Genomic DNA, 133,927 nt, shown 5'->3' on the forward strand with positions numbered 1-133,927 from the left:
TTTATGTCTCTGTTGGCTCTTTTGTTGTGCTTTTTAATCTTTTTGTGGACATTTTGCGAGTCTGAGGGGTCTTATTTCCTCTTTTAGAGTCATTTTGCATCTTTTGGTGATGGTTTTGCATCTCTTTGTGGTCATTTTGCGTCTCTTTTTGGTTGTTTTGTGGTTCTTTTTGGTGATTTCATTTGTCTCTGGACATTTTGAGTGCCTTTGAGGCCAGTTTTACCTTTTACAGTATTTCAGCATTTCTACGTTGCATCTCTTTTCTGACATTTTGGGTCACTTTGGAGTCTTTTTCTGTTTCTCAAAGTCATTTTTCACATCTTTGTGGACATTTTAATTGCCCTTGTGGTCTTTCTTGTGTCTTTTTCAGTAATTTTGCGTCTCTTTCTCATTCTGTATATTTTAGTAATCATGTAAAACCTCTTTTGAGTGATTTTGTGTCTCTTGTTTCTGTGGGTATTTTAAGTGTCTTTGGATTTATTTTGTGCCTTGGGTCTTCAGTCTCTTTCAGGTCTTTTGTTGTTTCTTGCAGCCATATTGCATCTTTTCAGGGTGTTGTTGTCATCATGAAGACATATCCAGCCTATTTGGGACAGTCTTCCAAATCTGCAATTGTAAAAGATCTGCATGCTAAACATCTAGAAGTGCTTATGAATTTCAAAACAGGGAGACTGGAAATAAATGGTTCGAGGGGAGCAGAGAAATGATCTGGTGGAGGTGGAGCTGACCAGAGTCATTAAGTTTCCTCACAGAGCAGCTGAAGCAGAAAGTGTGTGGAGGTACTTCATGTTTTCATCTCCATCTCCTCCTACCACACACACACGTCCTGATTAAACATCCTCAGAGAATATCTCCCCTTTTCCGTCATATCTGCATGATTCTATCGCTCCAGAGGGAAATACACTCACGTGGGCGCGCACTGCCACCCACAGGGCGCGTGCACAGATTAATCATATCTGGAGTGTGTGTGTGTGTCAGAGAAAGAAAGAGAGAGAGAGATGCTGTCGGGTGTTGAGTCCGGTGTGACTTATCTATCCTACACTGCTGCTGTCGGTAACGGAGCGGCTGCGCGCACACACACACCTACACACACTCCTCTCTCTATCACACACATACCGGGAGCGCAGGACCGGACTGGCGCACTGGGAAGGAAGGGAGGGAAGAGAAAGAAAAGGGGGGAGAGAGAAAGAGAGAGAGAGAGAGGCGACACATGTCAGACCGGTTCCAGCGAGGGAATGTACCGGATTCCGCTGCGCACACGCACGGGCTGTCCCGCACCGAGGGCTCCGCTGCGTTAACGGGACGCGACACCGGGCCGAGACAAGAGCAGCACCGGACCGGGAGAGAGTGACAGAGAAATATAAAAAAATAAATAAGGAGTCACCTGGCTGCGGAGGGAAGGAAGGAGGGAGGGGAGGAGGGCGGGAGGGTCCGGGGAAGGGGAGGGGAGGCTGAGGTGAGGTGTGCCCGCCTCGCACCGCTCTGTCCTGGGGGGTGACGACGCTGCCTGCGCGCAACGGAGAGTCGGCGCAAAGTTTCCTCGATGGCGCTGGTGATGGAGCCGGTGAGCAAATGGAGCACGAGCCAGGTGGTGGATTGGATGAAAGGTAAGACACGGGCACACACATGGACGCACGCACGCACGGACTCATTAGTTACACACCTGGAGGCTCATAAACACACAAACACTCCGATCATGTCTAATCAATAATGCAGGAGAGACAAGAGGCTGATAAGATCATCTTGCGTGGGAGGTGTGTGTGTGTGTGTGTGTGTGTGTGTGTGTGTGTGTGTGTGTGTGTGTGTGTGTGTGTGTGTGTGTGTGTGTGTGCGCATCATCCTTGCACCTGATGATCAGTGGATGATGATGTAATGTATGATTGACAGCAGTAGAACCAGCCAAACTTCACAGCTGACAGCAGGGGCGGGTTCAGAAACTTTTGAATGAGGGGGCCGGACTCACAGGGTGCAGGGTGGGCAGTTCTTCTGGTGCTTTTTTTCTGTGTTCATTTTGTGTCTTTGTACTAATTGTGTTGTGTCAACTCTTTGACAGCTACATCTTGTGAGGATTTGGTGTCTTGTTGCATCTGTTTGTGGTTGTTTTGCACATAGTCTGACTCCCCGAATGTAGACTGCAGGTATGGAAATGTTCCACTCAGACAATTCCAACATCACCACTTTGAGTGACCGCTGTTGATGCATCCTGTTCCAGACACTGCAGAAGATGACTGTGATTGCTTAAACAAAAAACAAAAAAAACATGCCAGAGTTTTTTTTCTCCTCCTGTGATAGCAGAATGATGGTAAGGTGCAGTCAGACCATTCTACACAGCACAGTGTCAGTGCTAGTGAGTGATCTGTTGATGCAAGACTGCCTTGTATTACTTGTTTTGCATCAACTCTTTGGTCAGCTAAATTCTGTGGTCATTTTGTGGCTTGCTGCATCTGTTTGTGGTTGTTTTGCATGAAGTGTGACTCCCCGAATATACGCTGCAGGTTGCAAATGTTCTACCAATACAATTCCTCCATCACCTTTAGGAGTAAACCCCATCGGTGAATCCTGCTCTTAACACCATCCAAGATAACAGTGATTGCTTTAAAGGGATACAAACATGGCATGACAGGATGATTTGAGATGCAGTCAGACCATTCTACACAGCACAGTGTCAGTGCCAGAGAGCGGTCTGACACTGCCAGACTACTTTGTACTTGTTTTGCGTCAGCTCTTTAGTAGCTATACTTTGTGGTCATTTTGTCCCTTTTTGTGGAAAATTTGCATCTGTTTGTGGTTGCTTTGCACATAGACTGACTCACCAGATGCAGATTGTGGGTACAAGATTGCCGCTGACCTCCTCAAATGTAGTCTTCTCCTCCCATTCCACCTTTAGTTCAGTCAGACCATTCTACGCAGCACAGTGTCAGTGCCCTTGAATGGTTAGTTATAGCAGCACTAACTTGTACTAGTTGTTTTGCATTAACTCTGTAGCAGCTACATTTTGTTAGCCTAGCCGCGCTAAACCCAGGTCTGAAGACACAAGGGTCTACGAACTCTCGATAGGGAGGGAGGCGGGCTAAAAGGTTGTCTTTCAAATCACTCTGCAGCAATTGGGTAGGTATACAACCAATCAGTGCAACGAATAGGCTGACATAGTTCCTAGAGCGCCGGAAATCAGAGGATGTGAGAGTTCGGTGAAGCCGTATTTATCTTACTTATCCTTTGTTTATCTTTCAAGTTGAATTTTAGCTTCAAATCTTTAAGGGCTGTGGCCAAAGCCGAGTCGAAAGAAAACTGTTTATTATGCGCAGCCATCTTCTTTTCTATCCTTGTTTCTATGGTTGTTTTCGGTTGTTTCTGTCAGAATCGTCGCGCCTCTGTCATCACTTAGTTACGCCTGCCTTCTGACTCTACACATCATGGTGATTCGTCGGCCAGTTTTAGGAGCATCCAACCTCTAGGCTTACCGAGGGTAACTAGACCGACCCTGGCAGAGAATTAAATTCGTTGCTGTGGGTTGTCTAGCGCGGCCAGGCTAACATTTTGTGTCTCTTTGGGGACAATTTGCATCTCTTTGTGGTTCTTTTACATCACATCGCAGTCAGTTAGCCTCAGTTTGTTTGTTTTGTGTTTCAGTGTTGAGGATTTGCATCTCTCTGTGGTGGTTTTGCACATAGTCTGACTCACCAGATGTAGACTGCAGACATTAACCTGCTTTTGACTGCACTGTTCAGGCGATTTTCTCCTCCTTTTCCACTACTTGCTTGTTACCATTTTCATCACATCCAAATGTTCCACCAAAGCAGTTCCCCATGAGTATTTGGAGGGAGCATTATTGGTACATCCCGTTCTTTGTGCTCCCCAACCGCTCTGATTGGTTGAGTAGAATGGTAATGAGGTGCAGTCAGACCATTCTACCCACCACTGTCAGTCTAGAGAATGGTCTGGCAATGCAAAACTAATTTGTACTTATTTCTTGACATTAACTCTTTGGCAGCTACATTATGGGGTCATTTTACACCTGTATGTGGACAGTTTGCATCATTTTGTGGTTGTTTTGCACTTAGCCTGACTTACCAGACTGTTGGTATAATCCACACATTTCTTCACTCATTCCACTATCTGAGTGTTACCATTTTCGAAATCCCCTTTACTATGGAAAACAACAACAACCTCCTCAACTTTCAAGCTTTGCCAAAGATTTGCATTGCGCAATAAAGCAGCTCTTGTATTTTTTTTATTGAGTAATCCAGTTTAATTTCAGTCCTGATGATCTTGTGAGTCTTATTTTGTTTGTTTTGCTAGTCTATGTTGGTGATTGGTTTAGTTTCCGTGGTTGTTTTTGCATATAGACTGTACAAATAAAGAGATAAACGACATGACAGCTCCCCAGAAGTGATGACAAAATATTTATACTGCCTTCTTGTGGCTTGATTCAGCATAGGCCAGAGGACCTCGCATTACTTTGAATGCTACTGATATCAGTATTTTTCTACTCGCGCAAGAGTCTGTTGGCATCAGTGTTTTTCTACATATACAAAAACCCTGTAAGAATTTGCACTGCATCAACAGGACTGAAGTATATTTCTTGTTTATTTTTCTACTTGTATCACTACATTTTTTGCCCTATCCCTTTTTCTGCTGTAACATTGCAGATATCCACTCTGGTTTAATAATAAATGCTTAACTTATTTGATACTATAGAAAGGGTGAATGTGATAGAAATGACAGCTGTTCTAACTGTAGTTGTTGCAGAGACACCTGTGGACATCTATTCAGGAACTGTACATGATAAAATGAAACGACTGTTCCTTTCCTTGAGGCTTTGTGGCAGCTGAAAGACCCAGAAGCTCCTCAGAAATCTCCCAACTGGGAGTGCTTTAGATGCTTATGGTTGCTATGGCGCGAAATATCTGCAGAAGTAATTTGCTGCAAGTACCAATCAGCTGGCTGACTCAGCTGACTGCTGCTTACCTGGTATGGTGAACAAAATGTTCCCTCAAGCACTCCGAGCATTGCTTTTCATTTTATTACAGTGGTAATCCTGGAGTGTTACATGGAGAGTCATATTAACATCTCCTCCATTGTTGCTTAGCCATCTTTCAGTACTTGTAAAAGCAAACTGTGACGGTTAGTTGGTGTAGTCTTTGTCCAGCTTTTCCTTCACTGTAATTGGACAGTTTGGTAAAAAGTGGCAGTGATTGGCATTTTAACCAAAGATGAACATTTTCCAACTCTTAGCAACCAGAAAAAAAACACCAAGTGTGATGCGTTTGGTGTAGAATAGACACTCTGCGTCTGTGAGTATGCAGCACTCTCATTTCAAACCCTTGAAAATAGGCTGGAAAAAACAAAAAGCACTTGTGGACACGCTAACTGTATGATTTATCATCTACTTTTAACACACTAAATGAGTCGTTCTGCAGTAATTTATGTGTTTTTATTGATTTATCCTTTATCCTTTAGGTATAAGTTAGTTGAGAACGGGCTCTCATTTACGATAACGAACTAGTCAAGAGGTAGCATACAACAAGATGAACAACAAAAACAGCTTAAACATACATCAAATGAGGCAGTATTACAAAAACAAAATACACAAAGACTAGAAAAGGTTTAAAAAAGACTAAAAACAGTTGCAGTGGTCCTGAAGTGTTTCTCGAGTGGATTTTTAAATGACAGGAGTGACATGTACTAAATATTCTGAAGGATCTGCGGATGTTTGCAGCTTTTTCAGTCAACTAAGAGAAATTTTAGATATAAATATTAGGCTAGCTGGACAGCTAGCCGCACCTAAAACATTTCATCTAGGAAATGAAAAAATGCACAGCGAGTGTCCATGAAAGTGAAATTGAGCTAAGTTCAATGCCAGCTGTATTTGGTTCGGCAAGGTGGCGGCATCATTATTATCATTCCTGAACAAACTGGTTGCAAAGTACATCAGCAATGCCAGTTTCCGAGAAATTTTGGCTTCAGTTTTGTGCAGTGGGTCGAAATGGTGGTGCATAGTCCACCGTTATGTAACCTGCAGCCTATGATCTTTTACTGCATGTTGTGTGTTGGTTGGCACAGTATTCACTACTCTCGCTTTGTTCAGGAAGCTGGTAGCAATAGATTACTATGTTTTAGAGACTCGTGCAGTGTTTTTGTAACACACTTGGTAACTTTATCTGCATGTGGGTGTTTTGCCAAGAGGCTGAATTTCCAAATTTAAGGGTAATTTGTTACTGTAAGCCTTTAAATGTGAGGTTAATTAGTTTTTTTTGTCTATTTAAGCATGACGCATCCACACTTTTCAGCACAGCTCTGGTTAAAGTTCAACAAATGTGAACTTTAGGCTCACCGTGGAAACCCACACAGAGTTGTAGCAATGCACCGCAACGCACAAACAAAATAATCAAGCCTAAACAAAGCAGCTCTGAGCTCTAAACACGTCTTTTCAGAGTCTTAGTGGCTCTAAATATGTAAATCTCTGCCATCTCCAGAGCTGTTAGAACAGGATTAGTAAATAAGGAGCATCACAACGAGAAGAAAACATCAATTAAACACATGTACAAAAAAACCTAAGTGTGAGTATTTATCCTAAAATGTAATTGAGTTTTGCTTACAAGAGTGCTGCTGATACATTCCAGTGATCGGTCTAGAGATTATTGTCATGCATAATTCAGCAGCCGGGCTGATTAGGTCTGTACCCAGGGGCCTTTGTGAACATTGTAAAACTCTTTTACACACACAAAAAAACTGGCTACACTGTGCTTTCCAGATTCCACGCTGTATGATGACGTAGTTTTGCGTGTTCTACATTTCATTCATATTCCGTGAAGACATAAAATCCTCCAGAAATATAATCATTGTTACATAGTCAGCCCCTCTGAAACAACCTGTGTTTTTGCACCAAATGTAACATTTCATTTAATGATTATAAAACATACTCGGAAGCATTCTGTATGCACCGACATCACCCAGACTTCCCCAACCCCACCTGCCAAAAGGAGACCTACCGCACTAAAACTCAACCCATTAATCACATTTATTATCTCAACTAATTTTGTTAAAATTAACTGCCAACTGTTAGCTTCGATGCCAATTCTTTAAGTTCCATTTAGAAAGTGATATATGTTCAGTTTGGCAAAAAACAAACAGTAAAAATGTGAAGGTCATTCAGGACTTTATAAATATGCCTGTCCAAGTACGCTGTATAAGTTCGGTACCATTTCGCTATCATATGGCGCCTATCAATGTTTTAAGACTTAATGCGGTTCACAGTTGAGTCTCGGGGAGATTTATGGAGCTGGTGGGTGTTATTGGGTTATAAAACCAAATTATGGATGTTATCATTAAACTCACACTCCACCCAAAACCTCTATTTTTAGTGTGAGACAGTAAAGGAGACTGTAAAAATGCTGCAGTTTGCTGCTCTGTTGATGGAGGCCGGCGGTCACAGCAGATGACGAGTTCACAAAGCTCATAATTAAATACAATATAAGTTTCTAATAAGTGACTGGGAGTTGATTAGAAGAATTTCCTTAACTCTTTCAGGTCTCTACCTTGGTCCGACTATCGCTAAAATGGAAGCAGCGTCGTTGGGATTAATTTGCGTCGCCTTAAATTTGACAGACTTACCGTTGAGAATTTTTAGAACGGGTTCAATAACATCACTGTCACTGACTCATTGTTTGCGAGGCTGTTACTCACTCTCTCATTTACAGTTTAGCTTCTGATTAAAGTCTGATTAAAGATGCTAATTTGGAGCTTTTTTTCCGCTCTCACTCTGGCCCCGGTGGTAGTGATAAGGAGACTCATTGTTATCCGCAGATGAGGATGTTCATTTTGGCCTCACAGCTGTGGAGCTTTTTCTGGCTGAATTTGGATGTTTTTTTTTAAGGTGTGAGGAGTTTAAAGATTTTTCTTTGAAGGAGTGGATTGAATTTCCTTAAAAAATAAACATTCATATCAGCAGGATGGGATACTGAAAGTGTCTTTTTATCAATTAGGTGCTTCTGTTTGAGATGACAATATAAATCTGATGTGGTGAAGTCAGGTCATGTTTCCATAAATATGTCACATCTGAATGATTTTTCAAACATATACCATTATTAAGAATGTTACCATACCAGAAATGTGGTCATTGGTGCCATTTCCACTAAATTCCCATGATTCTTGATACAACATTCGATACCAGAAGAACAAATTAATCAAATGATTGAGTTTGAAATAATTAAAACCTGCTGAACATACAATGTTCTAACTAGTGGTGGACCAATGTGCTTTTTTCATACATGCATATACCGATTATTAGTAATCAGTGAAGCTAATAATCAATATTTAGGGCTGATTTGTGGTAGAAATTAAAATCTTGATGTCAGTATTTGTAATAGCACAAACTCCAACACAAAACTTTGCTAAAATGCCTTTGTTTATTTATGATTTAATTATATTTAAGCATAAAAAGATCCTTCAGTGTTGATAGGCTAGCACTCGTGGCAGGTAACCAATCAGATTAGTGCTGTGGGCGGGACATTGCTCAAGACTTGAAACTGACAACAGAAGGAAAGAAAGTGGAGTGGAGTTCTGTGACAATCGGCGTACGTTTGTCCGTCTGTTAGCAACATTACTCAAAAACAGACTAACGGATTTGGATGAAATTTTCAGGGAAGGTCAGAAATGAAACAAGGACCAAGTGATTAGATTTTGGCAGTGATGAGACTTGTAGTCTGGATCCACGGATTTGTTAAAGATTTCTGTATCATTGTGAGATAGCGGCATGGCGTCACTGTAACCATGACAACAAGTTAACGCTACCTGCTGATGATCACATGATTGTGATCCTACTACAAATCAACAGCTGCTGACCCTTGTTTTAAATTACTTTTTAATTCTCTTTTTAACTCTTTTGATTGAGTTAAAAGGTCATTTAAACATTGCTTTATGCTTCTTTTACACTTTGTCTTGATGGGGTTTTTTTTATGTTTAATAGACATAAACTTGCCTTTCTGTACATTTTTGGCATTTATAAGATGTTTGTCTTGAGTCTTGAAGCAAACATCCAATTTTCCATCACAAAGTAGCGTAAAATTAACACGTTTTTGAGGCTTTAGTTGTGTATTTCCATCGAGTGTCTAATATCTCTACATGAAGACCTTCTTAAATTGACTCTTGGCAAACATGATGGTTAGTAACTACATTCTAACCTTTGATGGCTGTCTGTTTTATAAAGAGTGCTTTTCTTGTTATAGTGTTTTTGTTTATTTAATGCTGATAAAGTTGAAAAAAAAAGCTTTATATTAGATCTGATAATTCACTGATCCCCAGTGCTAAGACAAGTACTCCTAGTTTTATATTTCAAAAGGCTGAATTGTAATGATAGAAGCTTTTCACCACTATAAACAGCATCCAGTTCGCTGTATGAGCCATCTCTACATTAACAAGCTAACATTAGCCAGTAATTACATTTCGTTAAGAAAAGAAGCTCTCTCAGATAGAATTCTGTGCACAGATCCGGATGTCTGGATAGTTTGAGGTGTGATTAAATTGAATGATCACTTGACTTAAAATATCTCCATGTACTTTTCCTGGTGTCTGTTTTGTTGGGTAATTTTTTCACACGTCTCTGTGTACCTGTTGCTGCACTTGCCGCTGCCATTCCACATGTTGTTCTCGTCCAGTATTTTAATTTTGGCACCACAGGAAAACAACATTCTCAGCGTTTTGGCATCGACGTGGTGCCGAAGCATCAGTTTTTGTTCCATCTGTAGCTGGTGTAATCGCATCTTCACATTTCTGCTTTTTTGTCACTAATTTGTCGAATGTGTTAAGCCGGTTGCTGTCAGATATGGCAAGAAATTGTAATTCCACACGGATGAAACATTTCTTTTTGAATGTCAATAGAAAATCCGATGGAGTCAGTCGTTTTTGAAATTATGTGTCTCATGGTGGAAGATAACGAAGAAAAAACTTATTCTGCAAATTCCGGCCGGTTGTTTTTAGCTGTAAATGCCTTTTAAAGTTAAAATTTTGCTCTTCCAATTTGATCTTTTGATCTTTAACAGCCTCTTCAAGTCGATCTGTGACAAATTTTTCTCCCGCTTTAATGCCAAGATGCATCATTCGCGCCATGTTTCGTCAGCCCACCCTCCGCATAAGCTGCGAGAAATGAGTAATGATAACTAATATTAGCAGTAATTGCTGTTCGACGTGTCTGTTTAATGCATCAAAAAGCGGGTCAGGGAGTCTGTTGACTCGCTAAAAAGAAAAATGGCGATAAGGGTTTATTTACATGTTGCACTGTGTCGGTTTGTCGGGGCTCGTTGCTGCTGGGTGGGTTATCGGCTGGTCATGTGCATATGGCATGTGTTTATATGTGTGTGTGCGTGTGTGTGTGTGGGAGGGTGTACGGTGAGTTGTTCGTCTCAGACCGTCTGTGCACAACAGCTGACAGACGCACACACCCGCTCTGAACAGAAGGCTCCACCCGAGTCCTCGGACATTTGCACCAACACACACACAAGTGGCGCGCCTTGGTGTGGCATTCAGTTCACGCTGGGTCTCTCTGGTGCTTCTGTGGCCAACGAGGGAAACATGATATGCTGTATTTGTATGCGTGCAATAACATGGACAGATCACATGTGCTGAAGGCGTTCGTGGGGCCAAAAGGTCTGGGCATTGTTGAGGCACAGCAATGGCCCCAACGATGCTAAAAATGACGGGAGTGGTGCACTTCAATCGTAATTCGAGCACTTACTGCACATCGATAGGTTTTTTTTTCCACCCCACGTCGTGTTCTGTTATCATCTGTTCACACAGAGCGCGGGGCAGAGTTTCACCTCATTTCCCTTGCATGAATTTGATCGGCAGACTTGAAAATCAGCAGTGAAATTGGCATGACAGCATGCGAGCACATCTGATGACACCACTTGCCACGAGAGTAAAAATTAAAAAAAAAGGCAGCCAGAGTGAAAGTCAGAGCCTTTAGGATCACAGGATGTCTCTTCTGTGTGGCTTTATCTTTGTAGACTTAAGGTGAGGATTCAACCTGCATCAGGAAACTGTTTATTGGTTCATTTCTCCACACGGTGTTTGGGGAAATCATCATTTTCGAGGCCTGTGAAAGCCACTAAAGCACGACTCGGCTCTGGTTTGGGGCACTTAAAGACTTGAGGCAGTGATAAAGCTTTCAATTAATGTTTCATTAAATGATTTTCTTCTCATATGAACAAGCTGAATTGGAGCTAAATATGAGAGGCTGCAGCTCAGGTTTGATGGTTCGATCCCTGGTCCTCTGCCGCCGTTGGTGAGTGAATAGGAGAACGTTGTGAAGCACTCTGAGTACCACTATGGTAGAAAAGCACTATTTAAGTCCAGATCATTAAATATAACACTTAGAAAGGCCTTAATGGCTGCAAATCTGTGCAATTTTACTGTCGATTAATTTGGTACAACTCTAACATTTCAACCAGTGGTTCATTAAAGTGCTGCACTGCAAAATATAGATCTGGAACTGGCAAATTGATGATTGTCGGTCAAGAAAACCTTCATCAAGTGTTTGTGGCCAACTATTGTTAGGAATATTTAACTTTATGCCCTCTCTCTCTCAAAACATCAGTCTTTTTTAGTTATGGGAACTTCTGACGAAATTATGTCATTAGGGGAATTGGCTTTTCCACAACAATGAATTGTCCAGAAGTGCTAAGATAAGTAAAGTCTCGACTTGTAATTGGTGAACTACATTTTCTTTCTTTCTGAGGTTGAAATACGTGCTATAGCAATCTTGCTGCTGCTTTACAAGTTATCACTTCATGTCTTAAACCATGAACTAGCTTCATTTTAGTTAGTCTATTGGACTGCAAATTAATATGCTTTACCTTTAAAAAGTAATGGCAAAATTTATAAGTTTGTCCCATTCCGTTTTTTGTGTATGATGTCCGTCTAAACTTTTCCAGTTGTAAATACAAGATGGGAACATAAATTTAGACATCTGATTATACTGTAGAGCAGATTTACATAGACTGATGTTCTGTTTAGTGACTAATGCAAATTTCCAAAGCAATACGTTTAACTTGTTTGTTTGCTTTTGCATTGCCCGAAGCAAAGTCGTGTTCAGTTGCCTCCTTACACTTTTAATGCCTCAGATCTATGCTTTATGTGTTTCTATAATTTGCTTTGCTAATTATATTGACACAAGACTAATGTGATGAGGAGGTCTCGATGTTCTCAAGTGGTATTCAACCAGACAAGTCAAGAGAGCAACGTTTATAATAAACACCAACATTTACACTCAGGAGCTTGCAGGAAAATTCAAAGGCACAAAAAAACTGTTATTATTGGAGGGATAGTTTTCCTGGTTTATTTTACCAACGCAAAATTTTCCCAGAGGAATCATTGGGATTCAAACTGGCAACTTTCCGGTCATAAACTCACTTCTAACAGCCGCCGGCTTCCAACATCCCTGCATTTACAAATCCCAAGCGCTCGTCTAACTTTTATTGTTGCCGACGCTTCAGAGCGCTCGGAACAGATGACACATAACCCGACTGGGAGGGCCGGCTCTTTTATAGGACTCTCCAACATCCCAGAAGTCAGTGCAAAATCTAGTTTTATTAGATGTGTGTGTGTGACAGAGAGAAAGAGGGTGTTTGTGGGAGTTTGGCTCGCCTGCTCTTGTGAAAAGTGTGCCTCCGTGGGAGTTAAGTGTGTGAGTCAGCTATGAATCACACTTTTTGTACCAGTCAAACACAAGCACACGCATGATCCCGCTCTCTCTCACACATATATGCTGTTCATACAGAGACATGAGCGCATGACTGTACAGATGCTCACCATTATACAACAAACCCACACAGACATAAACACTGAGCTTCTGGCTGTCAATTTATAGCAAAAAAAAAAAAAAACTTGGGCGGGAACATTTTAACATCTTTACTACAGTGAAACGGTGCTCCCCAAAACAGCAGTTGCATTGTGGAGAGCTTCAGCTAATTTGAAAAACGGGGGGAAAAAAGCAATTAAAATAAAATAGAGGCAGCTGTCACACCTGTAAATCAGCAAACAAAAACAAATAAAACTTAGTGAAGTGAATGGCATTAGTAAACTACTAAATGAACTGTAGCTGAAAAGCTAAAAGAAAAAACTGAATAGTATAAAGATAATATTAATAATAATGAGCATTTACTACATGCTGCCAAAATGGAAAAAAAAAAAGGTTGAAACAGCCAAAAGCAATGGATAAAGTTAAACTAGTCTGTCCAAAAAATGGATTGGCTATTGATGTAGTCAGTTAAAGGTAATGTATAAATGATTAAAACGGTTGAAGATGCTTAGCTAAGAGCAGTGGTAATGGATGTATGCTGTTATAGCTAATACTAGCTAGCATGAGTGAGTTTAGCTAATACTTAGCGAATGCAGTGGTGAAGGCAAAATGTTGGCTAATGGATAGATGCTGTAAAATTTGAGCTAAAGTAATAACTCAGTGTTTAAAATTGACAGAAGTAATGAAAAAACTGAAAATAGTTAGCTAAAAGTAATGGATATAAGCTAAAATTAAAAGTACTGGCTAAACAGGTAAAAGTGTTTCATAAAAGTCGGTTTAATAGATTAAAAAAGGATTAGCTAAAAGTAGTGGTAATGTTTATCAACTGTTTTAGCTAATTATCATTAAAATAATGACAAAAAGGGCAAAACCTAAAAGTAAAATTCAACACTTAAACATTTAAAATTGTTTCAGAACAGTAGATAAATAAATGGTTAGCTAAAAGTACTGGTAGTGTTAATCAACCATTTTAGCGAATTAGCATTTAGATATTGACTGAACTACGAGTATTGGCTAAACAGTTAAAATTGTTTCAGAAAAGTAGGTTTAATAGATAAATACATGGTTAGCTAAAAGTGGTACTGTTTCAGCTAATTAGCAAAAAATAATTACAAAAGAGAAAAAGCTAAAAGTACTGGCTAAATGTTAGAATTGCTGGTTAGCTAAATGTAGCGTTACTGCTTTAGCTAATTAGCGACAAATAATGACTGAAAAGGCAAAACCTAAAAGTAGTAGCTAAACAGTTTAAATTGGTTCAGAAAAGTAGGTTTAATAGATAAATACATGGTTAGCTAAAAGTAGCATTGCTGTTTTAGCTAATTAGAAAAAATAATGACTGAAAGGGCAAAAGCTAAGACTACTAGCTAAACAGTTAAAATTGTGTCAGACCAGTGGGTTTAGTAGATAAATAAATGGGTAGCTTAAAGTAGTGGTAATGTTTATCAACTGTTTTCGCTAATTAGCATTAAAATAATGACTAAAAGGGCAAAAGGTAAGAGTACAGGCTAAACAATTAAAATTGTTTCAAAAAGTAGGTTTCGTAGGTAAATAAATGGCGAGCTAAAAGTAGTGGTAATGTTTTAGCTAATTATCATTAAAATAATGAATGAATGGGTAAAAGCTAAAGGTATTTTTTTTTAGGTAAAAGTAATGGACAAATAAGCTCAGAGGAGTAGATAAAACAGTTTAAATTATTGATCCACTGCAGGAGATGAGCTGGTTGTGGGTTTTTTTTCTGACTGCAGATGTTGAATGCTGTACTGGATCCATCATACTGTATGTATATTAACTGTGTGGCGCCGCTGCTTTCTGTTTCATACATGCGTGGGCGTGTGTGCGCTCGCTGATGCCACTTACAATTTGACTCATCAGTATTCAGGGCATTCACGCTCTCCCTCACTGCCAGTGATAAGCGGCGCTGATTATCAGTGAACTTTTGCCACACAGTGTAGCTCTCCCCTTCTGCTTCTGTGCATCTCACAGCGGTAGTAACACTTCGCCTGCGAGAGCCAACATTGTTTTAATCAGCTTCACGTCTATTAGGAAATCAGCCGCTATTAGCACTCATTAGAACGCCAGCGCCTGAAAAAGTGCTCAGATGACTTAAGTAAAAATAGCAATAAGCACAATGTGGAAATATGAGGCGTTTTTAATTAGCGTCAAAATTTCCCTTTAATTGGAAGTAAGAGACTTTACTCAAAGCCTAAAAAGGCAACCAATCATTCAGAATAGCCATGCCAGATAGAAATAGAAGCATTAATGGCATATAAATTGGCTATTAACATGTATTTTGCATTAAAATTTTTGCAGCTGTTTTCAGCAGAAGTCCTAATAACTACTGTTAATTTCTGTTTTGCATTTCCATAATGACATTTTATCAAAGCTAAGTCTATATAATCTACATTTATCCACTTTTTAACCCCTGTGTTGTCCTGTGGGTCAAAATTGACGCTTTTTAAAGTTTGAAAATGTGGAAAAAATACATATTTTCACAGGGGAACTTCAACATTTTTGGGAAATATTTGAACATTTTTTGGTGGAAAAAAGAAAAGTTAAAAATGTTTCAGAACATTCACAATTTTTTTGTGAATGTTCTTAAAAGAAATATTAGAAGTTTTAATGATATATATGTAATCATTTTAGATATTTTTAGGATTTTTTTTTTAAAGATTTCTACTCATTATTTGAAAATATTTACAAGAATTTTCTTGCCAAATTTGTTTGTTTTTTTAAAATAAAACTTGGGAAACTTTTAAAGAATTATTGGAATTTTCTTCCTAAAGGTTTTGCAAATTTTCAGAAATTTGGGGCTTTTTTTTTTTTGCTGAATTATTGGACTTTTTTCGGACAAGGAAACAATATTTTTTTGGGTGCCCATAAGTGAAGACAACAGGAGGGTTATACAAGTAGATCTGCATTTATTTATTTATTAGAGCTTCATAGAGGTCTTGTAAATACAAATAACCCTTATTATATCTACTGATTATAGCTGTGAAATTGATGAAATGCAGTCACAACGGTCAGTATTCAACCTTAAAAAGAAGCTAATTTATTTTCCACCACTAGATCCATTTAAAAATTGGCTTCCACCTTAGCTTGTCTCACCAAATTATTTGATTTAAAGTCCCACTTAGGGCCTTGCTTGTACCTCAAGTGACCTCCGCCTCACATTAAAGCACAAAGTCTAAGTAGTTTGATGTCTTCATTCTTATCGAGTCCTTTCATTCCTGTCAGTGGAGGCCGTGAGCTATCACTCATCAACTTGAAGTGTTTGGAGGTCCAGACAGGGAAATCAATTTGTCGAGTTTCCTTCCAAATTGAGATAAAGCTGAAAAGACGTCACCTTATCTTCGTGAACCGATTGCCGCCTTTTCTTTCGAAGGCCGCACGACCTGCATTTATTTACATTTTTGGTTTCAGAATCATCCATGTTCTTAAACGTTGATGGGTTTTGGGCTTCAAGTTTTTTGATGCATGGCACTCTGGGACTGAACGCTTCATTTAGACTTGAGATTTAGCGGCTGGGGAGGGAGGGAGGGAGGGAGGGTGCAGGAGCCGACAAATGCTCGTCGCTGATGAGAGAAGGAATTTGTGTGTGTGTGAAATAGTTTGCATGCAATTTAACAGCTGGCTTATGAGGGTTTTTTCCTTTTACTCTTTGCTTTTTTCCCCTCTCTCTTCCTCCGCTCTCTTCCCCCCCATCTTTGTTAGTGTGGTTATGATAGATGAGTGTATTATAAAGCGGGGTCTTGAAGCGGGGGAAATCAATGCTCATTCCTCAGAGGTGTGTGTATGTGTGCGTGTTTTCCAGCTGGCTGTTTGTTGAGAGGTTAGAAGCTGGATACATTCATTGTTTTGGGAGCCAGGGGCTGCAGCTGAGCAGCTCTGTCTTGATCTGCTTTCCTTTGACTCAGCAAACCAACTCTGGCCAGACAAACACACACACACACACACATATGCACACGCACTCGAGCAACGCACACACACCCGCCCACTGTCACACTCACGCAACAGCACATCTAGAGAGACCGTCCCACACATATATATACTCAAAACACAGACGTTACACAATACAGCAGAGAGTCAAGTCTTTCTGGACCGCTGCCTGATTGCCCATCTATTACTTCTTCTGTTGCAGCCTCTCCACCCCTGTTTCAGGTGCAGCGTTTGTTTTAGCTCCTCTAGAGACTCTTAGCTGGACGTTAAGCCATAAATAGAGCTGACTCGAGACCGCTTTGCAGCTCGAAATGTAGTAAAACTTGTTGGAAGGCCTCTTTATCTGCTGCAGCGGGTGCACAGGAAGGTGCAGAGGAGGGTTAAGATGTGAAAGCGGTTCTTTTTTCTACAATATATCTCATTTCTACACGGTAGAATTCATTGAGCCGCCACAAACGCCACATACTTGGTGTAAAGTGCGGTGAAAAAACTTGATTGTCAAAGTAGTTGTGGCTCTAATCCCAAGTATCCACTGGTTTCAAGTCCTTTCTGTACAGAATGAGAAGTGCTGCAGACTCTTAAAACTTGCTGAGTTTCGTCTTGATTAAAGTCCTCGGTGCACTTCAAACAAAGTGCTTGTTAGGTCGTCGAACAGCTTCAGAAGACGTCTGCTCCTGTTATGTTTTATCACCTTAAATGAGAGCAACACCATGTACGACTTAAAAGAAAGGATGGTTGAAAGAGAGCACCATTATCCCCACTGTACAGCTGAAGGCATCACGACTACAAAGACAATCAGGATGTTCTTAGATGCAGCTTGACAGCCAAGGATCCTTAGAAATAACGTCCATATTGGATGATTTCACACTTTCTAATTTACATGTAACAATGCTGTCCTGCAATTATAATCTCTCTATAACATTTCGACACCCAAACCCTGTTATATTTCCCATAACAATGTTCAGTTCAGTTCAGTTTTATTTCACCACATATGTCGTCTCATAGCACTTAACATAGTAAAGTGAAGACGACTTCTAAACAGAGAACCCAATGAACCCAAGTTCCCTTTGGATTCCCTTATGAGCAAGCAGTCAGCAATGGTGGGAAGGAACCAAAGCAAACAAATAGTTGTAACAGGGAGAAAATAAAACAAAAGACTTGGACAGAACCAGGCTCAGGGAAGGCAGCTGTCTGCCTCGACCGGTTGGGGTGAGAGTGGGGCTAAGTGGGTGGGGATAGCAGATGAAGAACAGACAAGAAATGCAAAGATGTTCTTACATCTTACCTCAATTCAGTGTTCTTTTCCGAAGTTAAAACCCAGTAATCTGACCAAAATTAACGTAAGACACAAAGAATAAGGCTTTTTGCTGCCATTTGTTAAAGGTGTATTTCAGATGGTCATATGTCTTAGGAAGTAATGGAAGTAGTGGTTCAGGATGCAGCACAAGTGTAACTTTGACAAAAACTACTGTGATCCAAACTTGGCACTTTGTACTATGGATTAATTTAACACTAATAGTTTTTTGTAAAGTAAAACTTCCACTTAAGGAACTAAAACCCTCACATGCACCAGATCTTGTAGATTCTGTTTGGTTTTATTCCCTTTTTTTTTCTGTACTCTCTTTTCTCAAAACAGCTCTCAAAGTCGCCCATTTACAAACAGAGTCCTGTAGCCCTCAGGTGTCTCTTAAAATAAGCTGTATGTCACACTTACTCTGTTCTGGTTTTGAAAGGGCCCAAATGTACAAAACTGCAAGCAAGCCGAGACGACTCGAAAAACACAACACAGCAGCTGCTGTATTATCGGAAACAACCTGGAACAAGCAGCGGTATAAAACTGTCTTGCGTTTTTCTGTGCAGACTGAAAGGAATCCGTCGTCCCTATAGGCAGACTTTGAAAGAGGGAAGCTGCCGGTGAAAGCGTGGCACAGAAAGCTGATGAGCAGCTCTGGAGTGCAGCCTGAAACCTATAATTTCAAGTAGGGATGTGTGCGGTTATTGATCAGGAGGAATGAACGTGTTAAAGAGCGTCTGAGCTGTGGACCGCTCATGAAGAGTGATGGCGGTGTTGGACGGAGAGCTTGCATCCAACTACTGGGGCCCATAATTTCTGACTACCTAATGTGCACTCTCATAATTACTATATATATATAACAGCATCGCGGTACAGCAGGAGGAAGAAGAAATAGTACGATGATTCAACCAAGCAAAAAAATGGTAAAAATAAATAATAAAACGTACAATTTGACAAGATTCAAACTCTACAGCAGGTCGGTGAGGCAGCATCTGTGAGCTAAATGATAACAGTAGAATTCATTCAACCTTAATTTAAACTCGGAATACACTGAGGTCTTGAGGCCTCATTTACAATGTAGCCGGGTAAGAAAAAAGAGCATATCGATAAGAAACTTGGATAATGATGACAATGGAAAGACAAAATTAAAAGCATATTATTGCATTTAAAACATGAAAACTAATTAATCCATTTTAAAAAAAGAACAGCTGTAATTTAAATAAAATGAAATTAGTAATCTAAAGTGCCCGAAGGTTAAAAACGTGTCATGCTGTAGATTGTTCCAGGTTGTGGGTACACAGTGACTAAAGACAGCAATGAAGTAATGTTAGAGGGTTAAAGAACAAGTAGGATTCCTATAAATAAACATATTGTACAGGTAGTTTGATAACCATCACCAGTTATAAATGTTAAACAGGTTCAGAGTCACAACTGATGCATGTATGTATAAAATGTCACCATAATCCAACACTGATCGAAAATGTGTTTTTCTACAAAGCAATGAGAAACCTGATTTATTCCTGTACAAGAAACCGATTTTGGTGTCACTTAAGTCAGCAGTCTGAGCACATGATATTTAAAGGTCACCTTCTCAGCCATCCAAATTCCAGGATATTTGTACTCTGGGAAGGTTTCAGCTATAGCAGAGATGATAAAATTGTCATAATATTTCTGGTTCTGTTGAAAATATTGACTTTAGTTTTATCTGCATTGAGAAAAACTAGTTTATGCATCAAGAGCAGAATTATCGGTTTCTGCACTACAGTACAAAGTAGTATTATAAGGATTTAGATGTACATTACAACCAGATACAGAGAAGACAATAGAATCAATAGTAAACAAGCAAATTCATTTATCATCTTGTCATACACAGAGGTTATTTAGACTGCTCTACAGGCAAAAGTCAAAAAGTAATAAATCAAAAATAGCACAGACAAGTTAAATAAAATACACACAAAATTCAAAAATATTTAAAAGGTGATCGCATTAAAAAATATGAAAAACAAATACATCTGAGAGATACAGCATACATCAATAGACTACAGAAGGGGTGAACAGCACAGGCTCTAGGAATGAGCCCTGCGGAACACCTTTTGCATGCTAATATGCTGATAAAAAGGTCTAATGTTGAACATCTGCTTTGAGCTAAATGCTAACATCATGGTAACATTGCTGATGTGTATGAAGATGTAAAGTTTTCCTTGTTTACGATCTACTCTGAGCTAAACCCTAACATTAATATGCTCACAATATGCTAACATACTAATTCTGAGGGGTCTCAAGTTTACCATTTTTACTATCTACTGACCTAAATGCTAACATTAACATGCTAACATGCTCACAGTGTGCAGATATGCTAATTCTAAAGGATCCTGAAGCTTACCATGTTTACTATCTACTCTGAGCTAAATTATAACATTAACATGCTAACATGCTGACAGTATGCTAACATGCTAATTCTAAAGGCGTCTAAAGTTTATCATGTTTACTATCTCCTCTGAGCTAAATTATAACATTAACATGCTAACATGCTCACAGTATGCTAACATGCTAATTCTAAAGGCGTCTAAAGTTAACCATGTTTACGATCTACTCTGACTGAAATGTTATTTTTTCCATGCTAAGATGCAAATAGTAGTCATGATGCTAACATGCTGATGATAAAAAGGCATAATGTTTACCATGTTCATCATCTTAGAGTAGCCTGTTAGCATGCTAATATTTGCTAAACAGCCTACAGCCATGCTAACAGCTCTGTGAGGCCCTGCAGTGATGTGAGCTAAATGCTAAGACTCAAATGTTTATCATGTTACCATGTTAGTTTAGCACAACTAAATATAGTAGATTCTAAAGGAAATGTCTCAGAAAACCACTTTATTTCCTTTATTTACAAATCCAATGTGTTGATGGTGTGTAACCTCATCATGTGTGTGTCTGTTGCAGGTCTGGACGACTGCTTGCAGCAATATGTGTGTGTGTTTGAGCGTGGAGGTGTGTGTGGCGAGCGGCTGCTGAGGATTAGCCACGCCGAGCTCGAGGAGCTGGGAGTTTCTCGCATTGGACACCAGGAGCTCATTCTGGAGGCCGTCGACTTGCTCTGTGCTCTGGTGAGTTTGTGTCTCGTGGTTTCGGTGGAGTGCAGGACTCTCATTAGGTGTCTTTACAGCTGCAGCTTTAATGTATGTCGCTCTGCTTGGATGCACAGTGAAACAAATTGGAGAAAGTCAAGTTTTAGTGGCCTGCATCAAATCCTTGCATCTCCCCAATTGTCACTGTCCCAAGGGGAAACAAACAGCCTCAATTTTAGACTGAGAATAGCTGAGGGTTGGAAATAATTTTTTAAAATTTTATTTAAAGTTTATCTAATCAGGTTGCTAATCAATATTTAGGTTGGCAGTCTCATTTTAAAGTAACACAACCAGAATTGCTGCATCAGCATCAGGCACCCAAATAAAACAATACTGAAAGCCAGGTAACAGCATTTGAAACTTTCAAGAAAAACACTTGAATCAATAACTGGGAAAAGTAGGAAATGTGCAAGACAATCAGTGAAAGAATAATTTAGCATATTTCTTAGGAGTTCTTGAATGTAATTTTCCTCCTATTCCAAATGTCTGCAGCAGAAATCTCTCTTTTCTGTCTTCAGATTGAATATTATGATTGGAAGATGAGCTGCTGCAGATGAATTTGCAAAGATATGAGAAAAGTTTGGGCAGAATGGTTTTACAAATACAACAAGAAAAGCACTGAGAGAGAGCACAGTCCTCCACCAAGGCTGCTCATTCCTCCATATGGCATTGTCAGAAATGCAGCATTTTTTATTGGTTATTGATGATCACAAATCCTGGCACTATACATTGTGGCCATTAAATATAGATGTACCCACAAACAATATGACCTTGGTATGCATGTGTACGTTATGTACAGATACCGGTACCGAATCACATGACCAAAATATGTAGCAACAACGGAAATTGATGGGACTCAGAAACACCCCCACAATTTAATTAATTATTCCTTGTATCATTTCTGATTAGATTTGTAGTAGGATCGCAATCATTTATCATCAACAGGCAGCTGACGTAGTGTTCAGTTGTTGTCATGGTTACAGTGACGCTGTGCTGCTATCTCGTAATGACACAGAAATCTTTAACAAATCCGTGGATCCAGACTATAAACAGCATCACTGCCAAAATCTAATCACTTGGTCCTTGTGTTATTTCTGACCTTTGCTGAAAATTTCATCCAAATCTGTTGGTCTGTTTTTGAAAGATGTTGCTAACAGACAGACAGAAAAACAGATGGATAAATGTACGCCGATGGTCACATAACTCCACCATTCCTTCTCGGAGTAAATATATGAGACTCAGGCAACACATAGAGACCCAAGAACTGGAGAAGCTGCACCTGAAAAGTGAAAATAACAACTTTTGTGGTTTGTGCTGAGCTGAAGACGAGAACATTCTTCTGAGAAAGATGCTCTCCATCCCCTCCAGAAACGACACATAGGCGACTTTTCTAACAAGCAAGCAACTTCTCCTGTAGAGCTGCTTCTCGTTAAACCCGCAGTTATTTTTAACAGCGGTTTGGTTTAGAAAAACATCACGCAGCAGGTGGAAATCGAGGAATTTTTCTTCAAAAGACAGATGCTTGGTTGCCTTCGACTGTCTGTCCCCACATAGCATCGTCTCCATCACCCTCTTCTATCCACTGACTTTAAATAGTAAAAAATGATAAATAACAGCAGTTTTTATGTCAAGAATTTGTCTAGAAAGTACCTCAGCACCAGTGAAGTCACATTTTCTTCTCTTGCCTTCTGTTTCCTATTTTTCCACAAAAATATTGCAGAATTAAACCATCTGTTTAGTCGATAGATCAGTTTATGCCCCTATGTCTTTTAAAAAATATTTATTTAGTGCATAAAAACTGAGGTTGCAGACATAAGGAAGTAAAACATGACAATCATTTGATCACATGAAAAAAACAAAGAAATATAAATACATCCTTAAATAGCAGAAAAATGGAAAGCAAATGAAGCCTCTTCATCCATGTGCCATTCATTTGTTACTAGTTGGTTGTTACTGGTGTTGGTTTGTCTGTCTGTCTGTTAGCAACATTACTCAAAAAACAGAATCTCGAATTTGGATGAAATTTTCAGGGAAGGTCAGAAATGACACAAGGACCAAGTGATTAGATTTTGGCAGTGATGCGGCTTATAGTCTGGATCCATGGATTTGCTAAAAATTTCTGTATCATCGAGAGATAGCGGCATGGCATCACTGTAACCATGACAACAACTGAACACTACGTCAGCTGCCTGTTGACAATCACATGATTGCAATCCTACTACAAATCCAAAGTTGAGGACTTATTGGGACTTATCCGTCTGAAATGATAAAAGGAACAATTGATTAAATTGTGGGGATGTTTCCGTGTCCCATCAATTCCCACTACATATTTAGGTCAAGCGATTCAGTGTCCGTAGATAACGTATATATGTAGAACACACGCCTGTGCTCAGCGCAAGAACATTAGTGGGTGCATCTATATTAAATGGCCACATTCTATGTTGCTGTGAGTTCTGACACAAATTCTTTCAAGATTTCATCCGTCGGAAATGATACAACAACTGAGCAGCCTTGGCGGAGTGCTGTGCTCTTTGCTTTTCTTGTTACTACTTTATTGTATGTGTGGTTTGCTCTTCATGTATGTGAATGCTAGTAAATAAATCTAACTGTGGATTTCTATGTACCTCAAATATTGCAAATTTAAATGTGCATAAATCAGCAGAAAAAAGAAGCAGCAAACTGGTTACGCTTTGTTCCAAAAATCCTGCTAAATAGTCCAAAAAACGAAAGAAACTCTGGGAAAATTGATAAATGTCATCGTATTCATCATCCTCACCCACACACTGCTGCATCTTTCAAACAAGAGGCTAATTTTAGCACCATTTTAGTCACTGTGAATCATTCAGATCGATCATGTTAGTAGCATCCATTATATCATTCACCAAAAGTACAAGTAAAAGAGACGGTTAAAACAAAAATGGTGCTTTGTTAAGACAATATAAGCCATCAGATTGTTTAAACTGATGTATTTGTGTTTGTGTTTGCTGCTAATCTGTGTTTTTAATGCGTGTTTTCATGCAGAACTCAGGACTGGAGACGGAGAGCGTCAGGACTCTGGCTCACAAACTCGGCGCTTCGGCCAAAAACCTGCAGAACTTCATTTCCGGCCGCCGTCGCAGCAGCCAATCGGAGAGCAGGAGCTCACGGCGGCTCCCCAATGATCTGCTGACCTCCGTGGTCGACCTCATCACCGCCGCCAAGAGCCTGCTGGCCTGGCTGGACAGGTGATACCTTCTCTTTACCGGCTAAATTTAACTCGAGCACAGACCCGGTGTGTTTATCTGGATGTGAGGACTTGCAGCTTTTAGTTTGAGAGACAGATTTTATTATTTACCTTCAGACTGAGTGTTTGTGTCGCCGGACGACTGCAGGATTGGTCACGTGGGAGCTAAAAATATGAATTACCTTGAGACTTTGGCGAAGTCAGAAAAAGTGAGGATGCTTTCAAAAACAAAATCGAATCAATATTTGCCTTTGAAGCAGCAACAGTTCTCCTCGGTGCACTTGGCAGGATGTTTATTTTGTGTGTCTTCTGTCTCTTCATGTAAACTCACACCGACTCCATAGTGCTGCTTTTTACCATTTTGTGGCTGATACTTCTTCATGATGTGACAGATAAGCCCTAAAGTGGCTAAAACTTGTGCACAGTCATGCATTTCTCACTTTCCTCGACATAATTAGGACTTTTACATCAGTTACAGTTCTCTTAAATCAGATGCTGGACAACATTTGTGGTTTTAATTGTTATTACTTTATGCTTTAGTGCAATGAATCTATTTTATTCATTCATTTGGCTAATTGCGATAAATATTAAATGTGTTTTTTGGCTTTGATCCTGATAAAATTAGTGACACAGTCCGGCGAGATGTTATTTCCTGTTGCCAGTCGTTTTATTAAGCAAAGTTGAACTAAACGGCTGCTTATGAACTCTCAGATTCAGTTTCCATGCTTCATTTTTTTAAGTCAATTAATCAATAAATGCATCTTTCTTCAGCATCTAAAGTGAGTGCAGCCAAGTCTACCTTTATGAAACACCAAGACACATTTAAGCCTCATTTAAAATCAGGCCAAGCAAAGACACTATTCAACAACGTATACATAATAATTAAAAAAACAGAGGTACAATTTGCAGAGAACAAAAATACTAAGAAGGCAAATTGGAAAAAAAAAGTAAAACAATAGCACGTAACGCCAAGTAGTTGTTTTTTCAATTAACATAGATTTTTCTTGTTTAATCAGTTCACAAAATATGAAAAAATTTGAATTAACATACACAATATTTTTCTCACAAGTGTTACCAAAACTGCAGAAAATAACTCTGCCTGCTTAAATTTGTAATTTGTTTCCATATTTGTCACTATACAGTGCTATGAAAATTCTCGATTTTTTTGCATATTTTCCCCACTTTTATGTTTAAATGTTCCGTGAAATTGAATTTGCTCTCCAAAAAATGTGACGAGCCACAGTTAATTCATCATTTAATTACTTTTTCACACAGGGCCAGGCAGTTTTTTTTTCCCTTACGGCATTAAATTATCATTTAAAAACTGCATTTTGTGTTTACTTGGGTTACCTTCATCTAATATTTAAATTAGTTTGATGACCTTGAACATTTAAGTGGGGGAAATATTCAAAAAAACGACGCTGTATATCTGTGTAAACACCGCCTGCAGTACCTGATTTCTTTTTTTCTGTAGCTGTTGTTTGTTGCTGAGTCACTAATGGCTTCACAGATGCACCCAAAAATACAGAAGTTTTTATTTTTTTATAAAATCTGGGTACTGCTGATGGCTCATTTTTGGTAGCTTTTTTAAAACGAAACCTGTAGAACAAAGCGATTTTCTTTACATATGCTTAGATCTGATTAAATATCCCGACTTAAGCACACATCACATATGATTAAAGCGATTTACTTTCTGTTTTACCACTTTTTCAAAAAGATAACTTGCTTTTCGAAGCTATTAGCAGGTTTTGGGGTTCACAGAGTCAAGACAAAACTAAACCAAGAGCAGCTAGGAGTCAAATAAGAAGAAATTAAACCTTTAAATTACTGTTCTCCATTTTATTCCAAGTCCATAGCAAGTAAAAGTGGATGTCAGAAGTTTCATGACAACGAGTGAAACCTGCAGCTTAATCCAACCTTCTGAGCACTTTTGTTAAAAAGCCATTAAAGTGAAGTAATGTAAAGAGATGAAAGGCCAGTCAGGTCCTCATAAATAAATAAAACCCAGTGTCTTCCAACAGGGCAGCATCATCTGACCTCAGCTTACAGCTCGCAGAGGAGAGTATTATAACATCACCTGTAATAAATCTTAAAGCAGAGCGGTAAACGGCATCCAGGGGCTGAGGAGTCGCAGCTGAGGCCTGCATGTAGAAAAGGTGATATTAGTTTGTTGCATATTGGCGATTAAAGAAAAAACAGCTTAAAGGTTAAGTCCGCGGTTTGACCCTTGGCCGTCCGGACCTGTGTTTGCATGTTATTTTGATACTTTCTCTCTTTCTCCTGCTCATTTCCTGCCTGTGTCTCCGCTAATACCATCAAAAGGTAATAACAGCCAGGAGATGCGATACAATAAAACACAGATTAGCCGAGCCTCCAGACACCAGAGCTCTGCAGACACACATTAAAGTCCTGTTTGTGGCTGACCAGCGAGCATCCCAAAGCAAAAAAAGGGAAAAAAACATGATCCAAAGCATGAAAAATTCTCATGTTTGTGGAGCAAAACTTTACAAACGGCAGCGAGACGCATGAATCCTGCTGAATTTTGCGGCAAAATAGAACATAACTTCATAAATGACACAAATATACATAAAACATTAATATTACAGCTGAAAGAATTAGTCTAGTAACTGATCTTTATCAATCAAGAACAGCTTATGACTCTTGATTGCATGTTTAAATCATGTTTACTGGGGGAAAAAAGACAAAAATACATGTTAATATCTAAGATTTCTGTTATGCAAACTGGATATCTTTGGATTTTTAGTGGAAATGCATTGAAAAATTCAATTTTTTCCATTTTTTTGTGACTAAACAAGTCATCAAATAATCAAAAAAGAATGTATGTGATGCCTGATATGCAGTATAATGAGCACATGACATCATAAATGACACTTATATCCTTAAAACAATATTACAGCTGAAATAATTCGTCTAGGACCTCATTTCTATCAATCAGCAACAGTTTATGACTCTTGATTACATGTTTGAATCATGCTTAGTGGAAAAAATGACAAAAATCCATGTTAATATTTAAGATTTCTGTGGCAAAAACTCAAAATCTTTGTCCTTTGAATTGAAAATGTGCAAAATTTTTCCATTTTTAAGTCATCAACTGATCAAAAATGCATCCAAGCGATGCCTGATATGGAATATTTTGAGCACATAACGTCACAAATGGCCATAAATTATTAATATTAAAGCTGAAATAACCAGTCTAGGATCTGATTTCTGTGAATCAGCAACAGTTTATGCTTGTCTAAATCATGTTTACTGGAAAAAATGATGAAAATCCATGTTTATATTTAAAGTTTCTGTGGTGCAAATTCAAAATCTTTTGGGTTTGACGACTGAAAACACCGCATGATATCAATTTTTCCGTGTTTTAGTGACTAAACAAGTCATCAACTAATCAACAATGAATGTATGCGATGCCTGATATGTAAACGAGGGTTCTAAATCGTCCCTCTGTTCTCTGTTTGTACGACTAAAACTCCAATCTGCACGAGCACAAGCTCCTGCAGGTGTTGACATCTTTTGTGAAATATGTTTTTTTTTTCCCCAAAGGAATAATGTCGTAGCTCTCTCTCTCGCCGTGTTTCTCTGCTCGCTCACTTCTCCTCTCTGTCGCTTCATTTATTCATGACTCGACACGATCTCCTTCACACACGTCAGATGCAGAACTAAAGGTCTTTGACATCGGTTCTTGAAATGCCAGGCACCCACACCTGTCCGCGGGCCATCCAGACGAACGCAAACACGCACACAAACACACAAGCGCAGGGAAAAAACACACACCCACAACGCTACGCACTGACACACACTTATGCAAGCGCACACGCGGCCGCCCACGCACCGTGATCCAACTGTAAATGGCAAAGCGACATTGAGAAAAGGGATAGACTCAGCAGAGCACTCTGTTCCTCCATCCTCAGACAGTCTTGTCAAAAATCCAGCATATTATACCAAAAAAATAGTGCGGAAAAGAGCATATTCCAGCTCTGTGAGGGTCCAGTGCTAAATTTAACATGCATGTGATCCCACTAGAGCTTTTATTTTGATGAAATTCTCATTCCTGTAGCCAGGGATTAGAAATAAGCGAATAAAACAAGATGTTTTTTTCATCCAAATCCAGCAAATGATCCAAACAAGCGTAGGAAAAAGAGCACATTCTAGCTATGAGACGGTCCACTGCTGAAATTAACATGTGATTGAATCAGAGCTTTTATTTTGATGACATCCAGATTCCAGAAGCCAAGGAATAAGAAAAAAGAGATTAAATCAGGATGTTTTTTCACCCAAATCCAGCATATTATCCAAAAAAAGTATTAAAAAGAGCATATTCCAGCTATGAGGGGGTCCACTGCTAAATTTAATACGCGTGTGATCCCATGGGAGCTTTTATTTTGATGACATTCTCATTGCAGTAGCCAGGGATTAAAAATAAGCGAATAAAACAAGATTTTTTTTTTTACCCAAATCCAACAAATTATCCCAAAAAAGTATTAAAAAGAGCATATTCTATGAGAGGGTCCACTGCTAAATTTAACATGCATGTGATTCAATCAGAGCTTTTATTTTGGTGAAATCTTGATTCCTGCATCCAAAGAATAAGAAAAAGCAAGTAAAACAAAAATGTTTTTCATCCAAATCCAGCATATTATGACAAAAAAAATGTAGAATAAAGAGCATATTCTGGCTATGTGAAGGTCTACTGCTAAATTTAACATGCATGTGATTCAACTCGAGCTTTTATTTTGGTGAAATATGGATTCCTGCATCCAAAGAATAAGAAATGAGAACAAAACAAGATTTTTTTTCACCCAAATCCAGCATATGATAGGAAAAAAGTAGACTAAAGAAGATATTTTAGCTCTGTGAGGGTTCACTTTTAAATTTAACATGCATGTGATCCAACCAGAGCTTTTATTTTGGTGAAATCTGGATTCCTGCAGCCATAGACTAGCAAGTCAATGATAAAAAGATGATATTTTTCCACCAAAATCATTAAGGGACCCTAACAACATGGGAACTGTCAGCATATGCGGCTAGAAGTCGTCTTGAATTAGCACCCACAGGATCTCTCCCTCTTTAAAGGTGTTCAGCGGAGCCAAATTAGCATAAAGCGTGTTAAAACTGAACTTTCATCTCGCTCTGATTGCAGATCATTAGAGCTCTCAGGGACAGAGGGAAAGTGCAGCCCAGCGTCTTCTAGTTTTCTCTCCAAATGACTTGAAAGGACATTTTGCAACCTTTTCATGTATAAAATAACATCTTTCCCCAGCCTCAGATGTACCGATGTCTCCATATGCGTGTTTACATTTCTCTCCCGGGACGTCGTCCTTTTTTTTCTCTTTTTTTTTATTTGGCCGAATTTCTGCGCTGGAATTTGCGTTTCTGTTTCTTTGAACTCCTCATTTCCTCTTTATATGCACATTTGAAAGCACCTAGCTATGAATTAATAACACGGCCACAGAGACCGCGGTTTATGTGTGATATATTTCGCTGATGGCTTCAAAATGCAGTAGGAGTGAGAGTGTTTTAGTATTTCTGTTTTTAAACCAGTGCAGTGAATGAGCAGGCTTTAAAATATGGGGGTTACTGCTGGGTTGGTAGTGAAAGAATGCCATGTTGCAGCCTTTTCAGCCCATTCTTGTTCAGATTTAAGCAAAGTTGGTGCCAGTACAGGCATGTAGAGTTAGTTATGAGGTGGTTCTGTTTATGTTATACCTATAGATGTATGGACATCTATCACTGGATTGTTGTGAGATTGAAGAAAACTTGAAGATGAAGCAGATTTAAGGATTTTTTGTGGAAAAAAACGTGGTCGTGGTGGAATTCTGGGGATAAACTTGGGCTTTTGTGCATTTAATCCAGGCAGCAAAGTTTTACCAGCAGTCATTAGTATGTGGACGGACAAACAGGGGCATTTAAGTGCAAACCACATTAGTCACGAACCTCTGCAGCACACAGTAAACGCATCACGCAGAGAATAATAAGTAAGCTGGTGGCTTCATTCGAGCTTTACTACATGTTAAATTGCCACAAATTGCATTTTATTTGTGGATTTGTCAAATAAAGCAGCTTATTAGTGTCGCCTGGAAGGGATTTGGTGTAACTGACTGAAACCATTAAGTAGGTAAATAAAATGGTTGAGAATTTATGACTTAGATCAACAGATTTATTCAGTTTGAGCTATAAAAAAAAGTCAGTGTCCAATGGTAGTTAGTTTGACACGCTGGTTCATGCATTTTTATGACATAATCTAACTACTAAAATCAAACCAATCTTCTTGGGGTCAAGGACCAAATCCCCAAATGTGATTTATGTTTCAGTTTCTAAGCATCACAGTAAGTAACACAGGAAGCTTTTTTTTTTTGTAGCCTTTTCGGCCTTTTACCCTGTAGAGCCCAGGGTAGCGTTACGATTCCATATTAATGTTTGATTGGTTATAGATGTGAAACCAGATAAGATGGATCAGTCATTCCATACGCTTACATTTCATACATTCACCATGTCTCAGAGCACTTCTTCGTTTCAGTGATGTTTGGAAAAATACACAGTTTGAAGGACACAGCTATGCTGCTTCTGTATTTTAGAATATATGTGGAAAAAAACCAAAAACACTTTTCATCTTTTTTAGGTTTATTTAAACAATTTATTGTAATAGTTAAGACATAAGACCATGCATATTATTAAAACATTGGATATAAGGGTTCTGTTGATGCAAAGCAAATAAAAATAATCCGAAAAAATAACCAGCAGATTAGCACCAATAAATGTTGGCACAAGTAGCTATTAGCTGTTAGCATTGTGCCATAATTTTACTGATTATCATCACATAATTACTTTGATTAAAAATCCTCAAGGAAGTTGCAAAGAACTGCTTTTTTCTGCGGGTTCTAAGCAGAAATCTAGATTTTTATACGCAGCTGATTACACTGAAGAATAATTTAGCGTATCTGTCCACCTTTTAAGTTGCAAACATTATTTTAGTTTGGTTCAAATAATCATGCTGGTAGTTGGATCAACTTAATATTTTGTGTAATTTCAACTCAAATTTCTGTGTTAGTTGATTTAAAATTGAATTCAAGTTGCTACAACTGAACATAATTGGCTTGATAACGTAATTTTTCTTCAATGAGTTCAAGATTTCATCTCCTTTTTCTCCCCACATAAAATCCCTGGACTTCATTAGACGGTTAAGATGGTGCGTTCAGGGACCTGTGGGTTGATACAGTACAAATGCACAACTGCAGTTCAAAATAAAATAAAAAAAATCTCTTTATGTGTAATTTAATTTCTTGAAAAGCTACAATGTTGGCAAAAGAAAGAAAAAGCTCAAAAAAACTATGCTGAAGAAAATATAATTGAGGTAACTTAATATTTCAAATGTTTGTCCACTAAAAACTTGTGTGCAAAAAAAATATGGGGTTTAAGTTGAAGCAACTTAATTTTTATGAGCAATCAACCTAAAAACTGTGGTTTATCTGACAGATTAATAAAAAATACCTTTGATTTAGAGGAAAATCTAATTCTACTGACTCAGTTTAGTTTGTTGGTTTAACATAATTTCATTAGAAGTTGTCATAACTCAAAAATATTGCACAAACTCTTTTATTTAAACACATTTTTTACAGTGTGCTGTAACCCAATGATCTGAATGTAAAATTCTGACTGTGCATCTGGATCTGACTGAGTTATGACAGAATTTTTGGCTTTTAAAGTTCGCCAACATCATAGTGTCGTCTGGGGGGGAAAAAAGTGTTGTTTGAGGGCTGGAGCCTGGTGGTTAGCTAGCAGTCTGCCTAGCCTTAGGTCCTGCATGTATATATAGCACTCAGCCTCAATACTGATGACCCAAATCACACACACCACAGATAAATCACCCACTAGAGGCTGTGGCCGAATTCTAATCTGGGTCTTTAGAACATGTCATCCTTCCCTCGCTCCTTCCACCACTCCATTGTATTTGCAATCATAACGTCTGCCGTGAATGAATGCATTAACTTTCCCCCGTTGTGTGTCCGCACCAGTGTGTTGCTTTTGTCCCTTTTGTGCGACTGTGGAGTCATTAGCGGCCCATTAGCTTCAGCGTGTTCCTTATCGTTAGCACCTTGTTCACACCTGAATAGTCTATTATGCTCCGCTAGGCCCAGGGCTTCATTTATAAACATTGTGTTTGCACAAAAGAAAAAGGCTTTAAAGACCCTCTTCTGGCAGGAAAATAGGTTTTTATGAAAACAAACTTGCGCGCACTTCAGTGGAAACTCTGACCGGGAACACAGACGTGTGGGAGACGTTGGGAACCGACGATGCCAGGGGCAGGATGGCATAATAAATCCAAAGTGCTTTAATAACCTCGTTCACACAATTTATTTCAGTGAGAGTAGAAGCGCAGTTTTTTAAGAGGAACATTCAGTTCTAAAACTGTGCTTGTTTTGCTTTGTTTGTTTGCTTTTTAAAACCTGCATGGAAATGACAAGTAGTCGGTGTGAGGCGTGTAAATCGGTGCATTCAGAGCTGCACTGGCCTATTTACCTGGTTCACTAATGCAGCTTCTTCCACGGAGCTGTGGCCTTTTTCCTCCAAAGAACAACGTTACGGTTCAGTCCTCTGAACTTACCTGGAATAGTTTGGATTTCTGACCTCGCAGCATCATAAATTCAATAATTACCACTCAAATCTGCGTTCAGTCTTGAGTTAAACATCTGATTACATGTTTGACCAGCTCATGTTTATCTGCTTTTGCAGGAGAAGTGTTGCTCAATTATTTTCATTAACTCTAGTGGTTAATTAGTCGGCATAAATTAGGATTTCAGCAACAAGCACAGATCTGAATTATTCTTTTATGGAGAGCGTTTCCTCTGGCAGCATCCGTAGGAATCTAAAACCCAGAAATGGGTGCCTGAAGCCCATCTCCACTTCATTCACGCTTTTTGAATTCTCTTCATCTGGTTTTTCCCTTTCCCCCCCTTCGGTCCCTTGGATCCTTCCTCAACTCCTCCCCAACATATGATAGCTCACATGCAACGCCACAGTCCATGTCGACACAGAAAACCCTCGACGTCCTGCCTTCATGTCTCATGGTTCCATAATGTACATTTATATGAGGATAAAGTCGACGGAAAGAGTGGAATCCCTAAAATGATGTGGTTTTTGAAGAGTTAGTGTCCTTATTAATGGAAACCCCATTTTAAATATGTAGTGAACATTTAACTGGCATGTTGGATCCGCTTTTTTTAAAATCTTCATTGTTTGTCACGAAACATAATCAATACCAGCCACCAAAAAAGTAGTTACAACAAAATGGAGACTGTGGTGCCAGAACTTGCTGTAATAATATTTCACAGTGAAGGCTAATGGACCCAGTATGAGAAAATGTTGAAGTAGATGTGGTCAGTTTTTATCTCTGTAGCTAACATTAGCATCAGAGGCTAGCATTCCATGATAATAGTACTCATCCTGGTTTTAACTCAGCATGCTCCCTCTTGTGTACATATTGTGTTACTCTGCTAGATACAAAAAGCTGCTAAACATGGAAAAAACTGAGCTGTGAAGATTTGTAGGAACAAATCGGACGAACATACAGTATTACGATTATAACCAAAGCAAACCACAATCATTGGCAGAAACGTGACACGATTGGCTGTGACGCATTTATCATTTAATATTTAATTTGACTTCTTCTCATCACTCTCACCAGTAATGGCAGATTTTAAGCATCTCTAAATAGTCTGTCTTGAACAACAGGCCTATTTTTCACAAAAAACTTTTCTCCATGTCTGTAGATTAATGTTGATCCTAACATCTGGAACGCTATCCCCAGCAGCTGGACTGGTGTGGATCAGCAATCTGTGGGGAAATAGCTGAGAATATGGCTTTAAAATAGAGTGTAAATGTACTGTGTGTTGCCATTTTTACAACCAGGCTCCACATGAAGTGTTCAAGTCCATAAATGTGGGTAATGGGACAGATCTGCAGTCTGAGGCAGCATCCAGCTGGATGATGGGTTTCCAGAAGCAGCAGCTCCAAAGTGAAATGCCGCCGGTGCGCCGCTATTCGTCGACTCGCAGAAAACTCAAAGCCGATCAGTTAATCGAGCGGACATTATTCGCAAATGTGAGCTGCTTTTTCTGCTGCCAGTGCTGGTGAAAAGGATTTATTTTTCAGTCTGGAGGATTTAATTACCGCTAAGCCTTCCAGCTGCACCAGTTACTAACAAGCCACAACTCGTACTGAACACCTCGGCTGCCAGCGACAAGATGGAGCTGGCGTCGATTTCGGCTCATTCAGTAGCAAATAGACGCAGACAGAAGCTTAACCAAAAGGGTTTCGGGGGATATAAGAGCCGCCTTATTGACGTTTGGCAGCCGCTCAGTGACAGATGGCGACCTGTAACCGTGACGACGACGATTTTTCACCATTTCTGATGTGTAATTGAATAAAACATAAATTAATCTTTAAGAAAATGAAAGAAATGGGAAAAAATCATTAGTTTGAGCCCTGTGCACCAGCTCTCAAACTTCACATTGGAGCTGTTAATTTAATTTTCTTTTATTTGTGTTTATTCCAGTGGATAAAAGCACTGAAAATAGCTTCCTTCTCAAGTTATTTACAATCTTGCAGCAAAAAAAACACATCATTAACTTAATTTTCTCCCACAAAAACACAAAAAATGTTATTTTTTTATATCACTGAAAAAAATATTATAGCTCTCTTCGCAAATTATTTGAAATATTCTAGCAAAAAAAACATCATTAACATACTTTTCTCCCACAAAAACTCTAAAAACTTAATTTTTTCTATAATCATAAGAAATATTAAAGCTCTCTTCCCAAATATTCAAAATATTATCGCAAAAAATACATCATTAACATAATTTTCTCCCCTCAAAAAACACTAAAAATGTTTTTGTTTTTTTTTGTCATTTTGAATATACCTGTCTTCTCAGGTTCTTTGCAATCTTGTAGCAAAAACAAACATAAACACTATTTTCTCCCACAAAACACAAAATTATATTATTGTTTCTGTCATCATAAGAAATACTATGCTGTGTTCCCAAATTATTCGAAATATTTTAGCAAAAACACAAAAGAAACACCATTTTCTTTCACTTGGAACTGAAAATTTTAATTTTTTTAGTCAATTAAAAGAAAAAAGGGCAAAATATTATCAAATTTGTCTTTTTTTTAAGCAGAAATGTCAATAATTAGACTCGAGAGTGAGGATTTACCAATTGTGCATTGGAGTAAACAGAATATTTTTGGGAATTGGATGGTTTTTGAACACAAAAAGTTGCCTGAATGCATCATAATGTGCTCTGGGGAGTTATTATATTCCAATTTTACGATTTTTTTTATGTTTCAAGGAACCAAACAAGTGTTATTTTTGCACTGCTAGTCCTACTTGGCTCTATTTCTGGCCATGCTATGTGCAGTTTGAGTGGCTTTCCAGCGCACATCCAAGCTGACAGTTTCATTTACAAGTGAGTTCTCAAACTCCTCTGCCTAAATTCACCTCTTCCACCGATTAAAGGGCTTGTGTGTGTGTCTGTAAACCCAGTGTTTTGTGGCGTGTCACCCTCCCCTCCTTTGTAACAATGCTCCTGTCCATCTCCTGTGCACATCATCTAATGCGGCAGAAACATTATAAGACATACCGCTGTGTTATCTGTTCCTCCCAGGTCTCCCTTTGCTGCAGTGGCAGACTACTCAGTAACCCGAAATAATGTCATTCAGCTCTGCCTGGAGCTCACCACCATTGTACAGCAGGTGTGTGGAATTGTTTGTGTGAGTGTGTGTGTGTGTGTGTGTGTGTTTGAAGGCTGATAGCTCTTATTCTCCTCCACTTGAAGTGCGAGGCAGAGGGGAGCTGCCGTAGGTTGTCATATCCCCCTAAGAGCCAGCGAGTGTGTGTGGGTGTGATGCAGCAGACTCTGCATCCTCGATCCCTTTTGCTATTTACGTCCTTTACAGTCTGTCTTTATGTGTGACTGATGTGTGTATAAATAAATATAAGATAAGTGTCTGTGTGTTTGTGTGGGCGTGTTTTTTATTAGTATTTTATTTCATATCAGCGAGGGGGTGCAGGTGGTTCTGATCGGGTAATGTGAGGCCAAGACAGTATACAGAGGTACTGTAGCAGCGTGAGATGGTGAGTGTTTGCAAGACAGGATGTTCTGCTCGCGCTACATTAAATTTCTCTCGTTCCCCCAGGACTGTACGGTGTTTGAGACGGAGAACAAAATCCTTCATGTGGTGAGTTGTGCTTTCTCAGCCAGCTGTCCCTGCTTTGCTCTGTGATGATGTGAAGCATTCTGTTGTTTTGGGTTTTTTTTCCCCCTCCACATTTCCCACTGATAAAATACTACGCTAACACGCAGCGTTTCAGTGCTGCCTCCAGGAATGTTTTAAAGGAAAAGCTCAGAGGTTCTTTTCTCTTATTTTTTGTCAAGAGGGTCAACAGCACAGCTGCAGGCCGGAGGTGATTAGCTTAGCTTAGCATAAAGACTGGAAGCGGAGGTAAAATGCTAGTCCGCCTCGATCAAAAGCTAAAAAAGTAGCCTCCTAATAACTTTCTGGGTATAGAAATGAGAAGAGACTAAGATTTACTGAAGAAGTATGGTTTGTGAGTACAAATTTAAAGTATTGAGTGTTTAATTTTTGCTGTACACTTCTGCAGTGGCAAATCTTCTACTTTTCATCCACTACTTTTAGCTGACTCTTTCACTCGGTAGTTACTGTGCAGATGCAAATTATGAATATGAGTTAATAAGGTTATTATATACACTCCCATGTTTATGCAAAGGAGTAGTTTGTTTAAGAAATTTGCGAAAAGTTAGAGGAGAGAATTGATGCCTCTCGTATTTGTATGTTACTTGTCTCGGAGACTGTTAGCTTAGCTTAGCATGTAGCTTAGCATGAAGACAGGAAGCAGCTCCACCTCTGAACACAACAAGCTTTATATATTGTATTTTTTGGCATGACTCAACATTGGACATATAACATGTTTTGTTACCACTGGGAACTGCATGCTGGCTGATTAATTGCAATATTATTACTAAAAACTCCAAGTGTATAATAAAATTATGCATTTCCCATCACTATACCTATGATCTATGATCCTCTGAACATAAATTCTAGTGATTCGGCTCAATAGCCTTGACTTTAGCGGCTGGTGTAACCATGTTAGCATGTCTCCAATACTGTCATTTGCTGCTCTGACAATCATAAAATTAGTTTGTAGTCAGACATTTCAAAAACATCTAATCCAACAAAAAGTAGTAGCTTAACTTTATTTAATTTTAGGCACATATATACTGCCGTTCAAAAGTTTGGAGGCACTAAGAAATGTCCTTGTTTTTGAAAGCAAAGCAGTTTTTTTTTTCAGTGAAAACAACATTAAATTAACAAGAAATCCAGTCTAGACATAGTTAATGTGGTTAATAACTATTCTAGCTGGAAACGGCTGATTTTTAATGGAATATCTCCATAGGGGTACAGAGGAAGATTTCCAGCAACCATCACTCCTGTGTTCTAATGCTACATTGTGTTAGCTAATGGTGTTGAAAGGCTAACTGATGATTAGAAAACCCTTGTGCAGTTATGTTAGCACATGAATAAAGAGTGAGTTTTCGTAAAAAACATGAAATTGTCTGGGTGACCCCAAACTTTTGAATGGTACAAACGATCAGTTCAAGGCAATGTTTGTAAGTTCCACCACATTCTTGTTTAATGTTTTACAGTGTACAGTAAAATTAATTCAATTTTCTCCTTGGCACTGTCAGCATAAATAAAATGTACTTCCAGAAAAACACTCGAGTTTCTGTTTGTCAGTGGCTTCTAAACTCGGATGGCAGTTAAACTTTAAGTGACCTTTTTCACAGCAGACGTTTTGATTTGTCAAATGCAGGTGTAACGAATCGCGTCGCTAATTGCTGGAACAGAGCCATCGTTGGTGCCATTAGTTTCACCCGGGCTTCCCTTGTTCTGACAAATTGACGTGTCTGCTGTGAAGAAGCCTCTTTAGTCTGATTCATTCGAGGGTAATCAAGAAACAAGAGCGCTCTGACGCCAGAGAGGCTTCCAGTAAACAGCAAAAATGACATATGAAGTAAGAGATGGATGCACTTTTTACAGGTCAGATGCTTCCGGAGCAAAAGTTCACTGTCAATGCAGCGGGAAGCTTTTTGTGTCTTTTAAATGTTCTTGAAGAAGTTGTGGATCCTCGGCTGCGGATTATCCAATAACACAGTCAGCACTTTTTATTCCAACTGCTTTCTACCAGGCAAATGATCCCTGAAACTGTTGACAGCGTGTTGAATGGAGTCTTATTGTGTCTGCCAAAAAAAAATGTCACTCCTAAATTTGTAATTTTTCACTGCTGTGGGCACCAAAATGAAATTCACCTCCATTATGTTTGGCTGGAAATAGTTTACTTACTGAAAAAGAAAAGCAAAACTATCTTACATAAACTGACCCAAAAATTAAGCTTCGATCTGAGTGGAAATCAAACGTCCATGAATGCACCATGGGGATTTAATGTACTCGGGCAAATGAAGTCTTTTTTTTTTTTTTTTAGAGTTTATTCATCCGTTGAAGCAAGAAAATAAATGAACAAAGAGATTTTGTCTACTGCAGTAAACCCGGCTGGTAGCCATTGTGTTAACCAGAATTCACCCAAATAAAACCAGCAACAGAAAACATTTTTGAAATCTGAATAATGCAAACATCACAAGGAATCAAACACCTAAACTTGTGGTAATACTGTTCAGACTTTGGAGGGAAATCTGCAGCTTGAAACACTCAAATGTTTGTTTTGCTCAGTGAAGCCAAAGAGAAAAAGCAGTTGCAGCCTTAACAGCAGGAGACGAAGAGGTTTCTTAGAAATACAGTCTAATTTAGTGCTTTGTTCTCAATAAAAGCCCTGTTTGCCGTCCACGTTGTTTTTCTCTCCTTCTCTGCAGTGTAAGACTCTGTCGGAGGTGTGTGAGCACATTGTGTGTGTGTCATCGGACCCGCTGGTTTCTCAGTCGGCCCACCTCGAGCTGGTTCACCTCACCAACATCAAACCCTCCGAAGGCCTGGTAAGTTCCGTCACAAAAACCGTCTAACGCTGTGATGACAGTGGCTCTCATGAAGAGCGCCCCAGGAAACGAAGACCGAGAGTTCTGAGAGTTTAAGAAGCAGGCACATTTTACCATCAACTGTTGGAAGAAGACGGTGTGAATTAGAGATTCATCGTGGAACTGCTGCAAAGAAACGACTTCAGAGAGACAAAAGGACATTAGACCAGTGGAAATGTGGATTTTGATGGGACTGTTTTTTTGTTTTTAAATAGGACAAAGACCTAAAACTCACCAGTATGCTCTATAAGGGCTGCTTGTTTTTGTACAAAGAAGTAAAAACCCTCGAATAAGTATGTATGTCCACGTTTTTATTGGTTCTGGCTGCCTTTTAAGCAATGACACTGTATTTTCTGTCCTATTTATCAGGGAATGTACATAAAGTCAACCTACGATGGCCTCCATGTGATCACAGGAACTACTGAAGGGGTGAGAGGCTCAAAATCCCATTTTTCACACATTCACCTACAGAGCTGCAGCAAGCACTTTGCTTTATCGGCGGATTTCCCACCACACCCGGGGGTGCAGAAATCCAATTCATGCTCAGAATATCAGCAAATCTGACTTTTGTATCCATAACGGCACATCAGATTCCGTACGGATGAGTCTGCAAGGCTTTCCCTCCCTGCTACGTCAAAGCCTATTTAAGCACACTTTGTTGTGAAACTTGCTCGCTGTGGTATGCAGAGATCAATAGGTTCAGATCAATTCATAGTCGTCTGTTTTCCTTCTCCCTCTGTCTCTGTCTTCGGTTTCTCTGTAGTCTCCGGCTGACCGCTGTAAGAAGATCCATGCAGGAGATGAAGTCATTCAAGTCAATCATCAGACAGTGGTGGGTTTCTGAATGTCTCAGTGTGCGCTCTTATGTTCTAAATATATATTTCTGTATTCATTCTAGTGTTTTTCCATCAAATGTTATTCTGTTAAGGATTTAGGGCCATTCCATCTCTTTTGATCGTTTGTATTCACAAAGAGAAGACAACTGCTTGTATCTTTCCCACTTGATCATAACAGAAAAAAGCCTGTTTTTGTGGTTTTACAGACATAAACAAACCTTTAAAGCTATAATCAATTTATTTCTAATGCCGGTGGATCAAATGAAAATGCGTAGCATAAAAGACTTAATCTGTAATGATAAAGCCACAAATAATTATCTCATAATCACCTCTACGGAGCATTTTCGCACCTTTTAGCCAATTGTGTTGCTTTTCCCACAACTTTCTCGTTTTGGTTTAGACTCTTTCTGGTTACGACATGCACTTATTTTCTGCTCTGATAAACTAATAACACACTACTTGTTGGGTGCCAAACAGAAGCTACACGAGGTTAGCTGATGACTTGTAAACACAGGTTAGCATTTAGCATTTGTGGCGACGGATACTTGTCTCAGGAGATGGTGGGGACCAAAAACAGAGCTAAAACAAGAGTTAAAATTTGACTTTTGGGGCAAGAAACAAGGTTTACTATCAGAAAAGATTCATAGATTCATTGTTATCTAGTGTTATTAAACTTTATTATGCATCTTTGTGAACCCCACTTGTTGTTATTTAGTCCTTTAAGCAAGTTCCAGTTTTGAGTTTTATGTTTTTGTGGCTGGGTGGCCCCCAGTTATATCTGTATTGCAGACTGTGCCCTTCATTTACGAGGTGCATATGGATGCAGCAAGCATTGCAATTAGTGTAATCAGATCCTCCAACCTCCTCTGCACCTCCTCTTGCATTGCGATCAGATATCGGGTCAACCCCATAAATGCAAATAAGACAGGTTGATAAATATCACATCCCTGCGGCTTTTTTTTATTTTTGTTTACAATATGTTTTCCTTCACAGACAAAGAGTGTTGGCTGACTTTTTCTGCAAATAGTAGGTAAAAATGTAAAAGCGACACATAATATGCATTTGTTTTCAAATTGAGGGCAGGTTATATCACACAAAAGCTCTATAGATAGACTTACCACCTCCACACCCACTTGCCTCGCACAGAAGGCTCAACAAGCGAGATCCAATCACGACGTGGACAGAATTCAAACTTCAGGCTGCATGTTAATGCTACTTAGTCGAGTGTAAATCAGGCTGTTTTTGTCATGTTTTCCTGCAGGCTGCTTTATTCTCAGACTAGCCGTCCTCTCTCGTCCCACAGGTGGGCTGGCAGTTACGTAACCTGGTCGGCTCGCTGAGGGCCGATAAAGGCGTCGTGTCCCTGACCCTGAAGAAGCGTCCACAGAGCACGCTCAGCTCCGCCCCTGCACTGCTGAAGAACATGCGCTGGAAACCCCTGGCTCTGCAGGTGGGACCGCCTCTACCTTTTATAGACTTTATTAAGGCACTGTGTTGGCCCACATAATTCCCTACAGCATTCCCTCTCTCTCCCGTACGGACGAAGTGTATAATTAGGTCAGGGAGCTGTGGCTTAGCGTGGTTTTGTTTTTGCCAGCTGAAACGCACTGGAAAGAATGGGAAGAGAAAACCAATGCCACCCTCCGCCCACATTCCCAGAGCGCCGGCGATTATGAAATTTATCTCCCTAATTATCACTGATTATCTACACAGTCGAAGGGGGAAACACAAAGGAAAAGTGGCAGTTTATCACAACTTGGCTCTTATTTCTGGATTATCTTTTCCATTGTTGCTGCTCTGTGAGCGACTGCTGAGCTCTGAGGACCCTTTATTTGGAGGTTTAAAACAAAGTAACCAACCCTGATAGTTGGACTGAGCCGCCATCATTTTCACATTAGTGGACTGAGTGTTGGGAGTTTGTTTTATTTTGTCCAAACCAGCGAGCGTTCAATGCCTTTTTCAGTCGGCATGGAAGCTCATCTCCAACAACTAAAGAAATGCTGACTTCTAGCACAACAACTTCAGAGCTGCGTCTATCTTGGTGCCAATTTCTGTTGATGATTTCATGGATGTAGCTACGTAGCTCTGGTGGAAAATGTTGATTCTTAGCTCTACAGTGAAGCTCTGATTGGTCAATGTGACGAAACACAAGTCCTCCTAAAGAAATCACCAAAATTATACCTTTTTATCTGTAAATACAGACAGAATTGACAGATTTGACCCTCCTTGAACTAACAGTGTGTGGCATTAAGTGGCTAAATTAAATCTGAGAACAATTTCAACCTCATAGATTTCAATTCAGAGGATAAAAGTAGCACAAATAATGGTAATTTGTGCGATAAGTCAAAGTTTAGCCACTAATTCCGTCTGGAAACTGTGATATAATGTTCTATTCAATTACATTACACACTTTGGTACATAATTTTATGTTTTGCCTTAGTTTTTTCTCTAAATAAGTTAGTTTAACTTGTTTGATAATGTGACCTCTCCTATTTTTCTGCTAGTTTGGTGAAACAGTGTTAGTTATACAAATAACAGTAATAAATGGACACTTCTAGGCTTGTTTATTAATCAATATACATTAAATGTAAAGTTTTAACAGCAGAGAACCTGTAATTTCTTCTTTAATGAGTGACTGTAACTGAATATGTTACATAGAATTATAAGTGACTAAATTAGGACATTCTCCTCTGTTTATGTGGGATCAACTGAAATTGATCAGTTTGTCTCCTGCAGTTGTGTCTCATGTTCTTCTCTATTTTCTTAATCTTTCACTGTGTTAGCACTTTTATAGCCCACTAAGGTCCAGATCTCTGTTTCAGGTTCATCTATGGCTGCCTTCTAACTTAGCCGCTAGCCGTTAGCATAGCCTTAGCCACTGTGAGAGAAGCTAACTTTGTGGTTTGTGGCATCAACTTGTGTTTTTTGTTGACTTCAGAGACCACAGAGAACTGAGGCTGCATCAGACCTGAAATAACATGTTTAGTTTATGAATAATTGGGCAATAAAAATGACAATATGACATACCGATAATTGGAAAAATGCCAAATATCAGCCACAATAAAGTGGCAGTAATCGGTCTATTTCTAGTAGGAAGCCATGCAATGATTTTTTTAACTAGTGGAACATAGAAGTTATTTCACTTAGAGTTCCTTCTTGAGTTCCTAATTTGCTGTCATTGTGAGTAACTCCACATGGATCACAGTTTGCATCTCCAGATGTTGAACTTTTACCTAAAGCTGCAAAAATAAGCTTCACGAAAAATATTCAAAATACAAGAAACCTGAAAATAACAATAAATAAATGGAACAAAAATGGATAATCCCAACTGCAATCACTTTCTGCAGCCAACCAGAAGCCCAGGCAGCAGCTCTGCCACCCCTTCAGGAACTCCCACCAAGAACTCGGCCCTCCAGGACCTCTACATCCCCCCTCCACCGGCTGAGCCCTACACACCCAGGTAGCTCCTTCAGGTTGAAAATGCAGCTTGGTGACGGCTGAGATAAGCCCTGACTTTGATGTACATTTGTTTGTCGGTAAGAAAAGGGGAAAAAAACCTGCCTCTGTTGTTGCCATAGAGATGAGACAGGAGCCTTGTCTGGGGATGAGGCATCTCGTAACCATGGTGGCGTCAGCGTTGCTAAGCGCTCTGAGTCACCGAACTCCTTCCTGGATCAAGAGTCTCGCCGGCGAGAAGAGGAGGAGCCAGTGTACTGCACCACGCCTACATACGGTTCGCTGTTATGATGGTTGAGTGTTGGTGTGTGAGTCCTGTTCTGTGAGGTTGAGTCCCTTAAAAACACCAGTTAAAGATGACGGAGCAGAAATGCATCCAAGAATCCCGCTTTAAGATGTTAAGTCATTATAACTCTTCATTAACCCTCGTGTCGCCCTGCAGGTCAAAACTGACCCATTTTAAAGTTTGAAAATGTGGAGAAAAAAATATATTTTGCCAGTGAACCTTCTGGTGTCCACATTTTCACCATTTTTGTGAAATAACTGAACATTTTTTGGGCCAAGAAAATGAAATGTTAAAAATATTTCTTAAGAAGATTTACAAAAAAAAAATCAACCAAATTCCAGTGAAATTCTCTGGATTTTGGTTAATTTTTTTGTGAATGTTCTTAAAGAAAATATTAAAAATTTTACTGATATATATGTAATCGCTTCATATATTTTTAGAATTTTTTGGAAGATTTTTACTCATTTTTTGAAAATATTTACAAGCTTTTTCTTGCCAAGTTAGGGGGATTTTTTTAAATAAAACTTAAGGAATTATTGGAATTTTATTCCTGAAGGTTTTGCAAATTTTCAGAAATTTGGAATTTCTTTCGCTGAAATTTTGGCTTTTTTTCCGACAAGGAAACAAAATTTTTTTTTTGTCCGTAAATGAGGACAACAGGAGGGTTAAATGTGCATGATGGGAAATGCTCAAAGGACAAACATGAAGCTGAACGGATTTCTTTGAAAACTTTGGGATCTGCACCAGAGCTCGAAACTTTGTGGATGCACGGCAGAAGTTTGACATCTGCGAGGCTAATATGAAGTTTTGTAATTGTGTGCACTTGTAGGCAGGCTGAGGCCCATCTCCATGCCGGTGGAGTGTAACTGGGTGGGCGACTACGAGGATCCAGCCAAGCTCAACCGAGAAAGCCGCAGAGGTGAGCGCCGGCGTGTGGAGTGCATATGTGTCTCCTGAAGAGCCCGTTAGATATTTGCTAAACGTTCCCCCCCGTCTCTTTGAATTAAAAAGAGACGAGCGTTTGCAGATCAATGCGCCTCCGTCCCACTCGCTAATTCTCCCTGTGATTAGCATCACAGAGGTACCGAATAAGAGGGGATGAGATAGGAAGGAGGGGAAGGAAAAGAAAAAAAAAGGTAGACAGTCGACAACAAAGGCAAAGAGAAAATGAAAGGCAGCTGTGAAGGGAGAGAGAATGGAAGACAGGAGGAGGTGGAGGGAGGAAAGGAGGGATGAGAGGAGGCAGAAACAGAAAAAAAACGACTATTCTCCCTGACCTCCACCTGAATCACTCACACAGTTGCCATGGTGACGCTGACAGCAGCTCTTCTCGGTGTCTCGCTTTCCTCTGGCCGCTGCCTAGCAACCAGGGGAGGACATGAGGGTGGGAACCGATGGGGAGAAAGAAAACGAGGTAAAGAGGACTTGAGTTTCCTCCCCGGTGAAGAGGTGGGATGAAGTTTAAAGAAGAAGAACAAAAAGAAAGAAAAATGGTGGAGAAGACTATTAGACGAACGCAGCGCTGCAGTCTGAGGGAATACATCAGTCTTGAAAGAATATTGGAAAAACTAGAGGTCTAGTGTTGATAGAAACTAAAAAACTAGACTCTGTTCAACTTTAAACTACAGTATTGATTATCCCATCACCTGAAACAGCCCATGTTCTTTCTGAAAAGCAATACTGTGTGACAAAAGACATGTTCCTCTAAAGAAAATCGACAAAATTACACCATGTGTCAGAGCCAGAAACCGTAAGAAAAGAAAGAATTGTTGGATTTAATGTGTGATCTTCAGTTATGTAGGTAAAAAAAATAACCAAATCTGAGCTTAAATTGTGCTATTTTATCAAAATCCTGTTAAAAACTTCGTAAAAAATGAGCTATCTGCATCAAATTCTGAAGCCAGGACTGCCTCAGCTTCAACGAATAGTGATTTGACAAAAGTTTAACGGGTTTTTCGGCAGAACTGCAGGCGGTTTATGTACAAAAACACAGAGCAGACATGCATAGAAGCAAACTAAAAGGACAGAAAGCCAGTAAAAGCGCATTTGATCAAATAAAATACATGCAGCATGGCTCAAATGGTAAACAGAGGAGCAAATTGTTAGAATATGAACTCAGCATGGTGAAAAATCTTTCAAAAATGAGTGAATATGTAGTTGTGGGGAAAATGCCTAGTTTTTAATCGTGACAAAAATGTGAGTAGTAAAATATCCATAGCAAATGGAACGACCTTTTCTTTCCATAAGTGGCCACAAAAGAAGACATTTCTCGAATTTCTAGAGTTTTCTTGACTTCTAACCATGCTTTTATTGTTTCTGTAGGACTTCGTATTGCAGTGAAAGAATAGCCAGTATTGAGTAAAAATGTGACAGAAGCAAAGAAACACCTAGAAAATACTTGTAATTCATGATTTAATCAAGATATTTGTGGTTTTGCTTCATGTACGGTAGCGGTCCCCAACCTTTTTTGCGCCACGGACCGCTTTAATGTCAGACATTATTTTCACAAACCAGGATTTAAGACATTAAAATGATATAACTGGCTTAAAAACTGTGGTATTTCCCAAATATAACAAAAATGAATCCAGCTGTTGCTATAAATCCTTATTTTAAGTAGGACTTGTGATTTTGTCTGTTTCTTTTTAATGGGAGCTCTTCTTCTGTCTCTTCATTGGGCCTTTTCCCCTTCAAAAAAGAAACTTTCCAAAAAAGTTTGTTTTTTTTAAAACTCATTTTGCTAGCTTGTGGGTTTAATTTTAGCGGTAATCTGTCAGGAGACAAGCGTCTTAACATGCGTCAAGAGTTTGTCATAGACGGATGTAACGGAGAGAATCCGATCATTTTTCAAAATAAAACATCGTTCAGACTCATAATAAATAAAACAAAAATAATGCAAGTTATTTATTCTGTCAGCTGCTGATGTATGGCACAAAAATAGTTACTTATAATCTGTTTTCATACTTCGATGCACATTGTGTTGTGTAGCTTAAATAACTGGAGCCCGTTAACCTGTCATCTAGAGCACATATACTACATAAGTTAAAGCTACATTTTTGATGCTGGATTTGGAATGTACCATAGTTTACCTTAAAACACAATCATTCTGCAGCGTTTATGTGATTAATTGATTAATCACAGCATCTCTCTGTCGTCTTCTTCACTGCCTTTATTGGTACATTTCTTTCTAGAAGAACACAAAACACAAAAACTCCTCGTGGTAACTGCAGAGATGTGAAGTCGTGCAGCTTCAGGATAAATGGGATAAATGTCTTTGAGTCACTGGATGCTTCCTGCAGGGAATTAGTCTCTATTTGCCCTTACTGTACATGTTGTGCTGACTTTGTAAACAACGACTGTGCCCTTTTCCCTAAACTTTATTTTTAGTTGCTTGACTTCAACCAAAAGAGCAACGACGCGGCGAACAGAAAATCTTCACACGACAAGCGTAATATGTTGCTGTTTTGGTGATCGCATGCGACGCACGTTTTTCCCACTGAAGTCCTGATTAGCCTGTTGGTGGTGCTGAAACAAAAGGGCAAAAAAATCAGCATGTGAAATCATCTCACTGTGTTCAGATGTTTTTACAATGACTGATTAAAGCAGCAATGATCGTCTGATTAAAGGTCAAAATCTGCTGCCGCCCGAATATTGTGTTCAGTCTGAGTGATGTGACCTTTTAGTGTGGAGCTTTTTTAAATTTAGTCTCTAATTAACCCAGAAAACCTCGCCACCTGCAGCGCTGATGACGACAGAAAACGGTACAAAGAAGAGATCGGTGGTGATCGTTTAATCAGTGGACAAAAGGTTTTCTGTGGTTTTTGTTTTGCAGAGGCGTCGCTGATGCGCTACGTTGGACTGTCAGGTGGAGATGAACGCACCGGTTCTGATGATTACTCCTCCCATACGGCTCGTCCGGGCAAACGGTCCAATGACACGGCCAAACGGGCCAAGAGGCGGAGCCACCACAGCCAAAGCCCCTCCCACTACGTGATGCAGACAAATCAGAGGGATTCACCTCCCAGAGACCCCGCCTCCATTTACCATGTAAGGAAGTTAGTCTTTCTGTTTGTTTTCTTCACTCTTTTCAATTTATATGTATATAATATCAAAATAGCACTGTTTGAAACTGTAGTAAATATCTAATCATGTCATGTCTGAAAATTTATATATATATATAATATATTTTATATTTTCTTTAATGATAGAGAGCTTGAATCAACTGTTAAATCCCTCAAAGTTCTCCAGCAGCTTGGTCTTTCAGTCCCCGTTTCGGCTATAAATTTCTCTTCAATTGCAAAGGAATAGGTTGTTTTAAGAAATTTGCAGAAAGTTAGAGGAGAGACTTGATGCCTTTCTCATGTTTTATGTTACTTGACGAGGACTGCTAGCCTAGCTTAACATGATGGTCAGAAACATCTCCACCTATTGCATTTTTTGCAGGACTTTTGTCAGTGCTACCCGACTAATTGCAGTCTCATTAGTAATATTACTGTACTGTTGCCTAACTTGACCTCCTCGAAAACGAGGTGACACACCTCAAGGGGTTATTCCAAGTAAAGAATTTGAGATTAGAAAATAATGCATTTCCCATCACTGTGCCTCTGATCTATGATCCTCTGAACATAAATTCTAGTGATTCTGCTTGATTGCCTTGACTTTAGCAGCTAGTGTTAACATGTCTCTATAACTAACACTTGCTGCTTTGACAATTGTAAAATGACTTTTTAATTGTGTTCATCAAAAGTCCTGTTGATGTTATGCTAAATATGAACTGCACTGGTACCTAAAAGATCATTTACCATCCATTAATCATTGCCTTTCCAGTAATACCAAATAATTAAGTAATATTTATATAAATTTTCCCAATTTTAACACCACCAAATGTGGCCAATCTTGATCTGCTTGCTGCTGCTGGAGCCTAAAAAACAACACCGATGATGTAATCCAGATTTATTACATCCAAACTCGTCTTGGAGCTCCCTAAATCTCTCTCCTCGCACAAACCTCCTCCTCCTTTGTGCTTTTTCCCCACACTTTGACTGCACGTCAATCATATGCATTACCCGCTATTGTAGCTTCATCTTGTTTAATAGAACATAAACATGCCTCAGATGGTTTTGTGATGCTTTAAATTAGAAGCAGCAAACATGAACTCAGCTGGAATTGGGGTCAGTAGATTGATATGTTTTCAAAGCAGTAACTAAAATGGAAATTAATGATGTGAAGTCATTGGGAATGGATTGACTGACATGAAAAACTGGAATAAAAGAATAGAGCTGATGTGAGAAAAAGGTCCAGATTTGGGGTCTGAGGGTTAATATATACAGTATATACACTGACTGCAGCACTTGTTGGGTCATGTGCATCAAACCTGCAGGGTGGAGGTGTTGTGGTGGAATACAAGCGACAAATCATCCATGTAGGAGCTGCCAAATGTCATCGAACCAAGGGTGACCGCTCCAGTTACATACAGTGGTGGAAAAAAGTTGTCGGACACCCCATGCGTTAGTGATATATGGCATTAAGAATCACTAAAGGCAGCACATTTGAAAGTTCTTCAGAAACAAAAATGGCCAAAACAAGAACTTAGCGCAGGAAACACATCAGAAGATACGGATTCTCAGATAGGAAGTCCAGATACTGTCCTTAAGCAGCTGGATACGCTCTGCAGAAATACAGACAAACCAACAGCTTGGAAGACAAACCGAGATTTGGGTGTCCAAGGGTTTTTTCAGCTAGAAATGGCCGCATCCTGATCCGCATGTGCAGAGAAAACCATCAGAGGAGCTTTGATAGCAGTGGTCAAACCAAACTGGTGTTCAGTGTTCCGACTTTTCGATCATGGCTGAAGATCCTACAAGGCTGTCAAGAAGCCCCTGATCAATGAGAGACAGAGATTAACCCGGCATCGTTGGGCCCAAACACACAAGAAATGGACAACCAGGAACTGGAAGAAGATTTTGTGGTCAGATGAGTCCAGTTTCCAGCTTCCTCCTCCTAATGCGAGAGTACGCATTTGTTTGTGTGTGTCTAAAGGTCAAAGTTCTTCTTCACGATGTCCAACAGCTCCTTTTCACTCTTCTGGGAGGTCCCATAGTGGAAGATGGAGATGGGATGGGCAACTTTGAGTGCATAGAAGACCTGGACCAAGACGCACCTTTTGAAACACAAAAGAAGATTTTCCTCAAATATTTCATGACAGTATTTGAGATTGTGTAAAATTTTAAGTGTCCAAAAACTTTTTTCCACTGCTGTATTGAACCCACAAATGTGCCATCGATCTTCTCTTCTTGGCAAAAGAGCCAAACTGTCCGAGTAATCCTTTCATACAAACCCTTGGGGTAAGAACAATTATGATTGACAGGAGCTCCGAGAGCAGAAAAACCACAACAATGAGCCGTTCCCATCAAACATCTCACCAGAATTGACAGAAAAGGAGCGTTTGAAGTGTTGCAATCAAAAAAAAACAAAAAAAAAAACACAATGGAGCCCAACTCAGGTTGCAGTTCCCGACCTGGAGATTGCATTATACGGCTGCATGCTGCGGATGAAAAACCCAGCAGGAGAATCAGGTTATAAAACTCCCCCTACTTCCCCTGGGGTGCCGCCTCTTTCTAATTCGTTTAGATACTGATCTAACAGTCAGAGATTAGGGATTTGGGAGAAAGGAAAACGTTTAGGCTTCCACAGTGCTGCAGTGGAGTGTGAGCCGAGCAAATGCTGACTCGTTATTACCCCCTGTCACTTCCATGACATCCGTCCGCCCTGGCCGTCCGTCTGAGCTCGCCGCTCTCCGGTCCAGACGAGTCAGTTTGGCCGGCGGTGACCTTATACGTCTTGACAGCATCTCTGTGGAAATTAAAAGTGTTTGCATGTGTGCGCCCCGCATGCCCGGGCCTCGGTGTGTGTTTACAGAGCGCACGGGTGCTGCGATGGCAGATGGCGTGTCAGTGGGAGTGGGCGGGCCCATGTCATCCGTCTTGCAGGGCGCAGGGCCGCGAGTGGCCGAGCTCCAGGATCTGACATGTGTAATATCGTGACATCAGAGCTGGTTGTGTCGCCCCATCTGACCCGTCCAGAGAGGTCACATCTTAAAAGTGCTGATCAGAGGTGGCATGAAGCGTAGAAGGCTGCACACTCGCTGATTTCAGACTAATTTTTCAGCAAAAATGTGACCTTTTTAGAGTCACTGTGACTTAGAATTTCCAAGCATTAGCATTAACTCAGATGTCCCTCGCAGATAAATGTTGAATCATCCAATCAATCCAAACAGTATCCTTAGTTATGGAACTAATGCCATCTGCAAAATATAGGATTATGTAAGGGAACCGTTCACTTAGCACATAAAAGCTCAACTACTGTTCTTTGATTCTGGTGTCATTGTTTCCAGTTATATCAAGTAAACTTTTTATGTGTCATATTTATACACTACTGTTCAAAAGTTTGAGGTCACTTAGAAATGTCCTTTTTTTTTTTTTGAAAGAAAAGCAGTTTATTTTTTCAATGAAGATAACATTACATGAATCATAAATCCAGTCTAGACATTGTTAATGTGTGTGAAAGGCTAACTGATGATTAGAAAAGCCTTGTGCAGTTGTGTCACCACATGAATAAAAATGGGAATTTTCATGGAAAATATGAAGTTGTCTGGGCAACCCCAAACTTTTGAATGGGAGTGTATATTTTCTCAAAATTTTAGCAATGCCAAATCTCTCCAATCTTGATCGTCTTCTTGTTGTAGTCCTAAAAAGACAACACCACTGATGATGTAATGCAGATTTATTCCAGCCAAACTAGCCTCGGGGATCAGAGAAAACACAGCAAAGGTCCTCAGATCTTTCTCTTTGCACAAACCTCCTTCTATTTTGTGCTTTTTTTCACATGTCAATCACAGACATGAGACACTATTCTAGTTTTAGCCTGTACAATAGAACATAAACACTGATTATCCCTCTGATAGCGTGTGATGCTTCAAATTAGTCCATAAATCTGCTTAGAAATTATGAGGGGAATTAATAAGCAGTGGGAATCAAGTTGATATTTGTCAGATATGTCATGACATAAGCCTCTGTTAAGCCTTATGTGAAGCAGACAGCATGTTTTAGAGCCTGTGGGATTGAGATTTTTTTTTTTTTTGGTATTTTTAAATACTGGATGATCATCAGAAATGGCATGAAATGGTTTTAGGTGGGCAAGATGTCAGCACAACTTCTTAGGTTTTCTAAATTATGGAAAATTAGAACAATGCTGGCTTTATTTGATCCTTCACGATGCTTTAAATTACTACTGTAAAAATCTAATAATGAGCTCAATTTATGTCAGAACAATGAAATAAATCAGCATGCGAATCTTAGATCTACAGTAAACAGCAGCAGGCTCATGAACAGACTCTAGGGTGAAATCCATCTCCCCCATCTCTCTGGGGTCTCATTTCAGATTTATGGCCCCTTTTTAGGGTTATCTTACTTTTTTACACCATTATCTCTGAGTCATAGCGTGCTTACCGTCGGTCAGATGTAGCTGTGCATATTCTTGGCCCACACATCGATTAAAGAAGCAGGTCATGCTGGGATACATTACATTTGCTGTAAGGTGACAACCCTCTGCTTTAGAGCGAGTCATATGGAAAGTACTGCAACAACAATGGGTTACACTTAATAAAGCAGACAGCCATCAAAGGTTAGAATGTAGTTCTTAACCATAGTTTTTGCCAAGAGTCAATTTAAGCGGGTCTTCTTGTGGAGAGATTAGACACTCGATGGAAATACACAACAGAAGCCTCAAAAATATGCTATTTTTAAGCTATTTTATGATTGAAAATTGGGTGTTTGTTTAAAGATTCAAGACAAACAGGTGACAAATGCCAAAAAAATACACAGCAAGGCAAGTTTGTCTATTAAACATAAAAAATATCAAGACAAAGTGTAAACAAGAAGTTTTACCAAACTTGGACCGCCCGGCGACAAAGATGACCCCTGTGACCTTGAAAATGAGGTCAAGATCACCAAATTCGAACATGACCTGTGTCTTATTATGGTACACCTGTGTACCAAATATGGTGAGGCTACATCAATATTTGATCGAGTTATCGCGCGGAAACCAAATTGTTACAGACAAACAAGCAAGCAAGCAAGCAAGCAAGCAAGACCTTGCAGCTGAAAACAATACCTTCCGGAAAACGCAGTTTTGCCGGGCGGTTAAAAAAAAGCTTAAAGCGATGATGATAAATGATGAAAGACACAAGGACAGTCTTTTTTTTTGCTTTCTACTCTTAAATAAGAGATCAAAGCTAGCTGGAGACTAATTTGCCTGAGAATCATCACATTTTTAAGATATCAAAGTGATAGTTGTCTCTTTGCCACTAAAAACGAGCTGCTAATTCGGCAAAACTTGTAACGATGCTAGTAATTGGGTGAGTCGAGGCCCCGCTGTGACTTTGGCAGCCTTGTTTTAGACCAGGGGTGTCAAACTCAGTTTAGTTCAGGGGTCATATTCAGTCCAATTTTAACTCCAGACATGAATGATACACAAAGCAATGAATAAAGCAAAATGCAAAATGACAAAAATAATGACAAAAAACTCCAGCGAGACACAAAGGAAAAACGGAATGATAAAAATGAGTAACAAAATGACAAAAAAAACAAAAACAAGACAAAAAATTACAAAAATTAGACACAAAATGTCAAAAATGAGACACAGAATGTCAAAAGCAAGAAACAAAATGACAAAAACTTAGACAACATGAAACAAAGCAAAAAAAGACAAGCAGTTAGACAAAAAAGTAGACAAACAACACAAGAAAGTGGACAAATGACAAGACAAAAAATGACAAAAGCATGAAACAAAACGACAAAAATGATACACAAAACAATGTATAAAGCAAAAAAAAACACAAAATGACAAAAACTCAAGCGAGACACAAAGGAAAAACAGAACGACAAAACGAGTAACAAAACAGAAAAACAAGACAAAATATTACAAAAATGAGACACAAAATGACAGAACAATGAGCAAGATCATTTACTTTATGAGCAAAACAACTTGTCATGGTCTAAAAAGTATTTTAAAATTATAGTTTTACTAATTTCCAATCTGCAGTTACTGTCTTCTCTGTAATTTTTACACTTTACAAAGTCGTCCAGTGGGCCGGATTGGACCTTCTGGTGGGCCGGTTTTGGTCCACGGGCCGCATGTTTTTCACCTGTTTTAGATGTTTTGCCCTTCATGTTCTGCTTAGTGTGGTTTCTCTTTAATCCCCGAGGCCCCCTGACTTCTATTTTCACACTTCTTTTCATTACCTGAGCGTCCTGTCGCCACCTAACCCCTTCCTTTCTAAGTTTAGAGGTGTGAAAGCTGCCAGCGTCCTCCGCCAGCTTCCCGTCCACACATGTGAGGAAGAGATAATGAGGAAGGAGAGACTTTCCCCCTGTCCTTTTGTGGCTGCCTGTCTTCGGCCTGCTCTCCCCAAGATCTGTCATCTTTTATATCCCAGGATTCATTGCGGCAAACAAAAGGCCACTGATTCATCCTGACAGCCTCTTCCCCTCTCTCTCTCTCTCTCTCGCTCTCTCTCTCTCTCTCTCTCTCTCTCTCTCTCTCTCTCTTTTAGACATACCAGCAGTCGTCCTCGTCTCTGCAGTCCAAGAGCAGGAAGAAGAATAAAGGTAAGCGATGAAGCCACCTGTTTGGGCCAGATGTTTCCAGTTGTGGTCACTCACTCATTTGCTGGAGCTAATGGATGCTGGGGAGAAGTGGGAGCAGCTTCAGATGAACCGGTTGTCTTAGTAGCACTTTATTTTACGCCTCTGCAGTTTGCTAATGATCTACTTGGGGAAATCATTTGGTTTAATTATGAAGGAAATAAGGACCTGTTTGCCACAGTAGAGTCACTTCTGAACCAGACTGGATTTCTGGGTGTTTCTTTGCTCCTGTCACATTTTACCTCAAAGTGGGCTCATTTTTCACAACAATATTAAGTCGTAAGGAAACAGAAATAACGCGGTTAGAAGTGGAGAGAACTCAGAAATGTCTGGTGTTTAGTATGACTAAGTTCTAATGCTATAAATCATGAGCCAGCTATATTACATATTTTTTGTTTTATTATGTCGTCCTGGAAACATTTACCTTTTTAAAAACATTTGTGGCTTACTTTTGTCCCACTAAAGAATGTGTAAAGATGCTTTGTGTTAAATGTTAGTGATCCCCACCTCAGGCCCACTGGATTGCAGATGTTTTCCATCTGACACATTTGTTAACACAAGATTATAAAAAGAAAACTCCTCCGTTAAAACTATAGACTGTATACAAAGATGAACGTAGCATCTGGCTCCAAAATTGAAGCCCACCTGGAAGTGTCAAAAACTTGCAATATCACGCCGTCCGCTAGGGTTGGCTCCAAAAAGCTTTTGCTCCATAGACCCCAATTCATTTTTGGAAAAAATAAAACTTGATAGACTGATGTTCTACAGCTCAGGATTTTTTTCCCGTTAGTTTTCATGGTCAAAATGAGAGATCAGGTGGCCGATCTTAAAATAAATCAATACTGAATTTTAAATAAATCGTTAAAGTTGGCGGAGCCAGGGGGCGTGGCTATACTTGATAGACAGTCTTGTCTATCAAATAAGAGAGTCTTCAGCTCTCAGTCTGGCCCGCCCATAGACTGGTCCTGCCCCGAGTTGCTCTCCGGTCCAGTCTGTTTGGTGACGCTTTTTACGTCACTGGCTCCAAAAAATCCAAAACGGTGACCAGGAAGTAGCAAAATCCGGGCTTCATTTTCTCGGCCTAGAAACCAACGGTTGACGTCACGGTTAGTTCACGCCTGGTTAAAACTGATGTTTTTGAAGGAGAATGTTCCTAAACTTGTATCATATTTTGTCCTTTGGCTTGAAGTAATAAATGACTTTAGGTGGCTGAATTTGTTCCGCATCTTGTTTTGTATATAATTTTAAAAAACGTTGATCGGATGTTTTCAAGCTCAAAGTGTGTGATGCATTTTGTAGTAACTGCACAAGCCTTGGAAAAATACATTTTCTACAAAGAGAAAATAGAATTTATTTGATTATTTATTATGCAAGAAAATGCATACAACTTTTTTCCAGGTAGCCATAGATGTTAGGCTTATGGGTTCTGTAAAGCGTCTTGAGACAATTTGACTGTAATTGACGCTATATAAATAAAACTGAATTGAATAGATGTTACTAATATTGGAAAACTAGCAATCTAGATATTTTACCAGTCACATTTTTAATGGGTTTCCATACTTGTCTGTGTACACACTGTCTGCAGTTCAGCCTAGTGCAGCTGAAAAGTCTCAGAATTTTTGTCATGTGACTGTTGGTCACAGCCTAATCTTGAGTAGCTTCTTGGTTGTGTAAAGGAGTGGAAAATTATTTGTATTTTATAGAATTAATTTGTTAAACAGTTAATTTTTGGCAAATTTTAAATGGAACATGTATAGTTTAATAGATGATATCTTCAAATCTGTTGGTGGGATTGTGGTTAAAAAAAAAACTGCAAATATTCAGGGTTTCCAGAGGATGAATGTTAATTAAATGCCCTGACTTTTCTTCTCACACCACCAGGAGATTATCCTTTGTGTCTTTTAGTGATGCTACTGTATCTCGCCACTTATTGATGGAATTACAGTGAAACTTACCATTAACAGTCATGGTTCCCAGAGGATGAATCTTTTTTAATTTGTGGATCCTCTGACTTTCCCTCAGCGCCACCATGGCATTATCTTTTGTGTTTTTTAGTCTTAACATAATTATTTGTGTAATTATTTCAGGTTGACTCGGTATCAGTGCATCCTCGTCATGTTGTTGATCATTTCTTCCGCTAACACTCTTTTTTTGAACAGTTATTCTACGATTACACGGACTAAAAGGCTGATATATTCGCTTATGAGGTTCTTTTTCCACCGTGTAGTCATTTCATGCTCTTGCAGTCTGGCCAGAGCATTTGTGAATTTGCATTTTAACATATTGTGCTTATTTTACATATTTCCATGAGTGTGCTTCACCACAAGACTCCTTATATCGCTGGAAAGACGACGTTTTGTTTTAGCTCAGTTCTTCTAATAAATGAGCACAGTTCCAATGATTCCTCTTCTTTTTTTTGGATGATTTTACTCCCTGCTATCAGTTTCTTCGCCTCTTTGACCAAACATGCTGGAAGTGATATTTAGTGTTTTTTCCACAGGCCTTTGACTCGTCTCACCATCTGCCAGTGTGAGAAGCTCTGAAAGCTTTAGCTCCATCTGCACCGTCTCTGTCCGCCGCTTTGTTTGTTTACTGCAATTAAAGCAAAGTTTCTAAATGGAGTTGATATCGCTGCTTAACTGGCGCTTCGTGTGGCCGCCCCTATCGAAGCACGTAATGAAATATCAGTTACTTTTTCGGCCCGGGCGCAGGAAACATCTTCATTTTCTAAAATGAAAAAGCCAAATTGGTGATGGTATCGGTTTATAGCCTGGAGGTGCTGCACGGAAAAATGAGAATAATCACAATTCTGGAGCACTTTTGTGCATTCTGAGGATCTATAGTGTGCTCTTTATCAGAGTATATACCTTATTAATTATCTCAGCCTTTTCATATTGCACATTTGAGCTTTTTTACATTTTTTTTTTAATCATCTAGCTGTTTCCTTCAGAGATGCAGCGCCACGGAGGGAAATGGAATATTGAATCTCTGTCCTCGTTAAAAGACTTTTCATATCGAGCAATAAAAGTTTCTTGGCGGCCCTCGACTGGGAGCCAAGTTTCCCCCGGTGGTCTTTAACGAGACGCCCGCTGTGCTAAACGTTAGCGGGCTCTTTATGCCAGGAGGAAAATGCACTTTTTATTAAACACCTCTTACCTTACTGCAGTGCTGCAGCATTCTGTCAAACGCTCAGATCCCCAGAGCGAACTCTTGCCAAGAATTACTGCTACATTAGGACGTGGCATTTTATTCACACCGCTATGAAAGAGTGAGCACTTTAGAGGCAGTGTTAGCACTATGTATGCTCTACCCTCTGAAAGACATGTTTTCCTCCAAGTTTTGGCGATTTCCGTTGTTTCTTCCCGCCCTCACGTTTCCTCCGTGTTCTTCCAGGACGAGCTTTGGCCTCCCTGAGTCGGAGGCGTGTTTCCTGCAAGGCTCTGGGCCGAGGAGACTGCGAGGGCTGGCTGTGGAGAAAGAGGGACGCCAAGGGTTACTTCTCTCAGAAATGGAAGAAGTACTGGTTCGTTCTGAAGGACAACTGCCTGTACTGGTACATCAACGAGGAGGTACGTCTGCAGCAGGAATCTGTGGCAGCGTAAAACGAAAGTGACAGATCCAGTTTCTCAGGGTTTGTAATATATTGCAGCATGTTTTAAAGAGGTCTGAAGACTTGGAGGCAGTGATGAAATTTGTTCAAAACGATGCTTGCTGTGGCTGAACGCAAGGTTTCGAAACAACTCTGCTGCTGCTTTGTGACAAAAACAAAAGTTTCCCTTTTATAGTACGTGAGGTAGAAGGATTTCAGTCTGATTTCAGCTCATATTTTTAAATTTGACTTTGTGAACTTTGTGAACCTTCAAGAGCCCGTCGTTGACTTGGTTCAGACTGAAATTTCGCAGCGACATCCATGCTTTCCAAAGGATAAATCATAGTTAAATTGGTGATAATGTGACTTCCTCTCAACTACCAACGTGAGATGAAAGTTTGTGATGTTTAGGAATCTATTGGTGGAGTCATTGTTCAAAATAATGCTAATATCTGTGGTTTCCAGAGGACAAATCTTAAACACCCTGACTTTTCTTCTTACACCACAATGAGGTTAACGTTTGTGCATTTTAGTGATTATACTGTGTCTCAACAACTACTGGTGGAATTGCCATGAAATTTAGCAGCCACGTTCATGGTTCCCAGAGGATAAATCATAGTCAATTTGGGGATTCTAGGACTTTCCCCTCCAGCACCAACATAGGATTATCCTTTGTGTTTTTTGTTTAGTGATACTACTGTATCTCAACAACTATTGGTGGCACAGTCGTGAATTTTATCACAAACGTTCATGGTTCTCAGAGGATAAATCTTACTTTACTCAGTGATTCTCTGACATTTCTTCATTTGTGATTCTTAGTGACATATTTTAACAACTGTTGATCATTTTGTCGCAAAACTTATTTTAATACTATTTCTCCACATTTAGTGTCAACATTCATGGTTCCCAGAGGATAAATAACAGTTACTTTGGCGATTCTCTGGCTTTCCCATGAGTGCTAGCATGAGTCTTGCACTGTTGGCTTTTAGAAACTGTATCTTGACAACTACTGATGGAACTGTTGTGACATTTAGCATGAACATTCGCAGTTCCCAGAGGATAAATCGTACTTAAACTTGTGATTCCATGACTTTTCCTCTGAGATCACCATGAGATGAACATTTGTGATTTTCAGAGAAATACTTCGACAACTATTGTTCAAATTGTCAAAAAAATTGCTGTTCATGGTCCCTACAGGAAGTAGAATTAAAAGCCATCATCACTTCAGAATTTGTCTAATTCTTCAGTTTATGACGAACTTGCAAAACTTAACAGAATTTCTTCTGCGTCATCTTTAATGTTTTGATGCCAACACGCCAGCATGCTTTGGTAGATTTATTTGCTACACATCTGACTGAGCTTAAAGCACCATAGTGGCTAAAATCAGAGGAACAAGCATTATTGTCTTCAAGTCAACACAGAAACACACTAAATCTATGTACGTCTTCACATATAAACAAACCGAAGTGCTTGTTGACCCAGATATATGACCGCAGCAGAAAGGGTTAGCAATGAATAATAAAAGTCGTGACAGCTAAGAGGAGACGAACCACAATAGCCACACTGAGTGAAACTGTTATTCCTTTAATGCTTTCTTTTGGCCCTTTCCTGGTTATTCTTGAAGCCTTTTTTCTCTCCATCTGTTCAGGATGAGAAGGCAGAGGGTTTTGTCAGTCTTCCAGAGTTCAAGATCGACCGGGCCAGCGAGTGTCGCAAGAAGTAGTAAGTGCTCGATGGAAGCGGGTCTGTTGCATATTTATGTGTGCTTACTTCGTGTGCAGTTCACATGCTCACCAATGTGTGAATGTGTTGCTGCAAAAAATGTCTCCCTCTGTCTCTCTAGTGCTTTCAAAGCCTGCCACCCCAAGGTCAAGAGTTTCTACTTTGCAGCAGATGGAGTGGATGACATGAACAGGTAAAGCAGCATGAGGCGAACATGGATGAAGGTTATGCAGCCGGGAAACATCTCAGCTGGCTGCTAAAAGTCGAACTTCCTGTTTATCCTCCACAAAACACAAGCCAAATCTGTTTTTTGATTTTATGATTAAAAAGGGCCTGTTTTTATTTAGAAAAGTAATATCCAATCAAACAATTTGTAAGATGTTTCCTTGAGGTTCCAGTTTTGACCTGAGAAATTTTGTTAGAATGTTGACTAGAGATCATTTCAAGTTCCGTTTAAGGACAGATAAGCAATACCTGGCTTAATATTTACTTTTTATTTTTGTAAAGTGAGCTTTTGTTACCTTAAATGCCTTTGTAAAAGAGTGATTGTTATGTAATTATGTAATTTACTTCAACAATAACATCACCAGTCCTCTTTCTCACCATGTAATTTTTCTTTTTCATTTTCACCTTGATATTGTTTGGGAACATCTAGTTTGTCTTTGAAAACCTTAAAAATATGCATTTGTCAGCTAGATATATCAGAAGTTAACTTCATTTTTTGAAAATTGATTATAAAAAGAGTTTGAACCGATGACAAATTACATTTTTTTATGGAATACTTGGAATTCCAGCCATAAAATCTGCAGACAGCCCTTATTATGTAGCACTACCCATCCAAATCACAACAAAAAAACTTTATCTAGCTGAGGTTTGTTGCATAAATTGACCCCAATCAGAAGCATTGCTATTAAGCAGAACAACACACTGTCCTTTTTTTGTTTTTGAATGACTTTTGGCAAACAAAGTAAGACAAAGATTCAAGGTTTCCAGAGGACAAATCTTAATTAAATTGGTGATCCCTCGACTTTATTTTCAAGCCCTAATTAGCAAAAATTACCTTGCCATGGTGACCGTGGAAGACTAAGCATTACCTATAGAACATCAGCTTTAGTTTAAAACACAATAGTGACTATTCATGGTTCCCAGAGGATAAATTGCCTGTACTCTGATGATTTTGATTTGTGATTTTTAAGTAATATACTGTATCTCAACAACTATTTGTGGAGCTATTGGGAAGTTTAATGCAAACATTCAGGTTTCCCAGAGGATAGATCTTGGTGATCTCTAACGTTTTCGTCTTATACTACCATGAGATTAACATTTATGATTTTTAGTGAATTATTTTAATACCTATTGGTTGTTTTGCATTAAAATGTATTGTAAAATAGTTTCCCTTACCTTTAATACCAACATTCATGGGTCTTAGAAGATAAATCATCTTCAAATCAGTGATGTGATTCTCTGCTTTTTCTTCCAGCACCATTATGTGGTTACTTTTTGGCTCTCTTTGTGATATATTGTATCTTGTGTAGCTCCAATGACACATGATTTTTTCTTATTTTGTGCACTAACTCAGTTGTATCAATACAAAGGGCTCAGCTTATATACATTTTTCCATATTGGGTGTCAAATTGATCCAAAAAACCCCCCAAAAACCTGTTAATTTGAAGTTTTTTTCATGGTGTAATGTGGTGTGTCAGGCCCCAAACCAGCTGCTACACTTTACGGCTCTTTCTCTTTCACATTTAATTACCAGCTTGTGTGTATATTACAGTAAACGCCGGTGTTCCTTCCTTCTGTTAGGTGGCTGAGTCGTCTCAACATGGCCGCCGTGGGCTACGCAGAGCGGGAGAGGATACGCCAGGAGCAGGGTGAGGGTTCATTCACTCACTTGCTAAAGGGCAGTTTGGCAGATGGCTGCTGCCTGATGGTGCCTTTAGTCACCAAATATACCGATAGTCCAGTTCCTGTTGAACTTACTTTGGTTTTCCAGCATGAAAATATTGCTGAATGTGCCTCTAAAGACCCCCTTACTCCATGTCTGTTTCATAATATCCCCAACAACCCATAGTAGACGCACATTTGGGTTTTAGCTAACAATAATTTGTTTTTAGCATCAATTGTTGTTGGTTGCAGCCTTACAGTGCTTCTGAGATGGATTAATGCTGCCTTGCCCAAAGTTTTCTTCATGTTAAGTGCTTTAAACAGATAAAAGTTGAGCTTGTTTACAAGATGGAAGGTAGAGGACGTGTTATAGATTAGATTGTGCTTGAATCTCCCCTAAACTGGCAATAAATCAAACTTTGTAAGCCTGAGTGATATGAAGTAAACCTGAGGCTTAGGGCTCCCTGGGTGTTTGAGATTCCTGAGCAGGTGTCTGTGTTGCTGAATTTGTGATCCAAGCTTGTTTCTACCTTCTGTGGCATTAATATGGTTTGTGTAGTTTATGCGGTGTTGCTGAAGGGATTGATAGATGGATGAATACATGGTTGGATGGATGGTGATTCAGATAGATAAGTGACTAAATAAATGTGAGGGTTTTTTGGCTTTTTTGACAAGAATTTACAAAAACAGACTCTTTTATGTCAATTACAAATATGAAAGGTAAAATAGGTGATTGCACAAGTCTTCACCCCTTTCAAGTCAGTATTCAGTAGATGCACCTTTGACCACAATCATACATAATTACAGACAGAGCGTTTTTGGCCCGTTGTTTTTTGTTAAACTGCTCAAGCTCAGGTTATACACTAGTGAGTGAAGAGTCCTTTCAAGTCTGGGCACAAAGTCTAAATTGGATTGACGTTTGGGTTCTGACTCGGCCCCTCCAAGACACAAACCTTGTTATCTTGAAATCATTTCTGTGGAACTTTTTCTGTGTGCTTCGGGTCGCTGTCATGGCGGAAAACAAATCTTCTCCCAAGTCGTACTTCTCCTGCAGGCTACATCAAGTTGCCCTGCAGTATTCCCCAATACCAAGAAGCATCTCCTTGTTATGATGCTGCCACCACCGTGCTTTGTCCACCAAGCATGGCATCTAGACTGGTGGCTAGAAAGCTACATTTTGGTATCATCAGACCAAAGAATCTTAGAAAAATGAAATGGCTGTCTTCTGATTGATTGTTTACTCTCTAATGTGAATGCAGAAACTTCCACAGTTGCAATAAATCATATTTTTAAACTTAATTCATTGCATATGTAGAACTATTATGACTTTTTTCATATATTTCAAAAGATAATTTAATTATTTAGCCATTAGGATGCAATTCAAGCCAATTTTTATCTGTTAAAGGCCTGTTGTGGAGTCTAGCAGTAGGTGTAGTTGATGGTAGAGTAACAGATTAATGCATATTTAAATGGATGTATGTACGGATGGTGGAAGGATGGGTATGTTGGGTTTCTGACAGTACGTGTGTGGGCTTCCAGCAGATTACTGGAGTGAGAGCGAACACGAGGATGACGCCACCTCCAGCCCCAAACAGGACAGTCCCCCACCTCCATATGATACCTACCCACGGCCTCCATCAGTGAGTCACGTACACAACCACACTGCATTCACGCTCATATAAAATACATGCTGCGCTTGGAGGCAAAAATCACGCTCGATGCTCCTCCGCAGTCCATTTTAGCAGTTAAATTTATTGCCAATTAAGCCTACAGGGAGTGGCGGGGATACATTTGGTATAATTGTTGCTATAATTGAACCTGGAACTGGTTGCTCTACATTCTCTTTGTCTTGGGGCGTATTTTTTAATTCTAGGATGAAATGAAAAACTGAAACAACAACAGCACCTTGTTAGGCGCGATAATAAGGGTCAGCAGGCACATAAGCTGCTAGAATGATAATTACAAGGAGTGTTTGGTGTTTCTGCAAACACTCAGATGCTCTTCTTTATCTTCCTGTCTCTTACTTACCCTCTCCCACACTTATTCAATCACCAAACTGCCTCTTTGGCAGTCATCTGGCTCCCTCTTCTTTCAAGTGTGTCATTACCGCTGAAGGAGACCAGCCGATTAAATTGACGTCTGCCACATTTCCACCCTTCTCCCCATCAGATGAGTGCCTACTTGGAAGGCCGGACCACTCGGCTGTCTTCCACGGAGACGTCTCGGTCCCGTTCGTCCCAGGAGGACTTCCTGTGTGGTGAGCCTCCGGGGGTGGCTGCCGAGCCGCAGTACCACCCTGGTCCTCTAGGGGGAGGAACCACACATAGCGGGAGGAAACCAGGGGGCAGCAACAGCAGCGACGTGCCGTACAGATGTGATCCTGTGGAGGTGTGTGAGAGAATGTCATCATGAAATCATCTTGAAAAGTCTGAAAATAAAAAATTATTTTCATGGATTTTGTTCCAAAGTTCTGGAATAGGAAAAAGTCTCAGTATTTACACTTTTATGTTGTTCGGCGTTATGAGTATTTCATTCTCACGGGGCTTTTAATGTTATTTATTCATGCTTCTTTAAGTTAATTTTCCCAAATAGAGTTTGTTTATGCAAAGTCTGCTGTCTTGGGAAATAAGAAGATGGAAAATATTACCATTGCCGCAACAAATATAACTTTTTGTCAAATAATTTAAATACTAATGTGCTGTTGTGAGTAAGATGAGAAAAAAAACACTTCACTGTTTCTTGTTTCTTGTAGTACCGCTCGAGTCCTGCAGGCGGCAGCAGTGAGACGGGGTCCCCTGGTCGCTCGTCGTCCTCTCAGAGACGTTCTTGGCAGGACCTGATCGAGACGCCGCTGACTGAAGCTGGACTGCACTACCTGCAGACTGGACCACTTGGTAATGCCCGGATTAACCATAAAACGTCACGAAAGCATCCTTTTATTTGCAGCTGATCTTATTTTTCAGCAAAAGCTTGAATTTATACTCGGATAGAATATTAGCTACAACTTATTGAAAGGGATTGTTGACTCTTTTTGTAACGTCTGGTTACTTCTTAATAGGACTCCCACTAAACACGATTGATTGATTGTTATTTTGACTGTTTTTAACAATTAATTGATAAATCAAAACAATTAAACACACACACCCTGACACTGTTAGCCGAAGTCAAAAATGCCCAAATTTTAGCCAAAATATTTTCTCAAATACTTAGCTGGCCTTATTATGGCCATATTTATGTTATTATATTAAATTTCTGTACTTTATAATGAACCAAAAACACTTAAGGTGGTTTTGCCTTTTCTTGTAGAACATCATTCCAGAATACCACCTGTTTATACTTTCAGTGTTTCTTGAACCATGAAGTGAAACGAGAAAATAATAGTCCTGTCAGTGCAATTAAAACCTTTGTAAAACACAACAAATTTGGGTGAATAAGTATATGTTTGGGGTATTTTATTGGTGTCCTCGATGACTTTGTTCCATCCTAAAATTCGTCTACGGATTTGTTTCAGTGAAATTACAGTATAATAAATAATTACAAAAAATGTATATAATCAAAATAATGTTTTGATTTCACAAATCTGAGCTTTACATGTCACTGAAACCATAGAAAATCAACATTTTTCTCAAACAGTAAACTTTCATTCTGGACAACCCACTTCCACAGATCACAGTTGTAACAGTTTCGACTGGAACTACTTTCTGCTGAAGAAATAGTCCCTACTGTAGGAAAACTGTCCATAATATCATGTATGACTGCTGGTTTCACTAGATAAGGACTTTTCTGCTTTATAAATCCCATTTAACTCCTGGTCGTAATGATAGCAGAACGTGTGATGCTGTTACTGGTGTTCATGGTAGGCTGTATGTGTGTGTGTGTTTTATGCATTTTATTATGTTTTGTTTTCATATCAATGTGTGTTTAGTGTTTTCTAAAGCTGCAAGTTATATTTTCTCTCCTTGACAGTAAAGTGAAAGCTACAGAGGAGATTTCTTCAATCAAAATACTGCTATATATTCTAATAGTAATAGTGTAGTAGAGCTGTTCTTATGCCATATCAGTAAAATACACTAAAATCTAATGTGTTGTAGAGGTGTTTTTGTTGCTTATTGTCTCTATATTCTCTCTTCCAGAGGACGCGGTCTTCGCTGAGCCTGGCCCGGGCGGCGGGTCGATGATGGCCGGAGCCGTTTACACGCTTCCCGCTCAGAGGAATGTCCCGTTGCCCATGGCGATGCAGAGGCTGATTCCTATGGCAACCCAGGGAGGGAAACCCCGCAGCTTCACACTGCCACGAGACAGCAACCTACACACACTCCTCGCGCCGCCTGCGAAAGAAGAACAGCAAACGCACAACGGTGAGTTTAGTCATGTTGTGCGAAACACGTACGAGAACACGGAGAGCTCACAGCTAATCCGGCCACGCTTCATCCAGTCAGCAGGCTGGAGAGCAAAAGGAGGGCAAGAGGGAAAAAACATCCACATATACAGGGATGTGTAGAAGTTACGGGCACTTAAAGCGACTATATTAATGATAATGTCATTAATGTTGGCAATTTATCAGTTTGCTTGTGGAATAAGGAGAAAAAGTCTAAATATTTGTCTTTAAAACAGTTTTTCAAGGTTGTGATTCAAAACCAGGTGTACTTTTGCCATCACTATTAGGAAATTAGAAAGACTATAGAGTATAAAGTTATGATTTGGTTTAAAAATGTGTGTCCTCATACTAAATCAGCCATAACTGATGATTCCCTGCAGCTTTGAGAAGAAGAGTCAAGAGAAAAGAAATAGAAAATTCCAATAATTAGATCAAATTAATCAATAAACTGTGGAATTGATTGTCTCAACATTGAAGCTGTTGAATAGCAAAAAATCTTGGATAAATGAGACATCTCAAATTCGTAAATAAATGGTTGAAACTGCTAAATATACTAATATAATCTGGTTTTAATGTTGTGGCTGGTCGGTGTATAAACCTGAATCTCTCCAGCTGTGCTCACAAGGAGAGAGGTGTATTTAATCAATCATTTGGACTTCCTCTGGCTGGCTTTGTTGGCTCTTCTAGGACTGTTCTCCAGCACTGGAAGTCAACGAAGCCTGTTTTGGCTCCTTTGGATCTTTATTTACGAGGATCGATGATTTACTTGCTTCTAGTCGTGCCCAGATTTGTTTTGCTGCCGTTTGCTCTGTAATTTACCGCAGTGTTTTGTCCTCTATTGTGTTATGGGTGCTATTAATCAGAAAATGTAATCAGAAAATGGCAAGAAAACATGTTCAGGTGGATAAGATGTTGAGGTTTATTATTATTATTGCGAGTTGTACATTAAATGGAATTAAAATCTGTTTAAAAATCCAAAGCCGGCACAAAAAATACTCGAGCGGGCAGTATGTCATGTATTTTGTAAATTCCTGTTACCGTCTTCTGCTTCTGTTGGATTTTAATTGGCCCTGATTAAATATACAGAGTGTCCCTAAAGTCTGGACACATTGGAAATCTCATTAAAGGATGGCAAAGGATGGGCATATTGAAAGATAGCAGATGAATTTAATGCACGTCATAGGAGGAGGATTCCACTTGATTTTTCCACGGTGGTGAAGACAGTTAAAAGATGTAAAGAAACAGGAAGTGTCGTGAACAAACCCTGTTCTGGACGACCAAATGTATCAGCAGAAGCTAAATAATTGGTTAAAATTCATGCTAGTCCCAAAAAAATCACTTCCCTAACCCTATCTTTCCATATGTCCATCCTCCACTGAGACGCACCAGTTCAGCTCTTTCTTCTTTTGGCAAAGCCGTATTTAATCTGTAGAGACAAAAAAATGATAGTTAATGAGATTTCCTAGACTTTAAGGACACTCTGTATTGTTTGAAAGCTCAATCCAAAGTCTCACAATCCAAATAGTGTAAGATGCCAACACCACAGCAACAATAGTTTACTTTTTCATGAATCTTTGTGCAAAGCAAACAGTCATTTCCTTCCTTTGTATGTGTTGAGCCGCACTGCTTTCGCTCAAACAAAATTCTTCCAAGCTTTTAGTCTTTTTTTTTTTTTTAGTGATAAACAAGGAGATGGATGTTACGGGTTTAAAAGCCTGACATCTGAATCCTGCAATAATCAAGTCTGGCAAAAATAAAAGCCCTGCCTGACCTTCTCAGTGGCGCAGGAGGACATAAAAGATTTTTATTTTGCAGATTAATTGTATGAAAGAAGCTGGAACAAGTCGGTGTGCTGCAGCTGTAGAGGAAAGAATGCGTCTCAGGCTGAACTACAGCCACCAGAGACTGCAAAAAAAAAAAGAAACTGTTTTAAGGTGAGGACGCCGGTTGACGTCAGTCCATGTGCCAGATTTAAAAGCGCTCTCAGGCAGACATGTATCCATTTAAATCAGTATCCAGCAACACAGTCTGCAGTCACAAACTGATCTAATGAGGCTAATGAGAGCACGGCGCTCCGGTTGCCAAGGTGAGGCCACCGGTGTACGAGAAAAGACTAAAATAGTGAATAAGACTGATTTTCCTCATCAGGTGGTATTTTTAAGATTTGCAAGAGAATAGCTTGAAGTGTGAATAATGAAGTGGAGCTGTCAGAGTGGAGAGAAAGCCCCCGAGGCTGACAGAGAGAGGTTTTATCATCATTAATAATCTCACTAATGCCGGTCATTAGGCTGTCGAGGCGTGCTGCTGTCCTCCAGTGGCTGAGCGGAGATATAACTCATCCCTGATTGGAAGAGTTTCAATTAAACGCCGGGCTCTGTGCTTTGTGCTGCAGGTGGAAGTGAAGGTGCGTCCCTGGGCGACCTGTTTCGTGCATGCGAGCAGGGCGGGGTCTGTCCTCTGGGCCGGGGCTCGGAGGCCAAAGATCAGTCCGAGTTCAGGCAGTCGTTCCTCCGACGGGCCGCAGACCCTCAGCTCAATGAACGGCTGCACCGTCTCCGCATCCTGACGTCCACGCTCAAGGTTGGTTCACACAAAGACTCACGTGTTGCTGGACGTTTACCCGTGCAAGCTTAACACGAAAGCAGGTAAAAGTATTACTAGGGTCATTCCAAAATTGGAGGACATTTGGGCTACAAAACTTTCTCCTTTACAATTTTCTGCTCCATAGTCATTAATTATAGGTGATGTGTATAGGTGAGTTTGAAAAGGATAAAAAATTACACAAAAAACAACAAAAACAATTGAAAATGGCAAAAAAATCAACGAAACATAGCAAAAAAATTTGAAAATTATAAAAAAATTTGACAAAACACAACAGATTAAAATTGACGTAAAAATTAGATTAAAAAATAGATGGAAAATTACTAAAAATGAGACAAAACACAACAAAAAGAGTTTAAAAAATGAGACAAAAAACAAAAATGTTTGAAAATGACAAATGAGACAAAAAACAAGAAGAGATAAAAAAATTACTGAAAATGAGACAACACACACAAAGAGTTTGAAAATGACAAATGTGTCAAAGAATAACAAAAAAAGATTGAAAATGACATAAAAAAGAAATTGAAATATTTGCAAACATTCTTTTCTCCTAGTTTTTTTTTTTTTAGATTAGGTCTCAGGACAAGTACATTTCCACAACAGCTGCATGTTTTAGCATTCTGTTCCTGGTGAAATTTGATGGGTGGGACTTAAAATGTCCTTCAGTTCTGGAATGATCCTGAACACTTTGCTAAATTCCTCCCTCAAACTGTGGCTGTAGAATCGGAGTTTAGGAACCGCAACCAGGCACAGCCGTAGACGATGGGCACAACAATCTGTCAACATGTTTTCCCACACATGGAAGTGACAGAGCCACAAAAACAGTAAAAACTGTGGAAGTTACAGCGAATATCTGAAAAATAATATTTCAGCTGATTAAAATACAATATATCAGTCTAATTTTAAGGTCACATGTAAAAGTGCGAGTTACTTTTTGTAAAAATGCACATTTTAGATTTTTATGTACAGTTTTGCCCTGTTTTTTTAATTTATTTTTAAATGTAAAGACACAACTTCTCTGTACAGTGGCCATGCTAACACATTGCTGCAGTGGTCACAAAGCATTTTTTTGTTATCCTTGATATGGCAAAAGTGAAAATATGCTATTTGACAACCTTCACATACATTATGCTAGCTGCATATTGCTAACACTGTTACCTAGTGAAGACTTCCTTGGGCATGCAGCTCTTAGCATGATATCATGCATGTGAACCGCAATGAGTCAACATTTTCTACCAGCTCTCACAGCTAATGCTAACCTAATAAGCTAACTAGCTGCAGATGCTAAATTCTAGCAGCCACAGTTGTCTTTAAAGCCAGAATAATTAGCAGTAAACGCTTAAAATGGTCCCTGGAAGAGGAGTTGCAGCCAATGGGGATCCAAGCAAATAGTAATAAACTGTTTTTATAGCAACAGCCACTACTGAGAGAGGGGCTCAGCGGAATTCCAGCTTATTTTCTTTCTTCCAGATTCCTTTTAAATTCAACTGTAATAAATGCAGCCCCATATCTCATCTTATCCCACTGGTCAGAGTCTTCAGCAGACTTGGCTTGTTTTTCCCACCCTTTGCTCACAAACACCCTCAGCTGTGAGGTTTCTTTTAATGATGAGAGATTTGCTTTTGCAGTTCAGATGGGGTCATTTTGCTGCTTCTCAAAGCTGATAATATTCCTTTTTTATTTTTTATTTTGTTGTTATCTCGGCTGCACTAAAAGAATTAGCCTTATCATTAGGTTATTACTGCTGCTCCACAGGCCTCCCATAATCACATTCTCACATGGATGCACTTCACAGCGGATAAGGCGGCGCTCCTAATTATTTTATTAAAAGATATGTACGGTCATTATGGTGATTTCTGACCCCACACATGCTGGAAAATGTCTGTGTTGTTGGTCTCAGTGCCGTCATCTGTCCCAGTCTGTCTCTTCGGTTTGGTTTTTTCAGATGTCAAGCGGCCGTCTGTGGTTTTGTTCTCAGGCTGGGATGCTGTTTTCGTTGTTGTTGTTGTGTCTCTGGAGTTGTGTATCTTTGTTGCTTCCTCCGTGGGGCGAGGGCGAAGGGGTTTCGTTGCTTGTGGCTCCAGTAGCTTCGTTTTCCTGTCTTTGGCTGGTTGGGTGGAGGAGCTTCCATGTCTGTTCCCTGTCTGGCGTCTCTTAAAGGAACATACCAAGCTTTGGGGGGACTTGAAGACACCACCAGTGACTCTGGTTAGATGAAACTTGATATTTCACACGCGATCGGGTTGGATTTGTGCGTTCAGGTGGTTGCTGTGGAAACAACAAAGACATGCATTTTTTGTTCTCTGTATTTATTTATTTATTTATTTTAAAATCAGACCAAAACAACACGATTACAGTCTCTGGACAGCGATGCAGAATTTGTCCATTGCAGCAGATGAAAATTATCACAGAGGAGGTTCATACATGTTGATATAATATCACCATCTGGCGTCAACACAGCTATAATTTGCGAAGGGCTGAAATCTGTTTTCTGGATGTGCAGTGTCCTAATATTTTGATGTAGTTCAGTCTGAGCTTATAAAGTTAGAAAATGTACCTGCAATAATGTTACGTCACACATTTTGTAATTAGATTGTCGCTTAGTTTTATTTTTTTGACCTGTTTTCTATATTATTCTCCTAATATCCACCCATTTCTTTGCAAAAAGTTTTCCTTCTTGTCATGCATGATGAGTCATACTTGAATACCAATAACTAGACAAAGCTTTATGCCAGAATCATACAAATTTCAGCGTAGATTCTGAATCTTATCAGCCACAACTGTATGAAATTTCAGATCTTTACGCTTTCCAGTAAATCACCTGAATGGTTGAATTGTGGAGAATCTAATCAGTCCCAACAACTCAGAACTGATTCTTCCTTCAGCGCATTCTTATGTTGTTTTTGAACACTCTAAGCACTTCTATTGCATTTCTCGTTGAATTTTCGGGCAACCTTAGCCACTTTTCGGATTCAAATTACAAATACGAAATAGAATTAACTCGCACTTTAAGATGTATGATTTAAAATGATTGACAACAATATTCTACTGTTCTATTCTTCACAATGAGTACTCTTCCATTTGGTACTTAAAGGCTATTTTAATGCTTTTGATACTTCTGTACTTTTACGCGGAACATTTTTACTTGTAATCCCAGAAAAAAGTAGAATATTTTGACATGATACAAGAGTACATGTGTAGCATTTTCTTGTTCTGGTGTGTAAATAAGATTGGCAAAAAAATACGTTACAAGCTGCTGATTAAAGGTACATTATTAGTACTACATTAGCATATTTACAGTAAGTGCAATAACACCAAAACTGCAGTTTAGTTGGCACAGTAAGTCATCCCTTGCTGCTTTAAAAATGAGAAATAACAGTTTAGGTGAATTAATTGGTTTAAAATCGACTTGTGGGTTAAAAAGCTATAGAAAACACTCAGCTAAATGTACTAGACTTGATTAAATTAATTAAATGAGCTTAAGACATGAAGATGAATCGGCTGTTTTGTCGCACTGACAGCTGTTACCGACAGACTACTTTTCAGTTTGAAGAGTTTGTTCTTGAATTAACATGGAGGCGCTCCAGTCGCAGCTGTTTTGTACCAGAGTCAGAGCAAAGACGCGCTGCTGCCAGTGATGGTGACATGAATTATTATTAGTCTATAAGGGCAGGGACTGAATATAACACTCAGATGTTTTTAAAAAAGGTGGAATTATGATGAAGGATGAAATTATACTGTATTAAAAACAAACTACAAACTGTTTCCTCAAGCTTCAAATGAAAAAATGCTTGTTTGTTTTGCTTCTTATAAACTTAATTTAATGAGATGAACTGTTAGATTTTTGTTCATTCAACTCATTATTTTAAGTTAAAATGTATCAAGTTAGACTTTTTAAGCTGAATTAACTAGAAATTAGTCAATTGAAGTTGAATAAACAACATAAGAACTAAATTCATATGCGTTTTGCTTTTTTTAAAAACTTTTTTTTGTATTTTACAGTGTATTTATTTAATAGTATACTCCGCAGTAGTATAAATATTTTAATAGGTATGAACAGTAATCCTAGAAGTGAGTTAAAATATTTATTAAGGTAACAGATCTGTACATTGTCAATAAAAAATGATGGTAGTAATTTAATGGTGTCGCCAAACAGCACACATTAAGTGATTATTATTATTTGCATACATTACATTGCTTTGTGATAAATAACATACTTCATGTACAGTAATCATGTGTGCACATGGAAGAAAAGTCCGTATACTTAACTTGAATGCGTAGAATATTCGAAAAATTAAAATAAAACATACAAACAACTGAAATGATCATCTGTCAAATCTCCCCAAACCTTCGTGTTTCCTCCTCAGTGTGTGTCTTGCTTTCCGTCTGTCTGCGTTTTAAGGAGTCGTGATCAGAAAGTGACCCGCCCCTCCTGTGTTTCTGCATCCCCATAGGACAGGGAGGGGGAGCTCGCGCTGATTGACAGGCTGCTGGCCAATCCCCAGCTGTCGTCGGCAGAGTTCCAGGAGTGGAAGAGAGCCTATCAGGAGCTGTTCAATCAGGAGCCCAGCTCTCCCGCTGAATCCGACCCCGGGCCGCCGCCGCTCACGCCTTCGCTCTCCCACACGCACTCCTACATCGAGACGCACGTCTGACGTGAAAACTTTTAAAAAGCGCTCTTAAAATCTGGATCGAGTTGAACAAAACTGCAGCCGACGTTTCCATGCGTCGGCGTCGCAGTCGGGGATAAAAAAGATTAGCATCGGCGCAGACGGTGACGGACTGCGTCGAGGCCGGAGTAGGGTTTCAGCGGTGTAACAAAGTTGGAGGACGACCCTGACGTCACATCAATCTACGAGCTGATTGGTCGAGCCACGCTAGCTGGCTCGGAGGCGGACGATACGCCGATTCCTTAGTATTACGTGTTAGCTTTTGTGCTCTGTATCTCAAATACTCGCCATGGAAACGCCATATAAAGAAGCTGTGGACGACTTTTCATCATCAGAGTGGTATTACAGAGTAGTTTCTTCATCCAGCTTGTTGTGCCATGTTCCTACTGACTGCACAGTGTCTCATAGACAGCCTCTAATAGCCACTGAGTGACGCCCGTTGTATTCTATCAAGCCTTATACTTGACGTCTATGATGATATTTCCTGTACAGTGAGTGTTGCAGCAGACAATAAGCAAAAGGTTCTTTTTTAAATCCAGTAGTCTCACTTTCTATCTAGTTTTAGAGACTTTCCTTCCTTCGTGCTGGTTTGGTAGAATTACGTACTGTGCTGGGCTGGACCTGAAGCATGCACACTGCTCCTGGAATAGGACCTGTTTAAAGGAAAAATCCACCCTAAAATGCTCTAACACGGTTTTACAGTGTATTTAAGAAGTCACATGCGATTCCTGCAGGGACGTCCAAGCTCTAAAACACCTCAGACATGTTGCTTTTTGATTACACAAACCTTAGTTGAAGACTTCCCATATGAACATCACGCAGTTATGGTAAAAGTTAATCCCCGGTTGTTGATTGAACCCCTTAAAAGCCATCTTTGTGCACCAAAGTTACACATTAAGAAGTTTTTTATGTTAAAGTAATCCCTTTCTGCCTTAAAATGATGACTTTGCTCAATCACTGTTAAACTACTTTATGCTACACAATGGGAAGTTATAATGTCAAAGTAATTTAGCAATACACATTCAGACCAGAAGCAGAAAGAAAGCACCACCCTGCTAATTAGCCTCAATGGTTTCTTAGGTTTGGTTTCATGAACCTGTTGAAGTCTCTCGTCAGTTTACTGGCTATTTGACCTACGACGTGTCTTCTAGTATTTAGAAACGCTCCATATGGACATGTTAGTGAAAAACTCGATTTTGACCAAAAGGAGGGCTTAAATAGGCAACATTCGAGGAGATGCTTCAATAAGGACAGATCATTTGGATAATTAATAACAATACAATTGCTAAATCATGGTGTTTTAGCAGTTAGACTCATAGACATTATAGAGCAGAGTACTGTACTGTGTGAAGGCAGGGGATAAGGACAGGATCCTGAGGGGTGGAAACGCTAATGGTGTTAGCGGACTGTTGATGGAAACTGGCTGAGGAGACAATCAAGATGAGGTGGAGATGGGAAGAAGGATGGAAGTACGCTCAACAGTGTGGAAGGGAGAGTGACAGAATTGCAATGAATTTAAAGAACAGAGGCTTAGAGAATAGAAACATCATTAAATGAGAGTAGAGAAATTGGGAATGAAGTGACTCTGACAGCATGACGGAGAGAGTAGAGCAGCAGGAATGGATCATATTCATCGAGAGGACTGGTGGCAGGACGTGAGTGAACAGATCTTCTTTACTGAATACCCCTAAGCTGCTTCTGTATAATATAATGTAGTAGAATATACTAAAGACTGCATATGACGAAGAAAAGTACAGTATGAGGAGAGGCCCTGATTAGTTCATCCCCTACAGCTTGTATCCAGCTTCTTTGTTGGACAGTCAATGCCATGAGAGCACCTTCTCAGAATCAATCCAAACTTAGACTTTAGCCACAGCGCTGCTAAAGCAGGATTACTATTGCAACAAGACATCATCTGTAGGGTTAAACAACCACCAAGGCTTGGTGAATTCTGCTTCACAATGATAGCAAGGGCCGACATCGAAGGATCAAAAAACATCACTTTGAACGCTTAGCCGCCACAAACCAGTTATCCTGTGGTAACTTTTCTGACAGCTCCTGCTTAAAACTCAAAAAGTCTAAAGGATCATGAGGTCCCGGTCTGTATTCAATCTGAAAAAAGATCAAGCGAGCTTTTGCCCTTCTGCTCTTCGTAACGTACCGTTCAAAAGTTTGGGGTCACTTAGAAATGTCCTTATTTTTGAAAGAAAAGCACTTGTTTCAGTGAAGGTAACCTTAAATAAATCGGAAATACATTAGACATTGTTAATGTGATAAATGACTATTCTAGCTGGAAATGGCTGATTTTTAAAGGAATATCTCCATAGGGGTACAGAGGAACATTTCCATCAACCATCACTCCTGTGTTCTAATGCTACATTGTGTTAGCTAATGGTGTTGAAAGGCTAATTGATGATTAGAAAACCCTTGTGCAATTATGTTAGCTCATGAATAAAAGTGTGAGTTTTCATGGAAAACATGAAATTGCCTGGATGATGCCAAACTTTTGAACAGTAGTGTACTTAGACTGTTTGTAGATCAAACGTGTTGCAGAGTTTATTGGTTTACTGTTACACCTGCAGTGCACAGATAGCATAGGGTTGTGGGAAAACTCAGTTTATCTCATTAACATCCTTAGACTACAGTAAAGTCTGCAAGGAATACAATTACAAAGTAACTGCAGGATTATACAGTCAAAATAAACACCAAGTGGATGATGAAGACCAAAAAGTGGAAGTCATAGTTGATGCAAAAAGGTTGTTCTGTGCCTTTGGTAGTTTTATGTAAAAGATATTAACACTTTATGGGACCATTTCTTTGCCTAAGTGCATCGAAAATATGAAAAGAAGACTGGTCGATTTTTCTGTTTGCAGCTCAGATCTCCACAGTGGCCAAAGTAATTGATGATGGTGGAAGTAGCTGCTCTCCAAACAGTCTGCATGAGTTTAGTGCAGTTACAGCATTAAATTATATTGAACCAGGTGTAATCTCCTTCCTTAGCCTCCTTTAGCTTCCAGTGCCTTCAATGCACAACCTCATCCTCACTATTACAGCTGAATGACGGTCAAGTGTATAAAAGTGGAACTGTTATTGAAGCTTTCCAAGAAGCACAAAAAAAATCTAATTAAAGCTAAAAAGCACATAAAATAGAATCTTATATCATAAAACCACTCCCAGATTCATTATATTTTATATCACGGTGAAAAAGTTTCCAAGGGTGGATTTTTCCTCGGAGGCCGTTTGGCTCTCTGCATTCTGCATGTCACGTAGAGAATATGAAGAAATATTTGCATAGAAACTGAACTATGGAGCTATGAAAATATACTAGTTTGTTATTTGTATTTCGCTGCTGCCAAAAGACTCAGAGACACCGCATTAAAAACTATGAAAGCAATCGTACTCACAAACACGCACGGTGACGCACCGATAAGCACACAATACACTCGGTTTGAATGCTCTTTATGCTGCTGCCCGTGGTTGGTTGTAGTAGCATGTCTTTGTTGTAGATAAAACCAGTATTCCTTTTCTGTTTTTGTGTTTGAAATCTTTAGATACAGTAGATCTCTATTTATAGAGTGCGAACTAAGTGTCTTGGATGATGTTCTCTAATTCTATCTTTTTATTTTCTTTTTTTTCTTTTTTTGGACAGACTGTCATATCGAGTAAAGATTGTTTAATGTTCAACCTATAAATTATGGTTAAAAATACAGTATTTATTTACGTGTTCTGTTGGAAGATGAGGGTGGATCAATAAAGTTTTGGTCATTTGGATGAAATCATTTTTTGTGGTGTTTTTTTTTTTATTTGGTAACCTCTAACAACTGCTAAACTTTGTCAACAAGAGAGACAAAAAATACTTCAGAGTACCAGTATCACACCTTCAAAATATTGTTTTACGTCTAAATGTTCTGCATTCAAAGGTAAAAGTACAGAAGTGTCAACAAAATAAAAGCACTCATTCTGCAGTAAATGTCCCGATGACAATATTTGAAGTGTAAGCAGCAGTTTACTGTACAAAGATGGAACTGGTTTTAAATTATTTATTTTATTTTTCTACCAGAGGAGTCGCCCCCTGCTGGCTTTTAGAAAGACTGCAGATTTAAAACGCTTCCACATAGTTTCCATATCAGGAGGTTACATCCGTCTTTTATATGCAGTGTATGGATTTATTTTGTTATGACTTTTTAACAAGTAAAATCTTGTAATCTAAATGTTAATCTGCCTTAACAGAGAAAGTAGTTCCATAGTTAACGCTGTCAGATGAATGCAGTAAAAGAATATGTAGTGAAAAGCATAAAATAGAAATACTTAAGTAAAATAAACAAAAATTGTACTTGATTAAATGTACTTTGTTACTTTCCATCACTGTCAACAGATGCGTTGTCATGGAAACTCCACTCTGCTCCTCCAGTCGGTTCACTGCTTTAATTACAAATCACCGATCTGCACCACAGCTGCTGAGTTCAATCAAAAGTGTCTCAGAATTTAAAAGTGAATCAATATAAACATTAGATAGTTTTAAAACGCCTTTTTCTTGCACTGTTTGAAGCTCAGTGATTAGATGCTTGAAGCAAAAATGCACCATAGGACTCATAGTTACATTAACCCCCCCAAATTTAATGAACTAAAGCTCGTGTCTTTTATATTTCATTTTTAAAAAGTGTTATTTTGTAAAAAAATAACTACACATTGGGTGATTTAAGCAGTTTCTACAAACCTGATCATTTTTTGCTTTGTTGGTCTGCATTTATTTATGAATAATTAAAATGCAACGTTTTACTTTACTTTTTGAATGTATATTTTAAGAATAGGAGTTAGAATATTTATCTGCACAATAATATGGCTGTGTAATTAAAAAACAGGGTGTAAGGGGGATAAAAGCTTAATAAAAAGTCCCTTTTGTCATTATATTGCTTAAATCACATAATATGCAAATATATGGATGTATTGTTTGCTAAGAATTAACACAAAATTCTGCCTTATTTAAAGGTTATTCAAACAGACACAGCAGAGAGAGTCATATTTGGAGTTCTGTTTTATTAGTTCTTAATAATGAATGATGTTTTATTTTAAATCAGAATTCATAGTTTTACCAATCGGAATGTTAAATTGTTCAACTTTGAAAAAAAAACAGATTAAATTCAAATAATGTTTAAACAGTAATATTCATCTAAACATTTCTGTATTCATATATATATATATATATATATATATATATATGAATTTGGGAGCGGTGTCTCTCTCTCTCTCTCTCTATATATATATATGTATATGTATATATGTCATGGTAGAGACTGCGATTTGGTAGAATTGGAGTTTCTACCAGTAGAGATTGTGATCTCAATCTCTACTGGTAGAAACTCCAATCCTACCAGTAGAGATTTGTCAGGGCTAAGGTTAGACTTTTAAGGTTAGGGGCAGGGGTTAGATTAAAAGTTCCATCTCTACTGGTAGGATTGGAGTTTCTACTGGTAGAGATTACAATCGCAAACTCTACTGGTAGAGACTCCAATCGCAATCTCTACTGGTAGAAACTCCAATCCTACCAGTAGAGATTTGTCAGGGCTAAGGTTAGACTTTTAAGGTTAGGGGCAGGGGTTAGATTTAAAGTTCCATCTCTACTGCTAGGGTTGGAGTTTCTACTGGTAGAGATTACAATCGCAATCTCTACTGGTAGAAACTCCAATTCCACCAAATCGCAGTCTCTACCCTGACATATATATATACATATATATATATATATATATTCAAAGACAATAATTACCAGAGGATATACTGAGGCATCTGATTAATTTATAATGTACTATGAAATATGCTGAATAATTAACGTTTGTGTGGACAGCTCGGTGTGTATTCAGGATGAAGTGGATAAAAGCGCATGAATAATGAACTCCTGCAGGTTGCTGAGCTATTACCCACCAATCATGCGCGAGATTTCCCCCTGAAGCTTTTTCTACTCTGCAGCTTTAACCTGCTTCCTCCATTTGACTGTCAGTGCAGAGGAAGTGGGTGAAACTAGACAACAAATCAGGAAAAAAGGGTCACCCAGTGTCCTTGGTTTACTTCTATTTCTCTGTCTAGAATGCTTAATTTATGCACCACTACTGAATAAACAGGAATGTCACACACACTGCAACTTTTATCTGCAACTTTTTAAACACATTCAGCTTAGATTTGCTGTTTCAATGGCGTCTTCCTCCATCTTCATCGCCTTATCTCCTGTTTTGACTCCTTCCTCCTCCTGAATTGCCTTCTTCCCACTAAATCTCTTCACCTCCTCCTCTATTTATTCTTTAAAATCTCTTTTATTGCTCCCCTTAGCTCTCATTTTATGGCTTTTCTTTGCACACTGTTACATTCGGCCATTGGGTAATTCAGCCTCACACCAGTGGTTGTTTGACATTTTCGGTGATCTTTAAGCTTCTTTTTCTCTTCTACACAGTGGAATTCACTTTCAGATCTGGTAAAAATATATCAAAGCAGGCCATAAAACTTTCCTCCTTTCTATGTTTGAGACACCTAAGCTTAAATGTTGAGCAATGTGGAAAACTGAGGGTTCATTTCGTGACTATGTAGCACCTACGAACATCAAACGGTCTTATTTAAGGCACCGGCTCATCGCTTGTTAATATTTTTCCCACATTTTGGTGCCCTTCAGTCTGGCAGAGGCAGCAGAGTGCACTCAGTCCCAGTGAGAGGTCTGGGAAGCTGGCAGATCTCCCTCCAGCGATCTCTTTTAGTATCATACTCCAGCACGCTCTTCACGATCACTTCCTGTCCGTCGCTCCACCTCCTCCCTCCGAACACGAGAAGATTCCCGGACGCCGTGGACACCATCCCGTAGTCGAAGGATCCGGTCAGAAGCGGTTTAAGTCGCGTCCAATGGTCCGACTTTGAATCGTAGCGTTCAATGTCACAGAACGGCTCGTACATCCCCAGCAGGGCGTAGATGTAGCCGTGGGCGGTTGCCAAGCGATGGCTAAACCTGGCGATGGACATGGACGCCCTCTTTTCCCACACTTTGCCTCTGAGGTCCCAGAACAGGACTTCTCTGCTGCTCTCTCTGTTCTCGCCATGGTAACCGCCACGGATGCTGCTTCCCTGGTTGCCCGGGAGACCACCTGACACGTAGATGCCGTTGTCGAGCGTGGTGGAGGCGTGGCCGTAGAGGGGTTGAGGCAGCGGTGCTCCTCTCCTCCACGCTCCCGTGGACATGTCATAAAACTCGACAGAAGCCACAGAGGAGTGTGTGTCGGCGTCCGGACGTGTGTGTCGACCCCCGACGGCATAAATTACATCCTCCACCACGCAGCAGGTGAACTGCGCCCGCCGCTCCAGCATCGACTCCACCTGCTCCCAGCAGTTGAAGCGAGGGTCGTACCTCCACACCTGATTGGACGTTGCCATGGTGACGGACTTCTTCCCATCATCGTCTCCCTCTTTGACTTCCTCTCCTCCGATCACAAACAGAAATCCTCCCACTGAGCACACACAGGGGTTTCTCAGTCGTAGCGGGAGAGCAAAACCCAGAGATGAAAACTTCCTGCTTCTGGGATCAAATGCCAACACATGCTGCTCTGGCCAATTGGCGCTGGACCCGCCCCCAATGAGCAGCACGCGATTGGGCGACACTCTCAGACTGGATTGTCTGCTCTGTCTGATTGGCTGAGCTGAACCCAGCCTGTGGTACTCCAGTGCTCGGGTCATCTGGCTCCTGATTAGAGGCGTCGTCATGGCTTTGTGTGCGTGGCTGAGATTTATGAGGTCGGCGGGGGCGACCAATCCGAAGCGGAGACGACTCAGCAGCAGGTTTGACTTTAATAGTGGGAGGGGCCCATTCTCATCCAGCCAATCCAGAGCCAGCCTTATAAGCTCCACCTCCTTGACTCTAGGTATCTCATCTGCGTCCAGCACCACCAGCAGTGATTGGATGTTCAACCCGAGGAGATCATCCCTGTTCTCCCGTAGCAACCTCCCCATCTCCATGGCGATGGTTTGGTTGGCAGCCTCCAGTGCATTGGAGAGTGCATGGCGCTCAGCCAGATTAGCATAGCCGCAGCAGTTCTCAGCGTTTAAACCATCAGTCATGAACTGCTCGCATATTGACACTGCCGTCTCCACCTGCAGGTACCTGGCCGCTTCCAGGACAGCAGGAAGCGTGGCAGGTGAAACGCTGAGCCAGCCAGAATACAGGAAGTCCAGCATGGCGTCTAGGCCCTCAGGCGTTAGCGCCGGGAGGCTAACAGAGCCCGCTAATCTCTCTGCGGTAGTATCTCCGAAAAGGGCCCAAAAATAGTCGCTGGATCCCGCCAAGAGGGCACGATGGCACGGGAAGGCTATGCCACCGGCCTCCAGGACAACATCGCACATCTTCCTCTCGGAGCGCAGGCGCTGGAAACCGGAGAGAAGTCCGGTTCTGTGAGAGGAACTGTAGAGGAGGGAGTAGTTATCCATCCAGAAGAGAAGAAAGTAAGCAAGGAAGGGAAGAGAGGAAGCAAAAAGAGTACAAGTTAAGGGAAAAAAATCTGTCAGGAAGCAGCGATGAGGAAACAATAAAAGCACTGGAAAAGCAGCAGAGTGAAGTTAGAGGAGATGTTGCTGACAAGCTGCATAGAACATGAAGGGAATGAGATGTTAGTGCAAGAAGGAGGAAGAGAAAGAGTGTAAACGAGTCCTTAGTCCAGCTCTCTGCATGTGTTTTCGTCCTGCTCTGTCTGCAGCATGTGACACCATGATAGCGAGGTTAATAACTGCCCCCAACACACAAACACAATCCTGCATCCCACCCCCTCCCCCTCGACCTGAAAACGTGGTCCGTCCCAAAGCCCTCCTGTCTCCTCTCCTGTGATACCCCGGCTCTCTTGGCTTTGCATATGCCCTTTCCTCCTGGTCCGGGAGGGACTATCATCCAAATGAATGCATCGGACGTACTGATACGACCGCCAGCGAGCAGATGCATGGATAAACACACTGATCACACACATGGGCAGGCCGAGGGGGAGCCTGGCAGGGTTTTAGTGTCTATCCCGGCGGATGAACTCATTGGTAAATACAGCTGCTGGAGTCTGCACCCAAGATTCCAGGGCAACGGCTGCCTATCTGCGCCCTCATCGCCATGGTGACAGGAATAGAAACACAGACACAGCTCGGCGGGTTCGGCGCGAGGTGCATATCAAAACCCGAGGAAGTTTTGCCAAGCTGTCAAAGATTTTAAAAGTGTCAAGAGTAGCGCGTTGCTTTTGGTATTAGACTAAGCCGTGGCCTTTTCAGGGAGGCATTTAACCTTTTTACGACCGGCGAGCTCACACACGTGGATGTCATGCTATTATTTTTATGCAGCGATAGGAGGGGACGATGGGAGGAACAAGGAAGGAACAGTATCAGGCTACAAGTGTTTACAGTTGTCTGATTAATGCGGAGCTACTGTGTCGTGCCGCCGTCTGCGCGCTTCACAAACACATCGATATGCAAACAGCATCACTTTGTTGCACTCTTCTTGCAGAGTACATTTTGCTCCGAGTTCTGATCATCGTCTCTGAATAGATTGCTGGCTCGCACTCAGAGACGAGTGTGTGTTTGGCGTGTGTGGGTGTGTTTGTTTCACGGGAGGGTTACGCCGGTTCAAAACTCAAGCTACTCGCGAAAGAGAAAACAGGCCTCGCGTCTTTTTGAAGCCGCAAAAGTGTTTTTTAATCTTTCCCACTCGGTGTCAGATCCTCCCGTATGGTCGTTAAAACGCCGGCAGTGTTTCTCTCTCGGCTGAATATTCCACCGTGACCTGATGGAGGCTAAACTTAGCTACAGCTGCCGTGTGAGCGTGTGTTTTTATCGGTGTGTAAGAGGGCATGTGATGTGATGATGGATCCGAGCTGTAATGGGAGGCATGTGGGTCTGTTAATGCGGCATTCCTCTCTGAAACAGATGCATTTGGAGGTTTAGGTCATGATCAGAGCGACTTCGTGCACAAAGATCCCACTTACTTCTGCCTAAAAACCTCCAGAATACCCACTAAATATGCACACAATACAAGAGTAATTACAGCTGGAGGCATCAGGGCTCATGTTTTCCTCTTCTGGGGCTGTGAGTAATGTGAAAAGAACCCTCCGAGCTACAGTTTCCATCACAGTAAACAGGAATTTTTAATTTGGTTTTGTCAGAGTCTCAGTTTATTTAATTTTGCCTGAATGTAGTGCTTTTTTTACTATTTTTTTACATCAATGTCACGCTCTGTTTACTGTCAGTCTCCTGACACCCACATGAAAAGACTGGATGTCTCAGCTAGGAAATAATCCATTTTAAACGTGTCCCCTTAAAATCTTTACTGTCACATAATGTCGTCTTATTCGGGACGTCTTTGTTGGAGGATACAGCTGTCAGCTGCACCGGCAAGATGATGTTCCCCTTTAAAAGGACAAGAAAACAAGATTAATGCTAAATGCTACCATCAGCATGCAGCGCTCGAGTTCTCACAGTGACATGCTGATTTCTTACCATGTTTGCGATCTTAGTTTAGCAAGTTAGCACACTAACATTTGCTCATTAGCACCAATTTTGCAAGCAGAGAATTATATGTGTAGCTTATCAGTCATCCAGGTCAAGGTTATCCTCAGAGCTTCAGTAAAATACAACTGAACTTCCCTTGTATGTGCTTTTATTTTCTTAAGCTCCTTCAGTTATGAGCAGAAGAATCATTTTAGATGAAACATTTTTCAGAATGAACTGAAGGTTCAAGGACAAGTATATAATTCTAAATAAAATGTTATACATATGCACAGTTCAACCAGAAAGAGACATGCTTGTGTTTATCAAAAAAATAAAAATTTCAACCTTATTTGAGGCTGTGGGAAAAAAAGTAATTCGGATTCATCCTCTGCGAACCATGAGAGTCTACATACACACGTGGACAAAATTGTTGGTACCCCTCAGTTAAAGAAGGAAAAACCCACAATTCTCACTGAAATCACTTGAAACTCACAAAAGTAACAATAAATAAAAATTTATTGAAAATTAAATAATCAAAATCAGCCATCACTTTTGAATTGTTGATTAACATAATTATTTAAAAAAACAAACTAATGAAATAGGGCTGGACAAAAATGATGGTACCCATAACTTAATATTTTGTTGCACAACCTTTTGAGGTAATCACTGCAATTAAACGATTTCTGTATTTGTCAATGAGCGTTCTGCAGCTGTCAACAGGTATTTTGGCCCACTCCTCATGAGCAAACAGCTCCAGTTGTCTCAGGTTTGATGGGTGTCTTCTCCAAATGGCATGTTTCAGCTCCTTCCACATATGTTCAATGGGATTCAGATCTGGGCTCATAGAAGGCCACTTTAGAATAGTCCAACGCTTTTCTCTCAGCCATTCTTGGGTGTTTTTGGCTGTGTGTTTTGGATCGTTGTCCTGTTGGAAGACCCATGACCTGCGACTGAGACCAACCTTTCTGACACTAGGCAGCACATTTCTCTCCAGAATGCCTTGATAGTCTTCAGATTTCATCGTACCTTGCACACTTTCAAGACACCCTGTGCCAGATGCAGCAAAGCAGCCCCAAAACATTACTGAGCCTCCTCCATGTTTCACCGTAGGGACAGTGTTCTTTTCTTCGTATGCTTGGTTTTTGAGTCTATGAACATAGAGTTGATGTGCCTTACCAAAAAGCTCCACTTTGGTCTCATCTGTCCAAAGGACATTCTCCCAGAAGCTTTGTGGCTTGTCAACATGCATTTTTGCAAATTCCAGTCTGGCTTTTTTATGAGTTTTTTTCAGCAGTGGTGTCCTCCTTGGTCGTCTCCCATGAAGTCCACTTTGGCTCAAACAACGACGAATGGTGCGATCTGACACTGATGTACCTTGGCCTTGGAGTTCACCTTTAATTTCTTTGGAGGCTGCTCTGGGCTCTTTGGATAGAATTCCAACGATCCGTCTCTTCAATTTGTCATCAATTTTCCTCTTGCGGCCACGTCCAGGGAGGTTGGCTACTGTCCCGTGGGTCTTGAACTTCTGAATAATATGAGCCACTGTTGTCACAGGAACTTCAAGCTGTTTAGAGATGGTCTTATAGCCTTTACCTTTAAGATGTTTGTCTATCATTTTTTTTCGGATGTCCTGGGACAATTCTCTCCTTCGCTTTCTGTTGTCCATGTTCAGTGTGGTACACACCTTTTCACCAAACAGCAGGGTGACTACTTGTCTCCCTTTAAATAGGCAGACTGACTGATTATGAGTTTGGAAACACCTGTGATGTCAATTAAATGACACACCTGAGTTAATCATGTCACTCTGGTCAAATAGTTTTCAATCTTTTATGGAGGTACCATCATTTTTGTCCAGGCCTGTTTCATTAGTTTGTTTTTTGAAATAATTATGTTAATCAACAATTCAAAAGTAATGGCTGTTTTTGATTATTTAATTTTCAATAAATTTTTATTTATTGTTACTTTTGTGAGTTTCAAGTGATTTCAGTGAGAATTGTGGGTTTTTCCTTCTTTAACTGAGGGGTACCAACAATTTTGTCCACGTGTGTATTTCAGATTTTTCAAAGGATAAGTGAAAACTGATCTGATGGTGACGTGACAGGGAAACTTATGTCAACCTTACGTCAACCTCATGTTGGCATTAGAGGAAAAATCGCTGGGTCAGTTGGATTCAGCCTCTGGTGACACAACATGAATCTTCAGAAATGTTTTGGTAATCCATCCCATCGAGGCTGAGACGTATTTATACAAAAAAAACTTATGTTCATGGTAGAAGGAAAGTTGTTAGGATCAGATCATGAAAGTTGCAAGGTTTTGGTTCAGATATCTTACTAGAGAAGCAAAAATGTTTATCTGCTGGTGGCACCACAGGGAAGGCTGGAGGATCTCAAGAATTATGATGGTTCATCCTCTGGGGATCGTTAAAGTCGGCACCAAATTTCATGACGATCCATTCAATAGTTGTTGAGACATTTTCAACAACTGTTGAATGGAAATCGTGACTAGTTGATTGAAAACTCTGGTCTGCTGGTGGCGCTACAGGAAAACCAGTAGGATGGCAAAGTCATGAATCATCCTCTGGGAACTATAAATATCTTCACCAAACGTTAGACCAATGATGCATCCAATCCATAAATATCAAACTCTGGCAGTAGAGGAAAAGTCAGCGGGTCATCGAAGTCAGCAGGAACGTCCGAAATGTTGGAACCAAAGTGGCGGACCGATCAACCAGCCAATATCATGTTCCCTGAAGCTAGCAGCATGGCTAAACGTTGAGTACATTCGAGGAAAATAAACACATAGGGCGATAATATTTATCTCTGTTCGACATCGGTTTCCTCCTTTTCTGTAGCAGTGCAGCTACCGATAAAAACGACTTCAGATTCTGTGGTTTTTACAACCATCCTGATTTATTGCAGAGTTTTTCTGATGATATCATTTTCTGGGAATCATAACAGTAAACAACAAACACATTGCCATCCCCCCAAAAATAAAAGCAGTACAATTGATCTCAAACCCCAGCAGTTATTATGAACAACATTCAGAAAGGAACCATTTATTAGAAAGCATCAGTATAAATCAGTGCTGAATGGCTGAAGTGTCTTTCGAGTTGGTCACCACAGAGTTAGACGAGGATTCTTTGAATTTACATTGATTGTCAGCGGTTGTCCTCCTAAAGCATTGACTTAAAAATCTAATAAAATTATGCTTTGACTGTAACACGTATCACTCAAGTAGAGCAGAAAAGAGTCAGAATATTCTCTCTGTACAAATTTAAGTTTGGATTTAGTGACAAAACAGCATCAGCTCGCATGGCAAGAAGAACCGATTTTATTGTTAGATTACTGATCGGAGGAGAGCTAACACGAGCTTAGCTTCAGAGGGCAGTTAGTGCTTCCAAACGTGTCAGTTGGGTCTTTTTTGCTCCAGTCTTCAGCAGCAGTGAGCAAGTCTGTGTCTATGAAGATTATCCGTCTTCCTCTCCGCCTGGCTAGAGCGTCCTGGATGGGGCGAAAAAAAAGAAGAAGAAGCCAGATAAAGACACTGTGAGGGATTTTCTCATAGCCCCTGACAGACAGCAGGACTGTGACGGTCTGAACGACACGGAGGAGGTTTATTCACACCGTACAGAAATATGAGATCTGTCTGTACTTATCTCTTGACTTCTTTCCCATTTCTGTTTCTCACTGAGGCTCGATCTCGCTCACCGTTTGCCACATTTTCTGTTTATTTCCACCTCAAAGGGTCGAGTTTGTGTCATGCAGACACTTCTTAAGCTTCAAGTTAAACATCAGTGATGCAGGAAAGAGGCTGATATTACAACGTGTGTTACTGGTAGCAGAAGAAACATAGGATTGTCCTAAATTTTGCACTATACTTCCTGTTTGAAATTGCTAGATTACCCTGCAACCGGCATGTCGACCTTATAAAAATCATTGTGCTCTTGAATTAATAAGGAAGGAATCCACGAAACATTCAGTTTAACTTCAGATTTTTGAGCTTATTTAGATTTAAAAAGCTGCTTTTTAGCTCAGATTCTAGCTTTGTTTTCCTGCACTAGTAAATAAAATACAGGGGGTCCTTGACTTGTGTCGGAGTTTCGTTTCAACGGCCAGACAAAAAAAAAGACAAAAAACAAGACAAAATATGACAAAAATGAGACGCAAAACGACAAAAAATGAGACAAACGGCACGAAAGAAAACAAAGAAAGAGACAAAAGTTAGACAAAAATGTTAGTGACAAAAACGACAAAAAAAGATGAAAGCGAGAAAATAAACACAAGCGAGACAAAAAACAGAACAACAAAAAACGATGCTCAAAACAACAAATAGAGCAAAACACAAAATAACAAAATAACACATAAAACACAAGCGAGACAACAAAGAAACACAAAATGACAAAAATGAGAAAAAAACGACATACGCATGAGACAAACAAAAGTGAGACCACACCCCTGGCTGTACTGGCTTTCACAGCATACTGTTGTCGTACTTTATACACCCATGTACTTTTTAAAATAATGGCCAAAACTATGTAGAAGGCCTTGCTCTTATACTTTTACAGTTTTGCTCCTTTGTTCCATTACAGTTAAACATTAAAGTTCACAACCCCATCCAGAACATTGAGAGATGAACAACAACAAACTGCAAGCCGGACTTTATCTTATCGGCCAACATCTGCGGCCAACCTCGCTATTCAGGAAGCAACAAGCTTCCAAAAATCTGGTGTAAAATTGTCTGTCAGAAACCCGAGGGTGTTATCACAGCAGATTAACACCTGCAGTTATAAAATAAGATGTCTGGCAATCACAGATGGGTGTCATTTCAGGTGAATGCCAGAAGAAAAACCGGTACACGTATTAAAGACGATTTATTTTTGCAAGTGCTGGATCAAGACAGACAAATGCTGGCAGGGTTTACACACTGTTGTGCAACGTTTTTAATCAATTATGTCTTCTTCAGGGAGTTTTTCAGCACAAACGGTATTTTTAAATGTCACATTATGCATTTATGAACTAAAACAACATCAGGTGGCCGAGTGAAAAAATAAGTGGTTGACGACTGAAACAGACAAATGTGTCTAAAAAGTAAAAGGAAAGAAAAACTAGGAAGTAAACAACTGGTAAATGACAAAAAGGAAGAAATAATTAGTTATAAAAGAAAATGATGAATAACACTTAAAAAGTTAGTCCAAAACAATGCAAAAATAAAATGACAAAAAAGCTAATGCTTTTTAAAAAGGAATGAAACAATAAATAAGAGTGTTAACAATTTAAGTTTGACAAAAAGGTACTCATTGGAGATGAGAGATGTGAGAACAATTGGAATGTCACAAAAAAAGAGGAAAAAGGAATAAAATAAAATAATAAATAACAATCCAAAAATAGCAACAAAAAATACAAAAATAAAATAAATAGCAAATAAACAATAAAATGAATTAAGCAATAAGTAACAGTCATTTAAAAAATAAAAGAATTCTCAGCTAAAACGATGAAAAGAATTTAATAAAATAAAAATAAAACAAAATTTTAAAAAATGATGGATATAGTGAATACATAAAAAGGAAAGTAAACAATAAATAAAAATGTTAACACTGTATTTTGAAAAAAATGTGTGAACAACTAGCAAGTGACAGAAAGAAAACAGTGAAATGAAATAAATATAATAAAATATGAAATAAAATGATAAATAAAATTTTTTAAAAATAGTTAAAAATACAAAAGATATCATGATAAAAATAAAATAAATATAAAATCTAAAAAGGGCAGCACAGTAGAGTAGTGGTTAGCACTTTCGCCTTGCAGCAAGAAGATCCCTGGTTCGTGTTCCGGCCTGAGCGCGGGATCTTTCTGCATGGAGTTTGCATGTTCTCCCTGTGCATGCGTGGGTTTTCTCCGGGTACTCCGGCTTCCTCCCACAGTCTAAAAACATGCTGAGGTTAACTGATTACTCTAAATTGCCCGTAGGTATGAGTGTGATTGTGTGTCTGTATATGTAGCCCTGTGACAGACTGGTGACCTGTCCAGGGTGTCCCCTGCCTTCACCAGAGTCAGCTGGGATAGACTCCAGCACCCCCCATGACCCTAGTGAGGATAAAGCGGTGTATAGAGGATGGATGGATGGATAAAATCTAAAAATATTTTATATTATATATAAATATAATATATTTTAATATATAAAATAAAATTAAAAAGTAATTATAAAAATGGAATTAAACAATAAAAACATGTTAAAAGTGTAAGTTCAAAAAATTTGATCCTCAGAGAGATGTGACAAATTTTTTAAATGATAAATAATAATTCAGAAATTATTCCAAAAAAAATTACAAGAATAAACTCATCAAAATAGATCAAAATAGCAGATACATTTTTAAAAAATGAATGAAATCATAAATGACAGTGTTTTGTTTTGTTGTTTTAAAAAAAAAAAAAAAAAAACAAGAATAAAAAACGTAATTTTCTGCCGTCCACATATTTTTGGCCACGTACTGCACAAAATGTAGCATCTGTCTGGGCTTAACTTTATAAAATCTCCATCCCAAAGTAAAACCAAAAGGTTGTTTTGTTTAAAAAAAAATGTACCCTTTGTTTGTTGTGCTTTCTGATCTATTTTTTGAGCTGCTTCTGTCTGTTTATCTTGCAGCTCTTCTTTCTTGGCTCGTGCTATGAGATAAAAACTGTCCATCCAGCTCACATGCACAAATCAGTTGGTGGTTGCTGCTTCTGCTGCTGCTGCTGTTTCAAGTAATTTTCCCAGTGCAAAGTGTTTATAGCTTAAAACGTGAGCCGGCTTTTATTTTTCCATCTCTTTTCTCTCCCTCATTTGTCTCCCACGCAGCTCGCCCACATGCTTTGGGCAGGGCCGAGCAGCCGCACTGTTTGGATGCTGTGGGGGTTTTTTTGGTGTCCTGCTGAGAAAGTCACAGAACAGACTGGCCCTCAGTGCTCGCACTCATTTTATAAAACATACACACACACTCCTGTAAAGTATAAATATAGCGCCTGACTCAGCCCGTGCAGCCCACACACACACACACACACACAGGCATCAACACACACGCTGCTGGACCAAAACAAAGGCTTGAACGGCCCACACTGACCCCCTGTGGCGATCCGCAGCCACTGCAAGTCATTACAGTGGAGACGAGCTGCACTGAAAGCATACGAGACCTGTTCTTCGGTGTTTATCACAGCGTCACGGACACATAATGACACCACTGTTCATGTTTTGTTTGGTTAAAGTGTGAAACATTAACTGCAAAAGTTTCAGTTTCGTGAATTTCATGAATAAGGATGCGCGCCAATGTTAGCATACAAATGTAATATCGGTCAATATTGAAAACCGATAAAATAATGATTGGATTTCGCTGGTATTTACCGAAATCATAGATGGAGGGAGAGAGAGAGAGTGTGAACTATTGTTTGAGGCAGCTGAAAAATAAAAGGCATTAACATGGCATTTTTTTCTTTAGCTTAAGTTGAAATGGTTTTCTTCTTTTGCACAGACAATAATGTTTACATTTAGAGAATGGACTGAACGGGGCATCACCATAAAATTATCCATGATGTGTTGATTCCACGACAGGAGATATGTGATGTTACCTAAAATAAGTTAAATAGCCCATATATATGAGTATCGGTTGATATCGGAGTATTCGCTGATGTCTAGGTGAAAACAGTGGGTGCCTGCTGAAGGACTTTAACCTCGTTATTCATCTCATTTATCAAAGTCAGTCAGCCGCTCTCTTTCTGTGTATCTGCAGAGTTAGAAAATTATTTGCTTTCTTCTTGCACTCTGATTGGATTTGCATCCTTCACACGGGACAGTTTGTAAATTCCTTTCTGTGTTTCGGTTCCGATTTGCATCCTTTTCTTTGGGATCTCTGAGCTCGACTTGTCTGGGAAACCATCAAAAGAAATGTCAAATATTTCCACGGAAAATTTGCTTCACCCAAATGAAGATCATGACAAGTTGCAGGTTCAGGTTTTGACGCTGTAGCACACTTTAAAATGATACCTTTTCCCCTAAATATATCCTATTTTAGGCCAAAACTCTTCATATTTCAGCTCATAAACACTTGATTGACTGTCCATGACTTCTCTCTTATGCTATAATTTAATGATAATTGATGGTAAATGTTATTTTAAACCAACCCCTGCAAAAACATTTGCAATCAGGATCTAGAACGCCATGCTTTCCTATTACCTCAAACAAGAGAAATATATCATGATTTATGAGGTGAATACATTATTAATCAGCGACTTATTGATGAGCAGAAAATATTTTCTATCAGATTTTGCTGCTTTCTGTTCATTTCTTAATCACATGCAATTTAAACACAAGAAAATGAATAATAATAATAATGTTCCCAGAAAGTCGAAATGGCACTTTGGGGATTATTTTGGACACCAGTAATCCATATATGATTTAAAAAACGAACTATTTTCTGACTTGAAGTAATAAAAATGCTTTATTGTGTCATTTGGGTAGCTGCTTAAATACTTTATATTGGGTTTTAGTTGTTGCCATTATTGTTACATTTAAACACAGATCAGCGGGGAGCCGTGGGGAAACCTACATGTTAATCCTTGGTGACCCATCGTAGTTCGCTCTTGACGTTCTGCAGCTCTGACAGGTTAACGGCAGGACCAGGTAGCTTCACTGCACCCGGCAACGCTTTCTTCTCCTCCGGCGTCTGGGCGGCAGCGCTGGGCTGCTCTGGTGAATGAGCCTGAGGAGAAAATAAAACCAACAGTAGCAGAAACTATGAGTGGGAATCACCATAATATTTATGTTTATGCTTGAGTCCAGATTAAAGTTCAGACAGTTGCTCTGGCCCTTACATTTCATATATTATGGATATTGTATTATATGTTGAATGTATGTGCACTGCTTCTGCTTTTAATGCAGGAAAAGTGTATTTTTTCAGCACTATAATTGTAATAATTAGCTTTAATGAGTTTTAAAAGGGTCAGTCTCACAGTTTATCTATTACATGGCCAAACGAATGGCTAAAGTAGTAGAAGTGAAAATAAACGTGATTAAAGTGTGTTTTGTGGTTCAGTACTTACTGAAAATATTACTCATTTTATTCTAACGTTACATTGCCTATAGTGTATCATGTATTTGTGATATGAATAGAACACAAAATATATAAAGTCATAGATCTGAACATTAATGTATAAATTAGTCTGGTAAATTTACATAATTATTAGAATTGTTGACTCACCTTAAAATTTAAATTAAGAAAATATACATAATTAATGCGTATGTTCTTAACTTCAGTATTTAAATTAGTTAGGTCAGTTTGTAATGTTCATCCTATTTGTCTCCAAGGCTGTTGTTTTAAATATGCTATAAAAATAATATTGACATGACTGTATTACTTTTATTATTTTGCTGGTAATTATTGTTGACATAATGCTTTTTGCAGCTGTCGCGTTGCTCTTTAATCTTTTATTTTAATTGTTTCTGTGGGGCCTCCTGGGTATCCTGTTCTTGCACTATCTGTCAAAGCGAGTCTTTATTAGAGTTTTGCTTTCACAGTGCAGTGTGTTTGTCCAGTGCACAGCATTTACATCTGGCTTAGCATGCAACATGTATTCAGATTAGACTCATTTGGATAAGGGAAACACGTCAGATCAGTCAGACCAGGTTTGGAAGTGGCCAGACTTACATAATAATCTGTGTAACCAGGCGAGGAAGAAAAAACAACAATCCAGTAAGTTTAGATGTTATAACTGAGATGTCTGTCTCAATCTGAGATCAAACTATGAGCAGAATCAGGATAAGATGGATGCATTTTAACACCAGCTGTGAAAGCAAGCGTCCCTGTGATCGGATATCTTCATCTCGAGTTAACAGCGGGTGTAAATGTCTCACCTCTTCTGTGTCTACTGTCTCCTCTCTCCTCTTCACAGGATGTCCCGCCCCTGGACGCAGAGCTCCCATCGGGATGTTCAAATTAGCCTGACGGACAGTAAGAACAGCCAATGAGAGCCTTTCATCCCTTAAACAAATAAAGTTACCTGTCTGGGCCTGTTTGTGTGTGAGTGTGTGTGTGTGATCGTCCTTGTTCCTCAAAACCCCCTGTTTTGGTTGTGACCACTATTTCCTGGTTCGTATCATGTCCCTAAAAGGGACTTATGTCTTTATGAAAATTGGGACACACACACACACACACACCGGCAGAGCTCAGCGATCTGCCTGCTAACTCGATGTTCTCCTGCTGCCTGCCCTGGCGTCCTGTCACTTGGATTTGATGTGTGTTGTTTTGTACTGTACTGTAATGTATATAAGCTCATATTGTACAGCTGTACAGAGTGGGAGTGTGCTGTGTGTCACCGATGTCAGTGGATGTTGTTCTGCAAAGAAAGAGTCACATATTTTATAGACATTAAGGTTTTAGGGTCGGAAAAGGGAAGTTTCTGGGAGGAAAAAATGGGCTCCTTCACAGCATGTTTGCTGAGGTTCGTATTGCTGTAACGCTGCTTTGGCTGGAATCGTTTGCTGTTTTTATGCTTAGCGTCAGCAATCATCTTCTGACATTCCCCGCCCGGCGCAACCAAAGATTACAGAAACAATTCAACCCAGATTGAAAATTCAGCCATTATGCTTCAAAATCCATTTAGAAGGAAACAAAAACCCACACGCTGTAATTCCACGTCAGCCTCCGCATTATGAAAGGAAAGCTGTGACAGTGAAGGGTTTTTGTTGCTACTTGTTAGCACAAACAGTCAGATGATGTTGAAATGGAAACTAAAACCAGCAACTGTCTGATTTATTTGGAAAAGAAGATGCCTCTGTTGACCCCCATTATGCAGGATGTTTTACCACCAATCACTGCTGTCGAAATGCCTTGTTTATTAATTAAGGAGTGTCCGCCAAAAATCACTGGTAGCAGCTAGTTATCCAGTTTTCTATCATAGTAAACTCATATTTTTGAAAAATATTGAAAAATATCAGAATAATAGCCATTTTCTGCCGGTTTATATCCTGAGCAGCGGATTTTTAAATGGAACTAACTGTCAGAATTATGGATAACCAAAGTAGTTAGCTGTAGCGTTGCAGCTAAAAGCTTTTAAAGCTACATTTTGACACAAGGTCCCTCTACAAAGCTAAGTTAGGGATTAATCAAATGATATCAACCCAAATAATATAGACTAAAAATGGCTTTTTCCAGCTTTGCCTAGCTGGTAATCCATTATTGGCAACAGTTTGGGCACACTCACTTTGGGACAATTTCACTTTCAAAGAGACAAAGAACAGGCAAATGCTCGTTGCGATAATGGTTTAAAGAATAATCCTTCATGCATGTAATACCTGAAAGACTGCTCCACAATTCTCATTCCAGAAAGACGAAGACATAGACATAAGCGGACTTATGTTAGCAGCTTTGTGGCTCATAAGCCCAATATCATACTAAGCGAGACTTCATGAACCAGACAGGGTAAATACATATAGAGTCCCATCCCAACCCAACTGGTTGAGGCAGATGGCTGCCCTCCTTGAATCTGGTTCTGCCGGAGGTTTCTTTCCTTTAAAATAGAATCTTTTCTTCCCACTGATACCAACTTATTGGATTTGTTGGGTTCCCCTACAATGTCAAGTGTCCTTAGATGACTTCTGTTGTGAGTTGACGCTGTATCAATTAACACCCTTACTTCTGAAGTGTAAGACCTTCAGCTACAAACCATTTTAGCTTTAAAACCCACTCTTGAATGCAGCAGTGTTTGTTTATACAGATACAGTTCAATAAATCGCCACTTTTAAGCCATAAAAACTGGACTTTTTAAAGTAGCTGGAGTTGATCGGTCCATCACACCATTGTTACGGTGACTTAAAAAGTCCCAACAATAATGAACATACTTCAGTGAAAATGTTTCAGACTTGATGCTTAATGAGAGAAATTTCTAGAACACAGCTGTTCTGTAAAATATCTCTAATTTATAGTCCCTTAAACCTTCATTACGCAGCATAAGCAGCACACTCCAGGTGTTTTATAACCAAACAAGTGCACTGAAGCTCTAAATATCTACTTATTCATCATCTCTAATCTTCTCACTAATAACACCCACAGCTGATTAGACTGCTTTGGGGTATTTGTGCAGCCAAGCGTTGGCAGTGAAGAATAGGTGCGACGGAAGTAAATATTGGACCCAAACTTCACCACATAAAGCATTAGGGGGGATTTAATGGCTCGGTTTTGGACTCATATAAAGGTAGTATCTGTGAGGAGGCTGATATTGAACTACAGAGTGTAACCTGCTGCATTTCGATCAATCCTTTGAACATTTTTTTTGAAGGTGAGCTAATCTTTTAAGCTCCCCTGCTGACTAAACTTGCTGAAGGTGTTTCGTGAACATGAAGGGAACGCTGTGATAAAAAGGGAGACCCCAGACTTTTAGGGGCAACAGGGTATATGTCAGATAAAGAAACACTCCCAGACTTTCTTTGAACAAGGCGTAATCCTTATATCTGTATAGCTGGGTGAGAAACATCAAACTGACTGGATTTTACTCTTGGGCGTGAATGTTAACACTGTTAAGTTTCTGGTGGTGGACATTTGCCAAAATATCCCTAATGTCTTAACAGTCAGGAGTAAGTTTGCTCATTAAAGGACCTCACTGTTTGTGCAAGTTTTAACCCTTAACTACAGGTTTAAAAATGGATTTTCTTGGTTCCAGACAGCCGCTGGTTTCCATTTATGTCAGTAGAGTAATGAAAATTGAGTTGTCGATGGACTGTTTTTGGTTTTGCTGCTTTCATGGTCACACTGTTGTTGAGATCATTGTAAAAACCTGCTTTTGTTTGGTGTAAAAGAGCGACTTATTTATTATTGTCAAACACACAGTGGACAGTTTTGATGCTGTAAAACCCAAGATATCGCCCTTCTCCTTCCTGTCTTGTTGCCTACTTTACCCACAATGCACCAGCTCTGTTTGGAGATTCTTTCTTTTCAACTATACTTGATGTGTATCTTTTTTCATCTACATCCTGCTGCTCTAAAAATGCAAATGTCCCCATGTGGGATTATTAAAGCTCATCTTATCCTCATTCGTTATACGAGTAGCAACCACAGACTGCACATAAAAAATGGACGTAGCCTCCAGGTCTGGAAAGCGAAACCAACATGGAAGTGCCTTAAACCTGCATTCTTTGTAACAGCCAGCAGGGGGCGACTCCACTGGTTGGGCAAGGAAATCTGATTGATTGAAATCTATGAGAAAATAGCCTTTATTTGTTACCTCAGCAAACATTTTCCTCATGAGTTTTTGGTTTCGGTTGCTTGTTTCAGGGCATCTTGAATACAAGATGTTTGGTTTGGTAAATTATGGTCCCATGCAGAGTAAAATGGATGACAAAGCTGAAAATGTTTTAGGGCTGGGCTACTTTCAGATTGACAGGTCGCTATTGTGTTGCGCCCCTGAGTAAGATCCACTCCTTGCTCACCATTTCAGGCTTCAACAGATCAATGTGGCGATGACAAAATGTCAAATTTAAGGGTTCAGAAGGGCAGTCAACAAACCACTGGGTGGCGTCATGGTGGCTACGTCCATCTTCACAGTCTATGGTAGCCTTGAGCTGCTAGCCACAGCAGAAATTATATTAGATTTTAAAGCAAAGCCAACTGAAGTGACCTTGTGCAACCCCAAGAGGCTTTATATGACTTTTATCCACACATGCGTTGGCATTCCCAACACTTTGATGAGAAATTAGTCGAGTTTCCTGCTTAAAAATTGTAAAAAGTTGTGATAATCTGTAAAAAACTGTAATGTGCTGTGTCATCAGAAAATAAAACCCCCAATACAGATAAGAAGAACACGCTGACATTGTAAGAGGCATCATGTGAATTTAGACTTTTCAGTCTGTTGAGTTATATTAAGCTGATAAAGACGGTGGTTTGTGGATTTTCAGACTGTGGTGGTTAAATGGAAAGCAATAGCTGTCTGAAATATATCTGTCACATGTACGATATGCTTTTGAAGATATTTAAAGCTGAAATAAGTAAAAGATTTGTTATTTATGACATGAAATGTGCAAAGCACTCTATATGTAAGAGAGTTTTTATGATTCAGATGTTTATAATGTGAAGCTGTTGTCGTTTGTGATCAACCAGCGATGGACTCTCTGCTGGAGACTGAACTACGAACCTCATGTTTGTACTGCACTGTCCTGATGCCTATCCCATGGTTAGACATGAAAACGAGCACAATGAGAAGAGGGATGACGGAGGAAGCCTTCTCTGACATGCACACACAAAGCCATCGCCACAAACAGACCGCTCTGCATATGTTCGCCTCGCTGAAACTCTGCACTAATAAAGCCTTGATACCGCATATGCACAGTCTGAACTCTGTACTCCTGAATAAATACTTTAATGTGGAAGCCAGCGTCATCTGCGTTCTTGTCGGAAGTTTTTCATGCGCACACAAAGTTGCAGATCGCGTCAGATGAAAAATGTTTTACCTGAAGGGCCTTAACGTTGGACGAAGGTTTGGACATAATCCCCCCGGTGAGTCCGCTGACCTGCAGGAAGCACAGATCACAGACATTCAGCGGTGTGTCTTTGTGTGTGTTTGTGTGTGTGTGTGCACGTTGGGGGCACTGGGACTCGGTTCCTGTGGTTTTCGAGGCCTGGGATACCATTTCAGTTGCTTAGCGACTCTTTACAGAGAGAAGCAGGTAGAGGAACTGTTCTCTGAATCATTCATGAGAGGGAGACAGAGAGACTGTCAAAATAAAACTGCCTCAATTTCACCTTTGGGGACACTTTTGTATTGCGGTACAGGTGTTCTGCAGAGTGGACATCCTCAATTATTGTACCTCAGAAACAGCAGGAACCAACTGTAGATTGTTGATCACGCTGGTCTCAGTTTAAATCAGTATAATCAATAACTATTATTATTACTGCAATGATGTTATGCTCATTTTTATACTGATGGTTATTTGTTATTTCATGGAGCCATGTACTCAAATCCTATACTGTAAAAACAAACATTTTTATAGCTTTTAACAATTATTATTAGAATTATTACAAAAACAGATCATTTTTTCTAATAATTGATCTATTTTTATCAAATTACATATTTTAACAATTAAAAGTACAGGAAAATAGATATTGATTTACATGCTACCTTAGACTGGAAATAACATCCACATCAAAAAGTTCCATTTTTACCAATAGTAATTCATTCTTTTGCAACATCTAAATGCAGAATTTCATTAATTTTTTTTTTTTACTTCATTGAAATTTTCAACAAATATCCTCATTTTGCAGATATTTTCTGTTTTGTTTTAAAAAATAATGTCTATATTAAGGATTGAAAAAAGGTAGATAAAAAAACGTTTTCCCTGTTGTGTCAAAATACAGATAAGTACTAAAATCATAGGAAAAAAGTATTGATATGACATGTTAGCCGTAACAAACAAATAAATAATTAAATACAGGCTGAAAATGTGACTGATGTCTATGTAAAAAAAAAAAAAACCTGCATTTTTGCAAATAGTAATTAATTCCTTTCAAAAAATAATTATCACAACATTATACCATTATTATTAATACATTTTTTACTGTATTTAAGTCATTTTGAAAGAAAATATATGTGAATAATTTTCTTTTTTCTGCTTTTTTCCCCGCTTTCTTGAATTAAAGATAACATCTAGTAAGATTACAGAGAGAAAAAAAAATAGCCAAACCTGAAATCAGTTCCCACATCGCCAATCTGTGTTTCTACACATAGTTAAGGTTGTAGTTTAAGTCCACTTTCCTCCATTTCATATCTTTATGAGTGACTTTGTGTTGGGTTCTGAGCACTTCCATAACGTGCACAATGTGTAAAACTGTAGAAATAAATTTAAAGTCGTAAAGATACCCCTCTCAGGAGCGCGGGATTGCTTCCATCTGACACGTCTGAGATGGAAAAAGCTAAAAGTTATATGACTTCCTGGGTAGACGTGTCTTCAGACCATGTATAGTTGTGAATGAACCAGAGTCTGATCCTGAACAAAGGGGAAGAACCGAGTTAAAAATCCAGCATGATGTTTAAGGATGTTTGAGCTTAAGTATGCAAAGTGTTCCAGGACTCGCTTTACATGGTGACAGCAATTAAACAAATAAAAGAAAAGACATATTTTGTCTGGAGCTCTCAGACCTGTAAAAAGTCCAATCATTGCATTGAGTCTGCATGAGACGACTGAATGGTTAGCTAAAGCTAGCATAGCACACAAAGAGCAGCCGTATGTTTTATTGCCACCTAAACCTGCAACATTGTGCACTGCTACACAAAGGTAGCGGTCGAAAGAGCTACCACAGAAACAAGTTCTGATAAAACAAAAAGGTCACACACCAGTCACTCCTCCACACTACGGGAGTAAGTGGATACAAAAAATAACGCTGTGGTTACGTTTTCTGTTTGTAATTATCTGTTCTGTTTTGTTTTGTGCGGTGAAGGTTATAGGTTACAGTGAATAGACGTGATGTCTGCTCCACTCCCTACCAGCGCTCCATCTCACGGATTAGCCCTCCCAGCTGCTCGCTCATGTGTTTCAGAGGAGTGGTTGTGAAGCATTTCTGCGGTTGCACGCCTTTAAAATCGAGTTTACTCTTCCTGTTTCTACATCCCACATACTTGAGTTTCAACAACTGGCTGAGTGACATTATTTAGCTACAGCAGCAATGGTTGTAGAAGCTGCACAACTAAAATAAATGACACAAAAATGAAATAAAATTCAACAGAAAGGGGATTTACAGTAGCTTGAGGGTTGTTTCCAAATTGTTCGTCAACTGGAACTCTTTGTAAATACTTTTTAGTTGCTATACAACCAGGAGTAACACAAGTTTCATGAACTCTCAGTGCCTCATTTTGCACATATTTGATTTCACGCTCGAGTTACGTAGCTGAGGGTGCAAACTTTGGGAATTTAAACATCTCACACATCTTCTATATATATCATTGTATAAGTTTAATATATTCAATGTTTTAAAGACTTCTAATGGTGCCAGATGACATATTATTTTATCACCAGTTACAGTTACAGGTAATCCTCTGGGGGTCATGAATCCGTGCCACGTTTAATGGTGTCAACTCGCAAACCAAACAAAAAGAACCCTCATCGTACTTACTCCACTGACTTAAATACCCAAACACACTCACATAAATAGATAGTTTATTATCGTAAAACCCATTACCGACTACAAATATCACTCAATAAGTATAACCAACCTAAACCTCATTTAATAAATACCCAACTTGAATATTTCAAATAATTATTTACACAACTGGAAACCCAAACTCCCCTCTGCCTACTTCCCACATGTGACACATTCCTCCCAGAACTAACAAAAAGCAGCCGAACCCCTGGGGAATGCTTTGCTGGGACACCTTAGGAGGAAGAGGACAGGCAGAGGTAGGTTTCTGCTACATTTACACTGTATGCTTGACTACTTCACCCTGCTTCTTTCCACTGCACCATCTACTGCCATGACTCTTGTTCACAGGTGAACTGCCCGACACCACAGCAGTAAACCATGCACTCCAGCAAACAAAGAAACAAACACACCACACCATGCACCCCAACAAATACTTCCAGAAACCAAAGGCTGTGTTGGTTTCATTTCAGTTTACTATTTAACTGAACTCTGGTAGTGGCAGTCTGTCGTTAAAATGGTAAACAATTCAACAGACTTGAAATATTTTACTCAAAATGCCATGTGAACTCAAAGGCACCAAAGGAATCAAGAGGGGATCTGTGAAGTCAGTGAAGGAGTCATCATCTGGGAGCCATGAATTTTGAAGAAACTGGCAGACGTATTTCATTGACTCGATAGATTTAATTTAAACGTTTGACTTTCTGGAGGCATTAGATAGAAAGTCTTGGGAGTCACCAGAGTAGGTAGAGTACATCCTCTGGACACCATCAATGTCCACAAAGACGTGAACTGACTACCAGTACCACACCAATCCCATTTTTCAATCATTACTTTGATCATAGGGAAAATATACTACAAAAGAAGAATCTCAGGTTGCTGATTGCAGTATCTGGTGGTAATTTGGAGGTTTATTTTGTAGCAATTTTCTTGTTGTCTTGGACACAAGAAGTGATGTAAAACTTGCAATACGTCATGTGAAACGTCACTCAGTCCAGGTAGTATATAAAAATTTACCCGTAGCACCCCTGACGAGCACTTATGCTCTTACTTATTTACATCTACTCCAGATGTTATAATATTAAAACAAAATCTCCAATATTTTTTTAGCATGCAAACAAATAAATGTGTAGCAATGAGCTGGTAGCAGTCCCACCAAAAACACATTTCCCTCCTTAACTTATCAGATAGTTTCATTTAAATTGCTGCTTAAATTATCCAACAGTTAAAGAAATGAAAGGAGCAATCATTTATGAATCCAATACAAAAGTCTCCCCAAATAACAGCTTTCAAGTTATCCCCCAAGTGACAACTATGAACAAAAGTCAGGAACTAAACTTGATTTTTGATATTTAATCTTCCCAACGTCATGTGTTGCACTTAATAATCATGTACTACAGTTCAAAAGTTTGGGGTCACCCAGACAATTTCATGTTTTCCATGAAAACTCACACTTTTATTCATGTGCTAACATAACTGCACAAGGGTTTTCTAATCATCAATGAGCCTTTCAACACCATTAGCTAACACAATGTAGCATTAGAACACAGGAGTGATGGTTGCTGGAAATGTTCCTCTGTACCCCTATGGAGATATTCCATTAAAAATCAGCCGTTTCCAGCTAGAATAGTCATTTACCACATTAATAATGTCTAGACTGGATTTCTGATCCATTTAATGTGATCTTCATTGAAAGAAAACTGCTTTTCTTTCAAATATAAGGACATTTCTAAGTGACCCCAAACGTTTGGAAGTGTATTCAAATTAAGAAAGTAAATTGTACAAGTACATGCATCAAAATCTTTGAAACTAATCTATTTTTGTTTCAACAGCATGGCCACACTGGAGCCATGCAGCTAACGATTTATTTAAAACTGCCAGGATGTATGCAGACATTTCCACCACGCTGCAGCAGACTGGCGTCTTACAGGAGCACACTGCATTTGTAGAAGCAAAATTTGGAGACCTCATCTCTTCCTCAATTTCTCTCGGGCCGTTTTCGGTTATTTTCTCCTTCCTCCCTCCCCTCAGCTATTTCACAGATCAACAGTGGCCCAAGTGGCTCCTAATCGTAGAAGTTTCCATGGCCTATTTATCTTATCTGCGAGCAGCTCAGAGGTGCAGAGGAGCAGATCCCCATCGGTTTCCAGGGTGCTGTTTGGGCAACAACACACAGTAAAAGCTCTGCTGTCCTTGATGTGAGTGCAAAAGCACCGACACCCCAGAATACACACACACACACACACACACACACACACACACACACACACACACACACACACACACACACACACACACACACACACACACACACACACACATGCTTACACAACGTGATGATATTTATGTTGGCTACGAGTAGCAGCTGCCCTGCTGACGCCACACTACAGACACTGATCAGCCCTTTCACTTTTACTGTACGTATTCACTAAAGTCTCACAGACAAGCAGGTGCAAATTGTGTAATTTAAATAAATAAATTGTAGTTTAAAGTGTATTAGTGTTTGTCGAGGAATGTTTTGCAGCCTAAAAAAATGAGAATTAAAGTAGCAAGTACATTTTTTGACCAGTATTGTAAATTGGAATGTCCTTCATTTCAGCATAATAAACAATTTAGTTTATAAAATGGCCAGAAATAAGAGGAAAATACATACATTTCTGATTGCTGACTATCTTGCATAATCACAATGTCTGCATGCATGTTATTACTGTACTTCCAGGAACAGTTCAAACAGCTGCAGCTCCATATACAAATGACTACAAAGAGGACTTTTGTCACTTTGTTAACCAAATACTATCAAACTTATGCGTTGGTTAAACCCCAAACCGGCAATTACCTCATTTACCAACAGAATTTTAAAACAAAAATCATGCACTTCTTGTTGGTTATCCTTCGCTAGCATTAATTCTAAGTTCAAAAACTATGCAAAATGCTATATTTATGGCCTGTTCTTGAGAGAAGTTTGATATTTTGTAACATAAACATCTTCACTTTATTGTTGAGAGTTAAACATAAAGATTGATACCAGACACATGCCTATATAACATTTAGCATAAGGCGACTAGCTTAGCTTGGCATAAAGAACAGAAGCACTTCTTGGCATTATGCTCAGTAAAGAATGTGTTATTTCCCCTTTGTTGTTTCTGTAGTTTAAAAACAAGTGTGACTTTATGGAGTTGATGTGCTAGCTAAACTGTTTCATAGCAGGAAGTATTGTTTGTGTTTGCTAAGCTAAGCTAATTTCCTCTTGGCTTTAGGTTCATATTCAGCATGCCACAAGTGGCATGAATATATTCTCATTCGGTGTTTGAAAATAAAGCAAACTAAAGCCATGTTTACATATATCTATCAAGCATATTGTAGCAAACTCTTGAAATGTTGAAAAAAACAAAGCTAATTCGGTTTGCTAACTGTTGGATTGAATAAACTATGCAACCAAGTTTGTGAGAAGGTGGCAGTGAAGCTACATCACACGTAACTGTATTAAAGTTTCCCAACTGAAAAAAGAAACACACAAAAGTTTGGCTATCTACAAGAGAAAAATGGAGGGAATTCTTTAGGAATAGTTTTCAGCCAGGAAAGCTGTAAGTATTCTTTCATATTTCATGCTGTCCAGAAGCAACGACAATAAAAGGAGCTGAGAAAGCTGATCAGTCAAGTGAGTTTCCATCTCCCACTATGCATGTTATCTCTCTTTTTTGGGGGGAGGAAAGACAAAACAACAACAAACTTTTTGGGGGAGTGTAAAAACCTAAAAAGAAAAAGTTTCCATTAAGTTTTTCTATACTTTAATATTAATGATAAAATATGACAGAATATACTAAAATGCACATAAAAGTATGTTATAGAAAAACAACTTATGTTAAACCTTTAGAGCACCAAAGACACAGATATATATTTGCATAATGGAACAAAACAGTTTACTTTTTGTTTGTTTTGGTGTAACGCAACCAAATAATGACTCCTGCTTAATTTCTGGAAAGCTGACTTCTGATTGGTCTAATAAAACTTCCACAATATTCCTTTAAAAGCTCCAAAACACTGAATGAATATGACAAGTAATAGTCGGCTATTAAAAGCACAGCACATGATCCAAACATAACACAAAGATGATGTAACTTACCAGCTGATTACACAGAACTGTATCGTCGAACAGTGGATTTCTACACCAACTTCTCTCACTTGTTTCTATCCCTCACACTCTTTTCGCCTCTCTCCTCTCCATCTCTTTCTTTCCCTTTCTCTTTTCGTCTTCTCTCCGCCCTCTCTCTTTCTCTCTCTGCCGCCTCATAAGTGGCAGAAGGATTCCTCTCATATCTGGGATTTGTTCTCACTATAAATAGACGAGTGATACACCGAAGGGACCTGCTTTCTATCCACATGCACGCACATACATGGACACACAAAACATCGTCAAACAGCAGCAGCGAGCTCTAGAAACGCTGTAATTAAGGGAATTCATGAAGCTCTAAGACCAAACGTCACTTCAAAAATGTAATATTTAAGCATAAAATACTCAAACAGAAAACAAATGTCTGCTTGTATAGTATTAAAAAGTGTTTATAATGACAAATATCACTTTTTCTAACGGTTTTCAAGCTAATTAGTGAAATAATTTCACTAAAGTTTATTCAAAAAATGCAGCATTTAAGCAAAGAATGTTCAAATGATGTTCTCAAATGTTTAAAATTACACATTTCAGCCTGGATTTAAGCATCTTTCTAAGATTTTCTAGCTATAATTGCAACACAATGTTTAGTGACTTTTAAAAAAAAATGGGCATGCAAGAACCAAGTGCACACAAAAATGAAACTTTTAGGCATGAAAAATCCAATTATGTGCATGTATGATGTTTACAGAGACGAGTCTTTGATTTGAACATCGTTTTAAGAATTTTAAGCTGCATTTACAGAGTGAAGACATTTCTCTGCAGTGGATATTAAAAATGCAGGACTTCAGTACAGACCGCTCAAACACAGCACAGTTTGCTTATATGAAGTTCACAAATGTTTGGGCCTTGTGAACTTCTGAAAGCAATAAAATGTTCCAGTGAAGTAAAAGATGGTCCTAAAAAGAGCAAACTTTATAAACCTGACCGTTTAAGCACGAAATAGTCAAACATAGAAATGTCTGCTTAAATTATATTCCTAAACATTTATAAGGGCAAGTAAGATCCCTGATTCCACCACCTTTATTTTAAATATTAAGCTATAATCACGGCACATGTTGTCCCTGCAGAACCAGCGTTCATTTAAAAACTGAGCATTTAAGCATTAGCTACTCTAATACAGAAGTTTCTCCTTATAATACGATCAAGAAAGTTCAAAAATACAAGTAATATCACAGATTTCAACGTGTTTTTAAAGTTTTTAGGCTATTATGTTGAGCTATGCAGGCAAGTATTCATTCAAAAAAATAAAAGATTTCAGAATAAAACACATAAATGTCCACTTTTGTAATAATAACAGATGTCTGGTCATTTTAAACCTCAGTGTTGTCCCTGCAAAACCAAAGTTTATTTTAAAAAAAAGCATTTAAATATTAGCTGCTCGAACACAGTGGTGCTCCTTACCATAAACTCAAAAATGTTTATAAAGACAAATAGTATCCCTGATTTCAAGGAAGGCAGAAGTAATTACCTTGAAAGACCAAACTTCATTCAGAAAATGCAACATTTTAGCGTGTACCATTAAAACACATGACTGTCTGCTATGATATTCATAATATTCATCATGATTTCTACTTGTTTTTAAAGTTTTTCCACCTATAATCGCTGTAAAATGTTCAAGTAAAGGTGCTGCAAGACCAAACTTGACTCAAAAAAATCAAAAATGTAAGCGTGAAACACTAAACTGTCCGCTTACATGACAATAACAGATGTCTCCACTGACATGTACGGTCATTTTTAGCCTCATCTTCATCAAACACTCTTCCTAATCTCGGTGACTAAAATGGCACTGGCCTATTTCTGCTCTGACACACACACACACACACACACACACACACACACAAACGTACACAGAGAAGCAGTCATGCTGGTATATCTACATTTACACGCTGATGCATAACCACAAGGTGTGATCTCCCCGGGTTAAAGGTATGTGTGTGTGTGTGTGTGCTCTCTTACCTGCTGGCTTGCGTGGCTGCTCTTCCCTGCCTGCTCCCTCTGAGGTCCTCTTCGGCTACCTGACCTGTTTCCGCTCGTCCTGATTGGCTCGTAGAGACGCGACGCTCCTCCCTGAGTGGAACCCGACCCAGCATCAGAGAAGTGAGTTTTCAGCCTCCTTGTGTGCATGTGTGTGTGTGTTATAAGAATTCTACCTGCTGTATCCTCTCAGGGGTTTAAATGAAGCTGTCCCCGACCACAGCGATCCTCGTCCCTCTCACCTGTTACACTGAGCTGCTTTGTGACCAGGTAGTAAAATGAAGAGCCTCAAGCTGCAGGTTGTTATGTGTTTCACATGCAAATTCAGCCCACACACAGGCCTCTCCTGTTGACCGAGAGATTCCTGACATTACAGATAAACAGTGAATGTGTTTATTGTATCACCCCAGGGACACCAAAAGCCTCAGAGCCATGTCATATCACTTTTAATTTGATTCATCGTAAATTAGCCCCAGCGAAGTACAAAAATCAAACAATTAGCACAAAGAAAACTTGTGAAAAAGTGCTATTATTCCATTATTAAAATAATATAACATTGCTTGAAGCACTTATTTGTCTTAAAGATAGACAGACACAGAAATGTTTCGTTTACCTGGTTGGACATTTGCTAAATGAGGCCTCCTTCCTGGCTGAAACATTCAAAGTCTACTGATATGTAAATGTTGTTCTTCTCAAGCATTTGACTAAGTGTCTCCTTTGTGCAATACAGGCTTCAAGTTTCCATAATCTTGAACGGGTTACAGTGTCATGATTTCTGTTTGCAGGTAAACACCAAACACTTAGGTGAACTCAGAAAAACCATCCATCTCCAACAGATAAATCTGAAAACAGTCTCAGTGTCAAAATTTGAATGTGCATACGTAACTACATTATTCTGTGCAGTGAAGCTCAAATGTAAAAGAGAAGTGAGGCTTCAGGATGAACAATGGACATTTTAATGTTTTTTAGGAATACAAGCGACTAGCATACTGCCGGTATAAGAGACTAATGTCAGAATACAAATCGCTAGCCTGGGAATGCTAGTTGATATCGTAAGAATTTTAATGACTAGCCAAAGAATGGTAGTTGCTATCGTAAGGATTTTAGTGACTAGTTGAGGAATGCTAGTTGCTATCGTAAGGATTTTAGTGACTAGTTGAGGAATGCTAGTTGCTATCGTAAGGATTTTAGTGACTAGTTGAGGAATGCTAGTTGCTATCGTAAGGATTTTAGTGACTAGTTGAGGAATGCTAGTTGCTATCATAAGGATTTAGCCTAGGAATGTTTGTCTCTATCATAGGATTTAAGTGACTAGCCGAGGAATGCTAGTTGCTATCATAAGAATTTTACCGACTAGCCAAAGAACGCTAGTTGCTATCGTAAGGGTTTTAGTGACTAGCTCAGGAATGCTAAGCCTTGGGACAGTAGTGATTGGAATAGAAATACTAGTTACCAGCTAAGAATGCTAGCCACTAGAGTCGGTATTTTAAAAAGGCTAGTTGCAATGTGGTGCACTTGTTAGGTTCCTTTGCTTTCACTCTTCTGTCCAGTTCATCCCAAACCATCTCCATGGGTTTTCAGTACGGAGACTGTTGGAAAGACTTCCATTTTTAAGTGTTATGATGTTCTAACTCTCTTCTATTGTTAATTGCCTTTTCCTCATCATTATTATAGCAACACACCATTTAAATGTATCATAACTCCATAATATAAGTGAAGAGTATATAGGGTTACAGACAGACATGCCAAATAACAAACATGGTCTTCAACGGTGAAGGTCTTCAACTTCAACACGGTCTTCAACTTCTGTCATTATTATTGCTAGTAATATTATCATTGTATCCACTAGAACCCATGCAATCATCTCGTGGTTAAACTGGAGTGCGCATGGTGAATCACATCCAAAACAATCCATGAACCAATTAATACATCTTGATTGCACCTCATTTTATTGACCACTAGATGTCACACTCGACCACTGTTTGTTAGAGTGCCTATATAATGAGAGTGGCGACAACTGGGGATTTGACGCCATTTTGTTTCCATTCACTCAATATGGGACGCGCAGCGCGAGGTGGACATTCACGAAAACTATGGATTGTTTATTGATTTTAAGACACGTTTTGGACAAAATAATTTACTGGCTTGTATTGTCTGGATGTCCAAGGTTGGATTATGGCCGTTTTTAGTTGAATATTTTCATCTGTGACTAGTTTTGAGCCTTCAAAGGTGAGTTGTGCTGTTTACGTTATTTGCTGTTTGTTGGACAAATGTGTTTATATTACCCGCTGTGGTAATCACATCTGAAAGTGGTTTATACCGGCGGATTCATGAGAATCTAAGCTTTCCATGGGTGTATAATGTTTCTATCATCGAGTTTGCAGCTTCGGTAAATTTAGTAAAATACGTTTTCCCGTCCGCCTGTACGCTGCTGCAGCTGTAAGCATATGGCTAACAGCCCAGAAACAGGTGAAGACGGAGCCTGTTCGGGTCATATGAGGCTGATAAGTGACTGCAGGTTGGACGGAAAACAGAAAATACGAAACAGAAAACTGTCAGCTGTTTGCTGAATTGGAAATCATGTGAATGAACAGGGAGGCTGTTGTCGAAGCTCAGATGGGCCGCTGAAGTTTAACGGGTTACCCCGTTAAACTTCAGCGGCCCGTATTTCATGCATCTCCATGCATGAAAATGGTCAAAGTCAAAATAACCACAACTGCCTAAAATCACATCAAACTTTTCTATCTGTCATTCACCCATACATCATAACATGAAAGTACATACATGGGACTAACCTGGCACAAAAATCATGATGAAGTCGGTTTCCATCCCACTCTCCGGACTTTATTTTCCCACAGTTTCATTCTTTCACTACTACTCCTGGGAAATCTAAACATGTGTAATCCCTTCTCGGATCGATTTGTGCACCCAAAGGCACAACAGCCCGTCATTTTTCAGGTATTTATGAAGCCAATAAAGTCCTAGAATTACTCTCTGCGTTGTAAACAACGTTTACAGGCATAACCGGCGTTCATGAATAGGAAACAAAATGGCTCCTATAGATCACATGACCAAAATTTTTTGGACCCGTCATGTCGCCACTCTCATTATATAGGCACTCTACTGTTTGTGTTTGAAGCCTCAAGTAATGAACCATGTTTTGAATGAAGGGGTCAGCCATCACTGCTCAGAAACTTGTCTGCTGATTCTGTCGTGGCTTCGGGTCTTCCAGACTTCTTCCTGTCAGAGTTTCCCCAGTTTCTGAGAGCCTTTTGATGGTGAAGGAAACTGTACTCACTGACACCTTGACTTTCTTAACAATTTCTCTGTAGAAAAGGCCTACATTTTTAAGTGTTATGATGGTCTCTCTCTCTTCTGTTGTTGATTGCCTTTTTATAGCAACACACTACTTTCTGCAGTACAATACTGTTCAAATAATGCTCTGGAGGGTATGGTGACAGGGTGTGTTTCAACACCAGTTCTACCATTCAGGTCTTCACCAGAGCTCTGCAGTAGGTCATCAACCCCTAAAGCAGTGGTTCTCAACCCTGTTCCTCAGGACCCCATGTCCTGCATGTTTTAGATGCTTCCCTGCTCCAACACACCTGATTCAAATGATCAGCTCGTCAGCAAGCCTCTGCAGAAGCCTGATGATGAGCTGATCATTTGAGTCAGGTGTGTTGGAGCAGGGAAGCATCTAAAACATGCAGGACATGGGGTCCTGAGGAACAGGGTTGAGAACCACTGCCCTAAAGAACCAACGGAGAGCTCATCCCAGTAATAATATGGCCGATCTCACCGCTGGACTTGAACCCGTCTGCTGTGATCATATCATGGATGACAATAATGGGCATTTAATTGCCAGCAACATGGCTACAAGAGGCTCTGATATCCATATGAACTCATTTCCTAAAGATGATGATGACCTCAGCTCCACTTATCAATCTGAACATTCTGAAAGTTCGGATCTTTACCCCAAAAAGTCCAAAGATGAGACCGACACCATCAACACTCCGCTGCTGAAGGTGATCACAAAATACCTTGAGAAAACCAGAAAGACCCTCACAATAGAACACTTTGACGCCACCCTACATTGGCTGTTGGACCTGCCGCTGCGTGACATCAGCGTGTATGCTCCCAGCATCACCATAAATATGACAAAATTATCCAAGACCATGGTGAAGGATCTTCACAAGGAGTTCGGTTCCCCAGAAAAGCTGCTGGAGGCAGTTATGGCATCAGAAGATCCCACTTTTGATGATGCCATTGTGAAGTTTCTCAAAATCCATGTGAATCTCATCTGCAATTCAACACCTAAGAAGTGTGCAGTCGCAGGTTCTTTTCAGCTTTGGGAAGAACTTTGATGAAACCGTTCAAGCGACCCAACTGAATCATAGTCTTCCATCTTTTCTTTTACTGCTCGTTGAAGGAGATAGTTTAGTCGATTAAGAAGCGTCACAGTTTCCACCTCAGCTGACTTGTAGTAGTTTTTCTCACAACGGCATTTCAAGTTAACATGATTAACTTCAAATCAACAGTCAAATTAAACAGAAATTTAAAAGTAGCATTTCAAACAAAAATGTTCTGATTTGACTAAATTTCCTTCTGCTGTCAGATGTGGTTCGACCTAAAACTTACAAACCAAAGACCCACATGAAAGCAAAATTCATAATAGTAGTAGAAAAATTAAATGTGATTTTGTTCCTTTTTTCTGTTACAGGATTTTTTTTTAAAAAAAACAAACTTAAAAAAATATCTAAAAATATCACTTTGATCTGTTTTCATTTTCTTCTGCTGTCAGACTCAAACTCAACTCACTTTAAGTCAAAATAAATAAAGAAAAAAGACAAGTTCAAAGTAACAATTTTTGGAGTTGGTTTAATTTGGTTGCATTTTCTTCCCTTATCAGATATCTTTCCAATTAAAATTTGAAACAAAACTTAAACACCAATACCTTTCAAATAAAATGTAAAACAACACAAAAAACATGTTTTGTCAGATATGTTTCAACTTGAAGTCAAAACTGTAAAAAAAAAAAAAAATGAAATCCTGAAAATAACAATGGATGATGAATTTTAATTTGCATTTTCTTTTGTTGTCACCTATGTTATAGAGTCAAATTCAAAATAGATTGCTTTACATTTACAAAATATTTTGTCGCATTATGTTCCAATCCGCCTCCAAAACAAAAACAAGTAAACAAGCTCAAATTTAAAAGTGAAATTTCTAACAGTCAAATTAGACTGAATTTTGCAGCATTTTCTTCTGGTGTCAGATATGTTTTAACTTCAGATCAAAAATCAAATGAAAACTTCTTGCTTTACAAAAAGACTCGGACTTCAAATCTAAATTTACACCATTTCAATGTAATGATACATTTTCAAAAATTAAAGACACATTTTTTGAGCAAATTTCAACATTCACATTTTTAACAAATACATTGTTTTCCTACAAACGCAACTTTATCCATGTCACACACTCATAAAATTAACAAGCCCTAAATAATGAAGATAACACTGAATTAATCATAAATACAGTGTAGACATTGTTAATGTGATAAATGACTATTCTAGCTGGAAACAGCTGATTTTTAATGGAATATCTCCATAGGGGTACAGAGGAACATTTCCAGCAACCATCACTCCTGTGTTCTAATGCTACATTGTGTTAGCTAATGGTGTTGAAAGGCTAACTGATGATTAGAAAACACTTGTGCAGTTATGCTAGCACATGAATGAAAGTGTGAGTTTTCATGGAAAACATGAACAAGTGTTCTGGCGTGTATAAATCCTACCAGCAGGGGGTGCTGTTAATTTTTATGTTCATTCTTTCTTCACTGCTCCAGCCAATAGGAATAACTCAGTCTGGTAACAGGATGAGAGTGGCTTATGTGTGTATTTGTGGCTGAGAAGGACAGAAGTCAGAATTATCATGGTTAAATCTGCATCTGTCCTTTGTTGTCTTAAGGAAAGCATTGCTGTGGATATTTTGACTTTTATCAGTCATTTTGGTATTTCAAGGATTATGTTTTGTTTAGGGATGTGTTTATGACACAGAACTTATTGACATGCTAAGTGCTTGTTGTGCCGCCTACATTTTGCAAACTCATCTTTGCATTTATTTGTAAAGAGTTAAAACACACAAATGCTATTTTCATGTGTGAAGGATACGTCTCATTAAAGAAGACCGTACACCTGTCGTTTGTCGAAGAGTTTATCTCTGCTTAGCTGTGCTCACGTCTAACAGTGAGGGCAGAACACTGAGTGACCCCAAAAGTTTGAACAGTAGTGTATCTTTTGAGGCTTGACTGTTGATGAAATGTTTGGGTGTGAGATAGCAACCAGAGGAGGCTGTCACTTTCTGGACCGTTCCATATCTGCAAACATCAAGAATCAAGGGAATGTTAAACTCCAAATCAAAGTTTTTAATGACCGGACCCTTTTAAGGCAGCCACGTTATGCTTTTAGTCATAGTTTTTTCTTAAAATGATGAATAAATTCAAAATTTGAACTGTGTTATTTGGTCACAACTTCTCTTCAGTTGAAAGCACTGGTCTCTGTCATGGTGGCCCGTTGCTAGCTAATCCCCCTCAGCTGAAAAATCACCTCAACCTTTCACAGCAATTGAAATTCAAACGCATCATAACAGAAATACTAACCAGAAAACTACTCATTTAACAATTTGCATTTGAGCATGAACACTCCCATGATTTTTTTGTGTTTCCATACATGGATCAGAGCAAAGTCTGAGTGATCGCCTCCTCTGTTTCAGTCTGCAATCTCACTATAAGGTGGAAGTTCTACAACCAATCTACATTACATTTTATGGTGTCTTTCATCCTCTATCTTTTCACTTCGCACATTTTTATTTGGAAAAAATATTTTTGAAAGTTAATCAAAAAATAAAAAATAAGAAACTAAAACATATTAATTTGCACAGTTACAGTCAGTCTGTGTTCTATAACAGCAGAATAGATTCTATCAGTGCACTGCTATGAAACATCGACAGTGAATGCGTTGTGCAGTGAATTAAATACTGCAGAAATGAGGGACACATGGAAATAGCTTATTGAACTAAAAGGTTGTTAAAAACATTGGCTTTTTTACAGATACTATAGTAAGTAAACACAAACACTTATATGGACCTAATGAAATCTATGAAAGCAGTTGAGTCCATGTTTTCAGTGTGACAAGGAAGAGTGTGTGTCTGTCACTGATGAGGTGGAGACAAACAATGAGTTTGTCTCTAAAATACAGTAGTAAAGCTCTGCTTCAATATTTCTGTACAAACTCACTAACATCACCGCACTACTTAGTCCTTCAGTTCTTAGTGCAGAGGTTTGTTTTTCTTGAACACCTTTTTTTTTTTAATATTTCTTTTCCATAATTTTTTTTTTTTTTTTTAATATTTCTTCTCCATATTTTGTTCAAGCTCACACTGGTACAGACGAACCTCAGAGTTCCAGACTGGACTGAAGTTCATCTGATGGAGTTTTAGCAGTTGTTCAGATGTCATCAAGGTTAGTCGACCTGCAAATAGAATTAAATAAAACTGAACACCACAAACATATGAAGATAACAACCAAAAGCATCCATTCTTTGTTCTTCAGTTTGAAGAGCAACATAAATCTTGACATCAACTGTGATTCCTTCATCTGATTTTCCATTTTATCTTCATTTCAATGACATCAGTGTTTTCATTTCATGGATGTTTAACTGAGATCATCATCTTAGCTGATGTTCTTGGAAATAACTGATGGAAATGTTACTGAAACATCCCAGAAAACTATCCTTATGACAGTGGTTTTCTCCTTTATCATGTTCCCTCATATGCTGTAAGGCAGAGAAGTTTAATGCTAAACATCTACTTACATGTTTTCTGCATCATTTGATCTTCTTGTGTTGTTTTCTTATTGACCTGAGACATGTTCAGAATCCAGAAAACCTCATCAGAACAAACTACTTACGACAAATCAATACCAAAGTGAAGGAAGAAGATCTTCTTACCTTTTTTCTTTTTATCGTACAGTAACAGGCCGACTGCTGCTGCTGTTAAAACCAAAACAGCTCCGATCACTCCACCTATGATTCTTCCAGCCTTCACTGAATTCCCTGAAATATAAATAGATCCAGTTAATATTCTGTCCTTGGATCTTCATGATGGAGTTTTGTGATCTTTGATGTTTGCAGGTCAAACACATCTTCCAGATAATCAGTGTAACTTTTGCTGTTTTACCTCCACTGATCTTCACAGAGGTGTCACTTATCAGCGTCTCCTCAGCATCACTGAGTTCACAGGTGTATGTTCCCTCCTGCTCTGAAGATAAGTCTTGCAGTGTGATGTCTCCTGACTCTGACACATCCTTCACTTGCTGCCTCCACTCCTCTGAGATTGTGGATCTGCCGTCAGTCCTGCTCTGGTTCAGGATCATCTGATGATGGTTGAATCTCCAAACGAGGTGAGAGAAGGAAAAGTTGGAGGCAGCACAGCTGATGATTGTTTCAGTTCTCGATCCATTGATAGGAGCTGAAATGATGGAAGACAGAAACACAAGAATGAAACAAGTCTCTCTCTATATATATAATATCTGACTGGGTTGTTGAGATGTTTTCCTCACTGAGTTTCCTCCAAGCAGCTATCTTCCAGTTTGTTTGGATGCTGACATTGCAGATGTGGACCAGATCAGCATCACTATCTGAGAGGATCAGAGAACAACTGATGCTATAAAGCTGCTCTTCATTCTGCTGGACTGGGGTTGTGTTGTGGAGGTTGATGTTGGATGGAGGCATGGTGGACCAGGTGAGCTCTGGTTCAGGGTAGATCCCCTCTGATCTGCAGATGATCCTGTCTTCTACCTGCTGGATGTTGACTTTATGGACTGGAGCTGCAAAAGAGGAAAAAGTAAGATCTTTGATGTTCATTCAACAATATAATTGATGCTTTTCTCTCAGAAATACATTGAACATAAATAACTGAGAACATAATGTTTCATGTATTATTATGTGCATCTCAGACCGTAAACTTTTAGGTTGATAAATGACTTGGCGTTTCTATTGATGGTGCTGATGAAGCACTCATATCTGCCTTCATCCTCAATCTTCACTCCTGTCAGCTGCAGTGAGGAGTTTCCTCTGGAGACCTGGTCCTTGAACAGTGACGTCCTGTTTCTGTAGATCTGGTGTTGATGTCCAAGCTCGTCTTGGTTGTCGTAGTACGAGTGGACAAGGTGTCCTGTTTTCAAATGACGCCAGTGGATGACGATTTGAGGAGCGACCTGGAAGCTGCACGGTAAGATGCATCTCTCCATAAAAACACAGGACACCTCAGTATCTGCAACATCAGGTAAAGACCATGTTAGTGAGAGACTCAGACCTACATCAGAAACACACTTTGATTTAGTTGTTGTGCAGCGTTTGTCCCATCTGTTACTGAGAAATAATAATTACAACTAAACAATATACAGTAAATGAAAATAACAAGAACAGAAACTTCCTGAAACTTCAAAAAGTTTTGATCTATAAGGCTGTCAAGAGAGGATAAAATCAGGAACCAGTCAATGTTTAACTGGTGGAACATTTGTAATGCTTTGTCAGATATGCATGAGTAGAACTTCAGTATTAATCTTATTTTATCATTTAATAAGTCCCTTGAATGTAAAGATAAATACCAACCAGCATGTACATCAAGATTATCAGGGTTTTTATGTGATCAGTTTTTGTCAGGTTCATCTTGTGAAGGTCCACTGTGTTGGATTTAAGGGATCTATTAGCAGAAATGGAATAAGTGACTCCTAATTCCTGTTAAAATAACATTCTAATGTCATCATTAGTTTTTCTTTTTATGAGGAGAAACTGTCCCAGATTTACCTCTGTGTGTCCTCAACTGCTCTGTTCAGCCTCATAACCTGTACATTTATAAACACACTTTCTCTGCTGGAAATTACTCCCACGTTCATACCTTCTAGAAAAACAAGTTTTGGCTTGTATGAATGAACCATCCCCAGTCTGTTCCCTGCAGCTGCCTTTCTACAAGTTCAGACATGAACAAACTGCTAATGAGACCAACTGTTTAAAACTTAGACTGTAGCAAGGAAACACCATTTAATTCAGTCACTTCTGTTTTGTTTGCATGTCAACACGAAACAAATTGTGTCCTGTGGATCACATTTTAAGTTAAACTAATAATGTTGTCAGTTTTCACTCACCTCCTCTGCAAACAGTCAGAATCCACAGAAACTTCACCAGAAACACGGAAACCTTCATCTTGATCACATTTCTGCATATCTTCATGCTGCAGAGCAGATCTGGACGGAAAAGACTGAAGTTCTTTCTGCCATCAAGGTGTTCAAAGGGCAGGGAACTTTTCAGTCCGGTGCCGTCCTGCACCACGTGAAGACAGAAGTGCAAAAATCAGGAAGTTCCAGGCTGCTGAGGAGGAGGCGAAATCTTCACAGGAGGTGGTGTCTATTATTTAATAAACCTGATTTGTTGTCTGCTGTGACATGAGATCTGATGTGACTTCTTTTTATTTGCCAACAGATAAACTGACACTGAAACAACGATCAGTCCTTAAGTGAATGTTTCTTTTTCATTAAGACATTTTCTGTGCTATCAAGGTTAAAATCAGAGTCGTAAAAAGTCTCTCCACATCAGCATCAAAGTAATATTCACATTATTATGTAGTAGTGAGTTTGATACGATGATATAATTTACCAACATTTTATTTTATTTGACCAACATTAAAGAGTGAAAATTTCCTCTTAATTAAAATGCTGTTTAACTTTTTCATCTTTTTGAAAATCATGATGTCCATGAGGGACGTCTCTAGTCTTGCTCTGACACTTTCACATATTACAGAAAAAGTTTTTATTTTTTGTTCAGACTAATGGATCATCCTCCATCCTCCCAAAATTATTTCAGTTCTGTTTAAATATTAGAAAAAATCACCAACCAAGAACAGACTGGAAATGAAAAGTGACTGTATGTGAAGTTCAGGATTTATGGTGTTGGGCTTCTTCCTCTGCTTCACCCTCCACGTTCTGAAATCAGATATTTTACATAAAGTGCACTTGAGAGATCAAAAAGTGACAGCAGATGAAAGATTTCTGGCTTTTCACCAACATCCAAAGTTCACAGATAAAAACCCTGGAGTTCAGTCATGCTGGTTTGGCAGCAGTGGTTGTTAAAAGCAGCAGGGGGCGCTGTTGGGATGGGTTTCCTTCAGTGTGTTCAGCACATTACAGACTAGTGGTATTACAATAGAGAACAGACAATCTGTGTTCAGGGTCCAACCTCCGTTTTACATGAACTCTGAGGTTTATTGGATCAGTTTACTGCTGCATAGAAATCAGATGAGCAGATCTGTTCCTCCCAGAATACACAAAGACAGTTTAAGCACTGACAGTCAGAGGTTAAACTGTATTTTTCTTTTCATAGTTATTGAAGTGTTTTCAAAATAGAAGAGAACGTTGACGGTCGAGCTGCTATGTTTGTCTGACACATCTGCCGGACTGTCGGCTGAAGCGCTGTCATGTGACCATGCTGTGGCCCGCTAGTGACCGTCCACCACGCGTGTAATTTTCAGATGCGACGTGTTTACACATGGGAAAATGCATGTAGTAGACATGTACCTTTAGACAGAACATAAAGCAGGTGTATGTTGTAGTTTGGACCTACTTTGTCAGTCAGATCCACCACTCACTCCTTACAGCTGGTTTCAAAAAGGTAAAATTCACAAACCAATAAATGCTGTCACGGTGACCACGTTTATCTTTTTACAAAACTGACATGAAAAAGACCGACTGTTTGTTTTTGCTCTTATCTGCAGTGGTCAAAGTTCTCACCTGGCTGGAAGTGAAACCACAGCTGTATGGTGCTACTGAGTTCCAACAAGCTCCGAAAAACCGGACACATGCAAAGGTCCCACTTTCTTTCTTTTTTTTTTTCTCCAAATGTACTTTTTTTTACAGTAAACAGGTACAATATCAATTGAGCTATGAGCTTCAGTTGAAATCAAGAGCCAGTTCATTTGTCTCTTGTATGTTCTTGAAGACCTTCATCCAAGAGGCTTCTTCAGTTCTAACTGACTGATGGAGAGTTTTATAGTGAATCGCTCATTAATGACCAGGACTTACTGAAGGTGTGAAATGTTGCAAAACCCAAGTGTTTACACAACAAGTGATTATGGTGGTGGAGCTGCCAGTTTACCAAACAAAAGACATGAATCTGCCAAGTCAGGGTTTAGTCAAGATGTTAATGATGGCCAAACTTTCTGGGAAGAGACTTTATCACCGTACCACTCACTGTTCTTGGATGAGAAACGTCTTCAAGAACCTACAAGAGAAGTCCAGTTGATTTCTACTGAAGCTCCTACAATTACCATGGCCTGGATGACTGAGAATCTGCACAGAAATAATATTTGTCTTACAAAGTTCTGAAATAAAATGCCCTTTAAAGTCTTTGTAGCCATTTTAAAGTTCCTCCTATCAAGTCAAAATATCTTTAACCAGTGCTTTCTGCTGTTCTATAGTTTTTACTGTGACACAGAAACAATATTTTTTGTATAAAAACAGTCGAATGTTGCCAGCAACATGGCATTAAGACAGCAGAAGGTAACAGTACTCCAAAGTTCTGAAATAAAATGTCCTTTAAAGTCTTCGTAGCCTTTTTAAGTTTCCTCCTATTAGTCACATCGGGTAAATATCTTCAACCAATGCTTTCTGCTGTTATTTTATAGTTTTTACTGTGACAGAAACAATGCTTTGTGTATAAAAACAGTCAAAGACATCAGAATATTGCCAGCAACATGGCACTAAGACAGCAGAAGGTAACAGCTGTAGCTAGAGTGCTTTATCCAAACAGTTAATGCAGTTTAAACCAATAAAAATTCAATAACCGTCATTTTACTGTAGATTTTACTGGTACAAGGGATTTTTTTTTTTTTGCATTGGTGCAGTTTTCGTCTAAACATCAAACACTTAATTTTCTGCATTCTGGTAAGTTTTTCTGCATTAGTTTATGCCTTTTCCGTGTTAGCTCATAGTGGACGTGTTTATTTATTTAGAGGATATATCTCCTACATCTCTCCTGAAATCAACACCATACTAAACATCTATAGTGCTTAAAAGTTCTATTAAAGGCAGCTTCTACATAATGGAATATGTTAGTTTTGGTTGTTTCCATCATATCAAACCTGAATATGGTCTTTTGGACTTGTAAACACTGACCACGCTCTTTAATTCTTACTTTAGCTGCTGATCATAGTTTGTTCTGTCTGAGGAACTGGGTCGACCTTTTCAACACAAAACCTTTTCATACCCTCATTAATAAATTCAAAATATGTTCTACAAATTACAGTTACACATCAGCAAGTTTTAATAAATAAAATTTTATTCATGTATTTAAAAAAAATCCCAAAAAGTTTTATAAACTTACAATACAAACGGACAAAAACTGCTCAGTGAAATCTGACTTTGTTCATTTCTGCTACAGTATAAACAGAATTTGTTCGTTCGTTTTATTATTTGATATTATTTTAGCTTTTATACATCATCAAAAACAATTCACCATTGCCAAAATGCAAAAAACAGAGTAAAACTAGCAGTTAATTTGTTTGTTTTTTTAATTATTCAAACCTCATAGACATTTATGATCATAAATAACACAAAGAAAGCACAAATTCTATCTGACAAGTGTGTGTAGTCACCATGTAAAGGCCCATTCTGAAAGAAGAAAAACCCTGCATAATGATAAGCAGCTCTATCTAACAGAAAGCTTAGTGTTCTGGGCCTGTATAGTCTTAAGCTGCTCCAAATATTGTTTGTTTGAGTGTTAATGTTTCTGCTGGATGCTACAACAGGCCAGTAAAACAATACGAGATGTATTTCTGAGTGTCAGTAGCTTCAAGTTTAGACGGCCAGCATGTGCAGTTTTATTGCATGGCTCAGTTTTTTCTACAGTAGATCAAAAAATACAGCATAAAGGGACAATTTGACAGGTAATTAATCAGTCATTGTGTTGCCTTCAATACATGATGGTTCTCAGGTCAGAGACCCGCAGAGAAGCTAAACAATGAACTGTTTTTAGCCTGATTTTAAAAAGTGCAAGCGCATGCAGTATTTAGAATATTTCTCTGGCTTTACTGTACCATCTACGGTCAACAAATGCAGCATTTTTAAATCAGTTTTTGCGTGACTTTGCTGTTTTGACGGCCACAAAAGTTCGTACGGACCCCCTCCGTAGATGTTTGCGTGCAGCTCGAAGTTCGTATCGAGGGAGTAAAGTGAAGACTTAACACCTCGTTTCCACACAGCTTTGTTTGGTGTTTGTTGGTTCACTGCAGCCATTAAAAAGACAAATTTAATCAGTTTTTATCACCCACTTTCATGGATTATGTGCATAAAGTATTACAGCCATAAAACCAGAACCAATGGTGGGAAACAGATCTGTGAAATATTTAGTTAAACGGACGCGTGAACAACTAATCAGTACACGGCTAGCATGAGTTAAACTAGCTTACCAGCAACATGGAAAAGCTGCTGAGTAGCCCGTTAGCCTGTTAGCTAGTTCATGTTTCCAACCTCCAGTCTCTCTCCAAAATTCACTGCTAAAGTTAAAGCTTTTCAACGTACTACACTTAAATTCTGGACAGTAAAAAAGCATAAATAAAGGAGGATTCAGCTGAATTTCAGCTGACTGTATACAGAGCTATGTGGAAATGAGGTATAAGACACACCGAGGCCCAAAAGAGACATAACAGTCAAAATCACATATAAACTCTATACAAATATAAACTCTAATTCAAGACAGCAAAGAACAGAAATACCTTCATTTTCACCGTAGTGCATTAAATCGTGCGATCTGTACCAAACCATTCACACATTTAAGTGTTTACATTCAAATTAGTGTCTTTTTTTAACAGTAAATCTACAATAGAAAAATATTTTATTTTGCGTTGCATGTTGTGACTTCATCCGTGTTTTTGCTCAATGGCTCTTTATCTTTTTCTCCTAGGAGATGAGGTAGAGGAGGAACCACGTTCTGCACTTCATATCCCACAGAACTTCCCAGTCGAGTGCAAAGCGTGCACGTCCTTCATTAATCGGTCTGGATGAGAATATCTGTCAAATGCATCCAGAACACAGATCTGACGGTCCTCTCTACTCGTAGTCCTGTCCAACTGAAGTCCAGCTGAACGTCACACTTGCAGGTTTGGTGTTTTTAATCCTTCAATTCCCAGCGAAACAGTTCATTTGTCTCCAGCTCTGTTTATGCATAAATATGCCCTTATGTTTAGTGTCACCAGAGCTGTGGGTCGTAATGCCTTCGGTTTTTTTTTTAATTTCATTCATTTGAAAGTTGTCTTCATCACTGCAAAAAGAAAACACTATTCAGTCCTGAAAACACTCAAAACAGACACACGGGTAAATATTGTCTGTAATGCATGTTGCTTTATGAACTTTAAAGTCACAACTAATTAGACCCTCCAGAAAAACGCGGGCAAAAATCCTTGATTATGTGAATAAATATGTGGGGTTTTATGCCATTTTATGCGGGGAAATTGCGGAAAGTTGCAAAGTATGCGAATAGTAGTGAAATATGCAAAAATATGCACGATTCACCTGCCGTCTGGCCGTGGAGGGATGTGTCCTCTAATCAGACACTGGGACTGCTGCGGGGTTACTGGACTGACAGCCTGTGCTTTGGGAGGAGGAGAAGCTCACAGCAGCACCTGCTGCTTGTTGAGGACAGTAACTGCAGAATGATCCGAGTTTTCCTGTCAGAGTCTCCAAAACGGCAGAAAAAGTCGCTAGATTTATGGCTAGTTGCTTTTGACAAAAAAAGTCGCTAGGACGCTTTGGAAAGTCGCTAGATAGTTGCTAAGTTGGCAACACTGGCGCCGCACTCCGCATCAGCTCGTGCTTCTAGTGTGTGTGTGAATGCGCGAACTGATGACGTCAGGCCGGGCGTCACATAAAAACTCACTCACAACTCCATTTATTTTGGTTATAGTTTTTCTCATTTTATGCGGAAATTGTGAAATCAAGCGGGACCCACATATTTCTCTTTTTTTTTCGTGGAAATGTGAGATTCTTGCGGGAATTATGCGCTGTTTTGCGGGGATTATGCGGCCTTTTGGGAAATAATTGACCCCCGCATAATCAGCGGCATTTTGGTGATTAATGCGGGAATTCATGCGATCGCATAATCGCGTTTTTCTGGAGGGTCTAACTAATATCACGAATGTTTTAGTTTAAGTGCAGATATAGCAGAAAAAAACAGCGAAAACCCACAAAGGGAGGACATAAAAACACACAAGGAAAGAAAACTGATAGCAAATGCAATAATAAAATTAGATCATATTTCTACTTAATATCTGTATGATTTCCCTTATTTCCTATATTCTATCGTTTAGTTTTTGTTTTTTGTTATTTTTACAGCACAATTAAAACTAACTGCACCATCATTTGTTCTCCCTGTGCAGATGCAGAAGAGAACAACCATAGAACAATAAATACATGAAACAATACAAAACTTAAAAGTTCATTTGTGTGAGAAAATAAAAATAAAAGAAAGTAGATATAATACATAAACACTGATCATTGGTTGTGACAATTTTGTGCTGAATGAAAACCTTGTGGCTGGTTTTTAACACCACAAAGCTCCGTTCATACATGTGCTAAATGAAAAGGGTCCCATAGTAGACTCTTGAGGGACTTCTTGCGCATTTTTTGCTGGTACTGTACATTAATTAATTTTTAACATTTTAGCATTGCTCACGCACAAAACAAATTTGAATTGAACAGATGTGGTCATGATATAAGATTTGTTTACCTCAGAGTGCATCTTGTAGAATCGCTCCATGTCCCTGCTACAAGCTTTGGAATGTCAGAGGACGCCATTCTGGTGGGAACAGGAAAGAGCTGTGGTCAGTTGTGTTTTCAACATCTTTAGATAACTATTACTGCCTGTAAGTGATGGATTAATTGTTATTTATTAGTTTATTTTATCCGACTTCCACTCAGTCACCAAAAATTGTAGTTCAAATGAAATTAATATAATGAATATAAACTAAAACACTGAAGCATATTTATAATAATGAACCATCATAACACAAGATGAAGCAAAAATAGTAATTTTTACAGTTATTTAGTTGTTTTTACCTTGTGTCGTTTACAGTAAAACACAAATATTAAAACTGCAACCACAGTTACTCCAACCACCACCACTGTCACTCCTACAGCAATGCCTACGACGTTAGATTTTGGCTCTGCAACAGAAAAAGAGTCAGTGAATTAAACTTCAGCAGAGTAATATTGCATCTTACAGCCTGCTTGTACTTTAAACACATTTATGATGCTGGTAGAGATTATGGAGTGGGAAGTCTAAGTAGAGCAGCAACAGCAGGAACTTGTGACACTTTCCAATAAGAACTCAACGGTGGCAAAATTATAAAAACTGAGATAAAACACACATTTTCATTTTAACCGACTGTGTTAATTGTGATTCCATTTACTGAAGAATAACACACATTTCTGTTTAGTAAATGGTCAGAAATAACAGGAAAAAGCATAGATTTCTGTCAGATAACAAACTCATTGTCTTTACTGAGAGCAGATTGATCTTATGGTTGTTTCATAGTCAGTGTGTGTGCTAATGAAAACAAAGGTTATCACATAATAATAACAACTGGCTGCCACAAATGAACTGTTGAAAGACAACAAAATGTCCCCTACGCCTTGCTGTCTTCTATTCAAACAGGAGAAAAAACCTTTTACACTCATGTCACCACACAACCAACTATGTGCTCGACTGCCAGGACTATCTATTCACTATGGTAGCCCATAGAGCTATAAACTGGCACCCACATGTTACCTGTTGAGTCTGTTGAAAGACAGCAAAATGTTGCTGTCCTGCAGATAAACTGCGAGAAAAACTGCAGTATATATTTTATATAGATATTGTTCCAAAACCATCACACTCCAAACTCTGCGCTTCACTGTCAGGACTATGCATTCACTGTGGTAGTTGTGACCTGGATTAATGACCAAAACTTTCATCTAAAATTGGCACAGAGTCTCCAGAATTTTCAAGTGGAAAAGAGGCAAAAGAAGGGTGTGAAAATGAAGAAAGGTGCAAAATCATTAATAGTTAAATCATTAACTGTTAGTGAAATATGGTGCATCAGTTCTGGTGGAGTTTCAGCTTTACAAATGACAGACAGCAGAGTGGAAGAAAAAATTGCACCTAAACCTTACTTGCTGCTCTGATGTTCCCTAAATGCCTTTTATGCAGGCTATGCTAGATGCTAACTAGACACAGAGAAGCCTCTAGTCTCCACTTACTTACTGCAGCAGCTTAGACAGCCATTTGACTGAAAAATACTGTGAAAATGTGAAAAAACATGATGATAAAACCCAAAATATTAGCCTTTCCTAACTTCGGCATCATCTTAGCTTCTGTAAGCTTAAGAATGGTGTTTGATGTCACCTCAGCATCACTGAGCAGGTGTAGATTCCCCATGTATGTACCCCATATGTGTATGTTTGCTGTTTTACCTCCACTTAGAGTCACAGGGGTGTCAGTTATCAGCGTCTCCTCAGCATCACTGAGTTCACAGGTGTATGTTCCCTCCTGATCTGAAGATAAGTCCTTCAGTGTGATGTCTCCTGACTCTGACACATCCTTCACCTGCTGCCTCCACCCCTCTGACACTGTGTAACTGCTACTAGTCCTTTTCCAGTCCACGATAGTCTGACTGTGGTTGAATCTCCAGATGAGGTCCATCTGAGGAGTTTTTGAAGTACCGCAGGTGAGTTTTGTTTCAGAGCTTGATCCACTGAAAGATGCTGAAATCATAAGCACACATGAAAATGAAGAATATCTGGATGCAGACCTGTTGCCAGACTCAAACAAATCTGAAAAGCATCTCCTCTAATGATTCAAGGATTTTGTAGGTTTCATAACGCCTGCAATTTCTGGAACCAAAAACAAACTGTCAAATAACTGAAAATCATCATTTCATAAAAATACATTGCATCGTTTTCTGTATTTAAAATCAGTTTTCTGTCCTTAATTCTAATTGAGATCACGTGAATTTCTTGACTTTTTAATGTCACCAAAGGATATTTCCTGTTAAGTGGATTGTCCTTGCTTATAGATAAACAAGGATGAAATCACATTTGTTCAGGTACCTCTTATTTCACAAATATATCAATGTAAGGTTCTTTATTTTTCTGTTAATTCTCACTAATTGTCACTAATTTTAGAAATATATTTACAATACTAAACTACTCACATGGGGCTACTATTATACAGATCTCATGTAATGTACAAAGTAACAACTTAATGTTTTATGAGGCACATTCACATGGAATATGCAAATTTACTGACATTATTTGCAACAATTATTAACTTATTGCCGCATATTAAGTCTGCTGTAAGACAGCAAAATGTTTTTTACTGGATGCTGTCGGGCAGATCATCTATTGAAACAGGAGAAAGAAACCTTTTAAACCCATGCAGTCCCCATATCATCTCATAGCTAATTCTGTGCTCCACTGTCGCAGCTGTATGTTCATTGTGGTAGTCTGGCCCGAATTTGCAACCAAAAAGCTGCCTACATTTTTAATTTTCTCTGTTATAAGGTTTGATATTTAATTGAATTTGAGTACATCATCTATCAAACATATAGTAAATATTTGTGAAATGACTCTTTTTATGTAGAATGTTCTTGAAAGAAATTACATTTATGTTATTTTACATCAGATACCGAAATTCACGGTCTGTTTTTGGAATTTTACAGACATTATTGTGTGTTTCAAAAACATGATGGAAACAAATCTGTAGTATAGGTCATCTTACAATACGTACTTTTTTTAGACAGACTGGCTATCCTCCTGCTTTTGCGGGTTTTTACGGTGCACTTGTAGATCAGATCAGTATCAGTATCTGAGAGGATCAGAGAACTACTGATGCTGTAAAGCTGCTGTTCATTCTGCTGGACTGTGGTTGTGTTGTGGAGGTTGATGTTGGATGGAGGTGTGGTGGACCAGGTGAGCTCAGGTTGAGGGTAGATCCCCTCTGAGCTGCAGGTGATGTTGTTTCCTACCAGCTGGATGTCGACTTTTTGGACTGGAGCTGTAAAAAATAAAAGAAATTGTAAGAGCATTGTTTTTTGACATGGTAATATAGACAAACATGGTTGAATCTTTGATACTCAGCAATTATTCTACACAGTATCACCTTACAGTAACTGTTTTAGCTCTACTTTGACCAGTGAAGTTATCAGTATATATTTACTAAAAGCAGGTTCCACAGTTGGGAACTCAGTGCAACAGAAATCGGAACACCTTTCATTACTGTATTATTTGATGATATATATTGATCAAATATATATAATATTTCACTTTTAAATCAGCAGAATCAGTCCTCTTCATCATGGAGGATGTCAGATATCTGGGATGAGTGGATTGTTTTATAATCGCTCTTTGCTGGAGTGTTGTGTTGTTCTACCTGCCTTTAAAATACCACTAGAAATCAATGTACTTTTCCAAATCACAGTTTTGACTTTGTTCTTAGATGGTTATCATGCTGGAATATTCCTTTTCTGCCAATCTTCTGCAGACTGAAAGCCCTTTGTCAGCCAGTTTTTTGGTTTATCCACAGATGTTCATGGTGCATCTATACATGTCATCTCCCCAACACCTTTTGCTAGCATGCAGCTTCTTATCCTCACGCTCCCACCTCTGTGCTTCACTGTCAGGTCTGTGCATTTATTGTGGTATTCCCAATCAGGTAAACATGCTGGACTCCATCTGTGCTGAACAACTTTATTTTGGTCTCATCTGGCCAAAAAAGGTGCCTACATCATGACTCATTTCATGTTCTTTAGCAAAGTTTCATCTTGTCGTTTGGTGCTAAAACTGTTCCTCACTCTGTTGGAGCTTCACAGAAACTTCGATTGAGAACTCCTGTGCCAAGTCTGAAGCGTGTCTGTCTGTTTTTCAGAGCTAGATTGTGAAAATAGTTCACCGTCTCTGTTGTCGTTTTAGTAGGACGACTACTGCAGCTCTGACTAGTGGTACCACGGCTCCTTCTATACCTCCTGATTAGATGTGTCTCCAGTGATTTTTAATCAACAGCTAATCTTCATGGATACATTTCCATCTTTGAAAGTCTCACAGATTCTAAAGTTCCCAAACAGTTCTTTTCCATGTGTAGCCATGATGCAGACATGCAGATACACAGCTCATCGGACTAAAACAGAGAAAGTTTTATTTTCAGCTTATTTCAGAGCCATGTTCATGTTGTTAAGCTGACTGGAATTTGTAGGTGGTTTTCTAAGGTGTGTGTCAATGACTACAGCTCTTTCATTGTTAAAGTTCAATGTAGAAGTTATACACCTGTTGAGAGGTGATTCAGTTTTTAATTATGCTGTTTAAATTGCTCTCTGGTGTACTCACCTCTGTTGCGTGTTGAGAAAACAATGCTGGGTTATGATCTTCCTTGTTATAAAGTAATTAAAAACGCCCCATGTATGTTGTAATGGACTGAAACTGTGAGTTTCTGTGTTCAGGTTTACACCTCCATTATTTGACAGGGGTGTGTTTTCAGTGTTCTGCTGTGTTCTGGCTACAGTGGAAAATGGCAAACCAAAGTAACAGGAGTTTACAGGGCAATGTCTGTGAAGATGGCGTAGTGGTTAGCACTTTCGCCTTGCAGCTGGAAGATCCCTGGTTCACGTCCCGGCCTTCCCGGGATCTTTCTGCATGGAGTTTGCATGTTCTCCCTGTGCATGCGTGGGTTTTCTCCGGGTACTCCGGCTTCCTCCCACAGTCCAAAAATATGCTGAGGTTAATTGATTATTCTAAAACTGTCCGTAGGTGTGAATGCGAGTGTGATTGTTTGTCTGTATATGTAGCCCTGTGACAGACTGGCGACCTGTCCAGAGTGCCTCCTGCTTTCACCTAAGTCAGCTGGGATAGACTCCAGCACCCCCTAATGAGGATTAAGCGGTGTATAGATGATGGATAGTTGGATTCTGGGTCATCAAAGTCATGGCAAACATAGAATCGTACTTCTCTTGTAGGTTATTGAAACTGTCAACAACGTACAAGAGAAGTCTAGTTGACTTTTACTGAACCTCCGATGATTTTAATTAAATCTTGAGTAAAATTTCTCCAGACTTTTTTAAACATAGATAAATTTTTAAGAACAAGTACAGAGGACAGTGTCAGGAAGACAGACGCTTGAGTGAATGTTGAATAGAATTATGACGTTCCACTGAGATGTACCCTTGTAGACTTCTTCAGCACCAACAACATTCCTTTGTATTTTAGTAAGCCTCCCACAGAACTGAGATTAGCTTTATTTTGCAGCTGTCCTGAAGGTGTCCTTGTATGGAGGTCATATCAGTGGCGCTTTCCTGGGAGCGGAATCTTATCAAAGTCTGTTTTCAATAGCTGATAGAGTTCAACTCGCCATAACACGAGAAGAAACAAAGACACAGGGAGAACTAAACTGATTCAAGCTCTACTAAAAAACTCTCCAGGTTTGACGGCTGAGGTGTTGTTGGCTTATTTTTTGTAAAATTCTTGTTCACTGAAGCTACCAGAAAGTTTTCAGAGGACCACCACTTGCAGTTTTAAGCACTTTGCTGTGCAGTCATGTCACTGAGTAACTTAGCAACTGGACAAATAACCACCTACTTATCAAATACTTCATATCTTACTAACACTTATCAATACCGTAAAAGGTTGGTGCTTAGTTTTAGTTTCATTGTTACACTCCTGTTTGCTCAGCCTCTTTGTGATGTATTTTATCTTTCTTCCTTTAATAGCAAAAGTTGAACATTGAAATGTGAGTAACTTCCTGCATGACTGAAAGTAAAACATGTCAGGAATGAAGTTCTTCAGGTTTCAGTGGATCGAGGCCTCTTTTACTTTGAACAGGTATCAGGTGTGGATTCTGTACTAATGTGAAGTTTTTTACTGCTAGCTATAAACTGCTAATAAATGTGTGAATTATCAACCACATGTTCATAAAATTTGACTTTATGTGATTCACAAACCATCAGGTTGGAGCAGCTCATGATTTCTGTACTGTTTGTGGAAATACGATAACTTCTGTCAAGATAACTGACTTGAAGAAATGATAATGAAATTGATTTAATCTTGATTAGGGATGCAGCTAATAATTAATTGGATTGTTGATTAATCCATTGATGATTGTGTCAATTAATCAATCAGCTGTTTTGTTAAGATGACAAATGTCTTTTTTTTGTCCCCAACCCAAAGATGATCAGTTTTCTGTCATTAAAGAGGAAAGAAACCAAAAAATATTCACATTTAAGAAGCTGCAATCATAGAATTTGGACTTTTTCTTTCTAAAAAACTTGCTCAAACTGATTTAATATCAAAATAGTAGTGGTTAACTTATTAGATGACAACTAATAGATTAATTAGTTGTCACCTACTAAGGTTTCTGAAGAACTATATAAGGACCTTTATATTTATGAGAGTGATGTAAGAATGTTTATAATGTTGTGTTTCTCATACCTTCCACTTTCAGGTTGACAAATGACTCCTTGTTTTCCCGGATGGTGCTGGTGTAACATTTATATCTGCCTTCATCTTGAAGCTTCACCTCTGTCAGCTTCAGTGAGGCGTTTCCTTTGGAGATCTGGTCTGTGAACAGTGACGTTCTGTCACGAAAGCGCTGGTCTTGGAGTCCAACCTGATCTTTGTTGTGGAAGTATGAGTGGGCCTGAATGTTTCCAGACTTCAATAGAATCCAGTGGATGACGACTTCGTCACCAACCTTAAAAGTGCACGGTAAGATGCACTGCTCCCTTACATCGCAGACGTGCTCAACTGTATCTGTGAAACATCGGTGAAAGAAACATCCATCAAGATTCAGTTGACGAAAAACAGCCGTCAGAAACCTGTGAGGAGCTTTAAGTTCACTCACCAACATTAATGATTTGTCTTTTTTTGAAAAACACGCAACATGATCTGAGAAAAAACAGGCTTTTTTTTTTAAGATATATAACCGTGTATTGCCAATTGTAATGACACATGAAATGAGAATAATGAATAATAATAAACATTGGATTGTGCCGACATATATTTTGTGTGTTCAAATGTCACTACAAGTACTTTGGCGGCATTCAGAGTGGCCATGCCATTAAATATGCACAACTTAAAGCTTCAATACAATTTGAAAGGGTGATTTATGTAAAAATTCTCCCCATACAGTTATCATGAATAGTGAATTAGTCCATATAGCCCAAAACTGTTTTCTGTATCAGGCTGTAAACATGTTTATTTTTACTGTAAAATTGGACATTTTAACATGGAGGTCTATGGGGACTGACTCACTTTTGGAGCTGGCCTCAAGTGGCCATTTCAAGAACTGCAGTTTAATTTTCATCCCCAGAAATTGCTGCGTGGAATGCCCAAAATACTTAAAAATACTAAAATATTTTAAATAAAAAAACTAAATATATTGATAAGTAAGTTTATATTCATGGCGTTAAATCAGGCCCCACCATCACTGCAGTATATTTGCTGCAAGCTGAAAATCAGACTGGTTAAATATCAAAACTAAATACAAGCTACAGCTCGGGTTCTACTATTTTTACTATTACTGACTTCAGTATAAAATGGAAAGGATGCAAAACAAGCCATTTTTATGTGTATTTGATTCATAAATGAATAGGAACATAATGAATTTGTCATGTTTTCACTTCAGTGGCTCTGTCTCCCTCTGTTTGCCGTCCTACCACCATCTACCACCACTCCACGTAACAGAATTGTTCTTTAATGGTCCAATCTTGCGTTCTTACACCTCCTGTCAAAAGTTTTAGGACCGATTCTAATTTATTTGATTGAGAAAGTGTCCTAAAACTTTTGACAGGGGGTGTATATTGAATGAATGATTCACAGGTTGTTTCAGACTTTTACATTTTAAGGGTAGTAAAGTTAAAGGTGTGACTTGTTTCATTTGGGTGTTGTATTTTCTTTTTCAGTAACAAAGAAGTGACAACATTCATTGTAGGTGTTTGGGAATGAGTCCCAGCAGGTTTTATAAGATTTTAGGCATACTCAGCAAATCTCTTAATCTTCTTTCTTCTTCATAGCACTTCTATTGTGCTATTTCACTTTTTCACATTTTCACTGTTGTTAAGAGCGCTTTCTTTGCTCCAGTAAAAGGGAAAATTAATGTTTTACTATGGATTTTGCCACATGAACGGTCAAAGTCACTGATAGCAAGCAATCAGTTGTATAATGCTGTACTAAGTCAGCTGACTTGTTGCATAGTTTCAGTTTAAATGTCTCTGTTAAACCCTTTAAATATGTTCTCCCTTCTCTCGGGTGAATGTCATTTTGTTTGTACTAAACCAAACAGCAGTTTTTATTTCAGTAAAATCTCTTTTATAGGCTCAAACTCTGTGCAAAATCTGTACTTTTAGAAACAGTAATTTGTTCTTTCAGTGTTTGACCAGAAGATTACTTTGTTTTCCTGTATTTAAAGACACTAAAGATTGAATTATTTTACAGATATTTATTGTTAGTCACAGTTTTGAAACATTAAAATATTGCACCATTTTTTAACGTATTTTTCTGACACCCTTGCCTCCAGATTTTTAGTTTTTACAACACAAGCTAGGATCTAATCAGGAAACAACCACCTGCATCAGTGCCATGAAACAAGTTTTTATCTATTTTTATTTAATTTTTTTACAGTGTAGAATGAGATGTACTGTTCTGTAACTTACCTTTCCAATAATAGACTGTATTTATATTGTGTAGCTGTGGCAATCAACTGTGATTGCTGTAACTGTAGTAAATGACACCTTGTTTTTCTGTAAACTGCAGAAATATACCATAAATAATAATGTGTCTTTTAATTTGTGATTCAGAAAAACAACCAGGTGTAGTTTAGGTTTCAGAAGCCAAAAAATACATTTAAAAAAAAATCAACTTTTAAAGGTAACAGTAATGTTCTTAGGTACCCAACACAAGCCACTGGGTCACACTGTCATTTTTTAAAGTGTTACAGTGTAGTAATGAACCAAAAATAATATAACATAAAAAGTTCACATGAGTTTGTGATTCATGCTCAGACTACAAGAAATATATAAGAACTGTCAGAGACTCACTCACCTCCTCTGCTAGAAGTCCATAAAAAGTTCAGGATCAAAAAACACACAGAAAACTTCATGACCGTCATCGTCCTGGTAGAGCTTATCTGTCACTACTGCCCTTTACTGAAACACAAAAATAGGTGAAACCAAACCCTGCCTTACTGGTCTAACTTGTTACAGACTTGATGGAATGTGACCCTGAGTCTGTGCAGATAAAGAGAATGAAGACTGAGAACGGTGCACGACCGACGTAACATATTAACCAAAATCACGAGTGTAAATAATTTCCAGCTACTTGTTGTTAATGAATAATATAAAGGACTCTCTGTTTGAGTTGTTTCAATCTAGGACACAATCTTTGACTGTTTGCTGCCACT

The 133,927-nt window shown here is 39.1% G+C and overlaps 3 protein-coding genes across 5 annotated transcripts; 1 reads left to right on the forward strand and 2 right to left on the reverse strand.

Annotated features, from left to right (window-relative positions):
* Window positions 1-1,424: 1,424 nt before the first annotated feature.
* On the forward strand, window positions 1,425-98,496 carry cnksr2a (connector enhancer of kinase suppressor of Ras 2a). Of its 3 annotated transcripts, none has more exons than XM_051940049.1 (24): window positions 1,425-1,607; window positions 20,970-21,133; window positions 24,176-24,378; window positions 36,061-36,148; window positions 36,593-36,634; window positions 39,343-39,462; window positions 39,871-39,930; window positions 40,265-40,333; window positions 41,641-41,787; window positions 43,685-43,797; window positions 43,916-44,070; window positions 44,909-44,998; window positions 47,909-48,123; window positions 54,689-54,743; window positions 58,173-58,348; window positions 60,017-60,090; window positions 60,212-60,283; window positions 61,897-61,964; window positions 63,517-63,617; window positions 64,147-64,365; window positions 64,730-64,871; window positions 66,111-66,335; window positions 68,748-68,935; window positions 73,411-77,405. In XM_051940049.1, the coding sequence occupies exons 1-24, from the start codon at window positions 1,544-1,546 to the stop codon at window positions 73,609-73,611; spliced, it is 3,051 nt and encodes a 1,016-aa protein (XP_051796009.1). In that variant the 5' UTR covers window positions 1,425-1,543; the 3' UTR covers window positions 73,612-77,405. The 3 variants fall into 3 exon arrangements, with proteins under 3 accessions (XP_051796009.1, XP_051796010.1, XP_051796011.1); XM_051940050.1 differs by having other exon boundaries at window positions 63,520-63,617; XM_051940051.1 differs by lacking the exon at window positions 73,411-77,405 and adding an exon at window positions 94,029-98,496 and having other exon boundaries at window positions 1,426-1,607.
* Window positions 79,742-82,154, reverse strand: LOC110969118 (kelch-like protein 34). The gene has a single exon (XM_022219150.2). It carries the CDS (start codon window positions 82,078-82,080, stop codon window positions 80,281-80,283), a length of 1,800 nt encoding a protein of 599 aa, XP_022074842.1. The 5' UTR covers window positions 82,081-82,154; the 3' UTR covers window positions 79,742-80,280.
* Window positions 86,991-107,567, reverse strand: smpx (small muscle protein X-linked). The gene is made up of 5 exons (XM_051940052.1): window positions 107,385-107,567; window positions 98,578-98,637; window positions 93,991-94,077; window positions 92,687-92,839; window positions 86,991-87,608 (listed from the first exon to the last, which is right to left on the reverse strand). Exons 1-4 carry the CDS (start codon window positions 107,550-107,552, stop codon window positions 92,690-92,692), a joined length of 465 nt encoding a protein of 154 aa, XP_051796012.1. The 5' UTR covers window positions 107,553-107,567; the 3' UTR covers window positions 86,991-87,608; window positions 92,687-92,689.
* Window positions 107,568-133,927: the final 26,360 nt, after the last annotated feature.

Source organism: Acanthochromis polyacanthus, chromosome 20 (assembly GCF_021347895.1).
Source record: "Acanthochromis polyacanthus isolate Apoly-LR-REF ecotype Palm Island chromosome 20, KAUST_Apoly_ChrSc, whole genome shotgun sequence".
NCBI lineage: Eukaryota > Metazoa > Chordata > Actinopteri > Pomacentridae > Acanthochromis > Acanthochromis polyacanthus.

What these genes read in the sequence shown, in the direction of transcription:
- smpx (XM_051940052.1), bottom strand. Translation starts at nt 107,552, where the DNA reads ATGCACACAAGGAGGCTGAAAACTCACTTCTCTGATGCTGGGTCGGGT. An exon ending in GCAGCCACGCAAGCCAGCAG is followed by an intron (nt 98,638 to 107,384) that starts GTAAGAGAGCAC and finishes TGCTTCCTGCAG; the next exon opens with GTCAGCGGACTCACCGGGGG. An exon ending in CCAACGTTAAGGCCCTTCAG is followed by an intron (nt 94,078 to 98,577) that starts GTAAAACATTTT and finishes ACTGTCCGTCAG; the next exon opens with GCTAATTTGAACATCCCGAT.
- LOC110969118 (XM_022219150.2), bottom strand. Translation starts at nt 82,080, where the DNA reads ATGGATAACTACTCCCTCCTCTACAGTTCCTCTCACAGAACCGGACTT.
- cnksr2a (XM_051940049.1), top strand. Translation starts at nt 1,544, where the DNA reads ATGGCGCTGGTGATGGAGCCGGTGAGCAAATGGAGCACGAGCCAGGTG. An exon ending in TCAAACCCTCCGAAGGCCTG is followed by an intron (nt 39,463 to 39,870) that starts GTAAGTTCCGTC and finishes CCTATTTATCAG; the next exon opens with GGAATGTACATAAAGTCAAC. An exon ending in ACAGATGTGATCCTGTGGAG is followed by an intron (nt 64,366 to 64,729) that starts GTGTGTGAGAGA and finishes TGTTTCTTGTAG; the next exon opens with TACCGCTCGAGTCCTGCAGG.